The sequence below is a fragment of the Ovis aries genome, chromosome 11 (genome assembly GCF_016772045.2).
Source record: "Ovis aries strain OAR_USU_Benz2616 breed Rambouillet chromosome 11, ARS-UI_Ramb_v3.0, whole genome shotgun sequence".
Classification (NCBI taxonomy): domain Eukaryota; kingdom Metazoa; phylum Chordata; class Mammalia; order Artiodactyla; family Bovidae; genus Ovis; species Ovis aries.
The window spans coordinates 36,958,666-37,063,508 of NC_056064.1; the positions used below are offsets into that span (position 1 = coordinate 36,958,666).

Below are 104,843 nucleotides of genomic sequence, written 5' to 3' on the forward strand. Positions count from 1 at the left end.
CAGGACTTGAATGCAGATTTATATTGACACAGGCAAAGCTCCTAGACCTGACGCTAACCCGACAGAAATGGGTCTGTGGGAAAGTGCTTCAGGCCAGGGACGGCCAGATGCGTCTCTGGGAAACCCAGGAGCCTGAGTCTCCAAGGAGCCAGGCGTCCTACCTTCGACAAGTGGGTCTTGTCGAGCTCACTCTTCCCATGGGGCTTGAGTGAGCAGGTAGCTGGACTGCAGTCCTTGGGAACCCAAATAGGTTGGGCTGGGAATGGCTGAGTGTGGGATCACTGCAATAAAATGAAGGGAGAGGAGCCCTCAGAGTGTCTCGGGGTGTGGGGAGCACAGGGCGTGGGCCTCGCATTCCCGGATGGTTGAGACGCCACAGCTGATGATTATCATTATTATTCCTGCTCTGGCTTCTCTGAGCTTTCATCCTGCAGGACCCTGCCTTGCTGGCCAGGAGTCACCAACTAGCAAGGCGTCACCAACTAGCAAGGCCTCCTGGGGCAGGGCGGGGCGGGCAGGTCTTGGCTGCAAGAAACACAACACTAGTTCAGGTTTCTGCCCAGTGAGACCAGGGAACTAACTTCCTAACCCTGGAACCAGGGGCAGACTTTCTCAGGGGGGAAACTAAGGCATGGAGCCAGGGAATGATTTGACCAAGATCCTGGGGGCCCTCACTATCCTGGCCCTACTCACCAGACCAGGCTTATCCTTCCCCAGATGGGGCAGGTCCTGTCGGCCTGGAGGGGAGCCAGAGAAGGTGAAGGTGTGGATGCTAGAAGAGAGAACTGGGTCTGGGCCAGGACAGCAGAGCTGGTACCCTCCTTGCCAGGTGCTGCGGGCGTCATGAGGTCAGACTCCGGGTTTGGCGTCTCTCTGGAAGGTCCCTCCTTATGGGTGGATCAACCCAAGCCCCTGAGGGAGGCCAAGGCCACAGATGCAGACCTGCAAAATGCCTGGTTCTCTCGAATCAGACACTACATCCAGCACCTGGAGAGGAAGAGCCTGAGTCTCATAAAGACGGGCCAGGCCAGGGGGGCGGAGGGCCAGACGAGGCTCTGAGACAGGGAGAGGGGCGTGTGCACATACACACACGCGTTCGCTAAGGCCAGGCTTCTAGCAGCGGCATGTCCTTGCCTGCCCAGAGGAAATCGAAGAGCAAAAGATGTGAACACCAATCTGATGACTGGGTGGGGGGCTGAGAGGGATCATATTGGCAGTGGGAACCCCCAGAAGGGACGGGATGGCCTGATCAGTTGAGGCTGAGACCCAGCTGGTGCTGTCCACCGAGAGAGCAGTCAGCTTTGGGAACGTCTTCTGCCTTAATGCAGAGGTGGGACCACAGAGGGCAGACTGAGAAGGATGAAGAGAGAGATAGTAAACACAGCTGCGGAGGCCGCCACAAGCTCTCGCTTCCTCAGTGAGTCCCAGAGCCAGCCAACTACCCAAGCACTCGTTGTGTGCTCAGGCCCGTCTGACTCTGCGGTCCCATGAACTACAGCCTTCCAGGCTTCTCTGTCCAAGGGATTCTCCAAGCAAGGATACTGGTGTGGGTTGCCATGCCCTTCTCCAGGGGACCTTCCCGACCTGGGGATTGAACCCGCGTCTCCTGTGGGTTGGCAGGCAGATTCTTTACCACTGAGCCACCTAGGAAGCCCAATTCATTCACTATCAAGCACGTATTAAGCAGCTATGGTATGTCACGTGCTCTGCTCTGAGCCGTGGGTTTGATCCTTAAGACATGGCCTCTGCCTTCAGAATAAAGACAAATCTTCCTACTTGGTTTCACCCCTCACTCCACGTAGTGCAATACCAGGATCCTGGGCTGAGTCCCAAGGCATCTTCCTCTTTGGCCATTTTTGACCATGACTGCACTTGCTTGCTTCTTCTGTTCCCACCGCCAGCTCTGAGTTCACTCAGGAGCAAGGCTCACTAGAATTCCTACCACTTTCTTGACACTTACCTAGCTAAAATAGTCACCCTTCAGGCACAAAAGTCATCTCTGAAGTTTGCAACTGTGATTAGACTTCTTCAAGAAGATGTACTTGAAGATGTACTTCAAATACAGCCTGCAAAGTCCCCACTCCCAGGGGTCACCCACAGGTGGGAAAGAGGGCAGAAGAAGAAGAGGGTGTCAGAGGATGAGATGGCTGGATGGCATCACTGATGCAATGGACATGAACTTGGGTAAACTTCAGGAGATGGTAAGGGACAGGGAGGCTTGGCGTGCTACAGTCCATGGGGTTGCAAAGAGTCAGGCATGACTGGGCGACTGAACAACAATAACACAGCCCCCACCGCTCGCCATCTCCTGTTGGTGACCTAAAGAACTCGCAGAGGTTCCCTGTTGCTTAGTAGATACAACTGGAACCTTTAGGAGCCCTCCCACACATTTCCAGCTCCTTTTATTATAACCCAACAGTGTCTCTTCTCACCACCAGCACACTCGTTTTGTAACTCAGTAGCTGAGAAAGAGCAAAGAGCTCTTTAAGAGAACCACTTCCACGTTTATAGTTGATTTATTCAACAAATATTTACTAACAGCCAGTCTGTACCAGGCACTGTGACGCACTAAGATGGCTCTGATGGTGACTAGGGTAGACATGCCTTCTGTCCTGGGGGAGCCCATGAACAGACAGGACAGACACTAATAATGAAAACAGAATGGGACGTATGACCAGACTGGATGGCCATCTGGGGTTCCTGAGAGTCTGGGCATTTCCACTGTGGCTGCACAGATCTCTTTTACTTCCTGCCTGGATTCTTCACAGAGCAGAGGGTGCTTTGCTGGGGAGGAGTGGAGAATGTGCCAACAGGATGTCTACACGGGAAGAGCCCAAAGGCATCAGTCCCCATTCTGTTCTTCCCCCTCCCCTGGGGAGGAGGTCCCGCCCTCCTTGAATTCAGTCTCCTAGGGAAGTGACACAGGAAGCAGGGACGGAATTAAGAGCTTAAGAATTCCATGTCCAAACAAACCATGAAAGTGAGAAGGACTGCAAAAGGCACTTCCCAATTTCACCGTGCTGGGAAATACCAGATCCTGCCACTTCTCCAGAAAGCAGCCACTTCGTTAAGGGTGAAATTCACTCTCTTCTGTTCTCTGACTACATCGCCCATGAGAGGCGGTGACGCTGTTTCATTTTGAAACTTGTCCATGAATGAAGGCTCTAAGCTCTTATGCAGTTGTTGGATGTTGAGTCAGTGCTTAACCACTATAATTTGCAGAAAAGTCCTCCAACAATTTAACCAAGACGAGACACTACATATTCCACTCGGCTTGCTTGTCCACTGCTCTCTGTGGAATGGGGAAAATAAGGAAAAGGTATGAAGTATCAGTTCGGTTCAGTTCAGTCGCTCAGTCGTGTCCGACTCTTTGCGACCCCATGAATCGCAGCACGCCAGGCCTCCCTGTTCATCACCATCTCCCGGAGTTCATTCTTTTCAGAAAACATCTATAAAACTGACAAAAGTAACAGGGTTTCAGAGCTGATGACCCTCATTCTCTGTAAGGGTGCAGAAACTTTTTTAGAGGACGTGATGGTGGGGTAAGAGGGTGGGGGCAGAGAGCTCCCATATTCTTGAATATAAGCCTACTGGGTGCTTCCCCGGCGCCTTCTGGTGGGTGGGGGTCTCTCCCCATTTGGTGCCTCTATCATCTGGTTGTGGAACTGGAGTGGGCCCTAAGAATGTTGTGGAGGTGGTGGGTGGGGTGGGGCTGGCCTGTGCAAGGCAGCAGTAGAGTGTTCCTTTTTAGATGCGCCTGGCAGAAGTGAAAGTGGCGTGAGCGCTCAAACAAGAAAAGCATCAGAAGAAAACTTTCAAAGGCCGCTGCCCTAAGTCTGTGGGGGTTTCCTCAACCAACAGGCAAATCCCTACATTAGCAAGTTTCTTTCCCTCCGTCTTTCCTGCCTCCCCCTGCTTCTTTATTTCCATCCTTCCTTTTGTTTTTCTTTCAATGGAAACACCTTCTTCCTCTTCCAGCCTCAATTCTACCATCTTTCCAGGTCAAGCTAAAGGCTAACCTCTTTCACACACCTTTCCCATCTAATCAACCTCCAGCTGTCCACTCCTTTCTCTGAATCGCTTGGTATGGCTACACACAGTGTCTGGTGCTCCCCAACCAGGTTGAAAACGTTTAGAGGGCAGGGGCCAATAGAGTCCCTCAGCCCAGAGCTGGGTATCTAACAGGCCTTTATTGAGACCTCCACTTGCCCTTTACTTCTCATTAAACATCAGAGAATTCACACAGGAAAATAAAAATAATGAAAGTGAATAAGCCTTCATGTGGGTGGAGTCGTCAACCATTTTATACATCAGAGAATTCCTACTGGAGAGAAGCCCCGTATCTGATGTGTCTGTGGGAGAGCCCTCGGGTGAGTCTGGAGGCTTGGAAGGCTCATCTGACTCAGTGTTCTGGAACTCAGTTACATAGAACGTGACGTGGGGAAACCTGCGCTCAAGAGACCCAACACTGGCGTGCACATTAGAGAGAAGTGATGAATCCAAAGAATGTGGAAAAACCTCCCTCGAGACCTTTACCAACCAACATCAGAGGATTCACCCAAGTCAAGAGCAGGGTAGATGCAGGGGTACAATAGGATGCAAAGAGGCCACAGCTCCTGTCTCTGTACAGCTCGTCTCTGATCCATTTCTCAGCTGAAAAAATTGAGACTTGGACAGGAAGCATTTTCTACCGTAGGTACAGCTAGAATATCACAAAACTTTGATTCGTGCTATTTTTTTTTTTAAACAAAAACTTGAAACACTTCCATGTCTGATTTTCTTCATTATTTCTCACCAGGGAAGGGAAGGGAAGGGATGATGTCCTGAAACGCTTGTTACTGATGGTGAAATGGGGTTGGAGGGGCTGCATCACAGGTCAGGATAAGAGTTCTGTTCTCTGGGGACCTTTCTTTGATGTGCTGGGGTCCATGCTAGGTGCTAAAGGAGATCAAAGCTGAAAAGAGAGGTCCTTGCCCTCAAACAGCTCATAACCCAGGAAGGGGACAGACGGGTTCTTACAATCTGCTTTAACGGGAGTGAATGTGAAAAACAGCAGAGGCATGAGATACAGGAAAGGAGTCCCACGTTCCTTTCGGGGAAGTAGGATAAGCCTCACAGAGGAGGTATTGTTTTATAATAGCTGAGACAGAAAGGATGAGAAGTTTACCAGACAAACAAGTGAGGAGAGGGTGTTCCAGGCAAAGGCACTGACATAAGACAGGGTATGGCTGTTGAGGGTCGTGAAGCAATCCAATCTGTAATGAACGGCGAGGGTGGCACATGGGCATAAGCTAGCCAGGCAGTTAGACGAGGGGAAGATAACATGAGTCCCCTGAATGTCCTGCAAGGCAGTTCAGATTTCCCTTTAAGCAATGGAAGCTGAATTAGTTTCTTACTGCTGCTGTAACAAATTGCCACAAACTTGGTTGCATAAAACCACACAGACTTATTATCTAACACTTCTGGAGGTCAAGAGCTTCACTAGGCCAAAGTCAAGGTGTCAGCAGACCGTGTCTCTTCTGGCGGCTCCAGGAGAGAGTCAGCTCTTTGCTTATTCCAGTTTCTAGAAGCTGCTGACATTCCTTGGCGCTTGTCTCTCTCCCATCTTCAAAGCCAGCAATCATTCTGACCTCCGCTTCCTGGTCACTTCTCCTCTGACCCTAATGTTCTCTTCTAAGGATCTTTGTGATTAGATTGGATCCACTGGATGATGGGGCTTCCCTGGCAGATGGTAATGAGTCTACCTGCAATGTGGGAGCCCAGGTTCAATCCCTGGGTTGAGAAGATCCCCTGGAGAAGGAAATGGCAACCCACTTGAGTATTCTTGCCTGGGAAATCCCATGGGGTCCATGGGGTCGCAAAAAGTCAGACACAACTGGGTGACTTCACTTTCTTTTTTTCTTTCACTGGATAATCCAGGTTAAGGTCTGCATTTCAAGATCCCTAACTTAATCCCATCTGCAAAATCCCTTTCAACAACATAAGGTAATATATTCACAGCTTCCAGGTTTAGGATGTGGACATATTTAGAAGGCTATTATTCTGCTTATCACAGGAGCCATGCCAGAATTCTGAGCAGGAGTGTGGGGGTAATTAGAGTGTTGGGTAGTACAGCATCATGGTTCAAAGAGCAGCTGTAGGAGTCTGACTTCCTGGATTCAATTCTGACTCCATCATGTAAGACTTATGTGACCTTATATCACCTCCTACTTCATTTCTCTCTGTTTCCTCATCTGTGAAATGAGAATACCTACCTCAAAAGACAGTCGGAAGGATTCTGCAGACTAACAGAGGTGCAACACTTAGGAGAGCGGAAAGCACTCAATAAGCTGGGGACATCCTGGTGCTCAGTACATGCTAAGAACAGCAATCTGGCCAGGAAAAAGACTGAGGTCAACGCCGTGCAGAGCAGAATGTAGCATCTAGGGGACCCATTTCCACAGGACCATCAATACAGTAGGAAGGAGGTCTCCAAGCGGCAGGGGATTCTATGGCACAGAGGAATCATGCAGGCCCTCCGAACGGCACCACGTTGCTCAGCGAAGCTCTCACCTGCTTCCTCTCTGCTGGCAAAATGAAATGAGGGAAAGAATTTGCACCAATCTGTTCCTATCCTTAGGTGGGGTTCCGTCTGTGTTGGATAATATTAGAGTGTAGGTGATGCTTTCTTTGTCTTAAGCTCTTCCCTGAGATCCCTGGAACAAGTGTTGGATTTGACACAGGGCCAGTGAAAGACCTGGCAACATCTCAGCCACATACCCAGTGTGACCGTGAGTGTGCTTCTGAGTTGATGGACAACTGGTTTGGGGCCTCTTCTTCCCTATCTTCTCTGTCTCCATTTTCTGGTACCAATGAACCTGAAGCTATCAAAGAAAATCTCTCCTTTCTGTTGTTTTTTTTACTCTGCTGCTGCTGCTGCTTCTAAGTCGCTTCAGTCGTGTCGGACTCTGTGCGACCCCATAGACGGCCTCCCACCGGGCTCCGCCGTCCCTGGGATTCTCCAGGCAAGAACATTGGAGTGTGTTGCCATTTCCTTCTCCAATGCATGAAAGTGAAAAGTGAAAGTAAAGTCGCTCAGTCTTGTCTGACTCTTAGTGACCTCGTGGACTGCAGCCCACCAGGCTCCTCCGTCCATGGGATTTTCCAGGCAAGAGTACTGGAGTTGGGTGCCATTGCCTTCTCCGGTTTTTTTCTCTACAGAACTCTAAAGGAGCAGTTTTGGATTGCTTAGAAGTTTACCTGCAAATGGATAAAATATAGGACACCCAGTTAAACCTGAATTTTCAGATAAACAACGAATGATTTTAGTATGTCTCAAATGTTACTATATGTTTAGTAATACTTTAAAAACCAGATTATTTGATTAACCAGAGTACTCTGTTCCCTAAATTCATCATATAATACTTTATGTTCTTTGATGTAATCTACAAGCCAGATTGGTATTCAAGCCCTGAAAGTTCTCATACCTTCTGTGGGTAGACATTCTCTGTACTAACACAGGGAAAGGAGGGAAGACTGTTTCCAGAGGGATGGCAAGGGTCCAAATAGTGAGGACTGGTCCCTCTATTTCTCTGATATGAATGCTGAGAGCTGTGATACAGTTTCTTCTTCTGCCCAACTCTGAGATTCAGAGAAACTCAGTTCCGGCTCCGTATCGCATCTGCCCTCTGCATTAATGGGGAGGATCATCGCTGCTGCTCCAGGACCCAAGGATGACCAGGATACCCACTCTGCTTAAGTATATTGAGATCATTTTGTCTATATTGTTGTCTTTGATCTGGGCTAGGATAATGATGATGATTCTCACCATCTATGGGATGCAAGCGAAAGTCTGTCTCTGGATTGGGTGTGTATAATTCGCAGTCACTGTTATATGAAACACATAAATGAAAGAACAGCTGAAATCCGCAAGGCTAGTCATGGTTGGCACTAGTTTTGCTCAAGGTTTGGCTCTCAGGCTCCATCCCATGTAACTCCTCCAATCTAGAATGACCCTCTTTTTTTTATTCACCGTGAGCCCTCTAAACTTTGGTCTGTGGCAGGGAGTGGGGGGTAAACACTTGAAATCTTCCAATTTACCTTGTTTGCAGGCCGAGGCTCAGCCCTGCCGCCAGTTAGGGCTTCGAGCAGATGATCACTTCCAGGTCACTTCCTGGTCATCTGCAGCCACTCTCCACTGCAGCATATTGTTCAGCCTGGTGCTGTTGGTGGGACTTGAGTTTTCACATCCAAGTTGTTTAGACATGTTGTGATGGCTGGTTCCTGCATTTCTGTACTCACCCTCATTTCAGCATCATTTCAGAAACTCTAAGTAAATGCAAAAGATTGTAACAGTTTATGAATCAGGAAGGAATTTTACCCCCTCTGGATGTGAACTGACCCACCCAGCTGAAGGCAGGAGGCCTAACCACACAGGATTAACTGTGTTCTCTAGCACCTCCATTACTTCTTGAAAAAGTGACCCTGAGGGGCCAGGGGAATTAATGACTTAATGCCTACAAAGCTCTAGGAACAACTTGCTGCAGATAAGGTCTCATTATCGTTAATTGTTGTTATTATTTTTGTTATTGTTGTTCTTAACCCAACTCCTGTGAAAAGCTGCCACAGCTCTGTTAGTGACCTCAGGTCAGGGGTTTAATGAATACCTCTTCTGAATGCCAGAGGCCCCAGGCACTATGTTCCCGCCCCCACATCCAGGCTCCACCTCCTAGGAACTCCACCTTCAGGGTCCTTGCAACCTGGCAGATCTTCCCAGGCCCTATCTGAGGGACTCCATCATTCTTCAGTCCCGCAAACACCCCAGCTCGCGCTGCTCCCAGCTCCAGACACCCGCATCCCCTTTGCCACCTCTCCCCCATGTGATCTCACACACTTCTCTTGACCTTGTCTCCACTTTTCTGCAGTTTTCTAGCGCTCCCAACACATTTCTTTTGACTCCCAAACTGCTCTTCAGAGCCAAGGCTTTTGAGGATCACGAAAGCTAAGAGGGGGTTCCCTGATCCCTGTCCTTCACCCTTGCGTTCCCCTCGTCCTCCACTGCATCCCAGGTATCGCATCCCACCTTCTTGAGACCTTCAGGATTGTTCCTCAGGTGGCGAGGCCGGTTGGGTGGGTTTGGTTTAGGGTTACAGAGTTTGGCACTAACTCACAGCCCCGTGCAGCTGCCTTCTTTAATTAATTACTTCCAATTTTTGAAAAATCATCTCTTCATTTGGACCTCAGTGCATGCCTCTGGGGCACATGTCACATCAATTACACACAGCAATTAAGTCTGCTGCTTAAAGAAGCTGTGAGCCTCTTAAACAACTCAAACACAGTTCGAGCCTAACTGCCTTAGATCACTCAGCTGTACATGGACCTTGAGGCCGAACCCCCAGGGGAGGAATTGAGCTGCAGCAGTCCACTTAGGAATGGAAGATGTTCTCTTGTTGTGGGTGCCTGCCCTGGGCCACCCACGCTCCCTAACTCCAGGGTTCCTCTTGGCCTTTGCTTAAATAGTCAGGAAGCTCAGGTGGTTTCTCTAGGGTAGTAACAACGTCTCTCAAATTCCAAAGCCCGCCTCTCTACTGTCCTAATTGGCCACCTTGCGTGGATAAAGATGAATCTGAGGCCCTCACACAACAGGATGGGGACTAAGTTAATCTGTCCTTCCATCCATACAGATGGTGGACACAGGCTTAACTAATGCTTTCACAGTGGTTTGAATTAGGAAAACGGTCACAGATGTTGCTTGAGGGTAGAGATAATTTCTTAATGGTCCTTGAGTCCCACCTGGCTTGACAGACACTTGGTAGATATTTAAGGAAGGTTCATAGAATGCTGCAGACAGAAAGGGGTAAAAGCACGCAGTACATCAACAAACACCTTTCCATGTGCAAAGCAAGTAGGCATACAGGACTGGTCTAACACCTTAGCCTCATTAACATTGTCCTTTCTACCCAACTGGAATTAAAAAAACAAACACACACATTAGTAGGCCAGGTAAACGAGGCTTTCCTTATCTATTTAACTCATTTCTTTATTGGCATATGTGAGTTGCCTGTGAGTCTGTTATGTTTGCCGGAATCGTGGCTGGCCATTTGAGTCCAAACTTCCAGAGAGCAGAGACCACATGTGTTCCATTTGCTTTGTATGGTGTCCAGCAAAGAGGTGCAGTACAGTATCACAGACAAGTCCTGGACTTGGACCCTGGAGACCCAGGATTTCATTCTGCCCACGTTACCCTTAAAATCTGGACCTTGTTTTTAATATATTGTTTTTAAAAAATTAGCAGAAACAAATATTTTCTGCCCTTCCTACCCTCCAGTGTTGAGGGAAGAATTAAGTGAAATATTGTAAAAGAAAGATTTGTAGAAGTTGTCACATAAGTGCATTAAAAAAAAAAATTATATGGAGAAAGAATGGCCACCCACTCCAGTATTCTTGCCTGGAAAAGTCTGACAGGCTGCAATCCATGGAGTTACATGACTGAGCATGCGTGCATGAGGCTGGAGGGAGATGGGTTGATAGCAATAAACTGGTAGAACTAAAAAAAAAAATTATAAAATGCATTTTGATGATAAGGACACCACAGCAACTATGACCCAAACTCTGAGATGTTTCAGTTGGAGAAGCTGATGTGTAGAGACCACAGCTGTATGGAGCTCTGAACCAGATGATGGTCCCAGGCCATGCTGCAGCTAAATCAGCTGAGATCAAAGTGGCCAATAGCCTCAAGAGCCTCCCTCATCTTTGTCCCCAAAGCAAAAGAGCTCCACTCACATACCTGACCTTTTAGTGCATTCTGGCATTTGTTTTAACCTTTCCTTGGAATTTTAGTGGGGGTGGTGCCAACTGAGACGGCGCAGAATGAAAGCGCCCATGGACCTTACATACACATATACACAAGTGCACACACACAAACCCCCTGGCAGACAAGCCAAGAGTCCAGCTTTCTGGGTGTCTCTAAACATTATCACTTGAGAAAAAAGTGGCTACCAGAGGGAAGTCCAGGACAACTTTACCCATTCTGTACAAGGGGCAGTTTCCTATAGTAAGGGCTTCGAGATGAGAAATTGGATAGTAACTCTTAGGAAAGGAATGGAATTACAAGGTATTAAGGAACACAGTCAACTTTCTAAAGGAGAATCCTAGGTATTACATCTGAAAGGCTCTAAGAGCCATATAATCCCCTCTTCTTACAAAACCTCAAAGGTGGAGTGATTGAACAAAGGTCACAGCCCTACAAGTATGAGGGCCTAGGAAACCCCGAACAGAACTCTGGCCCCAACTCTGGTGCAATATATGGGGTAACATTAGTCAATGGGTAGGCAGGGAGCCATAGCCACTGCCCCTCCACGTGGAAAGAACTAGTATTGACTAGGGCTACATCCCTGGAAACTTGGGGAGCAAAGAAATGCAGTGAATTGGGGGCTTGTACCAGGCTGTCCAGCTCACCTTATAGGAACGAGATAGCTCTGCTGCTGTTTAAATTAAATGTGTAAGACTTTCAGAGCTGTCAAAATATACAGAACTTTTTACTAAAATTTTTAAATTAAAAAAAAAAAAAAAGAAATGGTGGGAGTTCCCTGGTGGCCAAATTGTTAGGGTTCTGGGCTCTCACTGCCATGGCCCAGGTTCAATCCCTGGAGAACCAAGATTCCACGAGCTACATGGCATGGCCAATAAAAGGGTGGGGATAAGGGGGTTTTGCTAGTTTTGGCTGATGGCCTTAATGAGATGGTGAAGAATTATCCAGGGCCAGGAAACCAGGATGACAGAAGTCTCATTTTCCAATAAGACCAGATGTGGTTGCTAAATATTGCCTGTAATGACTGCCAAGCAGAAGAAGGGAGGCACTGAAACTAGCAAAATGATGACAGCACTTCTTCTGGTAGGTTCTCAAGGGGGAAGAGTTAAGGGGGAGCAGAGGAACTAGGGTCACCATGCCAGGCCCAAGGCCTTCCAAAGTACCTGTCACCAGCACTTCAAATACACTGGTCAAGTCCCAAGTGCCTGGAGAGAGCAAAGAGGAAAAAAACATGAAATAAAGGAGATATGTAAAACTGAATATTAGAACTATTATCCCTCACGTGGTGCGGCTACTTGTTTTCACTGGACAGGAAAATGCAGCCATTTTTCCAGGAAGCCCTTTGAGAGGACAGCATGTTGGGAATCAGAAGACTGAATCCTGCCCTGCCTCCATTGTTGACTGGGCTGGGTGACTTAGGCTGAGCCAGGAGACACACCTTGGCTTGAATTGCCTTCATTTGGAATAATACCCGTTCTATCTGCATCATGGGGTTGTTGGAAAATCTGATAATGGATATAACCTGTCTGCAAAAACTTTAAAGCACTCTTCAAGCAGAAGGTGATAATATTACTATTCCAATGACTAGGAGCCCTTCAGAGGTGTGGCCCATGGGTAGAAACTCCTAGAGACTTGGTTCTTCAGCCCTCACTCTGCATACCCCTCTTCCAAGAGGCCGAGTGGGAGAAGGGACGGGACAAATGTCCAAGAAGGCAAAGTTAGACATCTCAGTGAGATGTTCTAGGCTCACTAGCCTCCATGGATGCCAAGGTTTTTCTCACATTGAATCGAAGTTTTTCCTTTTACTACTTATGATTGTTTCCTCCTGTTTTTCTTGAAGATTTTCTCTCACCTGCTTTATGACATTATTTTTTAGTGTTTATCCACTGAAGACACTCACTATTGAAGAACGTGACCCAAAGTTGCTAAATTATGATCCCTGGAGTCCAAGTGTAATAAAAACGAAGCATCTGTTTTGAGAAGTAGCCAAGGATAGAGTTAGCCCTGGAACCCTTTTATTTATAAAGTTTCAATCTCTTCCCTTTTCCCAAACTCAGGTCATTTTATTCCCCACAGGAATTCTGGGGGGTGCAATTTTTGGAGAAGTAGCTGCATATGTATTAAAAATGTTGAGAGCTCAGATTTAGTGCAAGAACATTTATTAAGCATAGTGTAAGAATAATAAGGAATTCCAATTAAGATAAAATTTGGAAAACATCAGGGAACTTTGGTTTATGGTGGGAAAGGTCATGACTTGGTTCTACTCCACTGGAGGCCTTTACTTTGCCTGGTTCATTTCCCCTCCCTGTACTCCAAGCGCTTTCAATTATGGACAGCTTCTCTTGGCGATGAACTTGGATAAATGCTACCTTGTTAGCTAATAGTACCATTAATTATATTAATGATTAATAGCTAATTAGTCATGATGCTGTAATGCTTAAATGGAGGCTTCCTTTCTTTCGGCAGCTCCATATCTCAAGCACAATCGAGTACACGCGCCTGCACACACACACACACACACACACACACACACACACACACAATCCCCTTCCCTATTTCTGGCCGCAGAACAAGCAGGGTTCTAAATTTGTTTTTCTGACAAGTCTGGGCGATCTCTAAATTTCTCGTTTTTATTAGCTGTCTCATTCATCAAACAAATAACCCACTACTGCTTACATTGTCTTTTTTATTTCTGTCTTCTGTTACCCACACCGCCCTTCAGTAACAAGGGGGCCAGAGTCAAGTTGTTTTTTGTTTGTTTACCTTATAAACCAAAAAACCTCCTGATTTCTACTACACCTCGCTTGGACCTACTTTTCTACTTTGGCCCCCTTTCTGAACTTCACTTTCCCTAATCTTAACCCGCTCTCTACTTGTGGAACGCCCCCACTCTCCAGCCCAAAGCTCCCTCCTACTCTACATTTTGGCTTCCTTTCAGCAACCACGCCCCCAGACCCAAGGAGAGCGGCGCGCACGCGCACCCCACGCCTTTACCTGGGCGCTCGGCAGTGGGCGGAGTAGGGGAGGCGGGGGTGGAGCGGGAGTCGGCGGTTGTGTGGGAGGCGAAGCGCTCACAATGTGGCAGGAGGGAGAAAAGGTGCGCCAGGGCCGGCCCCGAGGGCTGCGCATGCGCGCCGCCGCGCCCAGCGGCCGGGATGCCAGGGGGGCGGGCGGAGGGAGGTGTCGGGCTCCCTGTTGGGCGGGCGGGGGGGGCCGGCGAGGGAAGGGGCCGCGGGCGCGCGCGCGCTCTCGCCGCCGCTCGCCCTCCCTCTCTCCCTGCCCCCCTCTCTGCACACACAACCACACACGCACACCCCCCCTCCCCTGCCTCCCTCCCCGCGCACCGCCCGCCCCGCCAGCCCCGCTCGCCCTCGCGCGCTCGGAAGGGAGTCGCGAGACGTCGGAGCGGCGGCCACGTAGCGCTGCGGCGGCGGCGGCGGCGGCGGCGGCGGCCGAGGCCGGGTCTGCGGAGCGGCCCTGAGGACAGACGTTGGGCAGGGGGGAGGGGCCGGCCCAGCCGGCGGTTGTTACTCGAGCGCCGCGGCTACAGGCCCCCCGCCGCAGGGATGGACCGCCGAGGCGGCGGTCGGGGCGGCGGAGGCGGAGGCGGCCGGCCCGGGTGAGTAGGGGCCCCTGCCCCCCACGTACACGCCACAGTTGCGGCTGCGCCCCTGGCAGCAGCCCTTCCTCTCAGCCGCCCTCCGAGCCGACAGGGGCTCTGGGCGCCGGGTTAACCCTTCGCCGAGGCAGCTGCGTGCACTAGGCCGGAGCAGCCCCCATCCGGAGGGGAGGCCCCGAGCGTTGAGCTTTTCTGGCCCGGACCCTGGCTGGAGGCGCCGGCTTCTGTCCCTTCGCCCCCTCTTTCTCGGACCCGGGCTGGGCTCCAGTTTTGCAGAGTGCGCTCGCCCGGAGGCCCGAGGGGAAGCTGGGGTTGCACGGGGTAGCGGGCCGAGGGGAGGTTTGCACCGGTCCTCCTTCGAGCATTCTCCTGCCCAGCAGCTGGTGGCTTGCACCCACTGCCTCCCCTGTCCTGCGGCTGCGCCCAAACCACCAACCCCCGGGAGTATTGTGCCGCCTGAGATAAAAATGCATCTAAGTGTACACCCGCCCAATACTCACCCAGAGGGTAATGCAGACCTTTCTCCACCCCCACCACAGCCTCCCCTCCAATCAGGCTCTGCTTAAGATTCTTAGATGGGAGCCACTAAAGGTAGTGACACCCCCGTTACATCTGCACAGAACATGTTCATTGTCGAGGAATGTCTCCGCCAGAAATGAAAAATACCCCTGCTTCACCCTGGAACACTGTCTACGATTTAAGATCCCGTCTGCTTTTCTTGAAGAGGGCCAGTCTTTGATCACATCTAGCACATCCCTCCCCCACAACGCGCGCGCGCGCGCGCGCGCACACACACACACACACACACACACACACACACACACACACACACTTCCTGATTGCTGAACAGTCCCTGTCATCGCGGATCCATTGTCAGGAATGGCTTGTGCCAATCAAAGGAATGTGCTTTTGCCTTTGGAGAAGGGTGCTTTCCACAACCACGTTCTCAGGATATTGCTGTGTGAGTCTGTCTTTGATTGTCCTCAGGTTGCCTCTGTGTTCAAGTATCATCTTTCCAGTGTTTCCCCTATATACATTACATCTCCCGTGGATCCCCAGTAGTACCTGAGTGATGGGTTGCCCCCCACCAGTTAATTACGTATGGTGTGTGGGAATTTCATTTTTTAAAAAAAAATTCGTTTATTTGGTTGTAATGTTTAACATCTGTAGTCAAGGCATAGTAAATATATAGGATAATATTTGGGGACAATTCTTTTCTTTTCTTTTCCAGAGATGGCATGGTCCGTATTGTTCTGGGAATGGCAAATAGCACATGCTTTGTTGACAACATGTGTGTGCTTAGGGAATGAAGAGCTGCTGTGGTTGGTGTGTGAGAGTGTGTGCGCTGAATGCTGGTTGTGTTCCCATATAGGGCTGATTTGAGAGTGGTGAGCTGTACTGTGATAGGGCTGGCAGGCATCTGGGATGTTTGTATCAGGACTGTGCACATATATTCAGATAGATATTGCCTTTAGTATGCTGCTGCTGCTAAGTCGCTTCAGTCCTGTCCGACTCTTTGCGACCCCATAGACGGCAGCCCACCGGGCTCCCCCGTCCCTGGGATTCTCCAGGCAAGAACACTGGAGTGGGTTTTTGTTGAAAATGTACACTGATGTGTTTTTGGAATTCTGAAAATGTCTGTTTTAGTGGTTCCTAACCTCTCTTTGGATTCATGGAAGCCTTTAGGACCCTCTTCCAGGGGAAATAGACACTCATAATTTTGTATGCAATTACAGTCATCTTGAGCCTGGTCCTGGGCCCTGAGGTTAAAATCTGTATTGAAAGGACTTTGAGTTTTGTGTTTTGCTTTCTTTCTTGAGGATTGTCATTACTTTGGTCCTGAGCAGTAACCAACAAACTAGAAGAAATATGTATCCTCGTGTTTTGTTCTTTGATTACAGTGAGTTAGGTATTTATAAGGTATCATTTCCCCTGTCTTACAGTAAAGAAATGTATGTGAGAATTTCAGAAAAAGTTAAAACTGGAGTCAGAATAACTTGTTTAAATGTGTCTAAATGTGCCTGGCATTATCTTCTAAGTGTAGCAGATTTCAACAGGAGAATCAGTGGTCTGTTTTCTAATGCCTATCTGGAATCATTTTGTGTTGTTTGAGGTTGATCTGATCTCTTAAAAGAAGGCCTTATCTTTCCCATGGTAGAGTACCTGCTCTGTGAAGATTTTTCAACTTTATTAAATGTGATTTCATGTCTTTTTTTCAGAGTGATGTTACCATCAGAATCATCCATTTTAAAATTTTGTTTTAATGGAAGGATTTTAATTGTAATAAGGAAATTCAGTCTCCATGTTTAAATCTAGAACTAGATATGAATGTTGCACCATTCTACAATAAGCAGGGGATAAATATCAACTATTCTTGTTTAAATCACCCTGCCCTCAGCCTTTGCCTTTTGACCATATCTCAGTCAGGAGACAGTGTGTGATAGTGTTATGATGGGCAGTGAGATAAAAGAAACAGGTCCCCAGCTCTCCAGGAGCTTGTAATTCTGATAATATTTTTTGCTTACAAAATCCTTTAGGACTTTCATATTTTTGATATTTTGGAGTTTCTGAGAGGCTAAGGAATTTATGGTATTAGCAGCATTTTGGATGGCAAGGGAGCCTTGGAATCTTGCATAAAACCTGTTTCATTCACCTGAAGAATAGCATTTATTCTAATAATTAGGCAGTATATCCTATGAAATTTGAAAGTATGCTGAGATTGCAAATATTGCATTTTTATTATCTAATAAACAGGATTGAGGTGGCTTATATTGCAGGTTATGTTGTTTTTTTTTTTCATGTCGTGCCTAAAGTTTTACTGTCAGAAATTATTTGCATATCCTAAGCCCAGGGAATTTCAAAATTGCAAATATGTTACTTTTCTTTTTCAGTGTAGTATGTGACAAATCATTAAAATCTCAGGGGACAGTGTGCTTCCTTGATTTAACATCACAGAACCTCTTCTAACCAGTCACTTACCTAGGTAAACACCCACACACCACAAAGCAGCTGATCATATAACTCATATGGCTGTGAGGACAGCATTCTCTCTGCCAAATTCAGAGCTTGGAAGCTGGAAAACAATTGCATAGCAGTGAAACATGGAGTCGTGGTGCCGGCTGCTCACTCTCATTAACACAAACAGCTTGCTGTAGTTTTTTCAACGCTCTTCTTCAGACACCCTTCCCTTAGGAGGTTTCAGATCAGCAGCTTCTACTCAAGGGAAACAGCACCTACTTTCTGCAACTGTGGCCTCAAGATCTGATGCGTGACACCCAGAGCTGTTTCCATTTCTGCTCTCAGTATGGGAAGTAATCTTGTAGTGTGGTAAGAAAATACTTATTCAAGTCTGTAGAAAAAAGTTGATTAGTAATGCTGCTGATGTGATTTTGTTTTGAATGTCTGAAGCCTTTTGAAGAAGCAAACTTGTAAAAGTGAACTGTTTAAAAACAAATCACCCTTTTCTCAAGAGTTTCAGAAGATTTCACCAAAATGTGAATATACTCTTGAGTTTCATTTCCCTTGTTCTAAAAAGTCAGTTGAGAGACAACCAAAAGCAAAAAAGAACTGAACTGGATTCTCTCGTATTTTGAATCATAGCCTTTGGAACTAAAGGAGGTGACTGCATTTCCTCGCCAGGAATTCCTGAGTCTTATGCTACCGTTTTAGGTATGATGTTTTTCTCATCTATTGTCATCATTTCAGACAGCATTTTGATAAAATGATTTTGATAAGCAGAATTTATTTTAATAAAAGTGAGTTGGTGTTGGAGTTAGTGACTTTAGCTGAGGGAGGATCAGGGAGATGGTTCTTTGGAGCCAGGCAGAACTAGATTTGAATAAAGCTCCACTGTCTTTACAGCATTGGACTAGTCACCTTGACCTCTCTATAGCCTCAGTTTCCTTGCCAGAAGAGTGGGGTTTGTTATGATATTAGAGATAATATATATGAACTTCTAGAAGACAGGCACATATACACATTGAGGACTCAATGGTAGGACAGGAGTGATGTGGGAGTGAAACTGCAGATCATTTTGGCTTACAGGATTTAGAAGTCTGGTGCTGCGATCTGCATACTTTAATTTGTGCTGATTTGAGATGAAAAAATTGCAAATATTTAACTTGGTGCGTACCTAAGTCTTGCAGGTGCACTGTGCTTGTTGGAACTTTGATTTGTTGCTCTATGGCTGGCTGAACTTGGTGGAGACAATAAAACTTAGCTCCAAATTCAACAGTGTTACCCACAGGCTGTGCTTGTTTTAAGCCTTTTCAGAGCTTACGTGGTGAAAGGGGTGTTTTAGGACACTAATGTAGCTCAATGAGTTCTGTGTCCAGAGTTGAATCACGTGCAAAGCCTTGTGTAAATTTTCATGGTTAATGCAAGTCATAAAGTGCTTGGTGGAATCAGTGAAGACATCCAATGCTTATTTTAGTTAATCTGTTTGTTTATTTAGCAGTTATCTTTGATATTTGAAAACACTTATGAACATGTTTTTCTTAAAAAATTCTCATTGCTCTTCTGAGGTTTTGATCATAAACTATTATTGGGGCTATAAGTTTGAGTGCCTAAGGCATTTTTGCTTTGATGGGTGAAGGAAAGAAAAGTAAGATCCCTTACCTGTCAAATTTGATCAGCTCTCCACTTTAGACCTATACCTTTAGGTTGTGTATATAGTTCCCAGCATTGTTTTTAGTCAAAAAGGCAAGTTTATGGTACATTATTTTTTTTAAATGACAACCCGCTCCAGACTCTTGCCTGGAAAATCCCATGGACGGATGGAGGAGCCTGGTAGGCTACAGTCCATGGGGTCTCAAAGAGTCAGACATGACTGAGCAATTTCACATACATAAACATAAGAGTCTGGTTACTTTGAAAAGTAGATTCAGGACACGTATACAGTTTTATTCAATACGCAGAACTTTTAAAATAGAGTTTCTTGAGTTCTGTAGAATTAAATTATTCTGTCATTTTTGCAGAATATCACTGTGATAAGTCCATAACCTAGAGACTTTTCAGATAAGGTAGGCACATCAGTAATGCATTAGGAAATAGCTCAAGGGAATCTGCTAAGCCTTATTTTCTTTTATTATTGAGCCACCTAGGGGCTTGCCCATCAGTGGAATCAGTCACTAGTATTGGATTGCTGATAAAGAGGAGTTGGCAAAGTTAGACTTTGCAGAACACTTGAAAAAAACTTAGTCTTGGCCAGAATGTATAACTGCAGCATTTATGCTATGTGAACCCACTGACTAAATAAGGTTTAGATGATTGAGTTAACATAATTTTTTCTCAACTGTGGTACATTTTGCCAGGAAACTTTTTTTTGGAAGTGGTGCTATGTTGTTGGTTTTTTTTTTTTTCTGTCTAGTTTACTGGAGTCAAATGGCTCAGTAGATGGCTTGTTGCTTTTGTCAGTTTCTTGATAGGCCAGTCAGTGTGTGGTGAGAAGGGATTGCTGAAAGAGGATAAGAATGGAAATCATGCAAAGAATGGCTCCTGAGCATGATTTTTGGTCTTTACCGTGGATGTAAAGACCATGGTATCAGAGAATTGTGACTCTACTTGGATTTCACCAAGATAGGCAGTGTGGGTGATTCCTTTTGACTTCAATGCTAATGTAGAATGTAATCTTCAACACATTTATACTTTTCAGCTTTGTGATTTAGATTCAGTTTGGGGGATTCAATGGAACATAACTTCTTTTTTTAAATAATCTTTTAAACATTTTTTGTTTATTTTTCGCTCTGCTGGGTCTTAGTTGCTGCTCATGGGCTTTCTCTAGTTGCGTTGAGCAGGGACTGCTCTAGAGTTGCGGTGCATGGGATTCACACTGTGGTGATTTCTCTCGGGGAGCAAAGGCTGTAGGCGCAGGGGCTTCAGTAGTTGTGGGTCACAGGCTTAGTTGCTCCACAGCATGTGGGATCTTCCTGGACCAGGGATTAAACTTGTCCCTGCATTGGCAGGCGAATTCTTAACCACTGGACCACCAGGAAAGTCCCAGCATATAAAACTTCTTAATTATACTATGTGAGCTATAAAATGAGATTTATAACTAGGCCCTTATAAATTGTTTTTACCCTTTTGAATATATCATTTTAATATATCTAGAATAATATCAGTGGCCTATAAATATTGAAATGCAAAAAATAATACAGTAAAATACTGTTTTGTTTCTTGAGGGGGTGGCAAGGAGAGCATTTGTGACTTCAGTTTTGTAGATAAATCTGTTTTTTTCCCCCGGTTCCTCTTAAAACTATGTCCCAGCTGCCCATGGACTTTTCCTATATTAATATGCTAAGAGGTGGAGTTTGAACAAAAAAGATCTTAATGACATGGATAACCACAATGGTGTGATCACTCACCTAGAGCCAGACATCCTGGAGTCTGAAGTCATGTGGGCCTTTGGAAGCATCACTACAAAGATAGTGGAGGTGATGGAACTCCAGCTGAATTATTTCAAATCCTCAAAGATGATGCTCTTAAAGTGCTGCATGCAATATGCCAGCAAATTTGGAAAACTCAGCCGTGGCCACAGGACTGGAAAAGGTCATTTTTCATTCTAGTCTCAAAGAAGGGCAAGGCCACAGAATGTTCAAACTGCCACAGAATTGCACTCATTTCACATACAAGAAAAATAATGCTCAAAATCCTTTAAGCTAGGCTTCAGCAGTTTGTGAACCAAGAAATTCCAGATGTGCAAGCTGGATTTAGAAAAGGCAGAAGAATCAGAGATCAAATTGCCAACATCCATTGGATCATAGAAAAAGCAAGAGAATTCCAGAAAAACATCTTACTTCTGCTTCATTGACTACACTAAAGCATTTGACTGTGTAGATCACAACAAACTGGAAAATTCTTAAAGAAATGGGAATACAAGACCACCTTACCTCTTGAGAAACCTATATGCAGGTCAAGAAGCAAAAGTTAGAACCAGACATGGAAAAACAGGTTGATTCAAAACTGGGAAAGGAGTATGTCAAGGCTGTATATTACCAACTTGCTTATCTAACTTACATACAGAGTCAGTTCAGTCAGTCAGTTCAGTGGCTCAGTCATGTCTGACTCTTTGCGACCCCATGAATCACAGCACACCAGGCCTCCCTGTCCATCACCAACTCCCGGAGTTCACCCGAACTCATGTCGATCGAGTCGGTGATGCTATCCAGCCGTATCATCCTCTGTCGTCCCCTTGTCCTCCTACCCTCAATCCCTCCCAGGATCAGGGTCTTTTCCAATGAGTCAACTCTTCGCATGAGGTGGCCAAAGTACTGGAGTTTCAGCTTTAGCATCAGTCCTGCCAAAGAACACCCAGAACTGGTCTCCTTGAGGATGGACTGGTTGGATCTCCTTGCAGTCCAAGGGACTCTCAAGAGTCTCTCCAACACCACAGTTCAAAAGCATCACCCAATTCTTCAGCGCTCAGCTTTCTTCACAGTCCAACTCTCACATCCATACAGGACCACTGGAAAAACTATAGCCTTGACTAGATGGACCTTTGTTGGCAAAGTAATGTCTCTGCTTTTGAATATGCTGTCTAGGTTGGTCATAACTTTCCTTCTAAGGAGTAAGCGTCTTTTAATGTCATGGCTGCAGTCACCATCTGCAGTGACTTTGGAGCCCCCCAAAATAAAGTCTGACACTGTTTCCACTGTTTCCCCATCTATTTCCCATGAAGTGATGGGACCAGATGCCATGATCTTCATTTTCTGAATGTTGAGCTTTAAGCCAGCTTTTTCACTCTCCTCTTTCACTTTCATCAAGAGGCTTTTAGTTCCTCTTCACTCTGCCATAAGGGTGGTGTCATCTGCATATCTGAGATTATTGATATTTCTCCAGCAGTCTTGATTCCAGCTTGTGTTTCTTCCAGCCCAGCATTTCTCATGATGTACTCTGCATAGAAGTTAAATAAGCAGGGTGACAATATACAGCCTTGATGTACTCCTTTTCCTATTTGGAACCAGTCTGTTGTTCCATGTCCAGTTCTAATTGTTGCTTCCTGACCTGCATGTAGGTTTCTCAAGAGGCAGGTCAGGTGGCCTGGTATTCCCGTCTCTTTCAGAATTTTCCACAGTTTATTATGATCCACACAGTCAAAGGCTTTGGCATAGTCAATAAAGCAGAAATAGATGTTTTTCTGGAAAACTCTTCCTTTTTCCGTGATCCTGCGGATGTTTTTAATTTGATCTCTGGTTCCTCTGCCTTTTCTAAAACCAGCTTGAACATCTGGAAGTTCACGGCTCATGTACCATGCGAAATGCCTGGCTGAATGAATCATAAGCTGGAATCAAGATTGAGGGGAGAAATATCAATAACCTCAGATATGCAGATGACAGCACCCTTATGGCAGAAAGCAAAGAGGAATTAAAGAGATTAAAGAGCCTCTTGATGAAGGTGAAAGAAGAGAGTGAAAAAGCTAGCTTAAAACAACATTCAAAAAATGAAGATCATGGCATCTGGTCCCACAACTTCATGGCAAATAGATGGGGAAGCAATGGAAACAGTGACAGACTTTATTTTTTGGGCCCCAAAATCACTGCAGATAGTGACTGTAGCCATAAAATTAAAAGCCACTTGTTCCTTGGAAGATAAACAATGACAAACGTAGACAGCATCTTTTAAAAAAGCAGAGATATTACTGTGCCTAAATATCTGTATAGTCAAAGCTATGGTTTTTCCAGTAGTCATGTATGAATGTGAGAGCTGGACCATAAGGAAGGCTGAGTGCCAAAGAATTGATGCCTTCGAACTGTGGTGCTAGAGAAGACTTTTGAGAGTCCCTTGGACAGCAAGGAGACCAAACTAGTCAATCCTAAAGGAAATCAACCCTGAATATTCATTGGAAGGACTGTTGCTGAAGCTGATGCTCCAATACTTTGGCTATCTGATTCAAAAAGCCAACTCATTGGAAAAGACCCTAATGATGGGAAAGATTGAAGGCAGGCAGAGAAGGGGACAACAGAAGATGAGATGATTGATTGGCATCACCAACTCAATGGACATGAGTTTGGGGAAACTCCAGGAGATGGTGAATGACAGGGAAGCCTGGTGTGCTGCAGTCCATTGGGTCGCAAAGAGTCAGACATGAATGAGTTTGAACAAGAGTTTGAACTTAACCTTGCCTGAAGCATCCTGAGCTCTTCAGTTTTCTTCAGCATACCAGGTATATGCACTAGGAATACAAAGGCATTTAAATTAACTCAGTAAGTGTTTAGGAAAATCCTAAATGCTTACAGTAAGAATTGGATGAATAAGTTAATGTATATTCATGTAATTGAGTAAATTTTATATGGCTACAAAAAAGAATGAAGAAGCTATATATTATTGTGAAAAATCTCTAAGCCATATTTAAGTGTAATACAGTATGTACTCATTTGAGTATGGCTTATAAGATTCACTCATATTGTGTGTAACAATGCTTCATTTATTCTCATATAATATTTCATTGTATACATACGTTGTAATTTATTTCTCCATTCTTCTATTAATTGGAGAAGGAATGGCAACCCACTCCAGTATTCTTGCCTGGAAAATCCCATGGATGGAGGAGCCTGGTAGGCTACAGTCCATGGAGTTGCAAAGAGTCAGACACGACTGAGCGACTTCACTTCACTTTCACTTTCTACCATTAATGGACATTTGAATTGTTTCTGGTGTAGCTGTCATGAGTAATGCTGCTGTATTCACTATATTCTCTTCTGTACTTAAATTTTTTGATCCTTGCATGTGTATACTAAATAATTTTTCTAATTAAAAAATTATATAATTTCAAATGGCTAGTTGCCTCCTGTCAGATTGTGGTAAGCAGCATATACACTTATGCATCCATTCCAACTTGTCAGGAATTAAAACTGCATCCAAAAGGTAGTTTTTTCTGCCTTTCAGAAACTCCTCAAACTTTTCATCACCTCAAATGGAAAGTTAGATTTTTTTTTTCTTTAAAGATGTCTTGTGTCTCTAAGGTCAGGTGGTACAGAGAGTCTAAAGACATTCCACAGGAGCCAGCTGTTGCAGGGTTGGACTCTTCTAAATCTAGAACTGGTGTTTATTTAATTCTCTGTAACACTGTTTCTCAAACTTTTGGATCATGATCCACAGAGAGAAGCAGTATATGCATGCCCACGTGTATTCCCGCATATGTGTTCCACCACCTACAACTGAAACAAAGCTCCAGAAACAGTACTTAGCCTTACCATCTGTGAGACAGTCTGTTATTTTACACTGTTTCATTTGTAAAAATTGGGTTGGGACAGACAGTTTGAAAATCACTGCCCTAAATAGAACTTAACAAAAAGTATTTTCTTGAAGTTGATGCTAAACAAATGCTTCCTGGAGTAAAGGGGGATGGGGGGAGTGATAAGTTGAAAAGCTGTGCTTAATGGTGTGAGTTTGAAGCGCTAAGAAACGTGGCATGAAGGAAACCATCATATTTATGACCTTAGCTATTGCATCATTGTCGTTTAGTCGCTGAGTTGTGTCTGGCTCTTTTGAAACCTCATGGGCTATAACCACAGACAGGTTCCTCTACGAGATTTCCCCAGCAAGAATACTGGAGTGGGTTGCCTGTTCCTTCTCCAGGGGATCTTCCTGACTCAGTAATTGAACCTGCATCTCCTGCATTGGCAGGAGGATTCTTTACCGTTCAACCTCACCAGGGAAGCCCAGTTATTGCATAGAGAGAGTTAATTCTTAAAGTGAAACTCTGGAAAGGTTAAAATTGGATTCTCATTTTGCCTAGCATTTAAACTATGTTCTTCTAAAAGATGGGACACCTACTCTTGCTTAATACACACACACATACAGTCAAGCACTGGCTACCTGTTTATTCATTGTTAGCCAGAATTGAGTGGACTAAGAAATATGTACAAATACATATAAACTTATACAAATGTAATAAATATATACAGCATAACCTTTAACACAAAGTGTGGTTTAAATATCAATGTACGTGTGTAAAATGGTTATAGAATAAAAATACATCAAGGACTCAATAGTGAATTTTTACCTCTGTGTGAAAATCAGACTATGGGCTTGGACTATATTTCAGAGATAGCTCTGTCAGAAAAGCAATCATCAGAACCTGGTTCAATGGAAGGACAAAACTCTAAAGTTACTTGATTGGAGTTGTCTTTCATTTCCGTACCCAAAGTTATGTATACTGTGTGAATATGTCTGTATTTTTCTTTCTTTATGTACCATTTAATCCTCTTGTAACCCTTTGAGGTAGGTATTATTATCCCCATTTTTCAACAGGGAAATTAAGACAAAGAGGGGTTATGTAACTTGCCAAAGTGAATGTATTCTTTTCTTGGTGTTGAGATTTTGTAGGAAAAGACCCATCAAATGATTTTATTTTGGTAATTGAAAAATTAGTTTTAAAATTAAAAATCCATAAATATTTCTGGCTTTTAGAAGCCAGAGACTATGTAAGTAATTTTGTTAAATTGTTATTTTAAAAAAGATATTTTGGCCATGCCGTGTAGTGTGCAGGATCCTAGTTCCCCGACCAGGGATCAAATCTGTGCCCCCTACAGTGGAAGCATGAAGTCCTAACCACCGGACTGCCAGGGGCGTCCCTGTTTTGTTTTTTAAAATAATGTACAATAAATTGATATTTTGGCATGTGTACAGTTCTTCGTATTAGTACCTTTGTGTCAATTCTTTGTATTCATGTTGCCACCACCACGTCAGGGTACAGAACAAGTCCGTCACTCCAGACTCTTCCCTGTAATCCCTTTGCATTGGTACTCTCCTCCACCTGCCACTCTGGCAACCGTTGGTCTGTTGACCATCTCTATAGTGTTCTCTTTTGGAAAGTGCTGTGTAAGTAGGATCAGTCAGTATGTAGCCTTTTGAGACTGTCTTCCTCCACTTAGCATGACGCCTATGAGATTCATCCAGGTTTTCTGGTTATCAACAGTTTGTTCCTTTTATCACCAAGTAATAGGCGGCTCAGAGGTTAAAGCGTCTGCCTCCAATGAGGGAGACCTGGGTTCGATCCCTGGGTTGGGAAGATCCCCTGGAGAAGGAAATGGCAATCCACTCCAGTATTCTTGCCTGGAGAATCCCATGGACGGAGAAGCCTAGTAGGTTACGGTCCACGGGGTCGCAAAGAGTCGGACACGACTGAGCGACTTCACCGTCACCTTCAATATCCCATTGTGTGGGTACACCACAGATTGTTCATTCATTCTTAAAGGGCATTTGGATTGTTTTCTAGTTTTGGGTGAATATAAATTCTCATTTCTCTAGAGTAAATACCTAGGAGTGGGATTGCTTGATGATAGGTGTGTGTGTTTAACTTTCTAACAAACTGCCAAACTGTCTTCCAGAGAGAGTGTGCCCTTTTGTACCTCCACCAGTAACATACGAAAGTCTTGTTTGGTCTATGTCTTTGCTCACACTTTAAATTGTATTTTTTATCTTCACTGTCCTAATGGGTGTGTGTGTGAAAATGTTAGTCGCTCAGTCATGTCCAACTCTTTGCAAACCATGGACTACAGCCCACCAGGCTCCTCTGTCCAGGGAATTCTCCAGGCAAGAATACTGGAGTGGGTCCATCCATTCCCTTCTCCGGGGGATCTTTCCAACCCAGTGATTGAACCCGGTTCTGCATTTCAGGCAGATTTTTTACTATCTGAGCTACCAGGGAAGCCTGAGTCCTAATGAGTATGTAGAAATAATTCATTTTGACCCTTAGGACCAGAATCTGGGTAATAGACCAAGCTATGCCATCAACTAGCTGTTGACCTTACAGGAACCATTTAACATTTTAAAGCCTCATTTTTCTTCATTTCTCATATAATAGAGAATATTGAATATGTTGTAAGTTCTCTTGCAGCTCTCCAGTTCATTGGTATGGAAGCGTAAATCCTTGGCAACAGGACAGATTTTGTTGCTTGTGTAAAAAAAAATCTATTGACGGATCTAAGCTAAGGTATAAACACTATAAATAATACATGTCTATTTGTAAGTAGAATCTGTGTGAAATAACTTGATATTTATAACTGTAATTTAGCTCTAGCTAAGCATAATAATACTGAGATGTGTCTGTCATGTCTATAAGCTAAAATTATATAGCTAATGTTGCAGTTAACATTGACAATCTAGAGTCTTTGGCTAATGTTGGATGTTTTCATAATAGAACTATTTCTCAGCTTTCTAGGGCAATTGTTTACAGTAAGTTCAGTAACAAATATTTTACCATTTTCAGTCATGAACAGGGGATCTTTTTTTTTTAATTACATATTTGGGTACTTAGTGTCTTACTTGAGTGTGAAGCAAATTGCTTCTATAGTGTTAAGAAGAATAGTTTATTATTTTTCTAAAGAATTATACAAGCTTATCCAGAATTATTTAAGGATGACAGAAAGATATGAAGGAACAAAGTATCTCCGCCTTCATCTTTGCCCCTATCCTAGGTATCTCTCAGTGTGAGCATACATATACATAGCTTATGTGCATAGTCTTACGTAGTGGGATTATGTGATTTCACTCCCACATGTACTTTACGCTTATTTTTTCTCATGTGGATATATTTCTGTGTCAATTAATATAAACCTACATCATCATTTGAATGACTGTGTAGTATGCCAGGATCTGTGTGTATCATTATTTATGTTTCAAGTTTTTGTTATATTAAGTAGTGCTATAAAATGAATACCCTTGTATACATATCTTTTTATACTTGTGTTATTATCTACTAATGAGGAATTCTTGATAGCTGGGTCCAAAAATACACACACTTCACACTTAGGAAAATAGTGCTGAGCTGCTCTAATGAAGGTTAGTTATTCCATAGTCACATAGCATTCGGGTCTGTATTGGCCAAACCAGCTGATGTCAGAAGTCAGGTTATCTTGGCATTAGCCAGTTTGGGTTTTAAGCCATAAATCATATCTATACATGTTTGTAGGTGGATCCTGCTGAAAAAACTCGTTCCATTTGGTAACTGATAGTCTTTACCCAAGTAAACCTGAAAATGTTGAAAAACATCAAAGTTAAAAAAAGCAGTTTTTTAAGGAATTCCCTAGTGATCCAGTAGTTAGGACTCTACTTCTACTGCTGAAGGCAGCAATTCAGTCCCTGGTGGGGGCGCTGAAGTCCTGCAAGCCACGTGGCATGGGAAAAAAAAGTTTTAAAAGCGCTCACTTTTGGGAAAAACTAGTAAAGCTGTTTGTTTTTTTAATTCAAAGAAAATCTTTTCATTAATGTGGTTATACCTCAATTTGTACTACCCCTGTAAGTTCTCTTTTTTAAAATTAAAAAAAATTAAATTTTGGAATAATTTTAGATTCACAGAAAAGATGCAAAATGGGTACTTTTTTTTCTAATTTATTTTAATTGGAGGCTAATTACTTTACAATATTGTGGTGGTTTTTGCCATGCATTCACATGAATCAGCCATGGATGTACATGTGTTCCCCATCCTGACCCTCCCTCCAACCTCCCTCCCCATCCCATCCCTCAGGGTCATCCCAGTGCATCAGCCCTGAGGACCCTGTCTCATGCATCTATTTCACATATGATAATATACATATTTCAATGCTTTTCTCGCAAATCATCCCACCCTTGCCTTCTCCCAGAGTCCAAAAGTCTGATCTTTACATCTGTGTCTCTTTTGCTGTCTCACATATAGAGTCATCATTACCATCTTTCTAAATTCCATATATATGCGTTAATATACTGGTGTTTTTCTTTCTGACTTATTTCACTCTGTATAATAGGCTCCAGTTTCATCCACCTCATTAGAACTGATTCAAATGTATTCTTTTTAATAGCTGAGTAATACTCCATATGTATATGTACCACAGCTTTCTTATTCATTCATCTGCTGATGGACATCTAGGTTGCTTCCATGTCCTGGCTATTGTAAACAGTGCTGCAGTGAACATTGGGTTACACGTGTCTCTTTCAGTTCTGGTTTCCTTGGTGTGTATGCCCAGCAGTGGGATTGCTGGGTCGTATGGCAGCTCTATTTCCAATTTTTTAAGGAATCTCCACACTGTTCTCCATAGTGGCTGTACTAGTTTGCATTCCCACCAACAGTATAAGAGGGTTCCTTTTTCTCTGCACTCTCTCCAGCATTTATTGTTTGTAGACTAAAACAGGTACTTGTATATCACCTCATCTAGTTCTCTTTTTCTTAAGATGGATGTATATGCACTTATTTCTTGGTTATAAAAAGAAAGCCTTAGATTAAAATATATACTTAAAAATGTTACAGTAACACAGTACAACTGTCTGTATAAATATTATAAATGGTATTGATAATCTTCAGTAGCTTTATAGTCTTCTTGTGGTTTATGGAATAATGGTAGAGTTTAAGGTCCAGTACTTTTAAAGGTTTATTTTTGTTTTTTCTATGACTGTGTTTCCGTTTCCTAACCTAATTCTGATACTGAGAGTTTTACCTAACAGCCATTAAGATAATATAATTTAGTCTTTCACATTACTCTGAACCAAATTGAAAACAAATTATTACTTAAAAAGCAATTACATATCGGTATTTCTGAGCTTGTTACTTGGTCTACATAGATTTTAGAAGTTGAGTACTTTATATTAGAGAAATGAATCTGTAATTATTTTTAGCTGAATTCATTGTTCTCTTATAGTTGTTAGAACAGGTAAAATAAAATGGTAACGTTAAAGTTGGTATATTTTTATTGTATATTTGGCAAACTATGAAAATTAGCATTTGAAAATTACTTCATTGTGTTGACATTTTGTTCACGTTAAGTTATAATAAATGTAGAATATGAAAATATTCCAGATGATTATATCTCATGAATAAAGTTGAAAATCATATAGACACAAAGCATAGTGATAATTATAACATTTGTATAGGGTTTTGGACATGAATTTGAGCTTTCTCCAGGAGATAGTGAAGGACAGCAGGGGAACCTGGTGTGCTGCAGTCCATGGGGTTGCAAAGAGTCAGAAAACTTAGTAACTGAACAACAGCAACAAGTAGGATTTTGAGATACTTTTCTCATATATTCTTTTTTTTTTAAATTTAAATTTAACTTTACTTTTATTGAAGTAGAATTGATTTACAGTGTTGTGTTAGTTTCAAATATACAGCAGAGTGATTGAGATATTCATCTTTATCTTTTTTCCAGATTATTTTCCCTTACACAGTATTACAAAATATTGAATATGGTTCTCTTCATCTAGTTCTGTTATTGTTAAAGTCTTACATACACTAAGAAACCAGCGCTGGTACATTACTATCAGCTTAACTCCAGATTTAGTTCAGATTTCACTAGTTCTTCAACTAATATTCTTTTTCTATTTGGAAACATCCTAAATCAAGCTTTTAAACTCTGTGCTTAAATAAGCTTGAATATCTGTCGATAGATTAAGTTTAGTCATACATTGTACATTTGTACCGTGTATAATGTATCCAGATCTCTATATTTGTCTAGATAAGTTTAAAGTATCTTTGATGTTATTATCTTTGAAAGTTATCTTTTGATGTTCACAGATGTCTGCCCAAGGCCATATTAGGGTAGGTTTGGAGGTCTTTTTCCCCCACCCTTCTTGTGTCCATGCAGAAGCATAATTTATAATATGAGTAAGAATAGTTCTTGCACAGTGATAGCCTTTTCAGTCCAGTTATAAGTCTCTATCTCCAGGATCACATAGCTACCTTTTGTTTTACTAAGAAATTAACTTGTGCTGGATGGTTGCACTGTCTGGCTCTGAGAGAATATAAATATTAAGCAGTTCTTGAAAGAGAAACTGGTGCTGGTTTTGCAGCAGAATACCATTATAGGTCAGTTTTCATTCCAATCCCCAAAAAAAGGCAATGCCAAAGAATGTTCAGACTACTACACAATTGCAGTCATTTCACATGCTAGAAAAGTAATGCTCAAAATTCTCCAAGCTAGGCTTCAACAGTACGTGAACTTCAGATGTTCAAGCTGGATTTAGAAAAGGCAGAGGAATCAGAGATCAACTTGCCAACATCTGTTGGATCATAGAAAAAGCAAGAAAATTCCAGAAAAACATCTGCTTCATTGACTACTCTAAAGCCTTTAACTATGTAAATCACAACAAACTGGAAAATTCTTAAAGAGATGGGACTACCAGAACACCTTACCTGCCTCCTGAGAAATCTGTATGCAGGTCAAGAAACAACAGTTAGAACCGGACATAGAACATTGGACTAGTTCAAAATTGGGAAACGAATACATTAAGTCTGTATAGTGTCACCCTGCTTATTTAACTTATATGGAGAGTACATCATGTGAAACACTGGGCTGGATGAAGCACAAGCTGCAATCAGGATTGCCGGGAGAAATATCGATAAGCTCAGATAAGCAGATGATACCACCCTTATGGCAGAAAGAGAAGAACAGCTAAAGAGCCTCTTGAAAATGAGAGGAGAGTGAAAAAGCTGGCTTAAAACTCAACATTCAAAAAACGAAGATCATGGCATCTCGTCCCATCACTTCATGGCAAATAGATGGGGAAACAATGGAAACAGTGACAGACATTATTTTCTTGGGCTCCAAAGTCACTAGGGAACGGTGACTGCAGTCATCAAATTAAAAGCAGCTTGCTTCTTGGAAGAAAAACTATGACCAACCTAGACAGCATATTAAAAAGCAGAGACATTACTTTGCTGGCAAAGGTCCATATAGTCAAAGCTGTGGTTTTTCCAGTAGTTAGTCATATATAGATGTGAGAGTTGGACCATAAAGAAAGCTAAGCACTGAAGAATTGATGCTTTTGAGCTGTGGTTGGAGAAGACTCTTGAGAGTCCCTTGGACTGCAAGGAAATCAAACCAGTCAATCCTAAAGGAAATCAGCCCTGAATATTCATTGGAAGGACTGATGCTGAAACTCCAATACTTTGGCCACCTGATGCAAAGAACTAACTCATTGGAAAGGACCCTGATGCTGGGAAAGATTGAAGGCAGGAGGAGAAGGGGACAACAGAGGATGAGATGGTTGGATGGCATCACTGACTGTATGCACATGAGTTTGAGCGAGCTCTGGGAGTTGGTGAAGGACAGGGAAGCCTGGCATGCTGCAGTCCATGGGGTCGCAAAGAGTCAGACGTGACTGAGTGACTGCACTGAATTGAACCATTATAGAGGGGGTACTTACTTGGCTATCTTTCACTCTTCACTTGCTAATGCAGAGAATCTCTCCTGAGGCAAACTGTGGCATCCAAACTCACTATATTTAAATGATTTATTGAAACAGTTTACATTATGGAAGAGGCAGAAGAAATTGGCAGCATCACATGGGTATGGATTTTTAAAAATCACTTTCCTCCCAACTTAAACAAAACTGTTAGGTGTTCCATTAGCTTACATGTCCTTTTAAAAGTAAATAAAAATCTTCCTAAGCATTCTTGGAAACAAAAGTGGTAGTCAACAGAAGCTTCATGAAGGAGATAGATACTTTTGAGCTAGGTCTGCAATGGTGCCTGGAATTTTATAGTCATATAGGCCGTGAGGGTGGAGTGGTGGTGTTCTAGGTAGAAGCAAAGAATGATATAACCAAAGGTTTAGAAGTGGAAAAAGTCAGGGTGCACTTTAGAAATAGCATGATGACATTAGGTGGGAGAAAAGGATTTTGGGGATCCAAGTCAGAAAAAGTCAGTTGGGTCAGATGGAGGAGGGCTTTGGAACGATTTGCTAAGGTATTGAACTTTATTCCAAGGCTCTAGAAGCCAATAATACCTAGTTTTGTAGCTAGGGAATGACATGATCCAAATTCTTTAGGAAAATGTAGTTTAGAAAATCTCTGTGTAAGGTGGTTTAAAAGAGGGAGGCAGAAAGACTATTGTAATGTGAGATGATTTGGGCCTGAACTCAGAGGTTGTGTTAGCAATTGGAATAGGGAGGACATGTCAGCTTTTAAAAACAGGACTTGTTGGTTCATTAGGTATTGGGGTAAGGTAGAGGGAACCCCAGAATGAACCCGAGGTTTGGATCCTCAGTCAGAAACTACAGCTGCTTCATTTGGGTCTTCCACAAAATTGACCGTAAAATAAGAACTTAAAATCAATAACATCCTAGAACTGAGGAAAATTATGTAGTCTCCTTGTTCTGGAAACCATAAAATGCAGCTTAGAACTGAGTCAGGATAGAGGAAGCGAACCAGGGAAGGAAGAAGGCAGTTTTTCATTTAACACTGGAGAACCATTGCTATGGCTTGTACTTGCATCTGATTTTTATACGGTGAAATGGTGTAGGCCATTTTACTTACAGGCTTTCCTGGTGGCTCAAACAGTAAAGAATCCACCTGCAATGCAGGAAACCTGGTTTCAGAACCTGGGTCAGAAAGACCTTGCAGAAGGGAATAGCAACCCACTTCAGTATTCTTGCTTGGGCTTCCTAGGTGGCACCGTGGTAAAGAATCCAAAGGAGACTCAAGAGATGTAAGTTTGATCCCTGGGTCAGGAAGATCCCCTGGAGAAGGAAATGGGAACCCACTCCAGTATTCTTAACTGGAAAATTCCATGGACAGAGGCAGCTAGTAGGCTACAGTTCATGGACTCACAAGAGTTGGACGTGACTGAGCACATACTGTGCTTATGGTGATAGCAACAGCACAGCCCTGACCGAAGATGAGAATCCTGTGACCTCATAGTACAGCAGATTTAGGAAGTCGTCTAAAACGGTCTGCTGCTCACCTGTGGGCCTCTCTCTATAAACGTACGCGTACTTTGTTTGGCTGATGGTTTCTTAGTTGGACCTGTGTATACGAAGGTGACAGAATGTACTGTGTAGTCCATCAGCTAGAGAACACAGATAAAGCAGCTTTAATGCCAGTTCTTACTAAAACATTGGCTATGCATGTAAACAATACCGACCTAAAACCTTACCTGTAGCCAGAGTTACATAGGAAGTTTTCCACATGAAGACGGAAGTTTGTAGTTGTTTTATTGTCTTTTCATGGACAAAAGTTGACTTAATGTATAGGATACAGTACTGTCTACTGTCTAACCAGTCTTGACTGAATGATGATCTTACTAGGCAAATTGTTTTTTTATTCAAACATATTTAACTTTTTTTATTATTCTCTGTTAGCATATTTGGGATTAAAGTTTTATTATATCAAACATATTACCATATTTGGTACATTTTATATTATAGTTTTTAGAGATATGAAATTTAAGTTATGGAAAAGAAAATGTCATAATATGGGGGGATTTTCAAACTATATTTTACCTCTGTAATTCCTTAGTTTAGTTATATCAAAAAGTTGATTTAGAGTTAATTGTAGTTATAAAATATTTTTTTCTCCACTGAGCCACCAGGAAAGCCCAACAATTATTAGTATGTGGCTGATCTTGTTTCCTAGGGCTTCCCAGGTGATACAGCGGTAAAGAATCCACCTGCCAGTGCAGGAGATGCAAGAGACGCAGGTTTTATCCCTGGTTCAGAAAGGTTTCCCCAGGGTAGAAAATGGCAGCCCACTCCAGTATTCTTGCCTGGAAAACTCCATGGACGGATGAGCTCGGTGGGCTGCAGTCCATGGGGTCACAAAGAGTTGGATGCAGCCAAGCACACACACAATTTTGTTTCATATATATCCACCCTCACTGTAATTCCCTCTCTCCAGTTACTTTGAAGCGGTTTAGATGTCATATCATATTATTTTCATATGTGAAAATTCTTTTTTTAAAAAGACAAATACCATTATACTAAAAAAACTTCCAGATCATCATTAAGTAATCAGTATCTATACTTCCCAGTTGACTCATAATTGTTTTTTCAGTTTGTTTTTTCAACATTTAGATACAGGCTAGAATGTTGAATTAAGGTCCAAAGAATGAGTGATTGGCTAATACGTCTGTTCAGTTCAGTTGCTCAGTCATGTCCGACTCTTTGCAACCCCATGAATCACAGCACGCCAGGCCTCCCTGTCCATCACCAACTCCCGGAGTTCACTCAAACTCATGTCCATTGAGTCGGTGATGCCATCCAGCCATCTAATCCTCTGTCGTCCCCTTCTCCTGCCCCCAATCCCTCCCAGCATCAGAGTCTTTTCCAATGAGTCAACTCTTTGCATGAGGTGGCCAAAGTATTGGAGTTTCAGAAGCTTTAGCATCATTCCTTCCAAAGAACCCCCAGGACTAATCTTTAGAATGGACTGGTTGGATCTCCTTGCAGTCCAAGGGACTCTCAAGAATCTTCTCCAACACCACAGTTCAAAACCATCAATTCTTAAGCACTCAGCTTTCTTCACAGTCCAACTCTCACATCCATACATGACCACTGGAAAAACCATAGCCTTGACTAGACGGACCTTTGTTGGCAAAGTAATGTCTCTGCTTTTGAATATGCTATCTAGGTTGGTCATAACTTTCCTTCCAAGGAGTAAGCGCCTTTTAATTTCATGGCTGCAATCACCATCTGCAGTGATTTTGAAGCCCCCCAAAATAAAGTCTGATACTGTTTCCGCTGTTTCCCCATCTGTTTCCCATGAAGTGATGAGACCAGCTGCCATGATCTTCGTTTTCTGAATGTTGAGCTTTAAGCCAACTTTTTCACTCTCCTCTCTCACTTTCGTCAAGAGGCTTTTAGTTCCTCTTCACTTTCTGCCATAAGGGTGGTGTCATCTGCATATCTGAGATGATTGATATTTCTCCCAGCTTGTGTTTCTTCCAGCCCAGTGTTTCTCATGATGTACTCTGCATGTAAGTTAAATAAGCAGGGTGACAATATACAGCCTTGATGTACTCCTTTTCCTATTTGGAACCAGTCTGTTGTTCCATGTCCAGTTCTAATTGTTGCTTCCTGACCTGCATATAGGTTTCTCAAGAGGCAGGTCAGGTGGTCTGTATTCCCATCTCTTTCAGAATTGTCCACAGTTTTTGTGATCCACACAGTCAAAGGCTTTGGCATAGTCAATAAAGCAGAAATAGATGTTTTTCTGGAACTCTCTTCCTTTTTCCGTGATCCTGCGGATATTTTTAATTTGATCTCTGGTTCCTCTGTCTTTTCTAAAACCAGCTTGAACATCTAGAAGTTCATGGTTCACGTATTGCTGAAGCCTGGCTTGGAGAATTTTGAGCATTACTTTACTAGTGTATGAGATGAGTGCAATTGTGTGGCGGTTTGAGCATTCTTTGGCATTGCCTTTCTTTGGGATTGGAATGAAAACTGACTTTTTCTGGTCCTGTGGCCACTGCTGAGTTTTCCAAATTTGCTGGCATGTTGAGTGCAGCACTTTCACAGTATCATCTTTCAGGATTTGAAATAGCTCAACTGGAATTCCATCACCTCTACTAGCTTTGTTAATATGTCTATTAAATCTCTTTAAATGTATAGGTTCTCCTTCCTTTCTTTTTCCTTTTCCTTGGAATTTTTGTTGAGGAATGCATGTCATTTATTGGATAATCTTCCATAGTCTGGGTTGTTGTGATTGCATCCATGTGACACCATTTAACATGTTCCTTGGTCCCTTTTTATTTCCTGTAAATTGGTTTTTAGATCTACAGACTTGATCAGATTAAGGTTCAGTTCTCGTGTGGGTGTGGGGCAGGACTACTAGGTGGTGGTGTAGAATGCTACCAGGAGATGTGCGGTGTCGGTTGTTTCTTCTTTGGTGCTGTTACCAGCCACTGATGATCTTTGTCTATATTTATTAATTCATTATGGGTTGCAAAATGATACAAAAATAATTTCTTCTTCAATTAGAATACTTCTATAGAAAGAAATTTCCCCTGAACAAATATTTAATTTCCTTGAAGTACAGATCTGATGGGAATGGCAGGTTGAATGCTTGATTCTTGTCCTTCACTAACCAGTTTTCAGAAGAATGAGCTTGTTCTTTTGTCATCCCCTAAAGGTGGCCAGTGGGTTTAAGCATATTTGATGTGTTTCGATGCACTCTGTTCCTCATCGTTGTTGGTACTCAGTTGTCCTGTTTTTATCCATTAGGAGCTTATCAGGCTGGCTTCTGAGTCTTTTGACACAACCTTGGTAGTCTTTGATAGCTTCTTTGCTTTCCATTATGACAAGATGTTTCAGACTTAAGATGTTTCCTGTCCTGTCTCCTTTTAGTGGGAAGTATCTGAACCTCAGTATGTTCTCAGTGCTGAGCTAGACACAGGCTAGAATGCTGAAGTGGTAATTCAAACAGAACTACCCGATCTCAAGGGGCTTATAGTCTTTAAAGTTTTTATTTTTTTATTCATTTGGTTTATTTACTTTGCATACATTTTGATGTGGTAAAATCAGATTTCGATTTTCTCTTACTTGACTGAAGCAAATCTCTGATTTTATTGTATGATAGGTATATATCAGAATGAGAAGAAGGTCTAAAATAATTTTTTAAAATTTGACGTGTAATAAAAATTAATAGAATGACTTTAAAAAGATAAAACCTGGAAATGATACACATTTTACAAACCCTATTGCCACGCAGGAACAATAGTATGTTTGTTTTTCGCATAAATGTGTAACCATATAATTTATTGTCTAGACTGGGAGAAATGTGAGAGGGGCATTATTAATAATTACTCTGGGAGAAACAGGTATAAATCAGGACTCTACAGCCACCCTGTTTATAAACTAATTGGCAATATTGTAAGCTTTCAGAGACCAGGGATCATATTAGCATGTTAGTAGTTATATCTGTGGTAACTCACATGTGGTAGGTGCTCTGTAAATACTTGTTGAGTGTTACTGAAAATCTGCTGGTATTTTGAGGCTTGGTGTAGATTTGAGTGCTTTTTATGCTTTGTTAAATTATGTTTGCACTTTCTTCCAGGTTTTATCAACACTTCCATCTAAGGGATCTTATACGTTGAACCTGAAAAGATTTGATGAATTCATTTAATTTTTAAATTTAGGATCTGTTGTTCTGTTTATTATAGAAATAATACATGTTCATTGTAAAAATATTAGAATATGTACATTACCTCTTTACCAGCAACTCTCACCTCCACTCCCCCCCCCCAAAAAAAAGGCCATCTATCCTTTGATTATGGGCTTCTCCAGTGGCTCAACGGTAGAGAATCTGCCTGCAGTTCAGGAGACTCAGCAAGAGATGCCGCCGGTTCAATCCCTGGGTAGGGAAGATTCCCTGGAGAAGGAAATGGCAACCCACTCTAGTATTCTTGTTTGGGAAATCCCATGGACAGAGGAGCCTGGCAGGTCACAAAAGAGTCAGACATGATTTAGCAACTAAAGAATAACAACATCCTTTGATTAGATTTTAGTTGAAGGGAGAGAAGAGCATAGCAGTTATATACTCAACTAGTTCTTAACTCTCAGAGTCCCTCTCACTCACCATTTAGCCAGTGGACCTTAATTTCCTCTGTTTATAAAGGAGACTTATACCCATTTCACAGGAACTTTGTAATTCTTAGACTGATGTAGGGTTTTGGTCGGGGGAGCGGGGAGCTGGGGAAGGAGAAAGCAGTTACTTGAACAATAGTTATGTGATTAAAACTCTCAAGTATTGCCAAAAATAGTTGATAGAAGTTTTGCATTGATGTGAACCAGCATGAAACCACTTGGATTTTGGTGAGGGGAGTATATTTAAAGATATTACAGTAAAAATCCACATTACTGTGTAAAATATTTCCTTCAGCGTTTAGGTGCAGGAGGATTTGTCTTGGCCCTGTGACCATAAGGCTTCGACGGGGCATCCCGCTTGGTCATATTGGCTTGCCTATCTTGAGCACTCATTGGATTTGGGTTATGACAAAAGTTACTTAACAGGAAAAAAGCAGGCGAATAGATACTCAGGTTTTTGACTGACTACATCTATTTATAACACATATATTGTGAAGAGCTGTGGTTTTCTTTAGATTAAGAAAAGCATCATGTAAAAATCATCTCCACATAAATGCTTCCTCTGCCCACTCATTTGTCTGCAAGCCAGGAGTCTGTTCATTTCCGCTTGGGCTCAGTGCCTCTGCTGTTCATAAGCTCATTTTCTAGACGTTCCAGTGCGTTTAAAACATACATGTTTAAAGTGTTTGTATAAAATATAAAATGTTTAAAGTTACTAGTTAATTTATTTTGTACCCTGAAAGTAACCTCTCTGGGGCCTTTAGGGAGATAGTGCCTTGGAACAGGTTGTTCGCTCAGAAATATGGATATTTGGATTTTTTGTCTTACTGAAATATGCACAGTCATTCACAGCTCAATATAGAGAACCGTGTTTGGGGAAAAGTAATTAAAACTTCTGTGTGGAAAAACCTTTGTATATTTGAACATCTTCCACCAGCTTTCACCAGCTTTCTCTGCTCAGGTTACCCCTGACCAATTATTGAACCACAGAGCAAATAGTGAAGAATAATGTTGTGTGATGCTGAGGGATTTTTGCTCCTCACAAACACATTGTTAAATTGCCACATGTCTTATGGGTTGGCCTTGAGTTAAAATTTTAGTGTCTAGTCACCAGTACCTAGCATAAGTTTGTCGTATGATACATGCATACGTATGCATGTTTGTACATGTATGTGTTCGTGAGGAGTGTGCTTTTCTTCCTTCAACTGAACTATTGAGATGTGTTTGACCTTTTTTTTTCTCTACTGCTTTACCTGTTATATGGCATTTAGTGAAAAAAATTTTTTTCGTGAAAGTTGCAGATCCCTTGAGGGCAACAAACTCCACACTCAAAGTGAAACTAGGTTACTGCTGCTGCAACACGCAGTGGTTTGCATCAAAAGCTGTTTTGGTCTTAACTCTGAAATTATCCCTTTTTCTTTGAAGTGGTCATATTTTAATTTGGAGTGGTTTTAAATTTTAGACGTTTCTGAAGTGAACATTAAAATGTTTTAGTATTTTTTATGTGGTTGTTGTACACAAGTTTATAGAAAGCTTATCTCTAGACAGCATATTTCTTCAATAAGACCAAAGGGAAAAAATGCATAAGATTTGAGAATGTTTATTAAAGACTGAAAGTGTTTTAGGAGCATATTCCAAATGGTTGTAGGTAGCTGTGTTATAGATTTCCTTAGCTTTTAAAATATCTGAACTTTTATGATTTAGTACCTAGTGTTTTAATATTGGAATTACTGTTTTAGTATAACCAAGAGAGATTAGGTCCTTTTCTACTTTTCATTTATATACTGTTACTACTTATTGTGGTAGATAGATTTTGTGTGGGTTTTTTTTTTTTTTTTTGGTTGGTATATTCTGAAGTGAGGTGGAGATTAAGTTTGTGACTTTATCATAGTTTTTCTTCTGTATATAACTTTTTAAAGCTTAATAAACTAACCTACTATAATGAAATTCTAAAATCTTTTCTTTTAGTGGGTTCTTTGTGGTAAAAGGTGTCCCTTCCCATCAGCATTTAAACACACCCAGATCTCTCCCATCCTTGAAAACCGAATCCAACTTTGTGTCTTTTTGGAGTCCTGTTTCAGTTTCCACTCCTTAGCTGCCGTTCCCTCCTCCTCTCAGGACGGGCTCTTTAGTTGAGTAGGCCCCACAGCTAGGAGTGGAAGCTCTAGAACTCAGCCCAAGGCTGAGCCCTCAAGCATTACACAGTAAGTCCTGTGCATAGGAACCTTCAGGTTGCAGGCTTTCCGAGGTGGAGACGTTTCGCACGTCTGGTCACGTAAGTTAGTTCGCATGTCTGGTATACGTGTGGCCATACGTTGTCATATGCGTGCATCCTCTCCAGGTGGTTGTGCTTTTGTCTGCTTTACTTACAGTACTGTATGCAGGCTTGTAGTATGTACCATACTACATCCCAAGCCCAGGATGTCCTGAAGCAAACGCAAAAGCAGCAGCGACGTAGCTGGTACTACTGTACTGTACTGTAAGATGTAAACTTTTTCTTTATTTTTTTATGTTTGTTTTTTATGTATTATTTGTGTGAAAAGTATTATAAACCTATAACAATATAGTACTACATAGCTGATTGTGTTAGTTGGGTACCTAGGCTAACTTTGTTGGACTTAAAAGCATATTGGATTTCCAAATGTGTTCTCAAAATGGAACTCATTCATATGTAGGGGACGTGTTGTACTAATTAACTCAAGACGCCTGTTTTTCCAGGGAGAAGGAGGCTGTGGAAGGACAAGGGGGCCTTCACGTTAAGGAATTATTCAGCCACTAAATTCAGTGGTCACTTTTCTCTGTCTTCAGTTCAGTGCAGTCACGCAGTCGTGTCCGACTTTCTGCGACCCCATGGACTGCAGCATGCCAGGCTTCCCTGTCCATCGCCAACCCCCAGAGCTTACTCAAACTTATATCCATTGAGTTGGTGATGGCATCCAACCATCTCATCCTCTGTCGTCCCCTTCTCCTCCTGCCTTCACTCTTTCCCAGCATCAGTCTTTTCCAATGGGCCTGTTCTTCACATGAGGTCTCCGTCTTACTCAGTGTTTTTAGCAGTATTTGATACAGCTGACCAGTTCTTCCTTGTTGGAAAAAAAAAAATTCGTTTTAATCACTTGGCTTCTGTGTGTTGCAGTTTAGCATTTTCATTTTACCTCAGTATTAATTTTTTCACTCTTCCTTGTTGGCTCTTTCTCCTCTGCTCTTAGAGTGCCCTAAAGCTTTCTTTGCTCTATCCTGTTCTTCCCAGTCCTCCAATTTAAATTCTTTCTGTATGCTGCTGTCTCCAAAATATGTAACTCCAGTCCTGACTTCACCCCTGATCTTCTATCCAATTGATTATTTGACATCTTTGCTTGCATGGCTAATTTGCATCTCAGACATGATCGTATAAATTAGGATGCCTTAGATACAGAAATTCAAATTGTCTTAAGTCATCTTTGATACTTTTCTTTCTTTCCTTTTTGGCGGCACTGGGTCTACGTTGCCGCACGCAGGCTTTCTTTAGTTGCCGTGAGCGGCAGCTACTCTTCACTTTGGGGCACGAGCTGCTAATGGCGGTGACTTCTCTTGCTGTGGACCACAGGCTCTAGGTGCACGGGTTTCAGTAGTTGTGGTGTGGGCTCTAGGGTGCATGCTCAGTACTCGTGGCACATGGGCTTAGCTGCTCTGCAGCATGTGGAATCTTCCCAGACCAGGATTGAACCTGCGTCCCCTGCACTGGCAGCGAACTCTTATCCACTGTACCACTAGGGAAGTCCATCACTTTTCTGTGTTTATCCTTCACATATGATGAGAAAATCCTGTTGACTTTGCCTTTTTTTTTTTTTTTTTTTTTTGCTCTCTGCCACTTTTAGTAATGCCCATATCTCTCAGCCCTGTAGTCAAACCCTTCCATTTTTTGTCCCTGCGCTCATGATGACAGCCTTACTCTCCTCAGCCTGTGTTTTCATTTCCTCTCTGCTTCTTGAGATCCCTCCATCCTCCAGGACCTCGCTCAGATCTCATGCTCTTCATGGGGTCTCCCATAGCTGCACATTCTCCATCTTTCTTGCCCTTTTAAATAGTTATGTGGTGCCTTTAAAAAATACATTTGTTTTATTGGGCAGTTGTGACTTGTTTTTTGTTCTTGCTCTCCAAACAAATTTAAGCATATGAAGGCTGGGGTCAATACAATAATTATTTGAAGGAATAAATACATATCTTCTCCTTTTATTAGACTCTTGGTACTTTGTGTGTAGATGACAAATGTGAATGAAGAGTAGAGTTCTATAACTGGACAGAAAACACTTAGTGTATAAACCCATTTGACCTGTAAACTTTGCCTTTAATAATCAGGAAAAAAAAGTTAAACATTTCTCTCCTTAGAGGAAGAAAGGATATCTGGGCATTCACAGATAAACCCTATGTTTGAGTAGCAGCAGTTTTGGTAGAGTCCTGTCACTTCCAAGACTGTGACTCACTGGATGTCTCGTGACAGTTCTTTAACCATAGCTCAGTGTGGTTTGGGTTACAGCCCACATCCCAGTATCAACCTATTCTCTGCATTCAGCTGTACTTCCCAAAAGGGAGGGAAGAGCCATGGGGTCGGTTTGTTACCACGTGTCTCTACCTTTTTGACACAGTTGTGGCATTGCTGCCTGGTTTTGTTTCACTCAGCCGACAACTTATTTTTCTTAAGGACCATTAAAAGTAAGGTTAGCAATGGATATGGCAGGTATCTGAGGCTTCATAGATTTCTTCTACATCCTATTTGGCATGTTGTCGTAAATGCCTTCTGATCAAGGCTGAGAATTGAATCATCCAAGGGATGGTGTTAAACATGGTCATATCTCTCTCTACTCTGAGAAAGTGTGGTGGACCCAGTGTTGGTTTTGGAATAAGTTACCTATACTGTGGTTCAGGCTATGAGCCAGTCCCATTTAGTGTCATGCTTCCTTTAAGACTGTAGGTAATCTATACCCTTAACCCAGGCATCCCCATCCTGAGATTAATAAACTAATTTTAGTGTTCAGAAAGTCAAATGGAAATTATGGTAAAAGCTGGAGAGCCTAACTGAAAAATTAAGGTAGGCTATGTGTTTATATTTGGTTAGTACAAAAAATTTTTAAAGTATGACCTAAATGCAAATTCCTAAACACAGCTTTTAAAAACAATGCTGCATGCAGACATGGAAGGGGCATCATGAGAGTGGCAAGGGGAGTGTAAATGATAGCCCTTCATGTTGAAAAGATGGGGTTACTGTGCAGCATTAGGTGACCAGATGAAATAGGCAAGAGAATGGAAAGAAACAATAGTGCAAACAGTAAGTGTCACTGGTGGAAGGGATGCCCTTAAGTATGTAGATGAGAAATCTGAGGGTTTGAAAGGTAAAGTAACGTGCCCAGTGGTATGGAAGAGCCCAAAACAGTGCCAGTTTAAATCCTGTGACCTTAGTACTGTGGGTGGTTTTAAATTTTCCACTCAGTCTCATTGCATCACTCCTGTTAAGAGTCCAGTTCATCACTTATGACCTATCCAGTAAATCAATAATGTCATTTTTATATAGAATACCTAATTTCATCTTTTCTTTTGGACCCTCTTTGAAGTATTAGTGTCCAGACAGCCCATTTCATTTCATTTATTTGTTTTCAGTCCAGTCCCAAAGGGCAATGCCAAAAAATGTTCAAACTTCCATACAATTGCACTCATTTCACATGCTAGCAAGGTAATGCTCAAAATCTTTCAAGCTAGGCTTCAGCAGTATGTGAACTGAGAACTTCCAGAGGTACAAGCTGGATTTAGAAAAGGCAAGAGGAACCAGGTACCAAATTGCCAACATCTGTTAGATCATAGAGAAAGCAAGAGAATTCCAGAAAAACATCTACTTCTGCTTTATTGACTACACTAAAGCCTATGATTGTGTGGATCACAGTAAACTGTGCAAAATTCCTAAAGAGATGGGAATACCAGACCACCTTACCTGCCTCCTAGGAAACCTATATGCAGATCAAGAAGCAGCAGTTAGAACTGGACATGGAACAACAGACTGGTTCAAAATTGGGAAGGGAGTACATCAAGGCTGTATATTGTCACCCTGCTTATTTAACTTATACGAAGAGTACATCATGCAAAATGCCAGGCTGGATGAATGACAAGCTAGAATCAATATTGCCAGGAGAAATATCAGTAACCGCAGATATGCAGATGACACCACCCTTATGGCAGAAAGTGAAGAAGAACTAAAGGGCCTCTTGAAAGAGAAGAGTGAAAAAGCTGGCTTAAAACTCAGCATTCAAAAAATGAAGATCATGGCATCCAGTCCCATCATTTCATGGCTAATAGATGGGGAAACAATGGAAACAGTGACAGACAGTATTTTCCTGGGCTCCAAAGTCACTGGGGAATGGTGACTGCAGCCATGAAATTAAAAACCACTTGCTCCTTGGAAGAAAAGCTATGACCAACCTAGTAGCATATTAAAAAGCAGAGATATCACTTTACTGACAAAGGTCCGTATAGTCTAAGCTGTGGTTTTTCTCAGTAGTCATGTATGGATGTGAAAGTTGGACCATAAAGATGGCTGAGCGCCGAAGAATTGATGCCTTCAAACTGTGGTGCTGGAGAAGACTCTTGAAAGTCCCTTGGACTGCAAGAAGATCAAACCAGTCAATCCTAAAGGAAATCAACCCTGAATATTTATTGAAAGGACTGATGCTGAAGCACCAAAACTTTGGCCATCTGATGCGAAGAGCTGACTCATTGGAAAAGACTCTGATGCTGGGAAAGATTGAGGGCAGGAGAAGGGGGCGAAGAGAGTGAGATGGTTGATTGGCATCAGTGACTCAATGAACACAAATTTGAGCAGGAGATAGTGAAGGATAGGGAAGCCTGGTGTGCTGCAGTCCATGGGGTCGCAAAGAATCCAACATGCTAAGCAGCTGAACAACAACAACAGCAATAACAATGAGAAAACACAAACAATCCTTTGTCTTTTGGTAGGTCAAATATCCCACCCCAAGGTGGCTCAGTGGTAAAGAATCCACCTACCAGTGGAGAAGACTCAGGTTTGATCCCTAGGTCAGGAAGATGCCCTGGAGGAGGAAATGGTAACCACTCTAGTATTCTTGCTGAGAAAATCCCATGGACAGAGAAGCTTGGTGGGCTGTAGTCTGTGGGGTCACAAAAAGTAGGGTGTGACTGAATGACTGAACAGGCATGTATGCAGGTCAAATATATAAATTCTGTAATTTCCTAGTGTTGGTGATGCATCTGAATACTGCAATTTTTATTTTTGTAAAGTATCATGGATGAATGTAATGAGAGAATTTCTTGATTTTCATTTTCTAAATGAGCTTTTAATTCAAGTTCGCAGTGATCTAGTCAGCATACACATAGGCCTCTCATGATGGCTTCCATATAGGTAGCCATGTATGAACATCTGTACCTGCTAAATAGGTCTTAGTTCTAACTTAACGTATTATCTTTAGGAGTTTAAGAAATGTAAGATGCACAAGGCCTTTCACGTCTAATTTTTCTCATTCTCATAGGCAGGATATCAACTAATAATGACCAAGATACTCACATTGATGGCAATTTTGAAAATGGGCTAGTACATTAAATGCAATAACTGTTCCATAAAACAATCTTTGGTCAAAGCTAGACTGAGAATTCAGACAAGGCAATGGCACCCCACTCCAGTACTCTTACCTGGAAAATCCCATGGATGGAGGAGCCTGGTAGGCTTCATTCCATGGGGTCACTAAGAGTTGGACACAACTGAGCAACTTAACTTTCACTTTTCACTTTCATGCATTGGAGAAGGAAACGACAACCCACTCCAGTGTTCTTGCCTGGAGAATCCATGGACGGAGAAGCCTGGTAGGCTGCAGTCCATGGGGTTGCTAAGAGTCAGACACGACTGAGCGACTTCACTTTCACTTTTTACTTTTCATGCATTGGAGAAGGAAATGGCAACCCACTCCAGTGTTCTTGCCTGGAGAATCCCAGGGACCAGGGAGCCTGGTGGGCTGCCATCTATGGGGTTGCACAGAGTTGGACACGACTGAAGCGACTTAGTAGTAGCAGCAGAGAGTTATTGGTGAAAGTTAAGGTCATGTATGGATGTGAAAGTTGGACTGTGAAGAAAGCTAAGCACCGAAGAATTGATGCTTTTGAACTGTAGTGTTGGAGGAGACTCTTGACAACCAGTCCATTCTAAAGGAGATCAGCTTTGGGTGTTGTTTGGAAGGAATGATGCTAAAGCTGAAACTCCAGTACTTTGGCCACCTCATGCGAAGAGTTGACTCATTCGAAAAGACTCTGATGCTGTGGGGCATTGGGGGCAGGAGGAAAAAGGGATGATGGAGGATGAGATGGCTGGATGGCATCATCGACTCGATGGATGTGAGTTTGAGTGAACTCTGGGAGTTGGTGATGGACAGGGAGGCCTGGCGTGCTGCGATTCATGGGGTCGCAAAGAGTCGGACACGACTGAGTGACTGAACTGAACTGAACTGAAGGTTGCTTAAGCCGACAGTGTGATGAGTAATGCACTTTAGTTTTTATTGTCTTATATGGAAATGTGGAGACTGTTGATGCTTGAAGGTAATCAGGTAATACCTAGGAAGAATGCCTCTCCCCGTCCTCTTCCGCTAGCTTCACTTGCATGTTACCAAGAAACACAGTGACAGTCTCATTTAAATGCATATGTAAGAAACCACAGTGAAGTTTTATTTTTACAGAAGGTTTGTTTAAAGTTGTAGGTGACAGGTATTTCTCAATTTCATCTTTAACAGTTAATGGATTAAATGGACTGCTTAAAAAATAATTACTTGACATAATAACTTTTGTTAGATAAGACAGCATTAAAATTAGTTACATTTTTCAACTATATAAAATAAAGGCATCTGAGAACACTTTATGACGTTCATCTAAAGTATGGTTCAGTGATATATATCATTTGAGGTTTTGTTTGTTGTAAAGTTGCCTTTTATATGTTGGTGTTTGTAGCTTTTCTTGTGTAACCCAGATCAATTTTGTGAGCACTTTTAGAAAGTAGGCACTTGGTTAATGTTTAACAAATGTATGCTAAATGTGCTTTATATAATATGTAAAGTATGTAAATGTGTATAATTATCTCCACTACGTATATGTTTCATAGATCAGAGAGTAGAATTTACCAAGTTTTGCAGTTTGTTTTCTTAACTCCCATCTTCCAGATTAGCAGATTGAAACATTGATTACTAAAATTTAGGGTTGACAATACCAAAATTTAGGTTAAAAATGAACCCTGGTTATCAATCCCATCATTAAGGCTGTTTGATCATGCATTCTTTGTCATAATAATATGGCTTTGTTTTATATAAAAGAACAAGGACAGAGGGGTCTAAATGGTTCTTACTAATTAAAATTATGTAGCAGTTTATCATCTTAAGTAGTTCAGACCTCTGGTGTATACCACAAGGTAAAGTCATCCTTCAGTATCCATGAGGGACTGATCCCAGAACTCCCATGATACCAAAATCCAAGGATGCTTCCTTGTATATAATGGTAAATAGTATTTATATAACCTGTGCACATCCTCCTGTAGGTATCTCTAAGTACTTATATTACTTGTACTAGGTATACACAGTATAAATGCTGTGTAATAGTTGCTTGGGTGCTGCAAGTTCAAGTTTTGCTTTTTGGAACTATCTGCAATTAAAAATTTTTTTTACTTTTAAAATTAATTTATTTATTTTAATTGGAGGCTGATTACAATATGGTAGTGGTTTTTGCCATACACTGACATGGATCAGCCATGGGTGTACATGTGTCCCCCATCCTGAACCCCCTTCCCACCTCCCTCTCCATCCCATCCCTCAGGGTCATCCCAGTGCACAGGCCTTGAGTGCCCTGTCTCATTCATGGAACCTGGACTGGTGATCAATTTCACATATGGTAATATACATGTTTCAGCACTATTTCTCAAAGCATACCACCCTCGCCTTCAGATATATATATTTTTAATGTGAGGTTGGTTGAATCTGTGGATGTGGAACCCCTGGATAGGGGGCACCAACTGTATACCGAAAGGTTTCTTCAGATTTTCCCCCCAGTTTTATAGACATGTAATTGACATACAGCACTGTATAAGTTAAAGGTGTGCAGCATAATGGTTTGACGTATATACATCATGAAATGATTACCATAAGTTTAGTGAATATCCATCATCTCACATAAGCACAAAATGAAAGAAATAGAAAAAATTTTCCTTGTGATGAGAACTCTTAGGATTTACTCTCAGCAACTTTCATGTATAATGTATGGGAGTGTTAATTATATTAATCATATTGTATGTTACTTAACTATTTTATAACTAGAAGTTTATGCCTTTTGACCACCTTATCCAGTTCCCCCTCCTCCCATGCCCTGCCTCTGGTAACCACAAATCTGATCCTATTTTCTGTGAGTGTGTTTGTTTGGTTTTGACCTATAACTGATCTAAAACATTATGTTAGTTCCTGGTACGCAACATAGTGATTCAGTATTTCTATGAATTTCACCACGATAAGCCTAGTTAAAAATATGTCACCAAACAAAGATATTACATAATTATTGACTATATTCCCTACACTGTGCATTTTACACTCCTGATTCATTTATTTTGTAAGTGATAGTCTGTGCGTCTTAACCTTCCTCCCCTGTTTCTTCTCCCCCCATCCTCCACCCCTCTGGCAACCACCTGTTTGTTTTCTGTATCTAAGACTCTGTCTGTGTTTTGTTACGTTTGTTCGCTTGTTTTGTGTTTTAGAGTCCACATATAAATGAAGTCATACAGTATCTGTCTGACTTACTTTACTTAACATAGTACTCTCTAGATCCATCCGTACTGTTGCAAATGGCAAGATCTCATTCTTTTTCATTGTTCTTGTTGTTTAATTGCTAAGTCATGTCCAACTCTTTTGTGACCCCATAAACTGTAACCTGCCAGGCTCCTCTCTGTCCATGGGATTCCCCAGGCAAGAATACTGGAGTGGGTTGCCATTTCCTCCTCCAGAGCACCTTCCCCACCCCGGAATTGAACTCATTTCTCCTGCATTAGCAGGTAGATTCTTTACCACTGAGCCACCAGGGAAGCCCATTCTTTTTCATGGCTGAGTAATATTCCTCTGTGTGTGGGCACGCACATGCACATATGTGCACACACACTGTATCTTCTTTATCCATTCATGTATCGATGGGCTCTTGGGTTGCTTCCTTTTCTTGGCTATTGTAAATAATACTACAATGAACATAAGCGTTTTCTTCAGATAATTACCCAGGAGTAGAATTGCTAGAATCGCCATACTGGTTTTCATAGTGGCTGCTTTCACAGATTATTTTTAAGGAAAAAACAGGACATGGTAAGATATCACTTATTTTAGGCCTACTGAAAGTAGAACCTGCAGTATTATATTTATATATTTATATTATATATTTATATTTATATAATATATATATAAAGATTTTAGTGTGAACATGAGTCTTAAACTCAGTTTAATCACTAAGTAGGGAATTAATTATTTCATAAAGAATGCATTCTTTAAAGAACTCTTTAAAGTTGTCATTTGGATATTTTAAATTTTAGTCTGTACTAATATAGGATTTAGAATAAAATTGTGTTTTCATTTTGTTTTTATCCTAATTCCTGGTATTATCTTATTTTCCTACTTCAGTTTTTTTCTACTTCAATTTATTTACATATTTTAAATTTATTCTGTTTTTCTTAATTGTATATTTGCTTTACCATGTATATATTGGGCTTCCCAGTTAGCTCAGCTGGTAAAGAATCCTCCTACAATGTAGGAGGCTCTGGTTTGATTCCTGAGTTGGGAAGTTTCCCTGGAGAAGGGATAGGGCTACCCACTCCAGTATTCTTGGGCTTCCCTGGTGGCTCAGATGATAAAGAATCCACCTGTAATGTGGGAGACCTGGGTTCGATCTCTGGATTGGAAAGATCCTCTGGAGGAGGCCATGGCAACCTACTTCAGTATTTTTGCCTGGAGAATGCCCATGGACAGAGGAGCCTGGCAGGCTACAGTCCATGGGGTCTCAGAGTCAGACACAACCGAGCAACTAAGCACAGCACATATATATGTATTTCAAAGACATACTTAAATATAGGTCTACAGTTGTTTGTTATGATATAATTTGACCCCTAAAACATGACTCTAATTATATTAGTTCCTTGTTGGAAAACCTTTGCTCTATTTTGTCATCCATATTAACTACAAACTCTTTAGCCCAGGGTTTAAGGCTTGTCACTATATGACAATAACTCACCTATCTTGCCATCTCTCTGTTGCTCAAGCCCTATATTCTAGTAAAACTAAACAACTTATACTGTCTCTTGTTCAGGAGTGTTCTTCACTGTTAGCCCATTCTTATTTCCCTATGCCAGAAAGGACTTCTTCTGCCTTCATTTCTGCCAGTCTGAAACCTGCCTGCCTTTCAGGTTTTCCTGAAATGTACTATCCTTCACAGAACTTTCCTGATTTTACCCCCTAAATGCAATTTATCTTCCAAACTTTCAGATTTCTACTTTTTTAATTTATATTAAACATATAGTTAGTAGTTGTTAAATAATTATTTGACCATCCAAAGACTTTGAGATTGTTATTTGATAAATGTGTCCCTAGCATACTTTCCCAGTAAGAAAGAAATGAATAGCCTTAAGCAAAACCAAGAAAGCTTTGACTAAAACATCAGACCCTTGCTATCATAAACCCATCTTATCCATTCTTCCTAATGGATTATTTTTCAAAAGAACTTTGCTGATACATATTTATCTCTCCCTCCTTTTTCCTTTCCATTTCTTGATGGTTTTACTTTTGGCCCCAGCCTTGTAGGGAGTTGTATGCTTTAGAAACCTCTCTGTTTGGCAGGACCAGGGTCTGGCAGCGCATGGGTGGTTTGAGCTTTGGAAACAGGTCAGGGGCCACGGCTCTGAAGAAGTGGAGTAAGCAGAGGTACCAGATTGATATACCTTACAAGACTGCCTTTTCAACTTGAAAAGACTCATCCCAAATAGAATCTTTTTAACATACAAGGAGAATGCACAGGTACATATTTTAGTAGAAAAAAAAAAAGTTAAATTTGTTGAAATTAACTTAAAATTTTCAGGAAACAAAATTAATTGTTTTCCTTTTAAAACTAAATTCCTTGAGGACTGCATAAACTTATTCTGTAGTCCACTCGGGGGGAAATGGCATTGAAAAAAGCACATTCTGAAAGCTGTACTTTACTATCTATATATATGCTGACGTATTTTCCAACTTTTTTAAAAAATTGTATTTTCTTCCCGATAGCTGGTCCAACTTATAGAGTACCAGGACTGACTGCTTCTCAGCTTGTGTACCCCTGACATACAAACTACATTTCCCCCCAAGTTATATACATTAATTATAACAAAACACTAAAGAATGACCCACTTTATTTTGGAATTTATTTTATGACACTCTAGAAAATTATCTTTAAGAACTGATGGCCTTATGTTGTCTTAATACTATAGAACAGCTTTAAATTTCAGTGCAAGTTATTTCTCATTTGCCTCTTCTATCTATCTTTAGTTTCTTAGAGCTCAATATATTCACTTAGTCTTCTTAAAAACTAAGCTAAGATGATTTGTAATAGGTAAGTTAGAACTCTTACTCTGTAAGTAAGGATAGACCTCTATCCTCAGTTACACATGAGGAGTTGGATAATGGAACATGGAAGGTTTTAATTTCCCTAATGTGGTTTTGGTTTTTTAAAAATTACTCAGTTGTGCCCTTATGAGATATTTTTAAGTTTTCTGGAAAGAAAATACAAGAAGATTATCATCAAAACTCAGACAAGGGAAAAGGTGCCAAAATCAAATGAAGAAAGTAAAATGTGAGCAGAAAGCCCATATGTATTTTGGAGTGAACCATTAGACTGCCTCTTATATTGTAACAATGTCATTTATTGATGTTTCTATGAACTTTCCTGATTTTATTAGTAGTGAGATGTCACTTTCAGTTTCATATGGGAATCCATATATGTGTTGCTAATTTTAGTAGGTAAGTTGTGTCTGACTCTTTTGCAACCCCATGGACTGTAGCCTGCCAGGCTCCTCTGTCCATAGGATTTCCCAGACAAGAATATCGGAGGGGGTTGCCATTTCCTTCTCCAGGGCATCTTCCTGACCCAGGGATCGAACCTGTATCTCTTGTACTGCAGCCACCAGGGAAGCTCCCGTATATGTGTACGTCGTTAAAAATAGAATAAAGCCAAAAAAGGAGGGAAGGGGTATTCCCTGGTGTCCAGTGGTTAAGATTCGATGCTTTCACTTCCAGGGCCCAGGTTCAGTCCCTGCTCAGAAAGCTACAATTCCACAAGCCATGCAGTACCACCCCCACAAAAAAATAGAATAAAGCCCTTTAAGTCTAATTTTTTTAAAAAAAAAAAAAAGGAAAAGTCTTATTTTCTAACTTATTAAGTAGAGAATTGATCTCATTGTCTTTCTGATTTTTTAACTTTCACCTAGCAATTCTGTCTAGCTGAAGACTGAAACCATTGATGTATGTATATATATTCGTAAAGAACTGCATTAGCTGTTGTGTTCACTAAAACAATTAAGGAATTTTCTTTCTCACTTCGCGGCCGTGATGGATCAGCAGGGGAGCTCTGCTTGTGCCACTCAGTGACCCAGGCTGATGGAACCACCAGCCACCTTTTTGTACTCTGCTGGTCCTCATGCGAAGAGGAAAATGAAGTCCAGAGGGTCTCTCATCAGCTCAGAAGTGACTCACATTGCTTATTTCACAGCGTGATGGTCCCATGTAACTAGGCAGGGCCAGGAAACATATCATGCCTATGCCAGGCAGACAGCTGAAAATATTTGATTAATAGCACCATTCTTTTGGCCACCAGTTAGTTGATCTGCTCTCTCACACAGGAAAAATATACTCACTTCCTCCTCAGGTAGGAAACCCTAAGTTCCTGTCCAATCATGACATTAAGCTTGAAGTCCAGGATCTCTGAGCAGATATGCAAGGATGTGATCCTGGTGGTCTGTTCGTGAGGAGATGATGCACGGTCATCTCTACATAGGGCCCAAATGTTGCTCTTTTTGATCCATAGACTTAAGAAAAAAATTGACAAATGGTTGGCTGCCCTCACAAACAGTGTACCGTGGTGACTAGTGGCAGGATGATTAAAAAAAAAAACAAACTCCCGTTTGGAAAAGGGAAGCACAAGAGACATACAGCAAATACTGCAGTCCCTCTGAGCAGTCATTGAAGGGACCCCTCCAGGGATGATGAATGTTCTTGACAAGATCCCGAGTTTGCTCCTTAGCTCAGTTGTCTGCTCCCTGGCTTAATCTTCCTGATCCTCCTCCTGTTTTCCTGTTATGTTCCTTGGCTGTATTCCAAACGGACAATGAGGAATATTCCCCCTTAAGGGGTGAACAGATTTTTAAATCCACTTCCTGCCATGGATGCTTGGGAACCCAAAGATCATTTTTAGAAGTCTAGAGTACTTCCCTGGTGGTCCACTGGTTAAGATTCCGCTTCCACTGAGGAGGGACATGGGTTGATCCCCTGGTCAGGGAAATTCTACATGCCACATGGTATGGCCAAAAAGAAAAAGTCTTGAATAGTCAAAGCTTCTCAAGTGTAGGCTGGTGGTTCTTTTAGCAGTATAACCCTCAAAAACTTAGTTGGCTTTTTACTTATTTATTTCCAGTCAGCTCCACGTGCCCTGGTGCTGCTGCTGCTGCTAAGTCGCTTCAGTCGTGTCCGACTCTGTGCGACCCCATAGACAGCAGCCACATCCATAATTCTTTCTAACCATACTTCATAGATTTGTTGTGTGGCTCTGCCTTATTGGTCTCATACTTCTTTCTTGACTTAATTTTGAGTACAGGTATTTCTGCTATAATGCCATATATGCTTTCCTGAATTCTGCAAAATTGCACACTAAAATAAACAGGGCTTATAGGAAAAAATAGGATTTTGCAGACTCAAAATCTGTGGACCACTGTAACCAGGGCACTAATAAAGTAATTAAAATAAAAACAATAGCATATTAAATCTCCACTGGCATATGCAGTCAGTATCAATTGGCTGAAGCTTTACAGACTCAGTCTCCAGAATGCTTGTTTCTTCCTCTGAGACTTTGGGGTCTTCAAGACATTCACTTACAATAGAAACTAATTTTATTACAGTAAAAATTTGATCTGTGGTGTGGTGTATGATTCAGCAGTCAAAAACTGTCTTCTTTAAACACAGGAGGAGAAACATATATCCTCAGCTTCACCAGATATAAAGTGGAAAATGCAGTGGTTCATGAAGCAACTGAATCAGCCACGACTTGCATTAAAGGAAGGTACATAAGTGGGATGTTTAGCTTTTTTCTTAGTGTTTTCATATATTGCTAAGGCTTTCTTTTAAATTTGGGAAAGCTTTTTCCTGGTTACTTCCAACAAGAGAAAAATGCATATAAACCAACTTAACTTCTGTGTTATATTGACATCATTTCCTTATTTACTAATAGCATTTGAACTAATTCACGTCAAAGCAACATGCTTAGTAGCAAAACAGACTAAGAGGCTGTTTTGATGAGAGAACCCCTCTTTAGTCTTTTTTTAGAAAAGCTGTTTTATTCAGCAGTACCTTAATCAATTGGGAGGTTTTATCAGTGGTTGTAAAGGCCGAATCTTTGATTTGATTCTTGCCTCAAGACGGAACTCTGATCAACATTTGTAGCTCAGAGACCTTCTCAGTTTGGGGTTAAGCACTTGATTCTTCTGACCCCACAAATCGCTGGAAACTGATGAATTCTTTTCTGGATTCATCCAATAATTTGTTAAATACAGCCAGCAGTAACCAACACAATCTCTTAATGGTCCATTTTCCCACTAGAGCTATAAATTCTCAAGGCATATTAGCTCTCTTCACCACTGCACACTATGAGCTGCTATCCTTTTAGCCTCTGATAAGTTTTTCCTTAACCTCCTTCTCCCTAGCTCCTTAGCCTTCACCATATACTTTAGGTTTTTTGATGAGACAGTACCACACTTCTGGATTCCACCTGTATCAGCTAGGAGAGACCCAAATTATGCTGCAGTAATACACAACACAAGATTTCAGTGGCTTTGAAATCATGTTCTCCCTCAAGTTAAATAAAATACAAAAGAATTTTAATGATTGCTGCACGGTGCATATCCTGTGGGCCGTTGTGTTACTCAGGGTCCTAGCTTGATAGCAGCCATAGCAGTCATCACTTTGAGGCTTGCTGGTTGCTGTCACGGTGGGAGGAGAGGCCTGGAGGGTCTCATGTTGCTCTTCATGTCGCTTCTACTCAACTGTACTGGCCGCAAGTAGTCCTGTGGCCCCACCCGACTACTGGGGACGGGCAGAGTCAGAAAGTGCAGGCCTGTCATGTGTCCAGAAGGCTGAGGGCCAGGATATTTGGGAAGAACACATGGATGACTACCATAGAGGATATCCTTTCATTTATTTTCCTTCATGATTTTGTTCTATTCCTATTTTTGCTGGTTAATTGAATTTTACTGTCCTTCTTCCCTTGCTTAATTTGGATAATTAATGTGGGTCAGTTTTATTTACTGGTGCTTATAGTAGTTTACATTATTTCAGAAGTTTGGGCAATACAAAATAAAGCTACTGTGATTTTCCTACTTAAAATGCAAGGTATAAAACTGATTAAAAAGCTATATGGTTACAGGAAGAGTTGAGTTTAAATTATTTTGGAATGCCATTTGTCATAGTAGAAATAAAGCTTTGGAGTCAGGCCTGGGGTCAAATATTGCTTCTGTCATTTAACAGATATGTGATCTTAGACAAATTATTTAACCTCTCATAGGCATAATTTCCTCTTTTATAAATAAAAAGAAATATATATATATATATATATAAAGATGTCAAGTAAAGCACGGTGGCATTTATCACTGCTGCTTTCTGAAAATTTACTAAAATGAAAGTAAAATACATTTTTTAAGTAAATTAATTTATTTGGCCATGCCACACAGCTTATGGAATCTTAGTTCCCCAACCAGGGATTGAACCCGGGCCCTTGACAGTGAAAGCACAGCATCCTAACCACTGGACCACCAGGGAATTCCCTAAAATAATTTTTTAGAAAATGGAAAAGAGACAGTAGCAGAGGAATGATAGAAATAGTTGTGAATTACTTATTACAGTCATAATAATGTAAGCAATAAATACTTTACAAAAAAGTCAAGAAATAGAAATATCATCACAGGGATTTCCCTGGTGGTCTGATAGTTCAGACTTTACGCTGCTACTGTCAAGGGCCCCGTCTCAACCTCTGATGGGAGATCTGAGACTCTACAGGCCATGTAGAAAAAGAAAAAGAAATATAACCACATTGTTTAGAAATATAAAAGTAAATACAAGGGGAAAGGGAAGAGGAACAGCTGAAAGAAACACTTTGTCTCAGGTGAAGGACTCAGATGGGATGGAGTAGGCAGAGGATGGCTGCTTTTGTTATAAACCTTGCAGTATATTTGATTTGTGAAACTGCGGATGCTTTTTTTATTAGTGATTACTTTGATGAAAGCTTTAAAATAAGTTTAAAACTCAACCCCAAAGTTTCGTAGTGGATATTAAATAGAAATAACAAATAATGAGCACCTTTACAGCGTTTGTGCACACAGCAGCTATTCAGTAAGTACTGGTTTCCTTCATTTTGTTAATTAGACAGGGTATATGCCTGTAGTAATATTTATGTGACTCAGAAGTTAAGTGGTTGGCTAAGCAGCAATGTGAGGTACGTCACAAAGCAAATTATGCACCCTTCTCATCTTTTTTTTTTTTAATGGATGATTTTATTTTTCCTGGAACCATATCAGCTTTATGGCTACTGTTTCTTAGAATTTAGACTTCTGTGCAGCTGACACATGAAAATCATCTGGTTATTGAGTGAATCTAGAGAGCTATGCATAGACCAAATTTTAAAATACCTAGCAACTTTGAAATTATTCTAATAAACTTGAAAACAGTAATATCTATAACTAGATTATAAATTATTTAAGGCCAGGGATATCTCTCTCTCTTCTATTGTTACGTCAGTTAGCTGCTTTATTTTTCGGGTCCACAGTGCCTAGACCACTACTACCTTTGTTCTTTAAGCTCTCACTGTGGTGGATGGTGGTGTCTGATGTTGAAAAGAAAGCCAGCCAGCATGAGGTTCTTGTGTATTTCATGGACCTCACATACTGTGTATCTAGATTGTAAACTTGTGGACATGGACCATATATTCTACCATGTCAGTATGTCCAGGATAATGACTACTATGCAAAAACATGTTCACTAAGCATCATTAAGTATGTGATGAATACCAGGTACGTGCTGGTAGTCACTGTACTAAGCTCTAAGGATATCTCAGTGAATGGGACAGATAATGACTCCTGCTGTCTTAGAATTTACATTCTAACAAAAAGTTTATTGAATTCATGTAATGCAGTAAAATGATGGCCCACACTGAACCATTTGAGCAGGATAAAGAATTGTATATATAAAGAGTTTAATCATTTAAGGTATGTTTGTTGTATGATGTCAGTGCATGCTGTGAGAAGGAAGTAAGAGATAGCTGATCTTTTTTCTCTTTGCTTTTCTTTGCAGATAAGATGCTCCAAGTCACTTGCAGCTCTCTGCAAAAGGAAAATCACTAGTGCTCTGCTCTTGCCATAATACCAAACCTTTTGACTTATGCATTGGTGCTGCAACACACTGGAAGAATTGCACAGAGGTTCCAGGAATACCTTCCCCCGCCCCACCCCGTTTGAGTGATTCTTCATGGATGGAAAAAGATTTGAGTCTTAATGATTATCCTGTTTTAAACCTATTCTCTGTAGTCTGAACTGCTTAATACATTAGGCCACTTACTAATGAGCCACACAGCCAGCTCTTGTCAGGAGCTGGTTGAAAACCGTGCTGTGCACGGAGCAGGAATGGCACAAGAAGATAGCCGCCGTGGTCAAGTGCCATCTTCCTTTTATCATGGTGCCAACCAAGAACTCGACCTGTCCACCAAAGTGTACAAAAGGGAATCAGGAAGTCCTTATTCTGTGTTAGTGGACACCAAGGTGAGCAAGCCACATCTCCATGAAACAGAGGAGCAGCCGTATTTCAGGGAGACAAGAGCAGTGTCTGACGTGCACGGTGTTAAAGCAGACCGGGAGAGTTCTGATGACACAGAGGAGGAGGAGGAGGAGGAGGAGGAGGTCTCCTACAAAAGGGAGCAGATCATAGTGGAGGTAAACCTTAATAATCAAACGTTAAATGTGTCTAAAGGGGAGAAGGGTGTCTCTTCTCAGTCCAAAGAGACTCCTGTTCTTAAGACAAGCAGTGAGGAGGAAGAGGAAGAGAGTGAGGAAGAGGCCACGGATGACAGCAATGACTACGGAGAGAATGAAAGGCAGAAGAAAAAGGAGAAGACGGTGGAGAAGGTCAGCGTTGCACAGAGGAGAACGAGGAGAGCTGCCTCTGTCGCCGCAGCTGCCACTTCCCCTACTCCCAGAGCTACGAGAGGTCGTAGGAAGAGTGTAGAGCCACCTAAGCGTAAGAAGCGGGCCGCAAAGGAGCCCAAAGCACCAGTCCAGAAAGCTAAGTGTGAAGAGAAAGAGACTCTGACCTGTGAGAAGTGCCCCAGGGTGTTTAATACTCGCTGGTACCTGGAGAAGCACATGAACGTTACTCATAGGCGCATGCAGATTTGTGATAAGTGTGGCAAGAAGTTTGTCCTGGAAAGTGAGCTGTCCCTTCACCAGCAAACAGACTGTGAAAAAAATATTCAGGTAGGTCTTATCACCAAGAGGGCAAACTTTCCAGGATAGAACCTGGCTGTTTCAGACTCACCTGGTATCTGCCCAAGAGAATAAATACAGTAGAGGCTGAAGGGACAGTTTTCACCAATTTATCTGTTTTTTTAAGCCCCTGCTTTGGTATTTTCAAAACCAGGCTTAACATTTTCTTTCAAAAGCATAAATTTTAACTGACGCTGGACTAGTGGGAACCCAGGTCCATTGGAAAGGGGAATCTGTTAATAGGTGATTGACAAGGAGATGAAGTCAACACTGACTTGGCACTGAGATTTACTCTTGTAAGACATGTAATATAGTTCATTCTGGTGTCTTCGCTGTCAAGGTGGGAGATATCAAGTAAAAGTCAGGAGTAGAGAGAGGTCCTTTTCTAAGGTTTGAAAGGATGCCAGGTTCTAGTACAGCTGTTGGGGACAAAAACCATAATGACTCAGACTGGTGGAAATGGAAGATCTCCAGGAGTGAGTTTGCTTCTAAACCAGTGGAGAGATGACAGCACTAAATTTGTCAAGAGGCTAAGCTCATGGGAATATGCAAACTTTAAAGGAGGCTGAGCTGGTTGAAAATATTGCCTACCTGGCGGTAGGCTTATAGAATGCTACGGTGTAGTATTAAAGTAACAAAACACGGTATTCGAACCAGGTTGGTGTCTTGAAAGGACTATGTTGTGATAGGTTAAGAGGTGTGCTAATTATGTTGTGTGAACTATGTTATGTTGAGCTATGTTGGTTTGCACATGTAAGTGCATATTTATGAATATGAATATTCATTCATAAAAGGTAAGTCTATTGACGTCTCCAAAAGATATGTAAAATAGACATTTCTTGTACCATGCTTAAGCTGAACTTCTTGTAGAAGATGAAATCGTTTGGTTTCAGTGTGTTTCTTGGAGTACTCCTAATTTGGAATGTTCCTTATTTGTCATTTTTCTTCCTTGTTTTTAATCAACAACTGAAATCATTACTTTAAAGAGGTTTTTTAAAAATATGAATTAGGGGCTTCCCCACTGGCTCGGTAGTAGAGAATCTGCCTGCCAGTGCAGGAGATATGGGTTTGCTCCCTGACCCAGGAAGATCCCACATGCCAGAGCTAATCCCGTGTGCCACAGCTAGTGAGCCTGTGCTCTGGAGCCCCAGAGTCACAGTTATTAAGCCCATGTGCTGCAACTACTGAGACCCTTGTGCCCATGCTTTGCACCGAGAACCCACCACAGTGAGAAGCCTGAACACTGACCGCAACTAGAAAGTAGCCCCCGCTCTCCACAGCTAGAGAAAAGCCCCCGCAGCAACAAAGACCCAGCACTGCCAAAAATAAATAAATAGAGTTATAAATAAATACATATATAAATTATATTTGCTAAAAATTCACTGCATTTTGATTCATCAGCTGTGACTTGACCTCTGGCATACTTGGTAAATAAAAGAAGACTGAATCGTGGCGCCTGTCACTCAGTAACTACTGGTGCCAGGACTTGGTTCTCAATTGGTTGCAGCAGTTCAGGCCAGAGGAAGTGCGATGCTGTGCTGCACCCTAGGGGTCAGACTTAGTTCTGTAATGATCCATTGCTGAAAAGGTGTCTCTTGATCTTTGTGTCTTTGTGTAGTTGTTTTTTGGGTTTTTTTTTCTTTTAACTTTGCTTCACTACGTACAGAAGGGGCTTTCTTGGTAGCTCTCCTGGTTAAAAATTGGCATGCCGGTGCAGGAGATGCGGGTTCAGTCCCTGGGTCAGGAAGATCCTTTAGAAGAGGAAATGGCAGCCCACGCCAGTCTTGACTGGGAAATCCCGTGGACAGAGGAGCCTGGCAGGCTGCAGTCCATGGGGTCCCAAAGAGTCAGATACAGCTTAGCGACTAAACAACAAGAAGAAATGCAGAAAAGAAAACATTTAATAAATCCTTTTTTTGTGTGACTGTATTCACTGTTCCTTACTGTAATTTCATTTAAACTTATCATTTAAGTTTTGTAGATTCTGCTGAATGAACTCTTTTTGCATTTCTAATCCTGATGACCTAATAAGTAAAAATTAAAGCTGTGCTCTATAGAATGAATGGCTTATAGGGTTTGTCTGTCCTTTCCTCCAGCAGTATCCAGCCAGAGGCTTATCTCTGTGACTTTTCTTGGTCCTCATTTCCTGAAGTGACAGTGTGTTCAGAGATCTTTATTAAATTTTGCAGCGAGTAACAACTTTTTCCCTTATGTATTACAGAGGCTGATGGTTACCTAGAACTTCCTAATACTGTTTTTAAACAGAAGTATTTTATTTTGATACATTATGATATCCTAGACTAGTAATGATGCATAATACAGGGCAGTAGGTGGATTGCCTGTGTCTCCTACAAATGCCTGTGCGAGATCTGGATCTGAGCTCCTCAGGAAAAGGGAGGATACCAGCAGCTGAGGGGTTATGCTAAATTCTGCCAGAGGGAAACATTTAATAGAGAAAATTAGGAAAATATAGTAAAATCTCAGTAGTTTGTATTAATGAAGACTCTGAATATGTTCGCTAAGCTACAGAAATACTGTTATTCTTCCGTAGATCTATAACCATTCACGTATGCTTTGTTTTATCTTGCTTTTATGTTAATTTAAAATGAGTTTGTATCCTCTGGTAAACACATATTAACTACATAGTAACCCATGTGTAGGAAACAGCTGCTTACAGTAATCCATATTTTTTAAAAAAAACAAAACTTGAAGGTTCTTTTCAAAGGTACAATACTAATTTGATAAAAGCAGTCAATTCTTTGATATTAGTGGAACTTTGTATTTCTTTTTGTCTTACTTTTTGCCATTGTTTTCATACTCCCAAAGTGTCTCTAAAAAAATTCATCTTAGGAAATGGAACATAAAGATGTTGGTTTTGAAATCTGGACTTCATGAAAGAATAGCATTTGTTTGGGTTCTGGTCTGTGCCACAAATCTAAAACACACCCACTTCTTGAGACTTCCCTGGCAGTCCGATGCTTAGGACTCTGCACTTTTACGCTGTGTCCTGGGTTCAGTCCTTGGTTGAGGGAACTAAGATACTGCAACCCATTCAACTTGGCCAATTTCAGCTGCTGGTCCACAGGTGAGGCTTTCTGGAAACCCCTATAAGTAAAGATTATTTCTGTTTATCCTGCTCAGTGTGTTTCCTGTAATAAATCGTTCAAGAAACTCTGGTCCCTTCATGAACATATCAAGATTGTCCATGGATATGCAGAAAAGAAATTTTCCTGTGAAATTTGTGAGAAGAAATTCTATACCATGGCTCATGTACGGAAACATATGGTTGGTAAGTTGCTTTTCTCTAACACCTATAATTTTCCCTTGTTCTTTGGTGTGTTTTATGCTTCAGATTGGGCAGCATATGAGACACTGCCTTATTTGAATCAGTTTTGACTTGTTGAAACCAGATGCAACGTGTCTTCAGTAAGCATCACCAGATTGGATGGTAGAGTCTTCCACACCCAGGTTTCTTTTCACCATTGTTATTCTTTCAACTTTGCTGTTACAGCCTCACAGATTAGAGGGCAGTAAATTAAGATGTCCTTACAGTAGAACATGTCTCTTTTCCAGTTCGAGCCTTTTGGTGACCTGATTTTGAGTATAAGTCCATTCTCTGTTGCAGCACACACAAAAGATATGCCGTTTACCTGTGAAACCTGTGGGAAGTCATTCAAACGCAGTATGTCACTCAAGGTGCACTCCTTGCAGCACTCTGGAGAGAAGCCCTTCAGATGTGAGGTGAGCCTGGGCTGGCCCCCAGGCCCAGCTGTGGGGGCTGGCTTGTGTGTGTATGCGTGGTGAGCAGTGGAAGAGAGGCGTGCCTTGTGCAAGGCACAGGCTGCATTTCCACAGAACCATCAGACCCATGTGCTGAGCGCTGTGTGTTGTTAGCTCACTGCTGGGTAAAGAGCAGTCATTTTTAACACAGTGTTGACTTTCTTAGATTAGGTTAAAGTTGGGATTAACATGTGGTAAATTATTTTACTTTTCTCACTCATTCAGAGAAGTTGGATATACTTCAATGATAATTATTTAAGAAATGTTCCCTTTTATTAATAACTCAGCTGGGAAATACAGCAGAGCCAAACAGTTGACACAAGCAGGTTCTGTTTTGAGTGTGAAAAATAACCCTAATCTCAGACTATATAGGGTGGGCGCAGGTAAAGCTGCTATGCCTGGCATTCAAAAGTCTCCACTGTGTCCAATGCAGAACTGTGACGAAAGGTTTCAGTACAAGTACCAGCTCCGTTCCCACATGAGCATCCACATCGGGCACAAACAGTTCATGTGCCAGTGGTGCGGCAAGGACTTCAACATGAAGCAGTACTTCGACGAGCACATGAAAACACACACTGGTAAGGAATTCTTGAGAAAGGTACAGATGTGTCTCGGGCGCTTATTGATGATCACCTGTGAGTCCGTTTACTTAAAATTCTAAACCACAAGCCTGCATCCTAAATGCAAATGCCCCTTTATATAAATCTGATACTGAACAATACAATTTTATAATATAGAAAAATTAAGCTTTTATCAATTTATTTATTTCAAAAAGTATTGTTAGTGCCTTTTAACTGTGAGTTTCTTCAAGGTGATGGACTCTTTATTTGGGGCACAGGATCTCCTGAAATTGTATGAAACATTTTGTGTATGTGTATATGTTATTTTTCTGAGGAAAGGATTCTAGGTCTTTAAAAAATGGAGGATATTGACTGCTTTTAGCAGAATACCCTCTCAGTATTGGAATTGATTGGATTGACTTACCAAAATTCACTACTTTTCATGAACATAACCATCAACTGAGGTTAAATAATGTTTTAACTGCTTTATGTTTTCAGGGGTATATGCTTCATAGCATAGAATTGTCTTGTAAGCATTTGATCACCCAGCCTTCAGAGAGCTGGTTAGAATAATAGCCCAGTGTAAACACTGGGGCATTGTATCTCTATCTCATCTTGATGCTCTGGAATTAGATGTCTGTGCACAAACTGAACAGTATGAAACATTTTTCAAGCTTTTAAATAAAATCTAATCACAGAATTCTAGGTCTTATTAGTCTGCAAAGTAGCAGAGCTAGGAAGAACCACAAGAGATTATCTTGCTTAGCCTGCTTACAAATGGTGAGGAAATTCTGCCCATGTCTGGGTCTCTGTAGTTCCCATTTCTGTATTTAAAGTCCAAGGAAGAATGCCTGCCTGATGGCCTTCTTTCCCCTTCAGAGCAGAGCACCTCAGATTTTAAGGAATAAGCTAGAGGAAGAGTCATGAGAGAAGTTTAAGTAAACTGCATTTCAAAAGGTAATGCTAACTTTGAAGCCTAAGCAGAGAGCAGTATATATCAGAGTATTTAATAGATTCTCCCCTTAAAGTCTGGTGGTTCTTGGATAGATTCTCAGTTCTGCGTCAGTTTTAGGGCACAGTTTTTTGTTAATTCAGCAGGAAACTATTCAGCAGAAAATAAGTCTTTTTGATGGCAGAAGCTGCTTCACACTCACAAACAGTGCTTGGCACATAGTAGACGCCCAGTTAATGCTTGTTGCAAGCCTGGAAGGAAGGTCCACCGTGTGAGCCTGTGCCTCTGTGCTCACCTCTTCCCTGCCTGTCTCCCTGTGCTTCTTCCTCCCTGGACTTTCTCCTCCCCTTCTCCGTCTGTGTTTCTTCCTCTTTCTTCTTTCTCCTTTCTTTTTTCAGGCCCTTAAATGTCCAGAGTATGAAACTGAAGTGTACGTTTCATGATTAATGTATTTGTTGAATAAAAACAAAGTTTTATAAATTTAACATATTCTCCTTTGACCAAATAGGCAACCTGAACATTTCCTATTTCTTCTAAAGGAATATAGCCACCTATATTCACTTAAATGTTTATTCGTCTCATTAAAAGTAGTAGTACGTACTTATGAAAGTATATTAGAAAATATGAAAATTGCAATGCTCTATAATCTTATCAGTGAGAGATCACTACTGTTAACATTTTAGCATATATATTTTTTAAATTCTGTGATTTAATATATATACAGATATTGTGAAAAACTGTTTATATATTCATATATGTATAGTAAATAAAACAAAAGTTGGGTCTTTATGCTCTATTATAACCTACTTTTATTTTACTGTATTATGTCATTAACAGTAATATCATTTTAATGGTTGTGTAATAGTCCTTATAAATTTGTTGTAATAATAGCCATCATTTATTATGCACATATATGCCAAGTATTATCTTAAGCACTTTGCATACATTATCTCATTTAATCAATATAACCTTTACCACAGTCCTGTTAAGGATATTATCTCCATTTTACTTTACCAGTTCCCCATTGGACATTTAGATTTTTCCAATTTTTCTACTGTTATAAGTATTAATAGTACTGTGACAAACAACTTTCTGGCTAACACATCCATGATTATTTTCTTAGATAAATTCCTGGAAATGGGATTATTAGGGCAAAGGGATGTGTGTATTTTTAAGAATTGGTGGTATGTATTGCCAAATAGCTGTCCATATACACTCTTAGCAGTGGTACGTGAAAACACTCATTTTCCCAACCCTGTCCAATGTAAATAAAATAATTGTTGAATTAATAGGTGAAAAATGGTTTCTTTTTGTGTTAATTTGTACTTAGTTGCTAAGTAAGATGGAACATTTCTTTCAGTACATTTGTTGGGTATCAGTGTGTTTTCTTTTCTGAATTGCTTATGCCTTATTTGTATCCATCCTGTCATTGCAGTGTTTGGCTTTTTCTTATTGTTTGTGGTAGCTCTTTATATAATAGCTCTTTGTGTATATTTATGTCCCCTGGACCTTGTTTAACAGCAATATTAAAATACTTCCCCCTGGTTTGTCCTCTGCCTTTTAATATTGTTTATGATGCTCACACTGGGAAAGCACTGCCACTCACTAGCAGTGTGACCTTACCTGAATTATGCAACTCCTGTAGGCCTCTGGTTCCATTGGTATCAGTATTAAATAAGGATGACAGTAGTACCTTGGAGAGGACCCAAGAAGGGTTAGCTTTTACAGAAGAAAAAAGACAGCTCTTTTACGGCTGGTTGGAACCACTTGTAGAGTGTGTTCTGGTGGGGATTAAGGCCGTTGTAGGAACTGACATTGATTGGGCTGTTTCTTTGCAGTTAAACAGAAGTGAGGCAGATCTTATCTAGGGAAGCGACCAGCCCTCAGGCAGGGTTTCCTGGGATGGTGTGGACATGGGGTGAGTTCAACATAGAATAATTGCTGATTCTCCTTGTACCAGGCATAGTGCTAAGTACCTAGAGATATAGAATGGATTAAGGCCTGGTTTTTGCCCTTAAAAAGCTTATAGTCCAGTGATAGTAATGGTAATAACAATAGTAGTAGTGGCAATAAAATGCACTGAATGTTTACTGTGTATCAAATACTGTCGAATTTGATCAAATACTCCTCGAATTTTTTATTTATCACAGTAACCTATTATTATCTTCATTTTTCAGATGAGGCTTAGAGAGTAAAGAACTTGTCCAAGGCAATCTGACTCCAGAAACACATACTTAAGTCATTCTGATACAAATTTAATGAAGCAAGTAATAAAATGGAAGGATACACAGGACATGATGAGGGCAAAAAGCACCATCCCAGAGGCTGATTCTCAAATTCCAGAATTTGTCAGCATACCCAGTCAGGATCAGAGGGATTGATCTGTGCTAAGTAGTCTCTGTGTGTGTGTGTGTGTGTGTGTGTGTGTGTGTGCTAAATAGTCTTACTGATATCTTAATAAAATTGCTAATTTACAGTGAAAAGGCTGAATGATGGGTGGTTCAGAACTCTTATGTTCTTTGGTCAGAATATTCTTTGCCTAAAATAAAATTTATATTAATTGCTAAATTATAATCACAAGATTGTCAGGGACAGGAAATTATAGGCGAGGAAGGTAATCGAATGATCTTAATGGTGAGTCCCAACCTTCATTGAATTCAAGAAGTCATCAGTTCCATGACAAAGCTAAGTTTATATATCACTAAGAAAATGCTGCAAATTAAAGAATGAAATGCCATCGATTGTTACGGTATATATCAGTTTCACAGATGTCAATATTGGGGTGGGATACATGTCTTAGAATTAACTAATATTTATTTATTGATGTTAAGAATCTACTCAGTGTGGTTACTGTAGTGAACAAGGCTAAAATAGTCCCTAGGTTCACAGACCTTATTGTCAGCTTAGGGTGATAGACAGTCAAGGCCTAACAGTGGTTGGTAGTGAGAGCATAGTAAGTACAACTAAATGAAATTGGCTAGAATTTGATGAATTAGTGGGGGCGAGGAGGCAGGGAATATGATAAGACATGATACCTGAGAGCAATAAGCAAGTATTGGATCACAGGATAAGCCATGTAGAAAAGTTTGAGCTTTATTCTAAGGACAGTTGGAAGTCCTTAAATGGTTTTAAGCAGAGTGTGACACAATTGTCTGAAAGTTCACTCCGGCTATACAGTGTGAAGAGTGGATTGATTGGAGGGTGGGGAGCAAGAATACATAAACTGAAACCAGTCAGATGGCTGTTGCAGTAATCCAGGTGAAGGATTGTAATCTTATGGTAGGCCAGATATATAGATATCCAGATTTCTGATGCTGCTCACGGATATTCATAAGCAGACTAGAGTGGTTATGTTTATTGGCCAGATCACTTTTTCCTTTGAACAGTGCAGAAGACAGCTAACTAGCCAAATTCTTGCTCTTTTTTATCTTCCGTGCAGATTCTCTCTTCATTTATATTGTGTGATCTTCAGATTGACTATAATACTATTTCTTACAATTAGGTTAGCTTTATCTGTATGTAACAGGTCACATCATAAGATGTATTGATATATATGTTTCTGGTTACCTTGATGGACTTAGATGTTAGTACCTTCTCCAGCTACCCATTTACTAGCATTTCCTTAAAATGGGACATTGTACAGGTGGTTGATTTTAAGTATTATATTTTTATTTTTCCTTGTTTCACCCTCATTGTAATCTTGCCTTGAGGTTTCAGGGAAACTTTATTATCAGTCATTAGCACGGTTAAAAGATTGGGCCTAATAAATAATGAGAGAGTTAGGTGAGAGTGTGGGTTTATGTCTTGAACAGCAAATGTGGAAAATTTGGTAGGACCTCAAGAAATGGATAAAAGATTAGTAAGTAGTAAAAACGACTCATTTAAATTTGAATACATGGATTTGTGGTAGACCAGTTCTAATAGTTTTTGATCTATCTGTGGCAAATCATTATAGCCTGGAAGACTACAAATGAGATGATTGGAACAATCCAGTATTGGACCCAGGTTTGAACACATAACAGAAAGTTACATGTCCATATATTTAATAAACTTTCAGTCAATAAAACATATAGTGAACCAACGAAGTGATTAGTGAAATGGAGAGTGTTTGCCTGTATTAGATTAATAATCAAAGATTAGGTCCTTTGGCTCTGGTTCCATATGGCTGTTAGGAATGAAGAATATTAACTCTGGAGAGTCAAGGAGGAAAGGGTCAAGGGGATTAATATGTTATCAAATAGGTGTGCTTTTAAAACATTTTATTATACAAATGAATCATGTTTATCTTAGAAAACAGGAAGTACATATAGGCATAAAAAAGAGAATAAAACATCACTCATAAACCCATTATCTAAAGATAATCACTTGTAACATTTGTTGTATTTTTTTCCATGTTTTCCTATATGCATTTTTCATTAAAAGTGGATAACACATGCATACATTTTCATAACTTGCTTGTTTTACTTAATAGACTACAGATAATAGATTATAGATTTTCATGTTAACAATTACATTTCTATACTTTTTAAAATATTGTTTTTAATGGCACTCTCCATTAGATAAGTATATCACAATTGATCAATTCCATTTAACATAGAATTTTAAGTTTTTAATCGGAGGAAATGGATTAAAAAGAAGGAAAGCAAATGGGTACAGAATTTATCTAGAAAGATGAATGTGAATCACAGTGAAGAGTGGCAATGATTGAATAATAAAAGGTAGGAAGATAAAAGAAATATTCTAGTCAGCAGATAGTACTGGTAACAGTGGAGAAAACTGGTCTGTCCTGATGGTTCAGTTCAGTCTTCAGGAAGTGAGGGCAATTCTGGCTTCCATTGAAGGGGAGGGCACCAGGAAATTTCCATTTTCAAAGGCAGAGAGAAGTAAAGACTGCAATATGGATAAAGAGGTGTTTGTCAAAAGGTTAGAAGTCTCAAAGTGAAGGAAAACAGTAAGAAAATAACATGCCTTTGTGTGTGCAGGAATGCACAAAGCATTGAGGTATAAAGTGCTGTGGTTTTTGTGTCTGGAGCCATTCTGCAGAATTTCAAATCCTGCCTCTCCGCTAGCCATAGAACCTTTAGCAAGTTTCTTAATTTCCTCATCAGTAAAATAGGGATAACAACATACCTCCCTCATAAGGCTGTCAGGATCACCAAAGGTTAATGAAATGTTAAGTGATTAAAACATAGTAAGTAATATTGCATATTAGAACAATATGCAGTATCTTTTATTTATACTGAACAGAATAAGGACATCTATTAGAAAGAAAGGGAGCAATGATTGAAGTGAGAGCAAACTCTTGTAGCAGGAGCTACAGTAAAGATAGAAGCTACATACACTGAGCATTGGTGAAGGAATTGATAAGTGCAAGCACATGGTCACTGAAGCGCATGTGTAGAGGTACTGCACACCATACCACAGCATTCTGGATGAAGTGATCACAGACACATGTTCAGACATCATTTTGTTTCTCCCCTATGACCCCGGGAGAGGAGCAGGCAAACAGCATAGAATAAGCAGTAAGTCCAAAGGAAAGCTTAAAAATTAATCCCTTAGAACCCAAACCTAAGTTCCTCCCTAGGTGCACTTAGAATTATGGGGTTTTGTTTCCTTTTTGGCTCCCTGTCCCAAAGGTTCTCCACCAAGAACGGTAGCCTGCCTTTCAATCCTCCCCACACCCATGGGCATTTGGAAATGGTATGGGGACATTTTTGATGGTCAGAATTTCTTGGGGACATTTAGTAAACTGGATCCAGGACCACTGAGTGCTCTTCAGATGTGCAGACAGTCCCATGTGATGGAAAACTGCCTGCAGAGAAACACTGCATTGTGAAATCCATGTTGTAGGGTGAGTCAGTCCAGTATTTCCCCAAATACCAAAAAGTAAGCCACATGCTAAGGATTAGGAACGAGTAGACATACGGAGACTTATTTACTCCATGGGACATTTTCAGCAAAGTCCTACGTTGTGTTGGAATGTCAGAAATTGCTTACGGATCAGCTGGCCTAGCTTAAAGGCAGAGATTCATCTGTGGGCTTGGTCCCCTTGAGCACAGGAAAGCCATCTGACCACTTCTTCCGGTAGGATGTGGAAGATCACTTTTGTAGATGCCTTTTTTTTTTAAATCTTCTTTTACCCAAGCCCCGATGGTAGGTTGTATATAAGTTTTAGTTGTGTCTGCTGTTTTTTGTGAAGTCCCAACTTTGGGGGACTTTTTTATGACTATCAGAATATAATATGCAGTAAGGGAGAGAAGTGGTAACCTCCTTATCTAATATGAAGGGTAGCTGGAGCGCATACTTACCGCCTAGTGTGTTAATCATGTCTTTGTGTCTGTGTTCATCTCAGGAGAGAAACCCTTTATCTGTGAAATCTGTGGCAAAAGCTTCACCAGCCGCCCCAACATGAAGAGGCACCGTAGGACTCACACAGGCGAGAAGCCCTACCCGTGTGACGTGTGCGGCCAGCGGTTCCGCTTCTCCAACATGCTTAAGGCCCACAAGGAGAAGTGCTTCCGGGTGACCAGCCCCGTGAACGTGCCGCCTGCTGTCCAGATCCCACTCACAACCTCCCCAGCCACCCCAGTTCCTTCTGCGGTGAACACCCCCACGACCCCCGCCCCGCCCGTCAGTATGAACCCTGTCGGCACTCTGCCCCCTCGGCCCATCCCCCACCCCTTCTCACACCTTCACATCCACTCTCACCCTCACCACCCACACCACCTTCCCATCCCCCCCGTCCCTCACCTCCCCCCACCTCCAGCTCTCTTTAAGAGTGAGCCTTTAAATAACAGAGGCCAGGGTGAGGACACGTTTCTGCGGCACCTGGCAGAGAAGAGCAGTGCAGCACAGCATCACTAACATCCATCTCCTTAAGGGTGTTCTCCACGAGTCACGTGCCCCTGTGTGAGCTTGCAGAGAGGGGGTTGGTGAGCCTTTCTGTAGCTGTCAGACTCAGCCTCCACCAAGAGCTTTGTCATTGTCTTGGTGAATCAGCACATCCGAGGGAGTGAACAAGAAGACCTTGAGCTCACGGAGGGAACGGTCATCTAAACCAGGGAACCACCGAAGTAAAGCCCAATTTGCTTGCATTTTCTGGTGACTTTTATAAATTTCAAATACTCAGACTTGTGGAATTTTATAATTTCATATCAGCTGATGAGGTATGCTTGCTTTTATATCCTGGACTTCTCCTCAAAGAGGGGACAGGCCTGGTTTCCTTTGTACTAATCGGGAAGGCTGTGAGATTAATCCAGAGCATTAATTGTATCACTGTGTATCGTAACAAATTATTTTCAGCTTTTGGTGCTGGCTTCAGAGTTGAGCTAGCTGTGTTTCACAGTATATCAAGCATTATAGAGAAAGACAAATTTTCTTCTTTGTGTAGCTCTCCTAATGCACTCTTTATTTTACTACAGAAATTATTTTAGAGTTTTTGTATAGACTTCTTTAGTAGTCTGTTTCTAAAATGAAATGTATTTCAATAAGCGGTGTAATTTTTTCAGTGTAGCTGGACCTATGTTGTAAAATAGAAAAAATTTTTATAATCATCAAAATGTGATTCTTAAAGATGCATATAACTTCTATAGTTCAAAGTTATTCTTACATCCGTACAACTCAAAGGTGCTTCAGAAAGTAGATGTATCTCAGAGGGTCTCCAGACCAAGTTACTGCAAAAAATGAGGTTTTGCTTTCAGAACTTGACCTAAGTCCTCGGTAGTTTTTTAATCCCTGCTTAACACTTGGGGGGTCTGTTAGGCTTATGGACAGGCTCTGTCCTCCATGTTCCGTTTGGTTCAGTTAGTGTGTTAAATGGAATGATTTGCAGGGGGTTGAGCCTTTTCCAGGGAAGTCACCTGAAGCTGGCCTGTTTTGAAAATCTGAGTCAAGCTGTTCACCATCAAGAGGAGGAAGCTGGGGAGGCTGTTTCATCTCAGTCACATCTCACTTCCCTAAGAACTGTGTTCAGGTTCAACCTTTGTGGGATGACAGATTGAAGTCTCCTGCTACACTGCTTATTTTGAGGTTGCTTTGTTTTTCTAGAATTGTTGTGGAAAGATAAAATAGTACATTAAAATCAAAACATGATGTTGCTGATAGTGGCTGAGAAATTTGGATAAGAACACAAATGGGCTATGACTTTTAAAATGTCTCTTGTATTAGTGGATATAGTCACAACATCAAACTGTTCAACACAGTGAAAATTGCAGTGAGGGGAAGAAAGTGACATTTTACTGCCCTGTCCTCTGCAAGTAATTACCTGGTAGCAGTCTTCTTGGTGATAAGAAGAGCCAGTCTCTAATTTGGGGCAGATTTGGAAGAGTTTGGGCAACTTCTAAAGAGCATGGTCAGTTGGGGGTTCATTATAGGAAAGGCTGAGCAGAAGGGCTAACAGATTATTTTTAACTGATCACATTCATCCAGACTCAGTATAGCTAAAAGTTTTGTAATTTTTCATGTCAGTGAACTGAGTTCCAGCGCAAAGTCTACTTTCTCTCTCTCTCTCTCCCTTCCTCGGTTTTTTTAATCTTGAAATTTCTTCATTTTTCTTTCCTCGGGCTTTTAAATCTTTGCGTGACTCAGAACCCTGACTTTTATTTATTTTTATTTTTAATGTTAAGTGTGCAGAAATATTTGCAGCACTTTTCTGGCTTATTAGCTCTGTGGTAGGAAAAACTGGAACTCTCCATTGAGGTTAAGTCCCTATTTTTAAAATGCTGCATTCTCTGCTAGCTTTTTGGTTTAATACTTCCAGATTTTTTTCTTTCTGATTATTGCCTTTGTCTTCTATAGTGAGCATAGGAAAATTTGGGAGTGAGGCAGAAAAGTATCTTCAGTATCATACTTTTCTCCCTATTTTTGGATGTAACTTCTAAAGAATGCTGTTTTAAATGTCTGTATACATTCTTTGAACACTCAAGCACCCAAGCCAATAAGAAAAGTTAATTTATTTATGACTGTTCTGTCTTTAGTGGCTGCCTCCCCTTACTTCCACAATTTCCTTGGCATTCCATAACAAGTTTGTGGGTATACACCTTTGTGTGGACATACCATTTTTTCATGTCCAAGCTTATAATATTAAAATGATTTTTAAGATGTAAATTGAGCTTAATTAATTGGTTATACCTTATTTTATTCTAAATAAATTTACAGTATTGGGCTGCAGTTCTGAATTCTAACTGGAGACTTACAGAATCAACCATTTTATGAGGTGTACTATAAATTACACACTGGAAAATCCAGGTAGTCATATTTCTTTTTTCATTCAAGTGAATATAGCCATAAAATATCTGCTATGTAGGAAAACCAATAGTAAGCAGAAAATCACTACCACCATTAATAGAAGCAAAAAATAAAAAAGGATTATCTTTTTTTAAAAATCAGCATTGTCACACAATACAGTTCTTAGTGAAATATATTATGGAACAATCTGGAAACTCAAATTTTTCCCCTAGTTAAATATACCTTCCCTGATTTGGGGTTTGTGGTCTTCAGGAAAACTGCTCAGAATATATTGGCTGCTCACCAGTGTCAGATTACATATGCCTAATGAAATGCATTAAGAATATTCATAACAATGTTTCTGAATAGAAGGACTGCAAGATGAAGCCTTAAACACATATGTGCATCAGGTTTAACATGCTTAAGACTCAAACTCAGGGTTAAAAATTTGATGGGATCCTTTACTAAGATAAAAGTTGTGTGGCGTGTTCCCTCCCACCTATGGTACAGCACCCTGTGACTTCTTCAGAAATTATTACCTATTTGTTATCTGTTTATGAAAAAAAGAACTCTGGAGGAGTTTGAGTTCTCAGCCCTTATCTATACTTAAATTTCAAAGACACCAAAGGCCACATTTCAGCATTATATAGATATCAAATTGAGGCTGTTTTTCATGACTTAAATTTTACTGTCTTCAAAGGCTTGTACCATTGCTAGAATTAAGACTGACTTAGCAATTCCCAGCTTGAGTTGATACTGCTTTTTAATTTTCTTTTTACATTTTTCTATTCTTTCGTGTAGATTTGTCGTTCAAATATAAACTCTTCCTTAGCCTAAATGAAAGGCTGCTTGTTGCTTTCTCAGATTGAGAGGGGCAGGTTTATACAGAGTTAGACTTTTTACATTTGAATGAAGAAAATAAGATGAACAGTTTAAAGCATGTGGCTTCCTTTCCATGTATATTTGTGATTTGATTCCTATTTTTAGCAGGCAGGGAAGTCTCCACATAAAACTTGACTACATAGCTCACAGTAGCCTTTACAAATCAGTTACATATACTTTTACAGTCTACCATTTACATTTTCTGTTCTAAATGAATGACTGAGCATGGACATTGCCATAATCATACCATCTTTCTTAAACCAACATTGATTGGAAGAAAATTTTCATGGTGGTTAAAATGTCCCCTATATACACTCTCTATATATGGTTGATTGTCCCTTGTATTCTAAAGGCAAAATACTCTGAAGAGATGCTTGTAAGCTTTTGATTTTCTATTTCTTAACTTTTTTTTTCCAGTTTTTATGTTTGTTGAATGGATATGCTTGTTTAGCTTAATTTTTATTTCACTGGAAATTTTAAATTTTAAGAAAATCAAGCAGAAATAGAAATTCATTGCAGATACGTGTGTGTGTGTATGTGTGTGTGTGTGTGTGTGTGTTTACCACATCTTAAAGATTTCAGTTAGTGAAATACAGAATGGTGGGTGGGATTTTAATGTTTGGAAAAAGAGAGAAAGAAAAACTAAAGTTAGAGAAATCCTTCTGTTTGAGCTACTGTATAGAAGAGACAACTTTTATTATTATGTTGCTGACCAACATGATGAACATTTTGATGCTGTTCCAGACTGTATGAGAAGTATTTGATGAAAGAGGGATAAATGACATTTAGGAGTTTTATGAACTGTGTTCCATTATAAAAATCAACTCACTTGGATTTCTTCAGACTATTAAAATTGAGCAAGTAAATATTGGGTTTTAATTTTCCTCTGCCTGAACCAAGATAGGAAATTTCCCAAAAGATCTTTTTTTTTTTTTTTTTCTTTTCAGGAATGAAAGGTCATTAGCCATGTACTAGCAACACCCTAGCTAACCTGCTTCTGTCATCTGTAATTTGTGACAAATAACAATGACCTTCCAACCCTGGACACTACCTCGATAAAGTGAACCAGAGATCCTCTCTAGACTTTCTATGGAAGCCATAAAAGTTGCCATCAAGATATCTACTTTCATAGTTCTGTACTTTTATACTCTCTGGACTTTTTGTAGACTTTGTGATCAGATCTTTTTGTCTTAGAGGATAGGTTTTGCAATATTCAAAGGAAAATCACACTCCTTGATTGTCCCAGCTTTGAAGCTGTAACTCAGTACTTTTGTTTAAAAAATTAGATAGTATACCATTTATCATTTGCAGAATTGCATATCCAGAAAACAAACTTCTCTTCCTTATCCCCTAAGTGGAAGCTATACTGTTGTCAGAAACTACTTACAAAGTGGATTTCTACCTTGTTAGACCCTGTGTATAACTTGATAATATATGTATTGTCACAATGTTCCTGGAGTTTTTAATTTTCATATGACAGGTTAGTGAGTGTACATCTCTCTAATCTCTCTCGCTGCAGCTTCAGTCTCTCTCACTCTGTTCTTGAGTGCCTTCAAAAAGCCAGCATCCTGGAACATTCTTTTCCTGATCTGAATCCTACCTCTGATTATTTCATCCTCCATGATCATTGGAACTCACCTATACTCCAGTTGATTTGTCTCCACCAGCTCGCTGAAACCTTGGGTGTGAATTTTTTATGCATTTCTGTTTTGTTCCATTTAGATTACACTTTAAATTTTTATTTATATCTTGTTTCTTCATGTATTACATCTCTAATGATGAAATATTTTATCCTTATCTTACTCCTCATGTGTTTTTTCTTTCACCAGAAACTAGATGGTCCTTTCAAAGTAAAGGTCACTAAGTATCTCTTCCGAACATCTTTTTCTCATCTTAGTCTTCCTGAATGCCGCCCCTTTCTGAGTCAGGGGTCGTGAATGCTGCTTTTGCTATGCCCTCTTTCTGTGTGCTCTCTCTCTCTCCTAGAAACATTTTGCAAGGTTGTACTCATAATTTTATTTTAGTCTAATTTCAGATTGCTCTCTGGGTTTATCAGAAGTCCCTTACTGAGTTTTGATCTGCCTCTTTTATCCTATCCCTCAAAAACTTCCCGTTACTTTCTCTTCTGCTTGTTCTCATCTAATTAATTTTTAAAATATTGTTGATACATAATATATGAAGGATGTAATAAAAAAGAGGTTTCCTTGTATTCTCCATGTGAGATGAGCACCTTACTGATAAAAACATTTTAGTCATTGGCTCACCGTTCACGGTCAACACTGTAGTTTGTGCTGTGTACAGGCCTCTTGCTCCCTTTCAGTTCTCCTCCAAAACCGAAAACAAATTCAATTCTTTCAAATGAGGAAATTAGATTGCGCTTTTTTTTTTTTTTTAAGTAAAAGAAGGCTGTTGAGTTGAGTATGTTGGCCTTAGTCAAAATCTTTCCTTTCTGACTTGAAATGTCATGTCTCTTTCCTTAAAGTTAATAATTCTAATACTCAGGTTTTCAAGACTAACTAATAACCACATGAAGTGGGAGTCTAAGAAGGCAGCTGTTAATAAATTCTTACTGCTTTTTATCTGGTGACAGTATGTTATTGATGGGATAGTGCAAAATTGTGAGAATGCTTATGTTTGATAATGAATATGTTCTAGACATTTGAAGATTTCAATGGCTATTTGGAATGGGAATACTAGTTTACAAAATGCAAAAAGTTGATTTCTACAGAAATAAGTAACAGAAGTTTCTTGTTGTTTTAAATCTTTTTACTTTAATATGCCTTGGTAGTCCCCATTATTGACCTAGAAGTTTGCATCTTTTATGTAGTAACTTTCTACCGAAAGCAACCGCTTTGTATATCTGGCTTTTCTCCTGGGACTCTCAGGCAGTACAGCAGTGGGAGTGATGGGGGGCTCGCACTGAGGAGCCACATCCCTGAGACAGGCTGTTGGCTTGTTTCATGTCCACGTCTGTATGAGACACTTGGCACAGGTATCAGAGGGTCTTTGCCCCGGAGAAGCGTCGCTTCCACTTTCTAATTTCACACTATCTGAGCTTCCCTGGTGAGACCAGGGATGTTACACATTACTTGAAAATGATTTGGGGGACAGGGCAAGGAGGAGTAGGAGCCGAGTTTTCCTTCCAAAGTTGGAAGGAAGTCTGGTACTTGTGTTGTTGGGTTTGGTCAACCAAAGAGCCTGTCTCTCTAGTGGATGTGCCAGAGAGTCCAGGTGTTTCTAAATATCCAGCTCCCTTGACAAACACAGCTTCCTTCTTACCTGCCTGTCACGGGTGGAAAGGGACTGTGTGATTGCAAGGCCAGAGACTCCAACTCACATTCTGCATAAGACTTGAGGCTATGTTTAACTGCATTTGAAAGCTCATGGGGAAATACTTTTTTCTTTTAGAATCTCTAACCTGACCTGGAAATACCTTTTCTATGCTTGATCATTCAACTCCTGAGACTTTTTCCAAAAGTGAAAAGGAAAGAATGTGGCATAATTTTGGTGTTTCCTGCTAGAGTTGTATCCCCAACCATACATATGCAGCCTCAGAGGAATTCTCAATCTTCTGCAAGTTTTGAGTACGCCTTTTCCTCTTTTCTTGACATGGGCAGTGTGATTCTGCTCCACCAGCAGTACTGGCTTTGTCCACAAGGGAGCAACAAAATACTTCAGCTTCTTTATTCTCACCTTCTAAAGAAACATCCCACTTTCAAGTCTCTTACAGAATATTCTTTCTTGGCTCAATATTTGTTTTCAGATCTTGGTTTTTAAGACATTTCCCCATATTACTAAGTGCTCAGCCTTATGGAAACAAAGGTTGATGTGTGGGTCAGGTGTCCTTGTGGGTCAGGCATCTGAACTGAAAGCCAGAACCTTCCCTTGAGGGATCTGTCAATGTGCTAAATGCAAAGCAGGAAGGCCACCCGCCTTACTTCTTCCTCCCAAATCCCACCACCGGTGCAGGGCCATCATGTCTCTGAGAAGAAGAAGAGCGGCAGGGATAACTGGAGTATGAATGAGGAAATGCTTCTTACCTTCTCTGCTCCAAGCACATGTCCATTACAGCAGAGAGCAAGTCATTGGGGTCAGCTCTTCATCCTGACCCGTGGGAGGTCTGCTATGGCATCCACTCCGCCCAGACAGAGTTTAGCTCACGTTTCCTGTGTGTCAGTTATTTGTCTTCGGGCTCCTAATCCTCATCAGCTCTCTGATCACAAGGTTGGTTTGTGCTTATAGTGGCGTCTTCCTCACAAGATGCAGGTCAGTTATCAACCAAGAGGAAACCCCAGACCCTATTTAGCCTGTAGAACTGGGAGGCATTTGCACCTGAAATGGCCTTCCAAACAGGTGTCTGCCTGGCCCTTCTTCCCCAGCCAAATCTGACCCTGAGCGATATAGGTAGACAGAGGCGTCTGCTTGTAACTCCATTTGATGAAAAAAAAAAAAAAAACAAAAAACAAAAAACAAAAAAACTGAAGCTGTGATCGCTTCAGATAACGGGGCCAGGTGTAACTTGTTTGTCTTTATTTTTGTTTTCCCTGACAGTACTGAAATCACTTGCACTTTCCCTCATTTCTTAAAGAAAAAATCCAGTTTGCTTGCCAGGAATTGTTCAGCGTTAGGTTTACAGAGCTTGTTGTTGAATGTTGAACATTTGTCCAAAGGAGTTTGACGAAACAGAAGCTGCTTGGTCCCTGTTCTGCCTGCTAGGTCATAAGGATTAAGGCCATGTGGCTGGGGTACTTGTGTCAAGTCCAGAAGAGGGCAGTGTCCCTCTCCTACCTCTGTGAGGGTGCAGTTGAAGGTCAAGTTGGACTCATGTAGGGCAGGTACCTCTCATGATGCAAAGAAGTTTAGAAGAGTCTTCAGTTGAGGAGGTGACAGGTAATGGGACAGGATCTTGTAAGATGGGAAAGACACTGGGGAGGGAGAGCTGCTCGGCCCCAGGGAACCATGGTGAGGGGGAACCACACTTCCCTCCCGCATCTCCAAATGTGCCCAGCTTCCCGGAGTCCTCTGTATTCCAGCATCCTGTCAGATCCCTCAATGTACTGATTCCCCCCCTTGTGTTAACTATACCAATATTATTTTTTTAGCAATTGAAATGCACTTTTTTTATTTCAACTCAATCATGATTTTAAGTATAAAAATTTATAGACTGTTAAAACTACTTTTTTGTGTATTTTTAACCACTTGATGTAGCATTGTCTATTTTATTCTTGTGAGACTCTGGTACAAGATGTGCCATTTCATGATATTTCCAAGATGCTGGGCCTTTGGATGTGTACGGTAACCAATTTAATGCTAATGTTCACAGTAAAAAAAAAAAAAAAAGTAGCCATATCCATTGCGTGTCTTTCTTCACTTCATTTCTTCCTTATCCTCAGTTGACAGTTTTCATAACACGCTGTCCAGCCCGCAAATCCTGCTGACCTCTGTATGAAAGGTAGCATGTTTTCACAGCTGCTGGCCAAAGTTAGAGTGATTAGTTCTCTCTCTTCTCTGCTGCCTGGCTCAGGGCTGATTGGTTTCAGTAACACTACTCTGAACCTATCCTAGAAAACAGTGTTTGAAGAAAGGATCATGATTGGGTTCTGAATCAGTCTGAAGAAAAAGAAGCCAGATGGAAAGCGCTTACAAAGCACATTCAGTGAAAAGCAATGATTATAAAATGTGTTACTTGGATGAGGCTCCCTTCCCCATTCATTCATGCACTCATCTGTCTGCTCCGCAAATGTTTATGGAGTGCTCAACACATACTGGGCACTGATCTGCCCACTGGGGGTTCCACCATAAACAAGATAGTCTCTGCTCTCATGGCGCCTGTGTTCCAGTGGAGGAAACCCGACAACAAGCAAGTAAATAATTCTCCAACACATGAGCTGTTACTGTAGCCACTGGAGGAGCAACCATTTTCTGCCAGGAGCCTTTCAGCTCAGGATGCACCCTGTTTCATTCAGATTAAGAATTCCACTGAGGGAGTTAAGCACATAGAAAGGAGAAACTTTGTTCAAGATTCCTTTTGTTTAAAACCTTTTAGAATGGAACATAACTCCCCAAATCATAGAACTGACATTCTTATTTTCTATCATTTTGTAACTCTGACTAAATACTGATGTTAACACACTTTTTTCATGAATATAAAGTAGATAGCCTCTGACCCCAGCATATACTAAATCAGTGGCTTTCAAACTTTGGCTGTGGCCCATAGTAAGAAGTGTATTTTCTCACTAGTTGGCTATCCAATATATATATTGATGAATTTGTTTGTATAAGTGAATTAAAAATTCAAGAAAAATATCCATTTTGATATTTTTTATTTTTTAAATGCTGACCTTGAACTGCAAAATTAATGTTAAGTCCCACTAAGTTCTGCCTGCAGTTTGAAGAATCTTTCTAAAGCAGGGTATATGTGTATGTGTTATTATTTTATCCCAACAGCAGCCTGAATTCAATTTCATGTAGAATCTGGTTATTTTAACTGGGTCTTCCAACATCTTAAGTCTTACATGTTTCTATTTCTGATCGGGTGCAGACTCTGAAGCTCCTGGCACAGATTAGCCATCGCTTATTCCAGTGCCCTGCAGTGAAGACAGGTCAATCTTGGGCACACTGCAGTCCTATCTTGTGGGGCCTGTAACCTGCTGCCTGTACCAAGGCAGCTAGAACTACTTTATTGCAGTGTCAAGGTCTCCGTGGTAAATGGTGATCCTTCATGAGCCATGCCTCCTGTGTCCATACCCTTTTGTAGTTTTGGCCTTACCCCTCTCTCCATTAAGCTCCCACTAGGAACTTAGTGGCCGTTCTCAACTACCTTGAACCTGGGCTGGTCTCATGACCTCTTTGAGCAATAGGACGTGAGGAAGTGATGTGGTTCTGGAGCCTAGTGCAACAGCTGCCTTTGTTCTCTTGGGACATGACTGAGGTAACTCACGTGAAACCACTGACTGACAAGAACTGCTGGAAACACACATCCCAGGTGTCCCTGTCAAGATTCCCGGCCTGTGGGTGAGGGCATCACAGACCCTTCAGATCAGCTAACACTCCAACTAAACGCCTGCTTAAGAGCCCAGGTGATGCCAGCAGAATAACTGCCCAGTCAACTCAGAGAATCACTAGAAATTATTTTTGTTAGAAACCACTAAGATTCGGGGTGGTTGGTTACACAGCAATAAGATAACTTGGAAAAGCCCTAAGATTTAAGTCTAACTGTTAAAACTTAAGTCTAACAATTAAAAGCTTATAACTTTGCACAGTCCATTATGCAAGAACTTTGAGGGGCATGACTAAGTGATAGTTGTAGCTCGCTTGTAACCCTGCTACTTCTATTTTTAGTCCCTACTCAGCAACTGCACACTTGAAAAGGAAGGAGGGCTTTCCTCATGTCCACAGCTGATTTCATCAAGAACATAACCAGTTCAAAATTACCCTCTACCCAGACTTCTGGCCTGCCTTCTGTGTCCCCAGCCTTTTTCCTGAGCTTCCTGAGTTAGGAATTGCCTAGGTTTAGACCCCTCTGATTGGTACCTCTCACTCCCAGCCCCTGCACCTAAAGCTGGTAGCCCCCAATCTAGCTTTGATCTTTGCAACAATTTTGACTTTCCCAAGATGTTATTAATGGAGACAGTATAAGAAATAGAAACACATAGACTTGTGTGTGTCTGCAAAACTGGACTCTTTTTTTCTCTCCTCTAACAGTCACTTGTATGGCTTCGAGCAAGTTATCTAACCACTCGGCCTATTTCCACATCTGCAAAGGAAGATACTAATAGCAGCTCCCTTGAGTTCACTGTGAGGATTAAATAAAACCAGGCAGGTAAAATGCTCAGCTCAGTGTTTGCCAGGTAGTATTTGTGACAGGTGGCCCCAATGACCCCCACCTCCTGATATTTGCACCCCATGCAATCCTCTCCCCTTCAGTCGGGCTGGATTCAGAAACTTGCTTCTAAGGAATTGAATATGACAGAATTGATGCAGCTTCACTTCCAAGATGAGTTACAAGAAGACTTGGGAGCAAAGAAAAAAGACTCCTGGTCGTGGTCTCTCCCTCTTTAATCACCAGCTGCTGTGTCATGAAAACATTTAAGGCAGCCTATGGATGACTTGCCCAGGAACGGAAGCCTGCCAGCAAGCACGTGAGTGAACTTGGAAGTGATCTTCTGGGGCCTGCCAACAGCCACATCAGTGAGCTTGGAGGCGGGCTGTCCAGCACAGTACAGTCTGGAATTGACTTAGCCCAGGCCAGTAGCTTGGTGATCCTGAGCCAGAGACACCTGTCTAGGCTGAGCTCAGATTCATGACCAACAAACGATGAAATGATAACGTTTGTTGTTTTAAGTTTGGGGGTACTTTGTGCAACAATAAAGAATTAATTCAAAGTATAAATGTTACATAAAAGCAGATACAGAAAACAATAACTGCAATAGATATTGTGGTGTGCTTTTCCAAATTCTACCCCCAAGCACCCCCTGCCCCTCCCCCACCCCACTGCCACCGCTTCCGGGTCCAGGCACTCGTTCTCCCAGTCACTCCAAAGCCTTTGTGCCTCAGCTTCTGAGTCTCTCTCCAGGACTGCTCTCAGCTGAAGACAGCCACCTCCCCCAAAGTCACACCTCCTCCCTTCCCCAAGCCTCAGGGCCCAGTTTTAAAGAGCTGCCCTCTCCTGACCTCCTGTGAGATCAGCTGAGGGCTTTGCAATGAATGCATCACAGTTCAACTCTGCCCAACTTGACCTCTGTCCAGTCCTTCTTCCTTGAAGACTTTCCAAGTTTTATCAGGACCTGACCTAATACAGTTGGTACTAGGATTGGCTCAGAGAAGCAGAGTCAAAACTGGGATTTTGGACCCTTGCTGGGCAGCTGGTAATGAAGACACGATCACTAGTGATAGGTGGGACAACTGTTCAAACTGTCACCAGCAGTGACCCTGCAGAAGGGAAGCACTGGGCATGAGGGTTGAGGGGTGTGGTGTTGACGGCACAGGCTTTTGAGAGGTGGAATAAGTACTAACTCTGAAGACAGTGGAATCTGATGGCTACTGGTGACTGCCATTGACACACTGGAGTAAGATAATGAATGGCTGAGGGTGCTTAAAGACCAACTGAAGACAAGTGTGAAACCCAAGGGCCTTGTGTTGTTTTAAGCACCCCTCCCCCCCAATTTGTGATATTCAGCAATAGAAGGTTAAAACGTGGTACCTGGAAGCAGGGTACCAAAACAAATACCTAAAAAGGTAGAAATGGCTTTGGAACTGGGCAGTGGGTAGAGGCCAGGAGAATCTTGAGGGGCATGACAGAAAAGACCTAGATTGCCTTGAACCGACTCTTAGTAGAAATATGTACATTCAAGATGCTGCAGGTCAAAAGAACATGAGGAAAATTTAGAAATCCTAAACTGCCTTAAGAGAAAGCCTCAATCTGCATGAACAAATCATTAATAGAAACAAGATGCTGACAGGGCACAGACAGAAGTGAGGAATATGTTATTGGAACTGGAGAAAGGATAATTCTTGTTATGTAGTGGCAAAAAACTTAGCAGAATTGTGTCTGGCAGTTATGTGGAAAACAGAACTTACAAGCAAGGAATGAAATTCTCTAGGCAAAGCCTGGTTTCTTTTTGCTAATGATAGTAAAATACAAGAGGAGAGAAAGAAATTAAGGGAAGAATTGTTGAAAGGGAACATAGACAATGATTTGGGAAATTCTCGGCCTATCTAGATTGTGAAAGATAGTAAAATTCAGAAAGTGAAAGTGAAAGCTGCTCAGTCATGTCCGACTCTTTGGGACCCCATGGACTGTACAGTCCATGGAATTCTCCAGGCCAGAATACTGGAGTGGGTAACCTTTCCCTTCTCCAGGGCATCTTCCCAACCCAGGGATGGAACCCAGGTCTGCCACATTGCAGGCAGATTCTTTACCATCTGAGCCACCAGGGAAGCCAAATGCCTGCCAAAAACTGGCCTAAAGAAAAGCCCTGGTATGTGGCTGTAAAACCTTTTGCTGAAACTTCAGAAAGATCCATGAGCCAGTCAACCAGAGATCAGGGGTTGTACTAGTTTGCTGGGGTGCCACAGTGAAGTACCACAAACTTGGTAGCTTAAAGAACAATTATGTATTGTCTCACAATTCCTGAGATTGAGGTGTCAGCAGGGTTGGCTCCTTCTGAAGACTGACCGTCTGTTCCATGCCTCTCTCTAGCTTCTTGGAGGTTGCTGGCAATCTGGAGTTCCATGGCTTGCAGAAGCATCATCCTGATATCTGCTTCCATCTTCTCAGTGCATCTTCGTGTGTGTGTGTGTGTGCGTATTTCCCCTTTTTATAAGGATACCAGTCATATTGGATTAAGGGTCCACCTATTCCAGGTTGACCTCATCTTAACGAATTACCTCAGCAGTAACCCTATTTCCAGATAAAATCACATTCTGATGGGAGGTAGCATTTCAAGGATGAATTTTGGGAGGACACAGTTCAGTCTCTGTCACTGTCATCAATCTCAAGCAAACCAGGGGTCCTGAGGAAGCTTAGGGGTTATTGTTCCTTAGCCATCTCAGCAGAAGCCAAATGTAGAGAAGGGATTATTCCAGAAAGATGTGTAGGAGAGACTTTTGTCTCATTAGATGTTTGGTTAATCCCTGTGCAGTCAATGCAAAGCCCACAAGGTTCTTGAGAATTTTATACCCACAGGGAAAGAGAGTGGAAAATGAAAGAAGGTTTTTGGGTCCCCCAAATTTCACTGGCAAGAAGCAGGTTGATAAAACATCTCAGCTGAAAACATGTGCTATCTTTCACGCAGATGAAAAATGAAGAATAGGGGATCCAAGAGCCCCAAGGGCAGAGTCAAGAGCCAGTTGTCCCAAGCCTTGAAATCTAAGATCTTGCTTGATTAGATTTAATGACTGCTTTGGACTGATGACATTTCCTGCTTTTTGAACCAGAGCCTGTTATTTCTTTAGTTTCATGGGTCAGTAGATGGAGAATTGTGCCCAGGAGCTATACTTAGTGGGTTACACTCAGTAGATTCATCTGCGCCTGATTTAGATGATAAAACTTTGTACTTTTGAGATGATGATATTTAGATTAGATTTTGGACTTTGAATTGATGCTGTAATAGGATGAGACCCTTGGGAACTTTGGAAGGGGTTGAGTATATTTGGCATTTAGGAGGAATGTGAATCTTTGGGGACCACAGGATAGACTATAGAAGGCGGAATTCTAAAAATGGCCTCTCAAGATTCTATGCCCTAATCCTTGGAACCTATTAATATGATGAGATTCTACCCCCATATTTATGTTATGTACTATGGCACAGCTGACCTGACACCCTGAACAGAACCTAGTCCAGTCTGCCCAGACTCCTAAACCACATAACTGCCTGATACTAAGTGGATGTTTTTTAAAGCAACTCTTTGTGGTCTTTTGTTACACAGCAATAGAAAACTAACTGCCTTGGCAACATATAAGGACAAATCCTCATCTTCTGCAGTCAGAAAGCAGAAAAGCTGAAGATGAGGTCCAGTTTTTAAATGTAAGAGTAGCAGAATTCCAGATAAAGTTGAATTCTCATCCATTGCATTCTCATCCAATGAATTCTCATCCATTGCCTACTATGACAAGTCCAGGGGTCTGGTTGGGAAGAGATGTAATGGGGACATCTGGGCCAAGGAATCCCAGGTCTCCCTGAACCTCTAGCACTGCAGAAACAGTTCACCCCTTCCTGGAAGAAACTAATATCCCCCTCTTGCTTCAAAAGGATGTAGAGACCTCTGCCTTGCTGTAATGCACATCTCTCTGGGTCTACCCCATCTCTCCTCCTGGCTACCAGACCAATAACTAGGGTCAAGTCACAACATAACCTAGCCAGGGAAATGCTGGCCTTGCCAAAGGAAGAAAAGAGTTGTACCCGTTGCCAATTTTTGCCTCTTAGTTCCAGAAATACCCTTCACTGCCTGCTCTGTAGGAATGGATCTGAGCCCTTTAAATGTGTCTTCTTTGCCAGCTGGCATGATGCTAAGCTTCAGCAGTAGAGGGCCATGGACTTTGCAGGAGCAAGGGGCTTTCCTTCCTAGTTCTCGCGTGCCACTCCTGGCCGGTTCCTGCAGCTTCTCCAGCTCCCAGCTTCTGCAGCATGGGCAGCTTCCATGTCCAGTTCTGGTGCAGGACAGTCAGCAGCACCCAGCGGCCAGCAGCCTTTCCCAGCACTCCCATCAGAAAGTTTCATAGTGGGCTGAGCCAGGCAGCCCAGAGGACGCATTTGGTGAGTCTGCAGGGCCAATTTCCTGCTCCACCTGCTCAGCACCACAGTGACTTCTCTGCCATCCTGAGAGCCATGACTATATCCTCTAAACAAGATCTGGATCTCAGCCCCAGGCTGGCCTCTTCCTGACTGCTCCATCCCAACGTTAAGGGAAGTGGCTGTTCCTTATGTTTGCTGCTTTATACTCTTCTCAGGTCTCTTTGTTTTTTTTTACTAGCCAATCATTTATCATTCCAGTTCCCTATTATACTTCACTATTCTACATGTCAAAGTTTCCATGTCCAAATTACAGTGTGGTTTCTGACTCCTGATTGGACTCTGACTGATTCAGACTCTATATTCTGAAGTTGTAGGACCTAGCCAGCATGTACTGACAGAAGCCAGGACAGTATCATGATCAAGATCAAGAGCTAGAGAGTGGTGTAAGGTTGAATAGATGACAGTTTCTTGAAATGGGAGCATTCTGAAAATGCACCCTAGCAAAGCTTCCACAGGAGATGGTGCTAATATACTGCTGCTAGGATGGCTGTTGGAAATGCAGAGAGAAAATGGCCTACACCGAGAGAAGGAGATAAGCTGAAATTGCTATGGGAGGCTCAAAGAAGTAGGCATGCTTGAGTGGAACATACAATGAAGAGCTAGAAAATTCAACAGATAACTGTATTCCACAGGAGGACCTGGAGCTCATGCCTTTTACCAGAGGAATTAGAAATCTCTGGTGAGAGGGAGACCATGGCTGAGAAGCTCCATGTGTCTGTCCTCTGCTGACCAGAGCTGATGGTACAGAACTAGGCTTCCCAATAGCAATGGGGAGGCTAGGATCCTTACATAATGGAGGCAGATGGTAGCACTTAAACATCAGAGGCAAGGTGGATTCAATTATAATGAGTGGCCGTGTCAAATTTAGGGGGCAGGGTAGCTGATCTGCAAAGAGTTACAGAGATGATTAATAGAACGTGGCAGGAATGACAATCTCCATTATATCCTCGCTAAATTCACCAGTCTGGCCTTTGCAAAAAACAGACTGGGCTTCAGGGATTAAAACCGGCTTCACTGCAAACTCAACAAATGGTAGCTCCATTGAAACTGCTGTGCCAGACTTGGTATCTTTGCTAAAGGTAATTAATACAGCCTCAAGTGTTAATACAGGGTTTATGGCCATTGACCTAGTGAGTGGCGATGCTGGTCAAAGAGAAGCAGAAAAAAATTTACATTCACTCTAGATGGATAAAAGTATATTTTATAGCCTTATTCCCCCTACCCTCCATCTGTGTCCTCTCTCCTGCCTCTGATATAATATAGTCCAAAGGGACATGACTGGACATCCTGAAAAGCATCACACTGATACACTACATTGATGACATTATTAATCAGACTACAGGGCCAAGAAGTGACAAGTATTTCGTAGGCTTTGCTAAGACACGTTTGCTCTAGAGAGTGGAAAATTATTCTTAAAATTCCAGGGCCTGCCACATCAGTGAAATGTTTATGGGTCCAGTGATCTAGGTCATCCATGCATGCATACTAAGTGGTTTCAGTTGCATCTGACTCTTTGTGACCCCATGGACTATAGCCCATCAGGCTCCTCTATCCATGGGATTCTCCAGGCAGATACTGGAGTGGGTTGCCATGCCCCGCTCCAGGGGATCTTCCCTGACCCAAGGATCAAACCTGTGTCTCTTAGTCTCCTGCATTGGCAGGTGGGTTCTTTATCACTAGCACCACATGGGAAGCCCCCTAGGGCATCCATAATACAGGACAAATCCTTTCATCCTGCACCTTCCAACTTAAAGAAGTATAATGCCTGGTAGGCCTCAGTGGGTTCTGGAGGCATCTTTCCATACTTGGCTTCAACTCATGTAAATGGTGGCACAAAAGGATGCCAACTTTAGTGGGGTCCAGAGTTTTAAAAAGTTCTTCAGCAGGTCCAGGCCATGGTGCAAGCAGGCCTACCACTTCACACATTAGGGCCATACAACTGTGGCATTAGAGGTATTTGTGAAATTATGTGGCATTTATAGCAAGCCCAAATTGAATTACTAGACATGGGGTCTTCTTGCCTGGAAAAATCCCACGGACAGAAGAGCCTGGTGGACTACAGTCCATGAGGTCGCAAAGAGTTGGACACAACTGAATGACTAACACTTTGCTTATGGGATCTGGAGCAGACCTATTTGTATAAGATCATTATCAATTTTTTGCAAAATAGCTGCCTGGAATGCCACTGAACCCTGGTATAAACAGAACACCTGACCTCAGCTATCAGTGTTCATGCAGCCAGAACGTCCCATCATGAGCTCAAGTCTGTCAGGTTCCCCAGCTCATAAGGTCAGTGGGCTGAGCAGCACTCTAAGATTTAAGGGATATATTCAAGTTTGAACTCAAGCAAAGACAGAGGGCACAAGAAAAACATACAAATAAGCTACCCAAGCGTGGCCCAAACCCCCGTGTCTCCCACTGCATGGGCGCTTCTCCTCCAGTTATCCATGTGTGGTAGATACACGGAGTGGCGGGTGAGGGGCTCTCTAGGATCGTTTGGAGGAAGAGCTTGGTTCACAGAGGGTTTGGCTTGCTGGATACACTCTGGGATAGATTACTGTTACATTGCCACCCTCTGGGTCATCCGGAGGAAGAGCAATGAGGAAGAATCCTCCATGGGCAGAGCTTTGGCCACGCATGCCAACATCCATTGCATGTGGAAAAAGGAGCAGCCTGAGGTAAGAATATGCCAGAGACACGCATAGGCGCAAATGGTCTGACTAGTTGTCCAGGGGCTTGAGAAATAAAGTTTGGATGATCAGGGAACAAAGAAGCATGGTAAAGAGATACGCAGATGGACCTAAGGAATGGGCGTGAAGTGTGAAGATCCTCACAATACACATCAAGGACTATCCCAGACATCCACCGTGTCGACACTCTACATGCCAAGTAGAATGAATTGTTGGGCCAGTTGACATTAACCATTAACACTGATCAATCCAGTGCTCACCCAGTAGGTACATGAATGGAGATCCACGAGAGCAGGGAATAGAAGTCATAACTGGTCCAACTAGTATGGATTCCCACTCACCAAGATCCATCTGGTTACTGCCAACCAACCTACCTCTAACAGGCCAATGCCATGGTACAGATACAGCATTGCCATTCCTCAAAGAAATCAACTAGCCGTTTGATAACAGATTGACCACACTGGATCCCTTCTACTCTGGATGCAGCAGCAATTAATCTTGACTGGAATCAACATATATTCTGGTTATGTGTTTGCCTTTCCTGCCACAGGGAAGTTAACAGGGACTGCATCAACTTGACTAGGCTATAGCAGCCTTATTCAATCAAACACCAATTCAATCTAGGTTTTGCTGTTATGATTTAACATCTATTGACTTTAAGGAGCGTCTTCTCAATAATTTGAATGGGCCTCACTAATCAAGGCTTCCTTGGTTAGTCAGTAAAGAATCTGCCTGCACTGCAGGAGACCCAGGTTCGATCCCTGGTTCAGAAAGATCCCCTGGAGAAAGGAATGGCAACCCACTCCAGTATTCTTGCCTGGGAATCCCGTGGACAGAGGGCTACAGTCCATGGGGTCGCAAGAGTCAGATACAACTTAGCAACTAAACCGCTACCATCTAATCAGTTGAAAGGCCTTAAGAGCAACAGTGAGGTTTCCCTGAGGAAGAAGATATTCCACTGTGGACTGCAGCATCAGCCCCTGCCTAAGAGTTCTAGACTGCTGATCTGTCAAATAAAGTGTGGACCTGTCTAGCTAGCTCTCACAACTGTATAAGCCAGTTCGTTGCAATAAGTTTCTAAAGCTATAGGTAGACACAGATATATCTCCTACTGGTTCTGTCTCTCTGGTAGAGCCCTGGCTGATTTAAGGCCTGTGCCAGCATCACTATCTGAGGGCATACTTTAAAAATTTAAAAAAAAAAGCATGATAGTGGACAGAAAGCCTCTGGCTCCCAAATCACCAGTTTCCAGGGAACTCATAAGTCCACAGCTCACCTGTCCCAAGCACCTGCTGTGGTATCCATTAATACAGATTTGATGTTAATGACAAGACCAATGAAGAAGAAAACTATTCAGGATCATAACTCTCCAGGCTGATAATCACAGATGGCAGCAAATCGCATTTGGCAATGTTATCAATGGATGATAGAAACGGTAACCAGAGACTGTGGCCAATCTGAGGGGGTGCACGCACATTCATCCAAAGAAGACTTTCATTGAAAAGTCTCCCCCTTGAGAATATGGGCACGTGCTGAAGTTGGGGTGAAGCCAGGTGACCCTGCAGGATGAATGCAGCATGACCCCCCCACCGCCCCTCATGTGTGAAGTGACCTGATCAAGCCCTGAAAGGGGTCAGAAGCAGAGGAGTGAGAAGTTGACCAGTCAGAGTCATGAGAGATGCTCCTCTGGAGTCAGGAATATTGAACCAAAAAATGAGAACAGTCAGCATTCAGCGTCTGAAAATTACTTTTCTTGCTTTCCGGTTGTGACTTTGTAAAAATCAGTTTAGGAAGCCACCGATCTCCCTTGACTGATGCTCTGATTTCACAACTGGGTTTGTCTTCGTCTCCTGCTGGGTCCATGAAAGGACATTCATTACCATAGGCCAACCCAGTGGAAGGTTAAAATCAGGGAGCTCACTGGGAAAACGCCAGCCCAATGCGGGCATGGAGCAGCAGAACTTTTAAAGAACAGGAATGCATGCAGGCTTAGGCAAATGACGGTGGCTTGGGTTAGCAAATAATATTCCAGACAATCTCAGACCACAAAATAGTGCTCACCCTGGAAAGCTATAAAGTTAGAACTTCAGACATTAGCTAGTTACCAAATTAAGACCATTTTATTTACCTTCTTCGCCCTCAGGGAGCCACATCTTTCTGTCCAGGTCTGCACCACAAGCAGAATGAATAGAATGATGTCCTTGGGGGTGATGTGACATGTTTGGGTTGGGGCTATGAAGACCATACCAGCTGTCTTCAGTGAAAGAACAGAGCCCTTGTCAAAGGATTTGTTTTTTTCCATCTTTTTATGATCCAAGTTACCAGACCCGACAGAAGGGTCAAGGAGAGAGCTGGAGACGTCAGCTCAGGAGACCAACGGTGGAGCATCTGAAAACTCCACCATATTCAGGGACCCATTCTAGAGAATCCTGACAGCTGCCCCATCAGTTGAATCACATGTTGTGAGGATGACAGGAGAACAGGATCCATCAAGGCCACCTAACAAGCAATGGGCAGAACCGTCTCCAACCCCTCTGCCTCCACCTCTACCTCCCTTCAGACCAGCCCTCTTACAATCTCACGGCCCCTCTGCCTGGCCCTGAGCTCACCCTCTGTGTGCTCACCCAGGCTTGGGCCCCAGACTCAGTCTCTCATCCTCCACTTTTGCTCTTGTGTTCTAGACTGATGTGCAGGACAGTCACCAGAAGACATTTCCACGTGATGGGGGATAAAGTCAGACAGGTAGGTTTCAGTTTCAGGAGTCTGAGCTTTCTAGGACTAAACTCCATGTTTCACAGTCCCTGGGGTCTCTGCCCTCATTCTATAGGTGAGGAAACTGACTCCTGGAGAGAAGTGACCAGTCAAGGCCACATTGCAAGTTCATGGCAGAGCTGACCCTTGGAAGGTCAGTTCCAGAACCTCCCTGGAGCACTTTCTTATCCTTCCACTTGCATGTTGATGTTACCAAACAATGCAGGTGCGTGTGCCCAACGCACAGTAAGGTCAAATCATGCTAAAATGTTGGAGTTTGGGTCACAGAAAGGTTTATTATAGGGCCATGCACGGAGATGGGTGGCTCATGCCTTAACAACCCCACAGTTATTGAAAGCTTTCATCATAGCCCTTTTAAAAGCAAAAAAGTGAGGGAGGGGTGTGATTAATTGTTGCAAATTTCTTGGTATCAGATCCTTTGTTCCTGAAGTCAGGTCACGGTCAAGTAATGATGTAAATCTCTACCAAATCAAGTACCTGTAAATCTCTACCAATGAATATTATTCTCTGTCTTGACAAGAAAGGGCCAGGTCCCAAGGCACAATTTTTACCCTCCAAGGTCCCCATCCTGGTTAAGAGGAGGCAGCTCTCAGCTGGCAGCTTCCTCAGGGCCAGGTCCCCAGACCCTACCCAGCTGTCATTGCTGAAGGAGGCAGGCACCCAACCCAACTGGCCCTCAGGCTCCTCAGGCCACCCAAAGGTGGGGAGACAAGATCCCACAGACTGCAACCCAGGCAGACTGCCACTGCTATTAGGTTGCAGAGACAAGGATGCCTCAAGGCCTGGGCCAAGGCTAGTGGGTGGCCTTGGTGAGGGCTCTGGACACAGTCCCAAGCTTGTTCTCTGGGCTCCCCAGCTCACCCACTGGTCCAGGTGAGCAGGAGGGCCTTGGGAGAAGGCTGGGATCCGCCTCTTACTTTACTCTCCACCTCACAACCACCACTCTACTGTTATCTGAATCTCCTCATTGTCATCTCTTGACTGTTGATTGCCAGTGGGTGGGGCCCATTTGAGGCACTGACCAATGACTGAGCAGGACCAGTTGCCTAGTAACAGGGTGCCACAGCGATGATGCTCAGCAATGGCTGTGAATGGCCTGCACTCACCGTGCTCTGTTACCTTGGTATTTCTCTCATTTCTGTCTTTCAAAATAAGATGAAAATTCTAATTCATTCATATTTTAAAGGAGAGGAAGGAATATAGAGACTAATCCAAAACAGCAACAGGTTCCAACTTCATTTTTACTAGATATTCATTCTATAAGCATGTGTTTAATGTGGCATGTTGCCATTCTGAGTTGGATTTGTCTTATGCTAAGATATTTGCATCCTTTGAACACCCATGCCAGGAGGCAGGGGCCAAGGGGTCTAGGAAATAGCTTCTTTACTAGTGGATAAGCCACAGTCAGATAGTCAAGAATCAAATGCTCAGATTCAGCAGGTTATCCTTGTGGTGCCTATGAGTGGAAAGAGAAATAGAAACTACCTCTCCTTTCTTTGCCTAGGAAAAATGGAACAGCTTGACCGTGGTTTCCCTCCAGGAGATGCCAAGGTTTTGAAGGCTTCAAATCTCCACTGCTGCTGCCTAGCACAGTCAATCTGTGAGGCTGTCTCTTATTTTCTCCTTCCGTTGCCCAGACACCTCTGGTCTTCTGAAGGATACTGGATCGAGGCTAATATAAGAATGGCCTTTCCCAGACTGCTGCGTCAGTGCCCCTTTTCAGGCTGCTAGGAATTCAGGTCTCCAGCTTCCCTAGCAAGTCATCTCAAGATAATAGAAGCAAAGACTTCCCTGATGGCCCAGTAGCTAAGATTCCACGCTCCCATTGCAGGAGGCCTTCTGGGAACTGGATCCCATGTGCCACAACTAAGAGTTCGCATAGTGCAACTAAAGATTCCTCATGCTGCAACTAAAAAAAAAGAAAAGCCTTCACGGTGGTCCAGTGGTTAAGATTCTACCTGCCAATGCAGGGCACACTGGTTTAGTCCTTGGTCTGGGAAGATTCCACAGCCCATGCACCACAACTAGAGCCCACGAGAGCAGCTAGTGAGCCCACACACTGCAACTACTGAAGCCTGTAGGCCTAGAGCCACAACAAGAGAAGCCAGGGCAACGAGAAGCCCAGGCACCACAATGAAGAGCAGCCCCCCTCGCTGCAACTAGAGAAAGCCCGTGTGCAGCAACAAAGACCCAGTGCCGCCAAAACTAATAACTAACTAAATAACTAAAAATTAAGAATAAAGATCCCATATGCTGCAACGAAGATGGAAAATCCTGCATGCCTCAGCTAAGACTCAGTGCAGCCAAATAAAGAATGAAATAAATAAATTAAAATATTTTTAAATAATTTTTTTTAAATGATGACAGAAGCAGTGACCATATATGTAAAGAGCACCAGCCTGGAAAACAGGTCCTAACTCCAGCCTCTGTCACAACCTGCCTTTCTGGGCCAACTGTCCATCCTTCAAAACCCAGCTCAAGCACCACTTCCTCTGTGTATGGGCCTACTGTGAGGTTTTGAAGGAAGAGAATTGTCTTGATCATCTCATCTTTCTAGGTACTCAATATACAAATAATTATGGAATTGCTCCAAAATGAGACGGTAATCTTGAAGATAGCTTCCCTATTGTAAGAGTCTATGATGACCCTAACCCCACTTCAGGGGTTGGGCCCCAATACCTGAGAGGCACAGAGAGGTGAAAGACCTAGGATCCTTAAACCCTCAGACCAAGCATGCTCAATCCAAGTGTTCCAACCCAGCTGGTCTCTGACAAGTTACCTCTCTGAGAGGTAACCCCAGAAGTCACCTCTAGGACACCGCTGCAGCATTCTGGGAAAATACATGTATATATCAGGTACACAGGCGTGACAGAGATCTGGAGATTAGACATGCCTCTTTCCCCCCCCCCCCCCCCCCCCCCCCCCCCCCCCCACCGCTGTGGGCATAGATTAGTCATCTGAAAGCATTTTGAGGTCTGTGATCGCAGTGTGAGATGAGATGGTGTTTCTTTAACAGGTGAGAAGATGGAGCATTTCCCCAAGGGGATGGAAGGAGAAGAATCTAGAGGAGTTGAGTGATGTGCTGAGCCACACACATGTTGAGGGGTGATCCAGATTCTCAGCTGACACTCTCAGTCTCTACTCTGGGTTTTCCTGACCAAAGAAAATCTCGACCAGGTTAAGGTCTCAATCTGCTGCAGCAGACACAGCTGGCCACTTCCTCTCTGAACTCTTTGGGGGCAGGGCAGGGACCTAGGAAGAGCTACTCAATACTTTTGATGTGGGACTCACATACAAAAGGTCCTCCTTGATGTGGTTTGAAACGCTGCCATGGTGTGCTTGGATAATAGCTAAATTAGCCCTTCATAAAGACTGGGAATGAAGGGACGTCTAAATATAACTCTAGGACACAGTTTGAGAACTGCCTGTGGGTAGAATGTAAGAACCCCATCAAGAGGTACAAGATAGGAGAAAAATCAAACCCACCCCCCACTCCCACTTTCCCAGTTCTAGGATTTTTTAAAGTTAGAGGAAAAACAGGCAGTAAGAGGTCACATCAGGTCTCTGGACATCTCCACTGCTTCCAAGCATCAGAGAAGAAAATGCTATTGTGTCTGTGAGTCCGGAGCAGGGGAGGGGTTTGTGAGGGAGGTGCTGGACCATCTGCTGTTGCCAGGCAGCAAACATCCAGCAAGGTTGTGCAGGTGATTTGTGGAGTCAGTGGGTGAGACCTTCTAACACTCTGGGCCCCTGGAAACAGCTTTTATTAGAAACCTTCCATTTTTCTGGCATTTCACTAATTTAGCCAAACCACTCTTGGCAAAAAGTCTGACTGTCCTTAGCCCCAGGGTGGGTGTGATTTAATTTTATATAGGTAGGAGAGTGTTGGAGAACGAGCCCTGGGCTGGGCGTAGAAAACAGAGGTCCCAATTCTGGCTGGGTAGTAACTTACCTTGGGACCTTGACCTTGAACAAATCATCCCCCTTCTCTGGGCCTCTGTTTCCCCAGCAGTAAAACACACAGGTGTGACCTTAGGCTCTCTCCACCGTGCTCCACCAGGCAATGCTATCCTGCAGTCAGTTGTACCACTGGTTCATCTGAGCAGGCAAAGTGTTATCCCTGGGGCAGGCGCAAAGGAACTGCTTCTGCTCGGGAACCCCACCCGGGGCAGCAGAAGCGGGGGCCCAGCGGAAATCCTTTGAGCCCCTTCCCCGTTGGTTTCGGCCCCCAAGATGCCAACTCAAGTTGAGCAAGTGTCCGGCGCTAACAAAAGGGGCCAGTGATGGACGTGCGCCCTGCAACCGCGAGCTGCCGCCCGGCGCCCTAGGAGCGCCACGTGTGCCTGCGAGGCGTGCGGGCACCCCTGCCCGAGAAGCGACTCTTCTGGCGGCCGCACCCGACCCAGAATGTGGCGCCGCCGGAGGCGTGGCCGGAGCCAAAGGGCCGCTGCCAGCCAGAGCCTGATGCCGGCTCCCCGCGGGCCAACTCGTCCTTCCTGGACGTGACACACTCCGCTCTCCAGCGACCGCGAAACGGGAAAAGACGGGGACGCCCGGCGAGGTGGGGTGGGGGCGGCCATGGCAACGGGGGGGGGGGGGGCCGGGAGGGGGCGCGTGTGCAACGCTGCTCCCTCCACGTGTCACTGCGCGGCCCCCGCTCACCGCCCCCGCCGTCTGAATAGCTGTTCTGTCTCTGCAGATCCCCGCGTCGGCTGCCGATTGTTTAACTCCCAGACTGGCTGGCTCTGTTGAATTTCCAGACGCCTCTTTGGGACAGGTCCTGGGGGAGGGGGCGGAATCTGTTTTCAGGAAAAGCCGGGTACAAATAACCTTGCCTCTGGTCTCTTTTGATTCTCTTGCCATCTGCGTCTGCGACTTGGCGGGGACCATAACTCCCTTTAACAGATGGTAAAACTGAGGAGCGAAGCCACTTGGCCAAAAACGCATTGCGAGATACAACTAACAGAAAAGAGAGAATTCCTATCCCTCCATTGTCAGTCTCGGGAGTGAAGTTCTGGAAAACCCTCCTTAGCAGGGCTCAGAATCAAACAGGCCAATCTCCCTCTTTTCCTGCCTGCATCCCCTGGTGAGGGGATGGCAGACTTCAAGGATCTAAGCTGAGAGGGAAGGAGGACCTAGGTCCTGGACCTTGCTTTATGTTCCCTGGCTTCCTTTTACAGGATGACTCCACTTTCCCCCTCTTGTCTCCACCTTTCCTGGTTTCACTCTATCAGGGTGGGAGGCTAAGGACCATTCCTATTTTCTCATTAATAAATCTGATTAAAGACCACTTAAGCGTTCTAACTGGTGGTACTTTGGGTAAGCTCCTTCTCCATCATGAACCTCAGTTTTCCCACCTGTATAAGAAGGATTATATAAACCGCTAAGAAATTTTCCAGCACTAATATTTCATGATTCTAATTTACATACTTTCTCTGATGTAAAGAGTTAACTTTTCTTCCTTTTTTCCACATCATAATTATACTTATCTCCCTAGAACCAGTACACATAGTAGCACTCGATAAAAGCCTATAAAGAAGTATAAAGGGAGGCTTCCTTAGGGGCTCAGAAGAATCCACCTGTCAATTCAGGAGACGGGGGTTTGATCCCTGATGGAGGTCCCACGGGCCCTGGAGCAACTAAGGCCATACACCAGGCTCTAGAGCCTGGGATCTAACTCCTGAGCTCATGCGCCGCAACTATTGAAGCCCACACGCCCTAAAGCCTGTACTTCACAACAAAAGAAGCCACCACAATCAGAAGCCCACACACCGCAACTAGAGAATAGCCCCCCTCACCACAACTAGAGAAAAGCCCACACGGAAATAAAGACCCTGCACACAAAACTAAATACTTTTTTTTTTTTAGTATAAAGGTATATCTTTAAACTTTGTATTTATTTTGGTTATGCTGGGTCTTCATTGCTACAAAGGCTTTTTTCTAGTTTCGGGGAATGGGACCTACTCTCCAGTTGTGCACAGGCTTCTCACTGTGGTGACTTTTGTTGTGGAGCACAGACTCTAGGAATCGAGGGCCACAGCAGTTTGTGGGTCCTGGGCTCTAGAGCACAGGTTCAATAATCTTGGCCCACAAGCTTAGTTGCTCTGTGGCATGTGAGATCTTCCTGGATCAGGGGTCGAACCCGTGTCTCCTGCATTGCAGGCAGATTCTTCACCACTGAGCCAACAGGGAAGCCCCATTTTATATATAGTAGTATGTATATGTTAATCCTAATTATCTCTCCTACCCATTTAGGAATTTTTTAAAGCCATATTTGTCAAGACATGCTCTATAGATCACCTGAGTCAGAATCTCAGAGTGTCTGTTCCTTGGGTCACAGTCATTAGAGGTGGAGAACATTGATTTGAAGAATTTGACATTTATCATCCTGTGGTTGGAAAGGTATTTCCATATGTTAGCATTTCGAAATAAGGAGACTGTGGCCAAATCTGGTCAGCTTCATATAAGATCTAGAACCAGAGTTTCCAACACTTTCAGCTACACCAGTGTTTTACAGACTCTGAGTGTGTGTGTGTGATTAGTAGCAAATCTTTTTTCAAAAGGAAATCATACCTGGAAGCATATATGTAAAGAAAAGCAGAGCTTCTCCTCCTGGTGAAGTGGGGTGGGTAGGGGGTGTTTAGCGAGCTTCCTCTGCCTTATTGCAACCCCTACAGCACCTTCTTGGAACCCAGGGATTGAGAGACCACAGTCTCATCTTAGGTGACACCTAGAGGTGACAAGAACTTGGTGTTCAGATGTTCAGATCCAAGGTGGGAGAACCCTGGAAACCCCTGGTGTCTGGTAAACCCCACCAGGCTTCCTCACATCCTTCAGACCCATGAAGGCAGTTTAGAGAGAAGGCTGCTTGGAGCCCCATTGTCCCCAAGATGAGAGATAGCCTCCTTTGAGCATCTACATCTTGATCAATTCAGGTGTTTTTATAGAGACGTCTCTGTTAAGTCCAGCGCAATAAATTCCAAGCCGTTTAAAACTAGTTCCTGCCCTCCCATTGTTTTCAATGTAGCTGGAGAGAAAAGACATAAATAGAAGTGATGACATTAAGCGGGTATGTGCCGGGTCGGGGGTTAAGGGAGGTGAGCAGGCAGGTAAGTCATCTCCTCTGGATTCAAGGGAGCTGGAGGAGGCGTGGGGTGGAGAGGTGGGAGAGACAGCAGGATACTCTGCCAGACAGGGGAGCTGGATCACTTTCCCAGCAGACAGGGTCAGAGTGGAGGAAGCGGCAAATCAGGACGTGAACCCTTAACCCCAGCTGATTTAAACTAATTGGCTTGAGGGACTTGGGTTGGAGTTTAGGGCTTTACAGCCAAAATGTCCATCTTTCAAACCTGCTTCTCCTTAAATAATAACTCTATTCTTCCAGTTCCCTCCCCGCCACCCCCGCACTGGCTCACTGGACTCTCTCACAAGCCCTGGCCTCCTGCTGCTTGTTCCCTCCACCTGAAGGCTTGTCCCCAAACATCTGCACAGCTGGATCCCTCATCCTGCCCCACATCTTACCAGCTGGGTTTCTTCCAGCTGTCTTTGACTAAATATCACCCTTCCCCCCACTCTCAATACCCTTTCCTGCTTTATGTTCTCCATGGCATATCTAGCTGGCCAGCATTCTGTATATTTACGTATCAGTTGCCTCTCCCATTAGAGGTGAGCTCCATGAGGGCAAAATATTTTGTGTCCCTGGTGACCAGAATAGCACCATAGACACAGTAGGTAGGCAATAAGCATTCGTTGAATGGATGAGTGGGTGAATGATGGTGAATGGTTTCCTCTTAAGGATTCTCCATAGAATCCTCCCTAGGATGGAGAGGGCTGCTCACATTAATAGGTCCTGGGGCAGTTTCACCAGGAGCAGTCATTGAGAGTGCGTCGTAAATCTCAGCAGAAGGTGCAGGTGCCCAGTTGAACCAGATCCTCACAGTGAATGACGAGGATCCTGGGGGGAGGAGGAAGACCTGGTCTTGGGAAAGACCACCACTGGGCTTGGGAGAAGCAGGGGGAAAGCTAAGTCACCAAAGACCCTGAGCCAGAGACCAAGGGAGAGCAGGCAGTCATGTGTGCAGGGAGCTCGGTGAGGCTGGTGGCCAGGTATCCCCTCTTATTCCTCCTTCACCTGCCCTTGACTCCCGGATGAATCAGCAAGTTCCAGCCTCTGGGGCTTGTTGCCCCACTTCCCTCTGGGGCTGGACTGGAGGATCTTGCACGACATTAAGTAACACACCTGGGAGGGCAGGGTAGAAGGCTCAGAAAGCCAACAGCGGCCCAGGTACAAGGGTCACCCAGGGCTAAGCCTGGGTCTCCGTATGGAGATCCCAGCCCCAAACACAGCTGGTGCTAAGAACTTGGGGGTGGGAAGGGACCCCCAATCTCAGCTGGAAATCAGCACTGGAGGAGAAGCAGTTGAAGAGATGCAGTTTCAGAGCAGCAAATCCTCATGGAAAATGAATGTGAGTGTGCCTTGCTTTAAGCCACCACTTACAGGGAAACTAAATCGCTACTGAGGATAAACCAAGGGGCAGTCCATATTTTAAAGAGAGACTCTTGGACTTCCCTGGTGGTCCAGTGGTTAAGAATCCACCCTCAAGCAGCAGCTACTGAAGCCCAGTGCTCTGGAGCCCATGCTATAATAAGGGAAGCTAGCGTAATGATAAGCCCACATACCACAACTAGAGAATAGCCCCTGCTAGTTGCAACTAGAGAAAGCCTGTGTGCAGCCATTAGTAAATAATTTTTTAAAGAAAAAAAGAAGGATGCTCCTTGGGGATGGTGTGCGTGGGTGAGCTCCCCTGGTGAACTGGAATTGTTGCCTTTATGACAATTCAGCTTCCCAATAATAATCATTTGAAATGTGGCATTCTCTTTATAACCTGCCTTCAAAGCTCTGAATACTTTTCCACATATATATTCTCATCTGATTATCAGAGGCCCTAGGAAATCCCCATTTTGCAGATGAGAACAGAGAGGCCTAGAGTTGGGTGAGCCATGCAGTGTGGCCAGGTTTTCAGACTTGAAGATCTTTCCAGCCCGGCATGCTGTCCGCACGTGATTCCTACGACAGTTCTGGGAGGCTGAGACAAAGCAGGAAGCTGTGATCACACAAAAGAAGAAAAAACCCAAACCCAGTGGGTAAAGGTTCCAACCAGATTCCTGACTGAGCCCAGGCTTCGGAGTCAAATAAGGTTTCCCACTCACTGGCTTCACTTAGCACCTACTCGACCTCTGTGGGCCTCGGCTTCCTCAGCTGTAAAATGGGGGTGATAATACCCACATCACTTAAACTATGAGGGTGAATTAAAGTGATGTATGGCATTGCTTAGAGCCATGCCTGACACGTAGCTGTTATTTTTATGCCTGTCATTCTTGTTATTTTTACAGTATCTCACAATTCTTATGTGAAATATCCAGAGAGATGTGTGACGGAGTCTCCTCCAGGGGCGAGCAAGATGTCAGTACCGCCACCCCATTCCTGGGTCTTCCCTCCTCTCACGCTCTCAACCCTTGCAGAAGGTCACACCGGGCTGATTCTCTCCCAAGCCCCAGAAGCCTCCCTGCCACTGCCCAGCCCACCTCAGAGCTGCCTGCTGCCTTGGCCAGGGATGAATGGCATCCCCCAGGGCCTGGCTGGCGTGTGGTCACCCCGCCTCTGCCTGCAGCAGGGCCCGGAGCCCGGACGTGCCTGGCAGGCAGCCAGTGCTTTCTTGGTAGGATGCCCCACCACTCCCTCCGGGTCCCTCTATTCTGGGAGCTGTAATTTAGACAACCTTCCCCGCCCCAATTGCTATCTGTGGCAGCAGTCACCATTCCCTCAGGCCCTGCCCACTGCCACTAGACTGCCTTTTCATAAACAGCGCCTAGGCTGCCCTGTTATCTCGGGCGCCCGTGGCTCTGGGGAGGAGGCCCTGCCACCCTGGAGATATAAATGACCCCTCAATCCCAGGGGGGAACCCGGCCTATGTGGGCGGAAGAGGGATGGAACCCTTACCCACCAGAGCCCAATATAGCGGCCCTCAGAACTGACCCCTTGGTCTGCTGGGTGGGTGGGGTGCAGAGAAGAGGAGAGCCTGTCATTACACCCCCAACACCATGGGGACTGGGTCAGCCTGGGCTGAGGTCTCCCCGGAGGCTCCTGCCTCAGCTCATGCCCAGCCACAGGGCCAGGAGGGGGCAGGTGGTGGGTGGGGAGCAGTCAGTAACAGTAGCAAAAGAGATGTTTCTAAAATGCAAATGTAAACAAACAAAAAAATAAAATGCCCCTTGGGCCTTAGGGATGAAACTCAACACTCTCTGCCCTTTCTACCATCTCTCCCACCTCAGGAGTTTGGCACTAGCTCTTTCCCTGCCTAGTTCTTCTCTTCCTCTAGTTCCTACTCATACTGCAGATCTCGGCTTAGAGGTCACTTCCCATGGCACTTTCCCCTGATATCACCACACGTACGCGCTCCTCCTAGGTCCTCCCCTTGGACTCAGATGAGAGTCCCTCCCTGGTCTGTTTCTCTCCCTTGCTGGCAGTAACGCTCCCAGGGCAGGAAGTCTGTCTTGCTCAGATTGTTTCTAGCACCCAGGCCAGTCCTGCTGTATAGTAGGGATTCAAGAAAAGTTTGTTGAAAGGACTCACTGATGAGTAAAGGGATGGCACATCTGCCCTCCAAGATGAGTGGGTCTCTCGGGGGCAGGAGTATTTGCTACTTTGGGCCCTTTATTTTCCCAGAAAGTCCCTTCTTCAGTGGTCTGTCCCTTTGTCCTCTAAGTATACCTTCAGGCTTGCTGCACTGTCTGTCCATTGTGATCTGGAAAATGCAGTTGCTATGGCCTTGGGCCTGCCAGAGGGGAGCCCGGAGGGACCATGAGGATGCACTGTGGGATAAGGCAGACATCCTTCAGGTGAGAGGGAGGAAGGGACAAAAGGAAGGAGTCCACAGGCTATGGGTCACTTACAAGCAACATTTCTGTCACTAAGAGGCAGGGAGGCTGTGCTGGCCAAATGGGCAGTGTGGGTTCTTATTTTGGCACTTTGTGCTGTGATGCCTCCAATCACGGGCTTCCCTGGTGGCTCAGCTGGTAAAGAATCTGCCTGCAATGCAGGAGACCTGGGTTGGATCCCTGGGTTAGGAAGATCCCCTGGAGAAGCAAACAGCTACCCACTCCAATATTCTGACCTAGAGAATTCCATGGACTGGAATTCCATGGGATCGCAGAGTCAGACACTGAGCAACTTTCACTTTCACTCTTCCAATAGCACACTTTGCACTTTGCTTGCTCCAAAGACAGACACTGCATAGAACAGCCTACAACTAAGCAATGAGGCTGGAGTAAGATTATTCTACATGTTAACCCCCATTAATTATTGGAGGACCTTTGAAATTTGAATCTTTCTGCATCCAAATTGTATCTCTTCCATCATTTCTCTCACCCTGAAGTTTCACTCGAGCTTGTCCCAGACCACCAGCCTAGGAGGCTGGGAAAATATGGGCCTTTCAGCTGCTTCTACCTCCCGAGAGCCTGAGACCCATTTCCAGGTGTACAGCCACAAAGCCAAGGTCTAGGGCCCAGGCCTTTTAGAGAAACAACGGTAGCAGCTATGCATACTGCCTCCCTGCTCCTGGAGGCTGCATGATGAGTGGCCAAAGCCAGGCCTGGTGAGGACAATCAAGCTAGTGGTGAAAAACAGAGCCTGAACTCTGGTAGGTCCACATCCGGACATGAGCCCACCTCAGGGCCTTTACCCTTGCAGTTGCCTCTGCCTGATGCTCTTCCCCTCACGTTTTCCTAGATCTCACTCCCGTGGGTCTTTGTTTAACTGCCCCCTTCGCACTTAGATTAGATTGACCAGTTTTCTGTGATTATGGTTTCAGTGTGTCTGCCCTCTTGCAACACCCACCGTCTTACTTGAGTTTCTCTTACCTTGGACGAGGGGTTATCTCCTCACCGCCGCCCCTCTCGACCTTGAACATGGAACAGCTTCCCTAGGCCCTCCGGCGCTCGCGCAGCCACCGCTCCTTGGATGTGGGGTTGCTCCTCCTGGCCGCCGCCCCTGGTCTCGGACGCGGGGTAGCTCCTCTTGGCCGCGCTCTGAGCACCATTGCAGCCGCCCGCACTCTGTGCACCGTCTGACTCTAAGGGAGTCTTAGACGGGACTACATCAGGAAGTCTGAGCTCTAGAAAAGAGTGTGCCGGGC

General features: G+C 42.6%; 1 protein-coding gene and 2 long non-coding RNA genes across 9 annotated transcripts; 2 read left to right on the forward strand and 1 right to left on the reverse strand.

The window, feature by feature from the left end:
• Positions 1 to 2,500: 2,500 nt before the first annotated feature.
• On the reverse strand, positions 2,501 to 13,918 carry LOC105608413 (uncharacterized). Its single transcript, XR_001043534.4, has 3 exons — positions 13,784 to 13,918; positions 8,080 to 8,307; positions 2,501 to 7,239 (listed from the first exon to the last, which is right to left on the reverse strand). It is a non-coding gene; the product is annotated as an uncharacterized LOC105608413 (long non-coding RNA).
• A 255-nt stretch (positions 13,919 to 14,173) lies between these two features.
• Positions 14,174 to 77,468, forward strand: ZNF652 (zinc finger protein 652). Of its 7 annotated transcripts, none has more exons than XM_042255844.2 (8): positions 14,174 to 14,408; positions 18,009 to 18,077; positions 54,934 to 55,030; positions 58,309 to 59,483; positions 62,634 to 62,781; positions 63,118 to 63,233; positions 63,706 to 63,850; positions 71,137 to 77,468. In XM_042255844.2, exons 4-8 carry the CDS (start codon positions 58,575 to 58,577, stop codon positions 71,646 to 71,648), a joined length of 1,830 nt encoding a protein of 609 aa, XP_042111778.1. In that variant the 5' UTR covers positions 14,174 to 14,408; positions 18,009 to 18,077; positions 54,934 to 55,030; positions 58,309 to 58,574; the 3' UTR covers positions 71,649 to 77,468. The 7 variants fall into 7 exon arrangements, with proteins under 7 accessions (XP_042111778.1, XP_042111780.1, XP_042111777.1 ...); XM_060395550.1 differs by lacking the exon at positions 14,174 to 14,408 and adding an exon at positions 15,431 to 17,735; XM_042255846.2 differs by lacking the exon at positions 54,934 to 55,030.
• A 5,927-nt stretch (positions 77,469 to 83,395) lies between these two features.
• LOC121820601 (uncharacterized) lies at positions 83,396 to 95,467 on the forward strand. Its single transcript, XR_006061190.2, has 3 exons — positions 83,396 to 85,189; positions 92,559 to 92,619; positions 94,154 to 95,467. It is a non-coding gene; the product is annotated as an uncharacterized LOC121820601 (long non-coding RNA).
• Positions 95,468 to 104,843: the final 9,376 nt, after the last annotated feature.

Coding starts and splice junctions, on each gene's coding strand:
- ZNF652 (XM_042255844.2), top strand. CDS start 58,575: ATGAGCCACACAGCCAGCTCTTGTCAGGAGCTGGTTGAAAACCGTGCT. Junction 62,782..63,117: donor TGTACGGAAACATATGGTTG/GTAAGTTGCTTT, acceptor TCTCTGTTGCAG/CACACACAAAAGATATGCCG. Junction 63,851..71,136: donor GCACATGAAAACACACACTG/GTAAGGAATTCT, acceptor TGTTCATCTCAG/GAGAGAAACCCTTTATCTGT.